Below are 144,153 nucleotides of genomic sequence, written 5' to 3' on the forward strand. Positions count from 1 at the left end.
AGCCCCTCCTCCAGGCTTCCACTATATAAACTAAATGGGATGTAAGTCTTCTTAAAGTGAGGAAGACCTTCCTGGACATTTTAAAATGCATGAGTGAAATTAGATACTGCTACATGAATCCAATTATTACCAGGATGTCAAAACCATAAATAGGAAAAAAAAAAACAAAACACAACTGTCACCATAAATAAAGAGCCTCTTGATGGGGGTGAAAGAGAAGAGTGAAAAAGCTGGCTTAAAACTCAACATTCAAAAAGCAAAGATCATGAAATCTGGTCCTATCACTTTATGTCAAACAGATGGGGAAGAAGTAGAAACAGTGGCAGTATTTTATTTTCTTGGGCTCCAAAATCATTGTGGATGGTGTCTGCAGCTACCAAATTAAAAGATATTAGCTCCTTGGAAGAAAAGGTATGACAGACCTAGACAGTGTATTACAAAGCAGAGACATTACTTTGATGACAAAGGTCCATGTAGTCAAAGCTATTGTTTTTTTCAGTAGTCATATATGGATGTGGACCATAAAGAAGGCTGAGAGCCAAAAAATTGATGCTTTTGAACTGTGGTGCTTGGGAAGACTCTTGAGAGTCCCTTGGTCTGCAAGGAGATCAAACCAGTCAATCCTAAAGGAAATCTACCCTGCATATTCATTGGAAGGACTGATGCTGAAGCTGAAGCTCCAATATTTTGGCAACCTGATGTGAAGAGCTGACTCATTGGAAAAGACCTTGATGCTGGGAAAGACTGAAGGCAGGAGGAGAAGGGGGTGACAGAGGATGAGATGGTTGGATGGTGTCACTGACTCAATGGACATGGGTTTGAGCAAACTCTGGGAGATGGTGAAGGACAGGGAAGCCTGGTGTGCTGCAGTCCATGGGGTCGCAAAGAGTTGGACAAGACTTAGTGACTGAACAACAACAAATAAATAATTTCAACTCAGGCTTTTAGTGTATAGGATAGAAGCTCGTGTTTAGAGAACTGATCTCTAAGAAATTTGGGGGTAATTGTCTAACAGCTCTCTTAGAACAATGATGAAATGCTGAAAATATGGAGGGAAACATAGAAAGAAAAGACATTTTAAAATGATTGATTTTATAACTGGCAAGACCTTAGATAACTTAATATTTCCAATTATCACAAAATTGCATGAGAAAATCTAGTAAATGGGAGGCGTTTAGTAAATTTGTAATGAATTCCACCAGATCTCTTTGGGTGTAGAGTGCAAGCAAAACATAATAGGATTTAAAAAGTGGACAGTTCCAAAGCAGAAATAAAAATCTAAATAGGATTTGAGGAAGAAGTAATAAAAATTGGGCTTTTCTGATGATAGAGTATTCAGTACAGCACGAATTTATCTTCAGTTCCTCATTAGATCTATTATCTCTTCATACCAGATGGGTTAAAAGTGTTCTGGTAACTGGTGCTCTCATGGACCTTTGGCATCAAACTCATAAGCAGATAATGACTCTGCTCACCTCTGTTTACATGCTCTGCATGAACAGTACCTAAATGGATTCTTTAAGCAGGGGATTTAATAACATAGGTATTATTGATAACTGAGAGAATAAAACTAATTTTATGTGTAAATAAAACCCAGTTTTATATTCCTTTTATTGAGGTACGCAAATACATAATTAATACAATCTGCATATTATGATGCCTTAATGGCCTATAGCCAATAGTCTGTGATGGCCTATATGGAAAAAGAATAAAAGAGTGGATATGTGTACATGTGACTTCCCTCATGGCTCTGTGGTAAAGAATCCTCCTGACAATGCAGGAGAGGAGGGTTTCTTTCCTTGGTCTGATAGATCCCTTGGAGGAGGGCATGGCAACCTACTCCAGTACTCTTGCCTGGAAAATCCCATGGACAAGGGATCCTGGCGGGCTACAGTCTGTGGGGCTGTAAAGAGTTGGACAGGACTGAGCGACTAAACAAAAACAATATGTATACATATAACAAAGTCATTTTGCTGTACACCTGAAACTAACACATTGTAAATCAACTCTACTCCACTAAAAATGAAAAAAATACTGCCAGGCACACATCTATAGTTGAAAAATTGGGTTTATTATTCACTGCCTATGAGAAAGAACTCACACTTTGGAGAATGTAGAATGTCTCAGTGAAACAATGAACCTAAGGAAGTGGGGGCTTGTTCTGGATTGGGTATTATCAGAAAGATGTGGCAATTCTAGGATTGGGTAGCTCAGTAAATCCTTTCTGCAATGAGGGTAGACAGAGTGAGATGTAATTGGTATGTAAAAGATGTAATTGGTAAAGAGGTAGCAGTCATTCCATTTGGCAACAAAGGAGGAGGTTTAGTATTTTGTGCTGCACAGTGACCTTGTGCGAAATAGATGTTTTGTCAACTTTTGTCCAACAAGTGAAAAGCATCATGATATATAAGCATTGTATCAGTTTGCAGTATCACTGAGACCTATTTGTGAACGTCAGATGAGTTCTGGGTCAGGGATTGATTTTTTTCTTAAATGTTATTATTCATATAATCCTCCTGACAGTGGCAGTGTGAGGCTCCCTTCTGTAGGACAAATCTGCTTCGATTCATAAGATTACATTTATTTGTTGAGCCCCTTTGGGCTTCTTATCTTCTAAGATACTCAGCAACAGGGTCAGAACTTCCAGCATCTCAGGGCTGATGAAAGCTTCCTTTTCTATCTCAACAATCTCTCCATGTGAAATCAATGTTACTTTTATGAAAATCATCTCATTTTGTAGCCACAAGTGCCCGGTAAGATAAACAGAGCAGAGGTTCTTGCCTCCATTTTACAGATGAGCAAGTGGCAGCTTAAAGAAGTAACTTACTGAAGTCCAATGGAAAAAAAAAAAAGTATTGTGTTTAAAAAAAAAAAAAAAGAAATTAGTGCCTGAACAAATGTTAGACATCAGCTCTTAGAACTCAGAGTCTGGAATGTTTCTGCCTTTCTACATTAATTTATGCAAAATACTTCAAGGACTAGGGAGCCAAAGAGTCCTTATTTATTCCTGGTTTTCCAAAGCAAGATCGTAACGCTTGACTCTTGGTGATGTGTGATGCTTTCTCATCCTGCCTATAGATTGCGAGACTTCGGTCACGATTCTGTGTCATTCTTCACGCAGAGCAAAGTGACATATAGAGGAAGCACGTCTTAGATGTCCTGAAACTGCTGAGTGTCATGTTCCTTTGGAATGTGGTAGAACTATCCTGCTAACTGACTCTCTCAAGACTTCCTTTACCTTTTCGTTCCTCAAGCTGTAAATGAAGGGGTTCAGAAGAGGAGTCACTATGGTAATGAGGACAGTGGCTATCTTGTCAAATTCCAGGGAGTGGTTCTGATTGGGTCTCACATACACAAAGATATTGCTCCCGTAGGCAATGGAGACGACAGTGATGTGAGAAGCACAGGTGGAAAAGGCTTTCTGACGCCCTTGGGCCGAGGGGATGCGCAGGATGGTAGAGATGATGTAGGTATAGGACACAGTGGTGAGCACCAGCGAGGTCAGGAGGATGAGAGAAGACAAGAGGAAGCTTGTCATCTCAATAAAATGAGTGTCTATGCAGGCCGCCTGCAGTAAAGGGGCGATGTCGCAGAAGAAGTGACTAATTTCTGCAGAACAGTATGGCAGTCTGGACACCACAATAGTTGGGCAGAGCACGGACAGGAAGGCCCCCACCCAGCAGCCCAGAACCAGCAGGAGACACGCCCTGCTGTTCATGATGATGGTGTAGCGCAGGGGGTTACAGATGGCCACATAGCGGTCAAAGGACATCACCACCAGCAGGATGAACTCCACGGTCCCCAGGAAGAAGTAGAAATATGTTTGGCTGATGCAGCCTGCAAAAGATATGGTTTTCTCCTCCTCTAAGAGGCAAGCTAGTAACTTTGGAGTAATAGTAGTTGTGAATAAAGTGTCCAAAAATGACAGATTACTGAGGAAGAAGTACATTGGTGTTTGGAGGCGATTATCGGTCCATATTAAGGAAATGATGACAATGTTTCCTGTTATGGTGAGCATGTAAACTAGCAGGAGAATGACAAAAAGCAATGTCTGAAGCCCCTGGACAGCAGGAAAAGAGATAAGCGTAAATTCAGTGATGGTGGTCTGGTTTCTTGTGGCCATTTCTGTGTGGAAGGAGAAGAAACAAAGGAGATTAGAACAGTTTAAGATGTCTTCCAAATGTTTTATGATTTTGCTAGATGTAAAAGAGAATGTTCAAGAAGGGGTGGGTTCTAGTCCTGTCTGGGACTCAATTATGTGGCTCTGGGGAAATCACTTGGCCTCAGTTTTCATCTATGTAATTGATGGGCTAGGGAAAAAAGCCCCGCAAAATAGCAACTCTGTGAATTCTTTAAACTTTAACTCTGATTTTTATTTGATATATTTCTTTTCTACTTATTTCCTTCCTTAAACCCAAATTTATTCAAACCAGCTGAAATATATAATTAAATGGAAATCACTCAACTTATTTTGATCATATAATTTAAGAATAAAAAAATAGGGACTTCCCTGGTGGTCCAGTGGCTGAGACTCCCTTGCTCCCATTGGAGGGGGTCCAGGTTCATCTCTGTTCAGGGAACTAGATCCTACATGTCACAACTAAAACCTGGCACAATATATTGTTGCTGTTTAGTTGCTATGTCATGTCCAACTCTTTTGTGACCCCCACGAACTGTAGCCTGGCAGGCTCCTCTGTTCATGTTCATGGAATTTCCCAGGCAAGAATACTGGAGTGGATTGCCATTTCCTTGTCCAGGGGATCTTCCTGACCCAGGGATCAAACCCAAGTCTCCTGCATTGGCAGGCAGATTTTTTTTTTTTTTTTTTTACTGACTGAGCCACCAGGGAAGCCCTTCCATGAGTAATAAAAATGTGAAAATATTAATATGAAGTCGAGATGTGAAAACTCAGATTTGTACTGCATCTGCCTGACTTCTGTCTACAATAAAATTTTTGATAAAGACCCTAAAGCTATTTGGCCTTGTAAGTCATGTTTCTTCCAGCATATGCTTCTACCACACAATAAATGGAAGAATAACACACACATTTGTATACCCTGTGGGTAATTCAAAACTGACCCCATAATTCTTGGCACGTGTTTTGTATATTTAGACATAGAAAGAACCTTAACTTTTCAGAATTGTATTTGTTTGATTCCTTCTCAATGCTGTATGATGCACTATTTTCTTGCTCTGATTTTATTGGAAAGCTTCACAGTCCAGGGGCTACTTGTCCAAACCTGTCATATCTTCCTCTCCAAAAAGTCAAACTATCTATGCTTCAGTTCAGTTCAGTTCAGTCGCTCAGTCGTGTCCGACTCTTTGCGACCCCATGAATCACAGCACCCCAGGCCTCCCTGTCCATCACCAACTCCCGGAGTTCACCCAGACTCACGTCCATCGAGTCACTGATGCCATCCAGCCATCTCATCCTCTGTCGTCCCCTTCTCCTCCTGCCCCCAATCCCTCCCAGCATCAGAGTCTTTTCCAATGAGTCAACTCTTCGCATGAGGTGGCCAAAGTACTGGAGTTTCAGCTTTAGCATCATTCCTTTCAAAGAAATCCCAGGGCTGATCTCCTTCAGAATGGACTGGTTGGATGTCCTTGCAGTCTAAGGGACTCTCAAGAGTCTTCTCCAACACCACAGTTCAAAAGCATCAATTCTTCGGCGCTTAGCTTTCTTCACAGTCCAACTTGCACATCCATACATGACTACTGGAAAAACCATAGCCTTGACTAGATGGACCTTTGTTGGCAAAGTAATGTCTCTGCTTTTCAATATGCTAGAATCCTTCATTTGTGGAAAACACTCAAGTTGCTTATTTATGTATCTTGTTTCATATTTGATCATCTCTAACTCTTAGACATTCTTTATTAACTTGAGGTAAAACCTTTTCCCCCAGGAACTTTCACCAGTTGGTCTCAGTACTGTATAATCAGTGTTATACAGATGAAGTCACTCTTCTCAAAAGGCCTTCATTTCTATTTTTAGGTTTTAGGTAATAGCCGTGATTTTTGTTGTTGTTTAGTCGCTAGGTTGTGTCTGACTCTTTGCGACCCCATGGACTGTAGCCCACAAGACTCCTCTGTCCAAGGGAGTTCTCAGGCAAAAATACTGGAGTGGGTTGCAATTTCCTTCTCCAGGGATCAAACCCTCATCTCCTGCAGTACAGGTGGATTCTTTGCCACTGAGCCACCAAGGGTAGCTGTGGTACTACTTAACATACACTGAGTTCCTGGTCATTATATGCTAAGTGCTTTAAAAATTTAGATGCTATTAAAAAAGAATGTGAGAAGGGAGTGGCAGGGGATGAGATGGTTAGATAGCATCACTTGACTCAATAGACATGAACTTGAGCAAACTCTGGGAGACAGTGGAGGACAGAGGAGCCTGTGTGCTGCAATCCTTGGGTTTGCAAGGAGTTGGACCTGACTGAACAACAACAGCAACAAAACAAAAAGTGTATCGCCTACTTAGATACAAAAATTCTTGTTGATTTTTAGGTTGGCAGTGTTTGTTTCCACATCATCTTTTGTTTTGATCTGGTAATTTCTGATAGGTGACTATTAAATCATCCTTATAATTGATGTTGAATGTGTCATATTTTTCTTGCATTTTGTCAGTAGCTGTTTTAATCTGTTTCTAGGTTTTGCTATTTTATACATGTATGTTTGGCAACCTTTTGAAGTAGGGAGTAGATACTGTGATTTACATTTTGCACATGAAAAACTTGAAATTTATAGAATTTAAGGGGGAGAGAGGCAGGAGGGGGGTTCAGGATTGGGAACACGTGTACACCCATGGGGGATTCATGTTGATGCATGGCAAAACCAATACAATATTGTAATTAGCCTCAAATTAAAATAAATAAATTAAAAAAAATTTTTCCTGTCACATAGCTAGTGTGTGACAAAGCCAGATTCAGTTCCAGTTCTATCTGATCCAAAAATGCATTCTTTAGTAAAAGTCACAATCTGGATTCTTATTCCCACTTTTGTAGAGAGGGAAAAGAGGTCAGAGAGGCCCTAGTTATGGTCTAAATGATATGTTACATAAGCCTGGATCAAGACTCACTTCCCTAGTTTAGTTAATGCAAAAATGTTACTCTCATTGCTGTGTTCCATATTTAGGAATGTTGTTTTTACTGTTGTAGCCTCGCATTCTGGGAAACAAACTCACTCAGATGGACCATGCAGATAGTGGAGTGCAGTTTATTACACCAGCGAGCTCAAGGCAGAGTGTCCTCTTAGTCAAGAACCCCTACCAGTTCTATGAAAACCTTATATACCCTGAGTGTACGTGCCCAAACCCACCTCCCCAAATTCCCTGAAAGCAGTCTGAACAAAGGAAAAGAAAGATACAATCAAAGTTAACCCGTGATTCATATGCCTTAAGCCTAAGTAGTTAACAGCGGACAATTATCAATAGGCCTGTTTTCAACTCCAATAAGCATAATAGAATGTATGATTCTATTCGGTTACAGATAATCAGGGTATTCTTTTAGGCAATGGAGAGTCTCTTCCTTCCTGGGGCCTGGTTTTCTAGTTGGTAGGTCGTTTCCATGGATACTGGGCATAGAGCTCAAAGTCCACAGTCCGGCCCAAGGTGGACTCCTGCTTTCAAGATGGAGCCTGCTTTATCTGTTTCCTCTTTCATTACTACTTTGAATAATTGAGTAACTGGAACATTTAAGATTCAGAAAAGTCTTAGCATTGGAAAGGATATTTAGGATGAGGTAGTTCTACCAAAGCAACCTCTGGTGGCTCAGATGATAAAGAATCTGCCTGCAATGAAGGAGACCTGGGTTCAATCCCTGGATCAAGAAGATGTCTTGTAGAAGGAAATGGCCACCCACTTCAGTTCTTACCCAGAGAACTCCATGGACAGGGGAGCCTGGTGGGCAGTAGTCCATGGGGTTACAAAAAGTTGGACATGACTGAGCACACACACACAGTTCTACCAAGAGCTAAATATAAACATTCTTTTCAACTATTTTTCTAGCCTGAGACCTACTGTGGATTGCCTATTACATCTTTGTTAAACTCTGTCACAAAATCCATCATTACTTTGACTTGAAATCTGCTTACCAGTTGTTTTCATGTGTTTATTCTGAAACTCTGAATCCTTTATAAGATAAATGGAACTTTGAACTTTTTTTTCTTGCATCTAAGATGTGATGTGTCCTTTTCTCTATGAAAATAGGCCATGAATAAGCTGTGATATTTGAAACTCTTGCTTGCTCTTAAGAATTTAATTGAGAATGACTCTTGGGAATATGAGGTAAAAGAGGTTAATTACTATTATGATAATCAAAGGCTTTTAACCCTGAAAATTAATCACAACTACAAATTTAGTTGGAGATGCCAAATACACATGTTGAGGCCTCTAGGGGAATTACACCATGTTTTTGCTTTATTCAGTTAATAAAACTTTGGTGGCCTGCTTTAGAGTTTCAGAGAAACTGAAACACAGAAAACTTTTGAGGGAGTCCCCTAGTGGCTTAGTGGTTAGGATTCCAAATTTTCACTGCCATGGCCTGGATTCAGTCCCTTGTCAGGGAACTGAGATCCCACAAGCCACACAGAGATGTTAAAAAAAAAATTTTTTTTTTAAAACTTTCCATTTTGTATTGGGGTAATCCCGAATTAACAATGTTGTGATAGTTTTAAGTGAACAGGAAAAGGCCTCAGCCACACATATGCTAAGTCACTTCAGTCGTGTCTGAATCTGTGTGGCCCCACAGACGGCAGCCCACCAGGCTCCCCAGTCCCCGGGACTCTCCAGGCAAGAACACTGGAGTGGGCTGCCACCTCCTTCTCCAGTGCATGAAAGCGAAAAGTGAAAGCGAAGTCACTCAGTCATGTCCGACTCTTAGTGACCCCATGGACTGCAGCCTACCAGGCTCCTCTGTCCATGGGATTTTCCAGGCAAGAGTACTGGAGTGGGGTGCCATCTTCTCAGACACACATATACATGTATCCATTTTCCCCCAAACTCCCCTCCCATCCAGGCTGCCACATAACTGTTGAGCAGAGTTCTTTGTGCTATACAGGAGGTCCTTGTTGGTCATCCACTTTATACAGCAGTGTGTACATGTCCATCCCCAAATCCCTAACTGTCCCTTCCCCTCATCCTTCCCATTGGCAACCATAAGTTTGCTCTCTAAATCTATGAGTCTCTTTCTGTTTGGTAAGTTCATTTGTGTCATTTCTTTTTAGATTCTACTTAAAAGGACTTCCCTGGTGGGTCAGATGGTAAAGCGTCTATCTACAATGTGGGAGACGTGGGTTTGATCCCTGGGTCGGGAAGATTCCCTGGAGAAGGAAATGGCAACCCACTCCAGTACTCTTGCCTAGAAAATCCCATGGATGGAGAAGCCTGGTGCAGGATACTGCCCATGGGGTCGCAAAGAGTCAGACATGACTGAGCGACTTCACTTCTTCAAGTTCATTTGTGTCATTTCTTTTTAGATTCTACTTAAAAGGGATGATATATGGTATTTCTCCATCTCTGTCTGGCTTATTTCACTCAGTACGACAGTCTCTGGGTCCATCCATGTTGCTGCAAATGGCATTATTTCATTCTCTTTAAAGGCTGAGTAATTTATGATGTTCTCAAATAATTGACAAAATTATGCCAGATTTTCCTTTCTCAGGAATGCGGCAATAATGGTACTTCCAATGCTCTGAAAATGAAAATGATAAGTCTGCCCTTCTTTCTCTGTTAAAATGGAAGAAAACTTTTTGTTCTTGCTAAGACCTGTAAAGGGTGACTTTGTCTTCATTTATTATTTTTGACTATGCTTATATATTCAGTCATGTCTAATTCTTTGTGACCTCATGGACTGTAGCCCTACAGGTTTTCTTGTTCATGGAATATTCCAGGCAAGGATGCTTGAGTGTGTTATCATTTCCTACTCCAGGGGATCTTCCCAATCCAGGGATTGAACATGTGTCTCTTGCATCTCCTGCATTAACAGGCTGATTCTTTACCACTGAGTCACCTGTGAAGCATCTTTGTGTATACCTCATCCTTAAATTAACCCACTCCAGTGTTCTTGCCTGGAGAATCCCAGGGACAGGGGAGCCTGTGTGCTGCCGTCTCTGGGGTTCGCACAGAGTCGGACACGACTGAAGTGACTTAGCAGCAGCAGCAGCAGCAGCATCCTTAAATTAGCCTAAAAATCCTTAGGTTGTGACTTGAAGTAAGTTTAGGCGCCATTAAGTGAGCACAGGCATTTTCTAGATTGATCAAATGTAATCTCTAAAAGTGGGTAGAAACCCTCCAAAGAGGCCAGGCTTGGAATAGAGAGGTGCCACGTGGCATTACTCTCAGCCAGTGGACTCTTGCATGTGTGTGTGTGTGTGTGTGTGTGTATTGTATCTCTTGTCTACTCCATTTAGCTCACATCAAAAGATTAGTTTCTGGGATTCATCCATTTCCCTCTATCAAAGCCTAGACACTTTGACATTTCTACCTATTAAAAGTCAGAAATTGTTGGATTAGTTTAAAAAAATCCAACTACGTTTTAATTACTGGAGACACATCTAAAATAGAAATTGTGATTGAAAAATAAAGGGAAAGAAAAGGGATACACAAGGCAACACAAACCAACTTTGGTAGATCGCATTATTGTTCTCAGCCCTGTTGCACCCCTTTTCTTTATAAGATGATTGCATGTCTCCACTTACACATCCCATTCTCACACTGGCCTTGTGACATGCTTTAGACAATGGCAGCTGAATGGACCTGCAGCGCTCAAGGCTTGAGCTAAAGTTTGAGCTATTGCTCTGTTCCCTCTGTCACAGAGTGGCATGTCCCAGGTAGGGGCTGCTGCTTTCTCCTGAATCCAGAATAAGGACATATGTGGGGCAGAGACAAAGCACATAGGGAGCCAGTAACATGCAGTGTGGTCGAGCAACACGTCTGCTTTCTTTCTTTGTCTATCTTTTGGCTGCACTGTGTGGCATGTGGGATCTTACTCCCCAGTTGAAAATGGAACCCATGCCCCTGAAATTGGAAGCTTGGAGCCTTAACCACTGGACCACCAGAGAAGTCTCTAAATCTTCTTATTTTTTGTTAGCCAATGAAATCTGGGGGATTGTTTATTAATGTATCATAACATAATCAAATTGACTCCTATGCTATTGAAAAGCAACTGCCAACTTAGAGGCCAAGCCCCCCAAAAAAATTCATCAAAAAAATGAAATAAAGATATTAATATTTTCAAATAAAAAGTAACCTTAACATGTTTATTGTCAACACATCTGCATAAAAAAACTACAGATTATTATTAACATCGAAGAATAGAAATTTAGATATGCAGAAAGAAATTAAGAACAACATATAAATTAAATATATGAGCAATGTGAATTAATTTAGACTTTATAAAATAATTATAGTGGTTTCATAAAGTTTTAAATATATTTATAATAAAAACTCATCATCATAATAATGTGAAATGGAATTAAGGACATACATATGTCAATATGTGATGATATTACATATAAATATATTTGATTTTCTAATTAAAAATCTAAATTTTCAGATTGGATACAAATCCCAACTGTACACAGCTACAAGAGACCTTAAATATGAGGCACAGGCTTGTTGAAAGTGAAAGAACTGAAAAAGATATATAATGCAAACTCTAAGAAAAAAAGCAAGCGTAGCTATATTAATGTTAAACTAGATGTTATGACAAGAAGTTACTAGAGCTATACTGGAATATTCTGAAATATAAGAATTCTAGATCTGTACCTACCAAAACTATGACATCAGAATATACAAAGCAAATTCTGACAGTGCTTGTAGGAGAAATAGACAAATTCATATTTGTAGATGGAAGTTTAATAATACTTAAGAGATAAGATGGCTTCTTAAGCAATAGAAAGCAGACAAAACAAACAGTAACAATAAATAAGATTTGAATAATACAATTAATAGTTTGATTCAACTAATATATAGGATATTTCAACCAAGAGTGACAAGATAAAGAGCAGCTTTACATAATGATAAAGGGGTCAAACCTAAAGAATACATAACAATTGTTATTGTGTATGTGCCTATCTACAACAGCAGAGTGTCAAAATATGTGAGGCAGAAACCAATATGACTGCAAGGAGATATAGATAAGTTGACTATTATAGTTGAAGAATTAAAAAATCCTGTATGAGAAATGAAGAAATCCAACAAGCCAGGAAAAAGCATATAGTTGAACTCAATAGCAGCACTAATCAACCAGGTATAATTTACATCTACAGACGATTTCAACCCCAAACAGAAAAATATACATTCTTCTGAGGCTCACATAGAACTTTCTTCAAGATAGACTACATTCTGGACCATAAAACACACCTTAACAAGTTTAAATGATCAGAAATTCTACACGTTTTCCCCATACAGTGCATTATCTTGGTTTACTGTATATGAGTTTATTAGTGAAAACCATAAACTTTTTAATTATGTTTAATTCAAAACATTTTCTAAGGAAGAAATTAAAGGCATCTGGTTTACAGCCTAGAAAGAAAAAAACAACTCAAATAAATATTGTGAAATATTGCATATGTTCTGGTCACACGGGAAAAAGCAGGATGTTTAGATAAGTCTGTAAAGGTATAATCTCCTAATCTAGATATTCTAAGTTTTATCCTTTGATCACCAGAGCCCAAATATTGGGACTGTATTAGTTTTCCCTTTGATCAGTCTTCTTCATTAAATTGCATTTTGATTTAATATTGGCCTTTTATAAGCCAAATTAAAATTAAAGTTCTTCCTCATTTATTACAAAGTTGTTGTAATGATTTTTACCATACTGTTCAATGTTTCCTGTGAAGATTTCTATTAAAAAAAAATCTCTTTTGAGTAAAATAAATAAGAGGAAAGACTTTGTCACACTAAAAGAATTGAGTGTGTTTTTGTTTCTGATATAACTATACAGTATTTCAAGATTTTGTTTTCTTTTTGCTTAGATTCAGGGAACTGAATTTCTAAAGGATAGAAATTGAGTAAATCACAGGAATCATATTAAACTTTAAGTTGAAAATATTTGCTACTTCTTACTTTTATACTTATTTTACCTTTTATTAGTCTTGTGTGTAAATATATTTAGTAATCTAAATGTATATAATATCATATATATATATATATATATACATATATATATACACACACACACACAATCTTTGTTGTTCAGTCAATAAGTTGTGACCGACTGTTTTCAACCCCATGAACTGCAGCACACCAGGCTTCCCTGTCCTTCACAATCTCCCAGAGTTTGCTCAGTCTCATGTCCATTGAATTGGTGATGCCATCCAACCATCTCATTCTCTGTCATCCCCTTTCCCTCCTGCCTTCAATCTTTCCCAGCATCAGGGTCTTTTCCAATGAGTTGGCTCTTTGCATCAGATGGCCAAAGGATTGGAGCTTCATCTTCACCATCAGTCCTTCCAATGAATATTCAGGACTGATTTTCTTTAGGATTGATCTCCTTGCTGTCCAAGGGACTCTTCTCAAGAGTCTTCTCCAGCACCACAGTTCAAAAGCATAAATTCTTTGGCATTCAGCCTTCTTTATGGTCCGGGACAGTATCCTGTGGGGTCACTGCTCTTTTCTCCTGGGTCCTGGTGCACAAGGTTCTGTTGCGCCCTCCAAGTGTCTATTTCCCAGTTCTGTGTAAGTTCTAGCAGCTCTATGGTGGGGGTTAATGGTGACCTCCTCCAAAAGAGCTTATGCCATACCCATATCTGCTGCTCCCAGAGCCCCTGTCCCTGCAGCAGACCACCGCTGACCTGTACCTCCACAGGGACGCTCAAACACAGTCTGTATCAGTCTCTCTGGGGTCACTGGGTCCTGGTGCGCACAAGGTTTGTTTGAACCCTCTGAGCGTCTCTGGTGGGAATGGGGCTTGATTCTAAATGCGAATTCGCCCCTCCTACCATCTTGCTGAGGCTTCTCCTTTGCCCTTGGACATGGGGTATCTCCTCACAGCCGCTCCAGTTGCCTACTGTCTTACTGGGGTTTCTTTGACCTTGGACGTGGGGTATCTCCTCTTGGCTGCTTCAGTGCCGTGAAGCTGCTGAAGAATTGATGCTTTTGAACTGTGGTGTTGGAGAAGACTCTTGAGAGTCCCTTGGACTGCAAGGAGATCCAACCAGTCCATCCTAAAGGAAATCAGTCCTGAATATTCTTTGGAAGGACTGATGTTGAAGCTGAAACTCCAGTACTTTGGCCACCTGATGCAAAGAGCTGACTCATTTGAAAAGACCCTGATGCTGGGAAAGATTGAAGGTGGGAGGAGAAGGGGATGACAGAGGATGAGATGGTTGAATGGCATCACTGACTCAATGGACATGAGTTTGAGTAAACTCCGGGAGTTGGTGATGGAAAGGGAGGCCTGGTGTGCTGCAGTTCATGGGGTTGCAAAGAGTTGGACATGACTGAGTGACTGAACTGAACTGAATTGAACTTCTTTATGGTCCAACTCTCACATCCATAAATGACTACTGGAAAAACCACTTTACCTCCTTTCGAATTATTTTTAAAGACTCAGGACATAAACACAAGCAAGCACATATGATTATGAATACATAAATAAATCTTAATATGGGTGGGATGCAGGATGAGAGGGAGATCCAAGAGGGAGGGGATACATGTAAACATACAGCTGATTCACTTTGTACAGCCGAAATCAATACAATATGGTAAAACAACTATACCCCAATAAATTTTTTAAAAACATTTTCATTATGAAGATATTTTTCTTCTTAAGAGTTTCATCAATGAGTTTTTTACTTCCTTGTTCCTCAGACTATATATCAGGGGATTCAACATGGGAATCACATTGGTATAAAATACTGAGGACACTTTCTCCTGGGTGAGTGAACTGCTGGAAGCAGGTTTGAGATACATGGACATGAGAGATCCATAAAATACAAGGACAGCTGTCAAGTGGGAGCTGCAGGTGCTGAAGGCTTTGGACCGACCTTCTTTAGAATGGATGCGGGAGATGCTGGAGAGGATAAAAGCATATGAAGTGATGATGGTCATGCTGGTGGCTACCATGTTAAATCCTCCGATGACAAAAATCAAAAGCTCATCAATATAAGTGCTGGAACAGGAGAGTTTAATGAGAGGAACGATGTCACAGAAATAATGTTTAATGATGTTTGATTCGCAGAAAGTCAGCCTTAACATAAAGCCACCATGCATCATAGCATCAGTAAAACCTACTGAGAAGACAGCAGCCACCAGCAGAGAACAGACCCTGGGGGACATGATGACACTGTAGAACAGGGGGCTGCAGATGGCGATGTAGCGGTCATAGGCCATTGCTGCCAGCATGTAGCACTCAGAAATGATGAAAATACAGAAGAAAAACAGCTGGGTCATACATCCAGAATAGGATATAGCTTTATCTCTGCCTAAAAACCCTGCCAGCATTTTGGGGGTAATGACAGAAGAATAGCAGAAATCTATAAAAGACAAACTACTAAGGAAATAGTACATGGGCTTGTGGAGTTGAGAACTCAACCTGATTATCAAGATCATGCCGAGGTTTCCCACTGCCGTGACTACATAAATCCCTAAGAAGAGGCAGAAGAGAGGCAGCTGAAGCTCTGGTTGGTCAGTTAATCCTGCAAAAAGAAACTCAGTCACTGTGGATTGATTTCTTACACCCATTCTCCCCTGAGAACTCTGTGGAGATAAGGAGAAAGAGTCAAATTAGACAGGCAGTCCCAGTCCCTCTCCAGTTCTTTACAATCCAGATATTCTCTCTGTGAAAACACTGAACCCCGGTTTTCTTACCCTTTGGCACTAAGCCTGTGCTTTTACTGATGGGTAGAGACCCATCAAAAGTCAGGTCCCAGATAAAACAGAGTAAGTATCCTCTCCCTGTAGATTTTGTGTGCTCAGTAGCTTCAGTTGTGTCTGACCCCATGCGACCCCATGGACGGTAGCCTCCCATGCTCCTCTGTCCATGTGATTTTGCCAACAAGAACACTGGAGTGGGTTGCCATGCTCTCCTCCAGGGGATCTTCCTGACCCAAGGATCAAACCTGCATCTCCTGCATTGCAGGCGGGTTCTATACCTGCTGAATCACTGTGAAAGCCCCCATAGATTTTAGGAACCATATATAAATTTTCACATCCTCTTACTGTCTCAAATTCTTTTAGCAAAGTATAAAACACTTAACTTCAGCATTAAAAATAAGTCTAATGCTAAAGAACATTGGAGAGTTTTTCTAAAGCAAATCAGTTGAAAAGGCACATAAAGAAGAGCTGTGTGCTTAGAAAATACTTCTGCTAATAACATAGTGGCCTAGGGCCAAAACTGCCTCCAGGATTTCCTATAGAGAAGGTATTTATTGTTAAAATTAATTATAATGCCCACATCAAGTTTTTCAAAGGTGTTCAAGAGTATTAATTCCAGGGTGTACATGAAATAGGTATGTTAGGATCATACTGGTTTCAGACATGCAGAATTACATAAAGTTAAACACGTTTTGTAACTAAGACTATTTCCGATTCTCCGGGACAGCTCTACAACAAACAATTTTTTCCAAACTAAATTGATGATAGAATCCCCCTTCCACTTTAAAACAATCATATTGTAGCTCCAGTGTGGCTCAGAACATGTTTCAGAAAACTGTATTTTCATTTCTGCTATTTTATTGTAATCTAATCACAAGCAATTTCCAGGTAGGAAGCATTTTCTTCTAATACTTCAGTAAAGCTCGATGATGGTGGAAAGGCAGCACTCCCATGAATATTTCTGCCTTGTGAACCTCTGTCAGTCCTCTGAGCTAAGCCTACCTGTATCACCAAGGCTACTGAGCAAGACAATGCACTTCTGCTACTGCTGCCACCTGGGGATTTCAGTTTTCATTGGAGGCTTTTAAGTAGTGCTTCCTGTCTTTCACTCACACTTCCCCCAGAAGGAGGCAAAGAGGGCACTCGACTTGGAGATGCCTGTCCTGGGGTCAACAAAGTCCTTATCTCTGAAAAATCAGACCAGTTTCCTTTTGGTGTTGGGCTGCTCACAGTCTGCAGTCTTCTATCTACCTAGAGCTTATACAGGGCAATGCTCAGACCTCTGGTCTATCATCTTCTCAACCTGCCAGGCACAGATCTACTTTTCTCCCTGGCTCTTAAAGAAACTCTTGTGCCTCTTACCTCCATCCATTCCTGCCATATTAGGACAGAGCACACTTCCTTTGGTCACATGCATCCCCAAATCTGTTTAAAACAAAAGGAGCTTCCTAAAACTGAACAGCTGTCCTCTGAGCAAGGTGGCCAGATTTTACAGAACATGTGACTTTTGCATTTGCTCTTCTTTTCCTGTCCTGAGGGATGGAGACAGGGGAACCGTGTGCAGAAGAGAGATTGTCCAGTTGCCCTGAGTCTGTTGCTAAAACACCCATGAGTCCTCCTTTCCCTTCTACTCTTGCCAACTAACACACAGGTGTAGTCTAGTCCTAGAGACCACACACAGAAATAGAAAATAGAATGTTCAAGAAGACCCAATACTCAGCTTTTTGCCTATAAGGTCTTTTCAAGCATGCCTTCAGAATGCCCTGAGTGTCACAAACTCACTAACCTCTCTCCTCATGTGTCTAATTCTCCCACATGCCCTCTGATTTTTACTGGGCTCTCGATCACAGTGAAATATCTGCCATTCTGCCCACGTTCCTTGTTCTGTTGAAGGCCTCTGCACCTGTCTTCCCTCTACTCAAGCCAGCTCACTTCTCTGTCCTGTCTTTGCCCTTTCCCAAACATTTCTGTGCTGTGGGTCCTTATTACTCAACATGGAACATCACTAACACCACTGGGGATTTGTTGCACTGTCTCAGGTCCTAAGCTATACCAATTGAGTCGGGATCTGCATTTTAGCAAGATCCCCACGTGATGTGTGTGCACATTAAAGTTGGAGAGGTGCTAGTCTAGGTTTCTGTCTCCTAGAACTGGAACCATTTCTCTTTGTTCATATTTTCTCCCCAGAACCTCTCTCTGCTTCTTTTCTGTGCCAGAAAGCATTATAGGATCATTTAAAGCCCATCCTTGAAAACATCCTCTCAAGAAGGGCCTTTTGGATGGAGGATAGAGCTGCACCATTTTACATTTTGGTGTTTTTCCACCTTTACATAGTCTCAGAGATTCCATGGGAGTGTAATACGCATTCCAATGGCTTATTACAACACATAGAATTGCGATGTTTTGTTTATAGGAAGAATTTTTATACAGATTACATCTTAATCCACATAAAAATGAATAATGCTAACCAGTATTGACTTTATTTAACCATTACTAAGCAGTAGATTCTACTAGGCCTGGGTTAAAGTTTTTTATGTTGTATGTTTGACCCTCTTTGGAATGATCTACTACACTGATTCAGGCCTTATGTAAATTTTGGATTCAAAAGCGATTTAACAATTTCTTTTTTTTCAGTTTAGCAACTCAAAAGGTAAGTTTATAAACATTTCCATGTACCATACAGTGCTATTAAGACATGACAATTGATAGTATTTTTTCAAAGGTAAAGTCTAGATCAGCATTGCTTAATAGAAAGATAATGCAGTCACAAGGGTGATTTATTAATATAATGTCCTAGAAGCCCCCCTCTTTTTTTTTTTTTTACAAAGCAAAAGCAAATAGCTAAAGTCAATTTACTACTATATTTAATTTAGTATATACAAAAAATTACATTTAACGTAATGATATAAAAATTCTTATGAGGTATTTAATACTTTTTGTATAAATTTTTGAAATTTATAATGTGGCTCAGATGCTAAGGAATCTGCCTGCAATGCAGCAGACCTGGGTTTGATTCCTGAGTGGGCAAGATCCCCTGGAGATGGGAATGGCAACTCACTCCAGCATTCTTGCCTGGAGAATTCTATGGACAGAGGAGCCTGGTAGGCTCCATGGGGTCGCAAGGTCCATGAATGACTAACACTGATTGACTTAACAATACACTTCAAATCACACTACATTTCAAATGCTCAGTGGCCACATGCAGCTAGTGGCTATAGCATTGGACAGCTCAGGTCTAGAATATAATTTAAAAAAATTGGATTTGATTTTCAAAAATTGCCCCCCTTTAAAGAAAGAAACCATTAACACAGAGTGGCAGAAAGAACACTGAATCATGAGTCAAATATGTTTTGTTTCAATACTAACTCTAACACAGTGTAACGTTTGACTCAGCAGAGAATCTCTGAGTTTTATGTTTTAATCTATAAAAAATAATAAATACTTATAAATATGGCCATGCAAATTAAATAAGACATTTTTTGCATTGTCTATTGTGTGTAAAAATATTTCTAGTATTGTAATTCGTACTTTAGAGGCTGATGACTTCATAGGTTAATTCACTAGGCTACTCAGATAAGGAATCTAAGTCTGAGATAGGTGTCCACAGGCTCTTCTCTCCCCTTCCTGTGTCTTGGTGGCCTGAACCTTCAGCTTGTGGGAAAATCAGGAGTTAATTTAAAACCTGTTTATTTTAATACCTATACAACATGAGCATTGTAATTGTGAAACTCACCTTTCTCCTTGTTCTTATCACTTTAAGAATAAAAATGAGTTAGTTGTACCTTTTCATCTTGGCATGAAGAAGAAGCAGATCTAAGTGAGTGTGACTTCTGTTCTCAGTTCAATTATTTTATGCCTAGAGATATAAAAAACAAGCGTCCCCCAAGGGATTCTGATCTCTGGGGTTTAGTGGCTGGTATATTTGTAGGAATATATCCTATCATATTCTTTTTACATAAGGAAACCTAGCCATGTAATATCACATTTCCAGAACATTGTAATTAGTGTAGCTCAAAATCAGAAATATATTTACAGCACGTAATGAAGAAATAGAATGTATGAGGAAAGGAATGTAATACTCTCATAAGAAGTATTTTAAACTGTAGTGATAGATTTCCACTCATATTTTTTAAAGACATGGATAAAATTTTAATTTAAAAGGTATAAGAATAATTCAAATATTACATAAATTAGTGGCCACAGGACTGGAAAAGGTCAGTTTTCTTTCCAATCCCAAAGAAAGGCAATGCCGAAGAATGCTCAAACTACTGCACAATTGCACTCATCTCACACGCTAGTAAAGTAATGCTCAAAATTCTCCAAGCCAGGCTTCAGCAATATGTAAACCGTGAACTTCCTGATGTTCAAGCTGGTTTTAGAAAAGGCAGAGGAACCAGAGATCAAATTGCCAACATCCGCTGGATCATGGAAAAAGCAAGAGAGTTCCAGAAAAGCATCTATTTCTGCTTTATTGACTATGCCAAAGCCTTTGACTGTGTGGATCACAATAAACTGTGGAAAACTCTGAAAGAGATGGAAATACCAGACCACCTGATCCTCCTCTTGAGAAATTTGTATGCAGGTCAGGAAGCAACAGTTAGAACTCGACATGGAACAACAGAGTGGTTCCAAATAGGAAAAGGAGTATGTCAAGGCTGTATATTGTCACCCTGTTTATTTAACTTATATGCAGAGTACATCATGAGAAACACTGGACTGGAAGAAACACAAGCTGGAATCAAGATTGCCGGGAGAAATATCAATAACCTCAGGTATGCAGATGACACCACCCTTATGGTAGAAAGTGAAGAGGAACTCAAAAGCCTCTTGATGAAAGTGAAAGTGGAGAGTGAAAAAGTTGGCTTAAAGCTCAACGTTCAGAAAACGAAGATCATGGCATCCTGTCCCACCACTTCATGGGAAATAGATGGGGAAACAGTGGAAAGAGTGTCAGACTTTATTTTTCTGGGCTCCAAAATCACTGCAGATGGTGACTGCAGCCATGAAATTAAAAGACGCTTACTCCTTGGAAGGAAAGTTATGACCAACCTAGATAGCATATTCAAAAGCAGAGACATTACTTTGCCAACAAAGGTTCGTCTAGTCAAGGCTATGGTTTTTCCTGTGGTCATGTATGGAAGTGAGAGTTGGACTGTGAGGAAGACTGAGAGCCAAAGAATTGATGCTTTTGAACTGTGGTGTTGGAGAAGACTCTTGAGAGTCCCTTGGACTGCAAGGAGATCCAACCAGTCCATTCTGAAGGACATCAGCCCTGGGATTTCTTTGGAAGGAATGATGCTAAAGCTGAAACTCCAGTACTTTGGCCACCTCATGCGAAGAGTTGACTCATTGGAAAAGACTCTGATGCTGGTAGGGATTGGGGGCAGGAGGAGAAGGGGACGACAGAGGATGAGAGGGCTGGATGTCATCACTGACTTGATGGACTGGAGTCTGGGTGAACTCCGGGAGTTGGTGATGGACAGGGAGGCCTGGCGTGCTGCGATTCATGGGGTCACAAAGAGTCAGACACGACTGAGAGACTGATCTGATCTGATCTAATTCCTACTCCAAGATATTTGAAGCTACTTTTTTTTTTCTTAAAATTCTTTTATTCGGAGGAGGAGCCAAGATGGCGGAGGAGTAGGACGGGGAGAACACTTTCTCCCCCACAAATTCATCAAAAGAGCATTTAAACGTCGAGTAAATTCCACAAAACAACTTCTGAATGCCGGCAGAGGACATCAGGCACCCAGAAAAGCAGCCCAACTCTTCGAAAGGAGGTAGGAAAAAATATAAAAGACAAAAAAAGAGACAAAAGAGGGAGGGACGGAGTTTCGTCCCGGGAAGGGAGTCTTAAAAAGAGAGAAGTTTCCAAACACCAGGAAACCCTCTCACTGCCGAATCTGTGCCGAGCTTTGGAAGCACAGAGGGCAACATAAAAGGGAGGGGAAAAAAAAATAAACAATTAAAAATCGCGGATTGTGAGCCCTAGGGTAACTCCCCCAGCGGAGAAGCAGCGCAGACGCCAGCACACGGCATTAGCAAGCGGGGGCTGGGCAGGGAAGCGCAGCGCGGGCTGTGTCCCTTAGAGTAAGAATCCGCCCGAATGTCCTGAGCGCTATCTGAGCGAAATAATTTGGGCTAGCAAACCAGACTGTGGGATATCTACCACGCGAAAAGCCAGCCCTAACCTAAGACACCGCCAGGCCCGCGCACGGAACAAAGGACTGAGCAGAGATAGCCGGCTGCAGACCTTCCCCCTCCGGTGACAGGCAGCCAGAGCTGGAAGGGGGCAATCGCAGCCCCAGAGAGACACTATCTATAAAACTGTAAGCAGGCTTCTTTGCTAACTAAAACTTCTTGGGGGTCTGGACGGTCAACATCTGCCTGAGAAGGTGCGCCTGTTTTACACCCAGATAACCGAGTGGCGGGGAGGCGATAAGTCGCAGCATTGGCGCCCGCCAAACACATCACCTGAGCTGCTCGGATCTGGGAAGAGCACAAAACGCAGGCCCAACCGAGTCTGCGCCTCTGAGGACTACCCGAGTGCCTGAACCTGAGCAGCTTGGACCTGGGAGCTCAGCCCAGGGCTGGCCTCTGATTGTTCCCGGCGGAACAACCTAGAGCCCGAGCAGTGTGGGCACGGAGGCTACACACGCCGTGAGCGGGGGCAGACCCAGTGTGGCTGAGGCACTGCGAGAGCACGCCAGTGTTACCTGTTTGCAGCATCCCTCCCTCCCTCCCCATAGCGCGGCTGAACAAGTGAGCCTAAATTAAAAAAAAAAAAAAAAAAAAAAAATAGTGTCCTCAACCATCCCCTTTGTGTCAGGGCGGGAACCAGACACTGAAGAGACCAGCAAACAGAAGAAGCTGTAACAGAGGGAAACGCCTTGGAAGCTACAGGCCATAGATTAAAACCCTGTGGTTACTACGGATTACATAGGAAGGGGCCTATAGATCTTGAGAAATATAAGTCGGACTAAGGAACTGCCAAAAATGAACTGAACCCACAATACTCACAACAAAACCAGAGAAAGACCTAGATATATTTTTACTATTTTTACGATCAATCTTTCTTTCTTTTTTTTTTAATTAAAAAAGAAAAAAAATTTTTTAAGTCCTCTATTGTCCTTTAATTTTCACTTTTATAACTATTACTTTGCAAAAAAAAAAAAAAAAAAAAAAGACCCTATTTTTTTTTTTTTTCTTCTTCAGCAAACTTCATATATATATTTTATAATTTTTTGACCGTGGGTTTTTTTTTTTTTTCTTTTTTCTTTTTCTTCTTTTCTTTAACATTGTATTTTTGAAATTCCAAACTGTACTCTAGATTTTTAATTTTAGCCTTTTGATATATGCTATCAATTTTGTACCTATAGTTTTTTTCATAATTTCTGTAACTTTTTTTTCCCTCTGTTTCTTTCTCTTCTTCTTTTATATAACATCATATATCTGCAATTCCAAACTCTACTCAAGATTTTTAATTTATGCTTTTTGGTATTTGATATCAATTTTGTACCTGTATTTTCTTTATAATTTTTGCGACATTGTTTTTGTTGGTTTGTTTGTTTTCTCTCTTTATTTTTCTTCTTCTTTTTTTTTTTTTTTTTAACATTGTATTTTTGAAATTCCAAACTCTACTCTAGATTTTTAATTTTTGCTTTTTGGTATTAGTTATCAATTTTGTACCTGTAGTTTCTTTATTACTTTCACGACCTTGTTTGTTTTTCTTTGTTCGTTTTTTCTCTCTTTCTTTTCCTTCTTCTTTTCATTAACATCGCATTTTTGAAATTCCAAACTCTACTCTAGATTTCTAATTTTTGTTTTTATGTATTTGTTACCAATTTTGTACCTTTAAGAACCCAATCTCCAGGACCCATTTTTCACTAGTGTACGAGATTACTGGCTTGACTGCTCTTTCTCCCTTTGGACTCTCCATTTTCTCCACCAGGTCACCTGTATCTCCTCCCTAACCCCTCTCTACTCTACCCAACTCTGTGAATTTCTGTGTGTTCCAGACGGTGGAGAACACTTAAGGAACTGATTACTGGCTGGATCTGTCTCCCTCCTTTTCATTTCCCCCTTTTATCCTTCTGGCCACCTCTGTCTCCTGCCTCCTTCTTCTCTTCCCTGTATAACTCCGTGAACATCTCTGAGCGGTCCAGTTGTGGAGTGCACATAAGGAAGTGACTACTGGATAGCCCACTCTCTCCACTATTGATTCCACCTCATCTCATTTGGGTCACCTCTAACTCCCTCCTCCCACTTCTCTTCTCCATGTAACGCTGTGAACCTCTCTGAGTGACCCTCACAGTAGAGAAACTTTTCATCTTTAACGTAGATGTTTTATCAGTGGTGCTGTATAGAAGGAGAAGTTTTGAAACTACTGTAAAATTAAGACCGATAACTGGAAGTAGGAGGCTTAAGTCCAAACCCTGACTCCAGGGAACTCCTGACTCCAAGGAACATTAATTGACAGGAGCTCATCAAACGCCTCCATACCGACACTGAAACCAAGCACCACACAAGGGCCAACAAGTTCCAGGGAAAGACATAACAAGCAAATTCTCCAGCAACAAAGGAACACAGCCCTGAGCTTCAAGATACAGGCTGCCCAAAGTCACCCCAAAACCATAGACATCTCATAACTCATTACTGGACATTTCATTACACTCCAGAGAGAAGAAATACAGTTCCATCCACCAGAACATCGACACAAGCTTCCCTAACCAGGAAACCCTGACAAGCCACCTGTACAAACCCACACACAGCGAGGAAACGCCACAATAAAGAGAACTCCACAAACTGCCAGAATACAGAAAGGACACCCCAAACTCAGCAATTTAAACAAGATGAAGAGACAGAGGAATAGCCAGCAGATAAAGGAACAGGATAAATGCCCACCAAACCAAACAAAAGAGGAAGAGATAGGGAATCTACCTGATAAAGAATTCCGAATAATGATAGTGAAATTGATCCAAAATCTTGAAATTAAAATGGAATCACAGATAAATAGCCTGGAGGCAAGGATTGAGAAGATGCAAGAAAGGTTTAACAAGGACTTAGAAGAAATAAAAACGAGTCAATATATAATGAATAATGCAATAAGTGAAATTAAAAACACTCTGGAGGCAACAAATAGTAGAATAACAGAGGCAGAAGATAGGATTAGTGAATTAGAAGATAGAATGGTAGAAATAAATGAATCAGAGAGGATAAAAGAAAAACGAATTAAAAGAAATGAGGACAATCTCAGAGACCTCCAGGACAATATTAAACGCTACAACATTCGAATCATAGGGATCCCAGAAGAAGAAGACAAAAAGAAAGACCATGAGAAAATACTTGAGGAGATAATAGTTGAAAACTTCCCTAAAATGGGGAAGGAAATAATCACCCAAGTCCAAGAAACCCAGAGAGTCCCAAACAGGATAAACCCAAGGCGAAACACCCCAAGACACATAGTAATCAAATTAACAAAGATCAAACACAAAGAACAAATATTAAAAGCAGCAAGGGAAAAACAACAAATAACACACAAGGGAATTCCCATAAGGATAACAGCTGATCTTTCAATAGAAACTCTTCAAGCCAGGAGGGAATGGCAAGACATACTTAAAATGATGAAAGAAAATAACCTACAGCCCAGATTATTGTACCCAGCAAGGATCTCATTCAAGTATGAAGGAGAAATCAAAAGCTTTTCAGACAAGCAAAAGCTGAGAGAATTCTGCACCACCAAACCAGCTCTCCAACAAATACTAAAGGATATTCTCTAGACAGGAAACACAAAAATTGTGTATAAATTCGAACCCAGAACAATAAAGTAAATGGCAACGGGGTCATACTTATCAGTAATTACCTTAAACGTAAATGGGTTGAATGCCCCAACCAAAAGACAAAGACTGGCTGAATGGATACAAAAACAAGACCCCTGCATATGTTGTCTACAAGAGACCCACCTCAAAACAGGGGACACATACAGACTGAAAGTGAAGGGCTGGAAAAAGATTTTCCATGCAAATAGGGACCAAAAGAAAGCAGGAGTAGCAATACTCATATCAGATAAAATAGACTTTAAAACAAAGACTGTGAAAAGAGACAAAGATGGTCACTACATAATGATCAAAGGATCAATCCAAGAAGAAGATATAACAATTATAAATATATATGCACCCAACACGGGAGCACCGCAGTATGTAAGACAAATGCTAACAAGTATGAAAGAAGAAATTAACAATAATACAATAATAGTGGGAGACTTTAATACCCCACTCACACCTATGGATAGATCAACTAAACAGAAAATTAACAAGGAAACACAAACTTTAAATGATACAATAGACCAGTTAGACCTGATTGATATCTATAGGACATTCATCCCAAAACAATGAATTTCACCTTCTTCTCAAGTGCACATGGAACCTTCTCCAGGATAGATCACATCCTGGGCCATAAAGCTAGCCTTGGTAAATTCAAAAAAATAGAAATCATTCCAAGCATCTTTTCTGACCACAATGCAGTAAGATTAGATCTCAATTACAGGAGAAAAACTATTAAAAAATCCAACATATGGAGGCTGAACAACACACTGCTGAATAACCAACAAATCACAGAAGAAATCAAAAAAGAAATCAAAATTTGCATAGAAACGAATGAAAATGAAAACACAACAACCCAAAACCTGTGGGACACGGTAAAAGCAGTCCTAAGGGGAAAGTTCATAGCAATACAGGCACACCTCAAGAAACAAGAAAAAAGTCAAATAAATAACCTAACTCTACACCTAAAGCAACTAGAAAGGGAAGAAATGAAGAACCCCAGGGTTAGTAGAAGGAAAGAAATCTTAAAACTTAGAGCAGAAATAAATGCAAAAGAAACAAAAGAGACCATAGCAAAAATCAACAAAACCAAAAGCTGGTTCTTTGAAAGGATAAATAAAATTGACAAACCATTAGCCAGACTCATCAAGAAACAAAGGGAGAAAAATCAAATCAATAAAATTAGAAATGAAAATGGAGAGATCACAACAAACAACACAGAAATACAAAGGATCATAAGAGACTACTATCAACAATTATATGCCAATAAAATGGACAACGAGGAAGAAATGGACAAATTCTTAGAAAAGTACAACTTTCCAAAACTTGATCAGGAAGAAATAGAAAATCTTAACAGACCCATCACAAGCACGGAAATTGAAACTGTAATCAAAAATCTTCCAGCAAACAAAAGCCCAGGTCCAGACGGCTTCACACCTGAATTCTACCAAAAATTTAGAGAAGAGCTAACACCTATCCTGCTCAAACTCTTCCAGAAAATTGCAGAGGATGGTAAACTTCCAAACTCATTCTATGAGGCCACCATCACCCTAATACCAAAACCTGACAAAGATCCCACAAAAAAAGAAAACTACAGGCCAATATCACTGATGAACATAGATGCAAAAATCCTTAACAAAATTCTAGCAATCAGAATCCAACAACACATTAAAAAGATCATACACCATGACCAAGTGGGCTTTATCCCAGGGATGCAAGGATTCTTCAATATCCGCAAATCAATCAATGTAATACACCACATTAACAAATTGAAAAATAAAAACCATATGATTATCTCAATAGATGCAGAGAAAGCCTTTGACAAAATTCAACATCCATTTATGATCAAAACTCTCCAGAAAGCAGGAATAGAAGGAACATACCTCAACATAATCAAAGCTATATATGACAAACCCACAGCAAACATTATCCTCAATGGCGAAAAATTGAAAGCATTTCCTCTAAAGTCAGGAACAAGACAAGGGTGCCCACTTTCACCATTACTATTCAACATAGTTTTGGAAGTTTTGGCCACAGCAATCAGAGCAGAAAAAGAAATAAAAGGAATCCAAATTGGAAAAGAAGAAGTAAAGCTCTCACTGGTTGCAGATGACATGATCCTCTACATAGAAAACCCTAAAGACTCCACCAGAAAATTACTAGAACTAATCAATGACTATAGTAAAGTTGCAGGATATAAAATCAACACACAGAAATCCCTTGCATTCCTATACACTAATAATGAGAAAACAGAAAGAGAAATTAAGGAAACAATTCCATTCACCATTGCAACGGAAAGAATAAAATACTTAGGAATATATCTACCTAAAGATTCTAAAGACCTATATATAGAAAACTATAAAACACTGGTGAAAGAAATCAAAGAGGACACTAACAGATGGAGAAATATACCATGTTCATGGATTGGAAGAATTAATATAGTGAAAATGAGTATACTAGCCAAAGCCATCTATAGATTCAATGCAATCCCTATCAAGCTACCAACAGCATTCTTCACAGAGCTAGAACAAATAATTTCACAATTTGTATGGAAAAACAAAAAACCTCGAATAGCCAAAGCGATCTTGAGAAAGAAGAATGGAACTGGAGGAATCAACCTACCTGACTTCAGGCTCTACTACAAAGCCACAGTTATCAAGACAGTATGGTACTGGCACAAAGACAGAAATATAGATCAATGGAACAAAATAGAAAGCCCAGAGATAAATCCACGCACATATGGACACCTTATCTTTGACAAAGGAGGCAAGAATATACAATGGATTAAAGACAATCTCTTTAACAAGTGGTGCTGGGAACTCTGGTCAACCACTTGTAAAAGAATGAAACTAGAACACTTTCTAACACCATACACAAAAATAAACTCAAAATGGATTAAAGATCTAAACGTAAGACCAGAAACTATAAAACTCCTAGAGGAGAACATAGGCAAAACACTCTCTGACATACATCACAGCAGGATCCTCTATGACCCACCTCCCAGAATATTGGAAATAAAAGCAAAAATAAACAAATGGGACCTAATTAACCTTAAAAGCTTCTGCACATCAAAGGAAACTATTAGCAAGGTGAAAAGACAGCCTTCAGAATGGGAGAAGATAATAGCAAATGAAGCAACTGACAAACAACTAATCTCAAGAATATACAAGCAACTCCTACAGCTCAACTCCAGAAAAATAAATGACCCAATCAAAAAATGGGCCAAAGAACTAAATACACATTTCTCCAAAGAAGACATCCAGATGGCTAACAAACACATGAAAAGATGCTCAACATCACTCATTATCAGAGAAATGCAATCAAAACCACTATGAGGTACCATTTCACGCCAGTCAGAATGGCTGCGATCCAAAAGTCTACAAGTAATAAATGCTGGAGAGGGTGTGGAGAAAAGGGAACCCTCTTACACTGTTGGTGGGAATGCAAACTAGTACAGCCACTATGGAGAACAGTGTGGAGATTCCTTAAAAAACTGGAAATAGACCTGCCTTATGATCCAGCAATCCCACTGCTGGGCATACACACTGAGAAAACCAGAAGGGAAAGAGACACGAGTACCCCAATGTTCATCGCAGCACTGTTTATAATAGCCAGGACATGGAAGCAACCTAGATGTCCATCAGCAGATGAATGGATAAGAAAGCTGTGGTACATATACACAATGGAGTATTATTCAGCCATTAAAAAGAATACATCTGAATCAGTTCTAATGAGGTGGATGAAACTGGAGCCTATTATACAGAGTGAGGTAAGCCAGAAAGAAAAACACCAATACAGTATACTAACGCATATATATGGAATTTAGAAAGATGGTAACAATAACCCTGTGTACGAGACAGCAAAAGAGACACTGATGTATAGAACAGTCTTATGGACTCTGTGGGAGAGGGAGAGGGTGGGAAGATTTGGGAGAATGGCATTGAAACATGTAAAATATCATGTATGAAATGAGTTGCCAGTCCAGGTTCGATGCACGATACTGGATGCTTGGGGCTGGTGCACTGGGACGACCCAGAGGGATGGAATGGGGAGGGAGGAGGGAGGAGGGTTCAGGATGGGGAACACATGTATACCTGTGGCGGATTCATTTTGATATTTGGCAAATCTAATACAGTTATGTAAAGTTTAAAAATAAAATAAAATTAAAAAAAAAAAAAAACTAAAAAAAAAAAAAAAAAAAAAAATTCTTTTATTCAAGTATAGTGGACTTACAGTACTGTATTAGGTTCAAGTGTACTGTAGTTATTTAGTTATTATATGTATATACAAATATATTCTTTTTCAGATTCGTTTCAATTGTAAGTTATTTCATAATATTGAATATAGTTCCCTGTGCTATCCAGTAGTTCCTTGTTGTTTATATGTAGTAGGGAGTGAAGTGAAGTCGTCAGTCGTGTCCGACTCTTTGCGACCCTGTGGACTGTAGCCTACCACGTTCCTCCATCCATGGGATTTCCCAGGCAAGAATACTGGAGTGGGTTGCCATTTCCTTCTTCAGAGGATCGTCCCAACCCAGGGATCAAACCTGGGTCTCCTGCATTGTAGGCAGATGCTTTACAATCTGCGCCACCAGAGAAGTCGTATGTAGTAGTAGGTATCTGTTAATCTCAAGCTTTTAATTTTTCCCTCCCTCTCCTTTGGTAACCATAAGCTGTTTTCTATGTCTGTTTTGTAAATAGGTTCACTTGTACCACATTTTTTAGATTCAAGATATAAGTCATATTATATGATACTTATCTTTCTCTATCTGACTTACTTCACTTTGATTGATAATCTCTAGGTCCATTCATGTTGCTGCAAATGGCATTATTTCATTTTTTATGGCTGAGTAATATTCCATCGTATATGTGTACCACTACTTCTTTCTCCATTCATCTGTTAATGGACATTTAGGTTGCTTCCATGTCTTGGCTACTGTAAATAGTGCTGCTATAAATATTGAGGTGTATGTATCTTTTTGAAGTATGATTTTCTCTGAATATATGTCCAGGAGTGGGACTGCTGGGTCATATTGTAACTCTATTTTTAGTGATTTTAGGGAACCTTCATACTGTTCTCCATATTGGCTGTACGAATTTACATTCCTACCAACAGTGTAAAAGGTAGAATTTCTATTCTTAATACATAGTTCATAAATAAGATAAACAAAACTACAAAAATGGTAATGCATGGAACATCTGAGAAAAGAATAAAGAAACACCACTATCAATATGAATGTCATGGAAGAATTTTTAAGACAAAAAAATAGCTATCTTCAATAATTTTAAAAGTGCATGTTAAAATCAGACTTTTATAAAATTCAATTGAAAATGATGCAAAGATTGATAATTATTATTGGCAAAAATATGGTGAGATTGAACATCTCACACACATCAATTGGAATACATTTTCTGAAAATAAATAACAAATAAATATAAACAATAAATATATAACATATATATAACAAACATTCAGTAAAATGTTCATATAAGAATATGTATCTCACATATATAAATTGGAATAAATTTTTTGAAAATAAACATATAACAAGCATTCAGTAAAATTTTCATATCTGAGAGTTCTAAAACATCTACAAATTTGAGGATTTTATGAAGTAATACTTTGCCTTATTGATATGCATAAAATATTGTCCAATACACAGATGACCTCAAAAATCTTTAACAAGGACAATGATACCAAAAGCAATTGGTTGGGAACAATAAAGTCAGATTGAGGAGCAGCAGGTTTGTGGTAGTTGGCTGAACTCTTACTTTCTCAGTGAACACTCACATTGATTTATTTTATGCATTTAAATCTTTGATCTGTATGGTAATTAAGAAACATTATAAAATAGGGTAAGAGAAAGATAGGAAAACAGATAACTGGAGACAAATAATTGCAAATTAAATTTTTGAATTATGGTGCCATGATATGGTGATGCAGAAAAATCTTTCAAGCCAGAGGGAAAGCAGTTCATTTATCCTACAGGGATGGTTTACTCAAGCCATTGCCCTTCCATGCTCTGGTTCTTGGTGTGGTCTCCAGTGACATATGACTTTGGAGAGCACCGGGCAGGTTTGCCTGCCCCATACCTGGAATTTGCCTCCTGTTGTGCCAGTAATCCCTCTGCACTAAAATTAGCCAAGTTCCATTCCCTAAAGCCCTCTCAAGGGCTCAGCAGAATCTTTACACTCAAATATTTTGACCCATATTTATAAATCTGTATTTGCTATTGGCATATCTTAAATGGGAAGCTGCAGGTAAGTGAACCACTGCTATTTCATGTGTTCTTTGGCTTTTTCTCATCCATTTGGAGATGTAGATCCTGAAATTTCCATTGAAAGGATATAATGAACAGCATGGTCTAGTCTGTGCTACTAACTAACCTTGAGAATTTAGCAAGTCATTTTTCTTCTCTGAGCCTCAACTCTGCTGGAGTGACTTTGCATTAAAGTCTAAGACCATTTTTCATGCTGTGGTCACTCTACTTTTAGGATGAGAAATAAGATTTAAAATTAGACTATTTCCTTTTTTTTGGTAGGTTTTATTATTTTTTTAGTTGGAATATAATTGCTTTACAAGGTTGTATTAGTTTCTACTGTATAACAAAGTGAATCAGCTATATGAATACACATATTCCCTCCTTCTTGGAGTTTCACTTAAATGGAGTGAGTAAACAAGAGGTTTAAACATCTATAATTCCACTGACCAAAGAGAATTCACAAATTTTAAATGTTTACTTAAATAGGGTGTTCAAATGGCACAGCTAAGCAGTAGTAATGCCTTTTTGATTTCCTTATTCCCCTGCTTGTAAACTCTATCTAAAACAGGAACTTCTTAACCTGACATTTACCTAAAGCTGAAGTTATGATCCGAGTCTTCTGTCTACTTTTCCTATGTTCTCCCTTACCACTATTTCTATTTCAAGAAAGACATTCTGACTCTATCCAGACATTCCCTCTACTGTCGCATCTCTGTGTATTTTTTCTTTCTTTTTTTTTTTTTTGTGGTTTTTCCATTTACCATCTTTGTATTTGACAACATTATATAAATCTTTAGACTAGATTTTTGTTTTAAAAATATTTATTTATTTTGGCTGCATTGGGTCTTAGTTGCAGCATGGGAACCCTTAGTTGTGGCAAGTGGGATCTACTTCCCTGATCAGGGGTCCCCTGCATTGGGCGCAAGGAGTCTTAGCCACTGGACTACAGAGGAAGTCCTAGAGTAGATTTTCCAAAATTATTTCTCTAGTTAGCTTCTTACAAAAATATAAAAAGCCAAACAAAAACAGTTACACAGTTATTATACAAAATGTATTCTATAAAAATATGGAACGCTTCATGAATTTGCATGTCATCCTTGTTCAAGGCCCATTTTAGTTCCAATTTTAGTATATGTGCTGCCAAAGCGAGCACTCTGTATTTTCTTAATGTTTCTTCCCTCAGAAATGCATTATTTCTATCCCTCCCTGTTTCTGAGTTAAGAATACTTTCTAAATTTCAAGATACAGCTACTATTTATTTACATTCAAGATACTGTTATCTAGTATTCTTCTAGGCATTAGGCTAAAAGCCTTCTATACATTGTCTAATTTCATGCTTAAATCAACCCTCCAGGGGAAGTGTTGCTGTCCTCATTTTGCAATATTGAAAACTGTGATCTAGGACCATTGCCCACACCATACAGACTAGATTCAGAACAATTCAGATTTTTTAACCAGGAGATCACAGTTTATGAGTCCAAAATCCAAGGTATACTGGTGATGCTGGGAACATGCTTTCCTCTCTATCCAAGCTGGTTTTTATAGTGTTGGCAAAAGTTATGGCTATTGAGCACCATAGGTATCTGGAAGTAGAGATCCTAAAATGAATGAAATAGACTTCTCTCCTGGAGGTCTCACAGTTACTCATTCCTTCAAGGAGAAGGAATTTTTTCTCCTCCCAATAGCACTATATCTATAACGTTTTAGAGACAGGTATCACATTTTAAATTTATTTAAACTTTTTATTTTGTTCTTAATTTACAAAATGATTTTCTTATCTTTCCATCTAAAATAAGATACAAGAAGGTAGAGATATTACGTATTACTTCTTCACTATTTTTGTAGTTGCTAGTACTCTTTGTTTACATAAAATATTCTGAGAATAAATGATCACTGAATTGGAGTGAATGGAAAATTCACAAATGTATGCCTAGTGGTGGTTTGGTGGTTTAGTCGCTCGGTTGTGCTTGACTCTTGTGACCCCATGGACTGTAGCCTGCCAGTCTCCTCTGTCCAGGAGATTTCCCAGGCAAGAAGACTGGAGTGGGTTGCCATTTCCTTCTCCAGGGGATCTTCCTGACCCAGGAATGGAACCCAGTTCCCCTGTATTGCATGTATGCCTAGAATTATACTTAAAAATACCTAAAAATGTATGCTGAAGAACAATCCACTATGTCAGTTAAAAATCTAATATTTACATTTATAATGCTAGATATAAGATATATTACAGTGAATTTCCCATTTAGAAACGTTTCAGGTATGACAAACGAGAGTAAACTCTTCCCTATCTTAGGCTCATCGGCAACAGAATCTGCTTAGAATCATACAAAGGCTGGGAAAAAGTCATACCTATATGGCAACCGACTCCGTACTCTTGCCTGGAAAATCCCATGTATGGAGAAGCCTGGTAGGCTGCAGTCCATGGGGTCACTAGGAGTCGGACACAACTGAGCAACTTCACTTTCACTTTTCACTTTCATGCATTGGAGAAGGAAATGGCAACCCACTCCAGTGTTCTTGCCTGGAGAATTCCAGGGATGGGGGAGCCTGGTGGGCTGCCGTCTATGGGGTCGCACAGAGTCGGACATGACTGAAGCGACTTAACAGCAGCATATATTAATTTACATATTATGCTTAAAATATCTCAGTGAGGCAAACTGGGTATATTGTCATCATCTTCATTTTACTGCCAGGAAAATTAAAGTTGAGAGAGGTTAAGTAACTTTCTCCAGATCACATGTCCTAGTGCAAAACTAGTTAAGTTAAACGTGAATTGATAAGTGACCATTCTGTTATGGGATGTGAAGAGATGCATTCCAGGTGTCTTGTAAATGGCTAGCTTTTTTTAGTATCTTTTAAAATGCTTAAATATATGAAACATCTCTTTTATTTCCAAGGTTTTCAAATGTTGAGGCAGCTCTGTATTTTGATAGTGATTTTAAAACTTAAATCAGTATTTGTGATCTTCTCTTGAAACTTTTCATATGTATAAGAAATTACACTTTAGATAAGTACCCTGAGATTAATATTGATAATCACAGTCTGTTCTAGTCACCCTTCTATTTGTTTCCCCAGGGGACTATCATTTCTCTGGGTTTCCCAGAGACACATGATAGAAAGCTTTTCTTCCACATGTTTTCTAATCAGATGTAAGAAAAGCAGTAGGTCATTATCTTTATAATGTGCAGAACAGTGGTTTTTTTTTTTAACTTTTGATTTTGTATATAGAGTGTGTCAATTAACAATGTTGTGATATTTTCAAGTGAAAAGCAAAGGGGCTCAGTTGGACATGTACATGTATCCATTCTCCCCCAAACTGCCATCCCATCCAGGTTGCCACATAACACTGAGCAGAGTTCCGTGTGCTATACAGCAAGACACTGTTGTGTGTACACTTAAACAGCAGTGTGTACATGCCCATCACAAGCTCCTTGACGCTCCCTTCCCCCATCCTTCCCCTCTAGTAAGCTTAAGTTCGTTCTCTTAAGTCTGTGAGTCTGAGGAACAGTGTTTTCTATTTTGTCCCTTGCCCATGATTTAACATCCTTCTAGGATGAAAATCCTAAAGCAGGAAATATATGTCCAAGTTAGAGCTAACTCAAAAGGAAACGGAATATTTTCCCAGGGATATGATGGGAACTTGTACTCTTTTTTTTTGGGGATATAAATGAGCAATCTGTCACACCATGGAAACTCTAAATATCTGCCATGGGAATTTATCAGGTTTCCTACATAAATGCCACATATAATTATAAACTATAGAATATTTTGCATACATTATGGCTACTTTATATCACAGATGTGGCAAGTGAGGTTTAGAGAATTTCTGAAGATTGTTATTGTTTATACAGTTAGTTACTGAAAGAATAAAAATTCACTCCCAGTTTGGCAATATTGCCTCTACTCCCAGTTTTTAATTTTTGAGGACTGATGATTTGTGATTCTCATGAACTATAAATACCAGTGCTATGCTGTGTTTACAGAGAAGGCAATGGCACCCCACTCCAGTACTCTTGCTTGGAAAATCCCATGGACGGAGGAGCCTGGTAGGCTGCAATCCATGGGGTCGCTAAGAGTCAGACACGACTCAGCGACTTCACTTTTACCTTTCACTTTCATGCATTGGAGAAGGAAATGGCAACCCACTCCAGTGTTCTTGCCTGGAGAATCCCAGGGACGGGGGAGCCTGGTGGGCTGCCGTCTATGGGGTCGCACAGAGTCGGACACAGCTGAAGCGACTTAGCAGCAGCAGCATGCTGTGTTTTATGGTCTTGGTGTTTGATTATACCAGTACTTGATGTTCAAATGCTGGGTGTCCCGTAGAGCCACTTACAACCTTCTTCTTGTACTAAGTGATAGTGGCGAAAACTCCATTCCCCAGGGAAGCCAGAAGATACTGTCCTGGAGAAGCTTGTGGAGCCCACAGTGAACATGCCCATTTTCCTCAGCAGGCTCACTTGCCAGGCCACACCAAGCAGATGACCGCAGCAAACCATTCCCAGGTGACAGGTTTTGTCCTCCTGGGGCTCTGTCAGGTATGGGAGCTCCGGCTTTTCTTCTTTATCATCTTCTCAGTTGTGTATCTTATAACTGTGACTGGAAATCTCCTGATTGTGGCCGTAGTGACCTCTGACCCACGCCTGCACACAACCATGTACTTTCTCTTAGGCAATCTTTCTTTCCTGGATTTTTGCTACTCGTCCATCACGGCACCGAGGATGCTGGCTGACTTGCTCTCGCGGAAGCCTGTCATTTCCTTTGGTGGCTGCCTGACTCAGCTCTTCTTCTTCCACTTCATTGGAGGCATCAAGATCTTCCTGCTGACGGTCATGGCATATGACCGCTATGTTGCCATTTCCCAGCCCCTGCGCTATATGCTTATCATGAATCGGACAGTCTGTGGGCTCCTCGTGGCGGCCTCCTGGGTGGGGGGCTTCATCCACTCCATTGCACAGGTTGGACTGACTGTCCAGCTGCCATTCTGTGGGCCTGACAAGCTGGACAACTTTTACTGTGATGTGCCCCAGCTTATCAAGTTGGCCTGCACAGACACCTTTGTCTTAGAGCTTCTGATGGTGTCTAACAATGGTCTGGTGACCTTGATGTGTTTTCTGGTGCTCTTGGGATCCTACACAGCACTGCTAGTCATGCTCCGAAGCCACTCGAGGGAGGGCCGTAGCAAAGCCCTGTCCACCTGTGCCTCCCATATTGCCGTGGTCACCTTAATCTTTGTGCCTTGTGTCTATATCTATGCACGGCCATTTCGGACATTCCCCATGGACAAGGTGGTCTCTGTGCTGTACACAATGGTCACTCCCATGCTGAATCCTGCCATCTATACCCTGAGAAACAAAGAAGTGATCATGGCCATGAAGAAGCTGTGGAGGAGGCAAAAGGACCTTCTGGGTCCCCTGGAGCACTGACCTCCAGATGAGCAGAAGCAGGGAGCTGAGAATCTGAGCTATGCTTCAGTAGCAACCTGCCCGAGAAGACCCATGAAGTAGCCAGAGCTACGAGTACATCTACTGCTTCTTTACTGCTTTAACCTCAGCTAAGTTCTGCTGACCTGAACTTTTAACAAAGCTAGACAATGGAATCGAGGGCTTCCTTGGTGGTAAAGAATCTGCCTGCCAATGCAGGAGACATGGGTTAGATCCCTCATCTGTGAAGATACCGCATGCTATGGTGCAACTAAGCCCATGCACCACAATTATTGAGCCTGTGCTCCAGAGCCTTGGAGCTACAACTACTCAGCACACGTGCCACAACTATGGAAGCCCGAGTACCAACAAGAGAAGCCACTGCAAACAGAAGCCCATGCTCCACAACGAGAGAATAATCCCCATTCTCCACAACTAGAGAAAAGCCTGTGTGGCAACGGAGACCCAGCACAGCCAAAAACAAACAAACAAATAAATAAAAATTTTTAAAAAAGGAAGTGGAATTGAGAACTTCTCCCAAGTTTCCCCTAGAGAAAAAGCCTCCAGAGCTATTCAGAAATTATGTTTAGCTCCGATGGCACTTTCCCTTACGATGTTGGCCCTGCTGAGAACGTTCAAACTGCGGTATGCATGGAGGTGGTGCATCTGTGTTTTCTTTTCTGATTTTGCTTCTCGGACACAAAATACATTTGAGGAGCTCAAAATGATTCTAAACTTCCAGGAGACAGGAGGGATCTGTAGGTTAAAATAAATGTCAGAAGTCAAATCATGATTTCAGGAGGCTAATTGAATTTAATGTTGATGAAGAGAAAAGGAATCATCTTGGGCAAAGTTCTTTCTTCCTCACAGTTTCTTAAAGTCATCGTCACCTCCATCATTAAGTAGTATCTGTTAAGAGCTTACTGCGTGCCAGGCATTGCACCAAGTAATGTAGTTTTATTGTTTACTTTCATTCATTCAACATTCTTATAAGGTTGGTACCTTCTGCATTTCAAAAGTGAATCATTTGCAGGCTAGAGACATAAAATAATTTACTTAAAGCCCCAGAGCTCGTTTCTGAAATGTTTCTGTTTATTTAACTTTTGAGTCCAAGTTCTTGATAATATCTAAGACTCTCAGATATGAGAGCATATGAATGGCAACCACTCTAGTATTCTTGCCTGGAGAATCCCATGGACAGAGGAGCCTGGTGGGCTACAGTCCATGGGGTCACAGAGAGTCGGACACGACTGAGTGAAAATATCTGAAACCCAGGAAAGAATGCAAAATTGGGATATAAAGTGGGAAGAGAGATTATCCTCTGGTTGCTAAATAAAGAGTGGTATAAAATAATACATAAGCACCCCTACTAGCTCTACTTCAAATTAAGAAGGTGTGGAGAAATTATTATGGCCTTCTCCTTCATCATCTCTGTTTCCCCCCAGTACCCTATCTCCCTGATCCAGGTTCCCGCATTTCCTGTCACCAAGGTAATCAGTTGGCTTCTCATCTATGTCAGAAGACCTGTGAATTTTTAAACTCACTTCCATATCTAAGAATCAATTTGAAAACAAAGCAAAGCAATGCTTGTTTAACTTCTTGAATGTATTTAATCCATCAGTGATACTCTCCATGGATGTGGGATGAGATGAGGATGACATGTGTCTGTGATCTTAGCATTAAGTCATTATCCGTTGCTTAGTAAGTAAATTAATTAAATTAACTGACAGATTAACTTACTAAGTTGATTAAATTAAATTAGTAAGTAAATTACTGTAAGTGTAGTTCCCCTCCACAATAATAGGCAAACAGGGCCTAGATCATGGGTCAGACTTGAAAGAGGAAAGGCAAAGGATTAGAAAAAAGGAAGCTGGGATATTGTAAGAGAAGACATGACAACATAGAGCAAACAAACTCTTATAGAGCATGTATTTCAATGGAAAGAGAATTTCAGAATCAGGAGATGTTAAGTCAGAGTCCTCTTTCAATGCACCTTAATTTAGTAGCAAAAATCTAATTCTCTTTTTACTATATTCTGAACTTGTAGCAAACTTTAATTATACAAGTTATATGTGCAAATAGATTGTAGCTTCTCAACAATCAATGTAATTTTCCTAAAAGTGTCCTCTAGCCAATAGTAGGGAAAAATAGCTAAAATTTAGGCAAGTTTATTACACTTACTTTTATGTATAAAGTCAAATAATTCCTTAAAAGAAGTGGTCTTTTTTTTTTTTTTTTTCCAGAAAATAATTCAGTCCTTTAGAATTGTGGCCTCTCCTTCTTTCCAATTTTGTCCCTTAAAAAAAAATTCTTTATTTATGGCTGTGCTGGTTCTTCACTGCTGCATGGGCTATTCTCTAGTTGCAGTGCGCAGGCTTCTCATGGCGTGGCTTCTCTTATTGCGGAGCACAGGCTGCAGGGCATGCAGGCTTTAATAGTTGCTGTGCTCAGGCTCTAGAGCATGGGCTCAGTAGCTGTGGTGCATGGGTTTATTTACTCCACCACTGTGGGAGCTTCCCAGACCAGGGATCCTACCCGTGTCTCTTGCATTGGCAGGTGGATTCTTTACCACTTAGCCGCCGGGGAAGCCCTTTCATTTTGTAAAGTGACATCAAAGTGCACAAAGGAGGAGTGTAGTTTACTTGATCCCATGGTGATGAAGCGAGACAGGCCTCGCATGCACACGTTGTCCTCTGCTACAGAGTGGCTGAACCTGGACTGCTTTCTGTGTCCTCTGCTACAGAGTGGCTGAACCTGGACTGCTTTCTGGGCTTGTGACTGGACACCGGAATAACTCCACGTCTGAATGTTCTGCTGACCCTGATGCTGAAGTCTGTGACTAACAGGCTGACATTTGGTTTCTCTGTTCCGTCAGGCTGGGTGATGCTCCCATTGGAGCTTAGTCTCACCTAATCCCTGGTTTGGGTCATAGATCCCATTGAGTCTGTTGCTCTTTTTCCACCCATTCCTAGGCCAAGTTTTTCACCCCACAGAGCTTAATCATGTGACCCCTGGCCACTGTGAACCCCGGACACATTCACTTGCTGTCAGCTCAGACCCCAACTGAATCCCTCCTCGGCAGAATATGGGATCTTGGGGTCCATCCATTATCAGAAGGAAATTGAGGGTGCTTGAAAAGCTATATTGCCAGCCCATCCTTTGCTTTACTACCCTGGTTCTCTCAGATGACTTTAATGTGACCACATACCAGCTTGGTTTGTGGACAGCCTGTGGGACCAGCTCATTCAATGCCCTAAACGTGAGCAGGAAGAGGGCTTCTGCTCTTGGCATTCCCCTTAGTCTGTTCTCAGAGGCAATGCAGTGAAGGAATATGGAGACACCCCTCTGACCCTCTGCCTCCTCTACCTATGTATTCTTTTGTTTCCTTTCAATATTTTGCTCTTTCTCTTTCTGACCAGGACCTTCATAGGTGAAACTCTATATTCTGGTAAGTAATCAGGCCTAGATCCCAGTGTGTCAAAGAGACATTAAATAAAAACAGAAAATCCTTTTCACTCTGCCAAACTCAAGTTTCATGACTATTATCTTGATAAAAGATCAAAAGAATCAAAACTAATAGGTGTCTTCTTTGTTTCTGTGTTTTCTCTGTGTATCTATCTATGAGTCTTGTTGGGAAACCTTTGGATTAGAAAGATTAATGAAACCATGATTAAGGAGGGAATCTAAATGCTTCAGCTTATTGTTCATAGACTATTTTCCCTTTGCACTACTGATGGGTTCTTCTTTTTGTGAGTAGAATGGCAGAAGTTCTGGAAGAGTACAGAGATAATATGGGAAGCAAATGACTTACTCAGTGTTAGCATGTCTATTGGCATATGCTAAGAGTTCAGGTAGAATTTACTTGCATTGGCTTCCCAGGTAGTGCCAGTGGTAAGGAACCCGCCTGCAAATACAGGAGACATAAATGACCTGGGTTTGATCCCTGGGTTGGGCAGATCCCCTGTAGGAGGGCATGGCACCCCACTCTCATATTCTTGCCTGGCCAGAGGAGACTGGTGGGCTACAGTCCGTAGGGATGCAAAGAGTCGAACATGACTGAAGCGATTTAGCACACAATGACTTGCACTTAAATTTAGGAGGCTGAGAAAACTAAAGATATTTTAATAATGTATGAAACGAGTTGCCAGTCCAGGTTCGATGCACGATACTGGATGCTTGGGGCTGGTGCACTGGGATGACCCAGAGGGATGGAATGGGGAGGGAGGAGGGAGGAGGGTTCAGGATGGGGAACACATGTATACCTGTGGCGGATTCATTTTGATATTTGGCAAAATTAATACAATTATGTAAAGTTTAAAAATAAAATAAAATTAAAAAACAAACAAACAAACAAAAAACAGTGTTTTGAAGATACTTGACAGATGTGGTATGTCTATCATTTCTTTCTTCTAGGAGGGGAGTGTTGGGGGATGTATTTTCTAGCATTAGCTGAAATAATTAGTATAGCACAATTGGGAAAGCAATAAGCAGCATGTTGACACCCTCCTCTTACTGTTCCTACAAAAATCCTCAATAACCCTTGTTCCCATAATAGATTGTTATGGCTGAAGTTGCCCAAAGGGTTGTGATAGTATTTGGAACTTAGAACAGTGAGTTGTTCTCGAAACAGACTAAATGTCTATGCCATTCAGCATATTCAACTTAAGAGCCTGCCATGTCCAGAGTGCCTGCTGGTTTTTCAGATGAGTTGCCTGAGACAAGGAGAATATTTCTGGTCTTTCCTGTAATATGCAGGAGTCTTCCCACAATGTCTACTTACACATATTTATACATAGTGTCAGACATGACATAAATTTGTCTCTTATCTATTTCTTTCTATTTGTCTATCATGTATTTTTATCTATCAATGTTCTTACCAAAATATGATGCTAACAATGATGCTTGCAATCATAATGTGTTAGTAAAGGTGTGTTTGAATAGACCTCAGATGTAATTGAGGTTCTTTCAGAGTCATACAGAGTCATAGATTGCTAGAGCTGAAAGGATATTAAAAATTATCTAATCTATGGTTCTAGAGATAGGCTTAAGTGCTCCATAAACAATTTGAAATTATATACTAGGTTTTATGTCTGTATAAATTATTTGGAGTGAAGAGGGTATATAGATTTAAAAAGAGATTCTCAAACAGATGCATAATTCCTCCAAATAGTAAAAACCATCTGATTCAGTTCTTTTATTTTACACATGAGGAAAATAAGGAAAATGAGAAAATCATTTGTTCAAGTGCACTGAGCAAGTAAGTTGGAACAATAGGAACACTGATCTTCTTTCTGGTTCTATACTCCCACCCCCTGCCCCCACCACCTCAAATTGCACTTCCTAAAAATAGTAAGAACAGAGCTTCATTGATTGGCTCCTACTTATCTTTCCATTCTCAGGCCTTCCTTCTCTTTGCCCCAAGTCTATCATGTTGTGTATCTTTCATTTTCCTGAATATGCTTGGAGCACCTCTGGGACTGTGTACCTGCAGAAGTGTTATAGGGACCACCCAACACCCCTCTTAACCTGGCGTACTTCTCTGTGATCTAAGGTGAGATAACACCTCAGGAAGTGTTCACTGTCCCTTTCCCTCTGTGTTAAGTGCCCTTCTCTTCTTTTTCCCATAGAATCCTTGCCTTTCACATTGTAATGCTTAGAACTGCTGTGGTTTCCTTTTACTACCCTGGTTCTACTATAGACTGCAAGATCTGTGGGCAGGAAGAGTATTTATCAACTCTCTTCTAAATTACATGTGTACTGTTCATTTCTCTCAACCGCCATTGTCAAGTCTAAAGTATTACCTAGCCCATCTGTTGTGGTTACCTAGTTAATTCTTGAAAATCCACGTTTGCCTCCCTCTAATCAATGGCTCCCACAATGCAGATTGATCTTTTAAAATATGATGTGAGCAGTCCCTTGTTTAAAACTCTTCAAAGGTTTTACATGTCTTTTAAAAAGAAAGAAAGATGCCTATAAATTTTATTGATAAGATCTTGTCTGCACTGACCTCAACCCACCTCCCCAGTTCCACTCCTTTACAATATTTGTTTCTCTCAGCCACTTCTTTCTTTGCAAATACTGCTCACTTTCTCTGAATGCTCCTCTATTAATTTTTCCTGGTTAACCCCTTCTCGATCTCAGGCCTCAGTTTAAAGATCACTTCCTCAGAGATGTGGTGTTCTTTGATCTTTAATCCAAATTATTTGTCTTTATTACTCTCTTACAAAACTCAGCCCTTTTCTCAAAAGCATTCTTCACAACTTACAACTACATATTGACTTATGCATTTAAGATTTTTTTTTGTCAACCACCCCGATGATACTATAAATTCTACCACAGTGAAGCTATGTCTTCCTTGTTTTCTACAGTATCCCCCAAGGCTTCGTGCAGAGCCTAGATCAGGGAGCAGCAGCAGAGGTGGTTCTGGTGCAGCAGTGAGGAGTCGTTTAGTCTCAGCTTTGTGCACAGCCTGACCCTAGCCTTGCCCAGTCATGTGGGCAAGTGTGTCTTTAAAAATGTGTGCCCTAGACATCTCCCTTGGCTCACCCTAGTCCTATCCCTACCTAGTTTAGTGCCTAAAACATATTATTTAATAATATTTCTTAAATACATGGTTATCCCCATATTTGGAGTCTATTAGGTAGAATTTGACTTGGGAATTAGAAATAGCTAAATATTTCTTGAGAGTCCCCTGGACAGCAAGGAGATCAAACCAGTCAATCCAAAGGAAATCAACCCTGAATATTCACTGGAAGTACTGATGCTGAAGCTGAAGCTCCAGTCCGTTGGCCACCTGATACGAAGAGCTGACTCACTGGAAAAGACCCTGATGCTGGGAAAGATTGAAGGCAGGAGGAAAAGGGGATGACAGAGGGTGAGATGGTTGGATGGCATCACTGACTCGATGGACATGAATTTGAGCAAGCTCTGGGATATGGTGAAGGACAGGGAAGCCTTGTGTGCTGTGGTCCATGGGATCAGAAAGAGTCAGACATAATTGAGTGACTGAACAACAACAATAAATAGTTTTTTGGTCTCAGCATTTTTCCTATGTGAGATTGTTTCAGGAGCTGCTAGTCACATAAAGAGTATAACACAAGAGAATCAAACAGCTAATAAACATTTGTTATGACAGCCAGAATTTGATTTTCTGATACGGGGATCCTGGGTAATCTTATTTGTCATATCCAGTCTAGATGCAAGGCCTCAGAAGGTATCTTACTCCCCTCTAAGCTGCAAATCTGAATCTCCATATTTTAGCATTTCTGTTTGGCTTTATGACCTACCATCTTGAAGCAGTAATAGGTGTGCTTAAGCACACACGTGTGCAGAAAAAGAGGAGCAGTCTCTGTGAATGGAGGCTACATGTTTAAGCACCTCAAAAGAAACATGTCATCACCAGAAGTTTGAAACTTGACCAAATGGATCAGTTTTCTTTGTGTGAAGATTCAAGGGAGGAAAGCAAAGGCTGATCTCCACATTGCATGTTTATGAAGACCTATTTCATTATCTGAGAAACGTACAAGGTATTGCCTCTGTGACCTGAACTTCAATTATTTGCCCACTCTAGTAGGAATATTTCCTTTTACACGTGACCCTCATGGTGTTTCGCAGCCATGGGTCAGTTCCACCTGAGGGCATCTCTCAGGGCTCACTTCACCTTCTCATTGCAGAGGCTGAAGATGAATGGTTTCAGGAGGGGCATGATGATATAGTTCAGAACCGAGGCCCCTTTGTTGAACAGCATGGACTGAGTCTCTGGCAGATGGATGTCGAGAAAAATGGAGCTGCTGTAAGAGATGATCACCACTGTAAGGTGTGAAGCACAAATGAAGAACGCTTTCTTTCACTCAGCAGTTGTTCCTGAGAACGGTGGAAAGAATGCAGGTATAGGGAACTGAGGTCAGTGCCAGCGAGCCCAGCAACACTGACATGGATAGCACGAAAGCCAGCAGCCCCAGTAGGCAAATGTCTCCACAGGAGAGCCTCAGGAAGGGCCCAAGGTGACAAGAGAAGTGGACAATACCACTGGGGCCACAGAGTGGTAGGCTGACCATGAGGACGGAGTGGCAAAGGACACAGGGAAACCCAGCTAGCCAGGAGGCCAAGTTGGGAACCGACATGACCACTCATCAGGGTCTCATAGCAGAATGGGTCTACAGATTGCCAGGAAACGATCCAGAGACATGACAGCTGAGAGGAAGAAGTCGGTGGTGCCTAGGAGGAAGTAGAGGTAGGACTGGATGATGCAGCTGGCGAATGAGATGGAGCGGTCCCCTGGGAGGATGACAAGCATCTTGGGAACCACAACAGACATGAGCAGCAGCTCCAGGAAGGACAGGTTCCACAGGAAGGAGGACACCTGTGTGTGCAGGCCTTGGTCCATCCAGCTGAATCCAGTGATGAGTGGGTTGCCTGTGGTAGTTACAATGTAGACCACCAGTGGCCTTAAGAAAATAGGAACTGCAGAATATTGCTTTTGGGGAAGCCCAGGGGGACAAACTCTGCTACCTGAGTCCAGTTTTTAGGGCTCATTTCCAGTCATCCGCAGGGTAAATGGAACAGAAATTCATAACTGGTCCACAGCTACCAATCCTTCAATCAATCAATGACATAATATCGCATGCCTAGCAATTTCTTATATTCTGACACTTAATCTGTATTTCTGCCTGTGGGTTACTTACAAAAAGAGAAACAGATTGTGATAGCAACCAGAATACCAGTAATAACACAGATGATATTGAGCACCAATCACTTATTAGGAAATTTACAGCCAGTATCTCCTCTCTCATCTGCCCTTAAAGACAGGTAGTGCTGTGCTCATCTTGCAGATAAGGAAAGGATGACTGAGGTTTAAGGAACTCTTTTATGATCACTCAGAGTCAGAGGCACGATTTCATGCCAAGTCTCTGGCTCCAGTACACATACTACTGGACCTATTTCACTGAAGCTGGGGATAACATGAGTACTGTGGGTTTAGGGGAATCCAGAAGAGTAGAGGGGTCAGAGAACACCTTACAGAATAAATGCACCTTGAACAAAATCTTATTGGTATTAAGAACTCTTCTTTTAGTGTTTGCAGTCCTTCTGTGTCCTGGCTTAATATAAAAATAATAGAATAAAAGTTTGGGTTTTCAGTGTCTTTACAGATTTTTTTTCTTAATCAGCCAGAGAGCCACATTGGATTGGGCTGTTCAGAGCCCCTATCCTGTCATAAGGTTTTTTTTTTAAACCAAGACTTCCCTCTTTAGGTTAGAAATCATCCCTCTTCCTAACCTAAAGAGAGAAGTCTTGGTTAAAAAAAAAATCAACAACAATGACAAAAAATGTTGGCTCAGTGGTAAAGAATCCATCTGTCAGTGCAGGAGATCTAAGAGATGTAGGTTCAACCCCTGGGTCAGGAAGATACCCCAGAGAAGGAAATGGCAACCCAGTCCAGTATTCTTGCCTGGAGAATTCCATGGACAGAGGAGCCTGGTGGGCTACAGGCCACGGGGTTGCAAAGAGTTGGACATGACTGAGTGACTGAGCATGCACTTGTGCATGCTTCAATAAAGCTGGAAAAACAAGTCTACTTTTTTTAGCCCAAGGACAGGAAAAGGGCAGCCAAGTGAGATAGAAAATTTTAGTACAATAACCACCATACCATAGACCAACCCCAGGGAAAACCTGTAGCTCCCCCTCCATGACAGCAAAGTTCAAATAAAAATCCATAGACTGCCTCCCTCACAGGATATAATGATTGCCCCAATACTTTCTCTGGTGGTAGAATCAGAGAATGCTATGTAGAGTCAGGGCTTTGACTCTTGCTGGGTGACAAGAGCTCCCTACGTGGTGTGAGCGGAGGCCATTGAGGGAGCCTGAACTTCCATCAATACCCGTCAGTAATGAGAGAGTCCTTGTCCTCCATGAGGTCATGTCAGAGGAGGACTTAAGGGGAATCAAGCCTCTTATCATTGTCCGCTTGCAATGACTGACACCCTATTGCCTGTTGGCTCAGATGGTAAAGCATTTGCCTGCAATTCAGGAGACCCAGGTTCAACCCCTGGGTAGGGAAGATACCCTGAATAAGGGAATGACAACCCACTCCAGCATTCTTGCATGGATAATCCCATGAACAGTGGAGCCTGGCAGGCTACAGTCCATGGGGTTGCAAAAAGTTGGACATGACTGAGTGACTAATCCACACACCCTTGCCTGTCAGATGAGACCATGAGGGGAAGCAAAATAACAACCCTCACTCAGCAGTGAGAGGACTTGTTCCTCCAGGCAGAGCAATATCAAAGAAAAGTAGCTAAACAAAAGGTTTAAATAAAATCTAAAGTCTCATAATATAATTTGCAAAGTGCCCAGGTTTCAAAAAAAAATCACTTTTTATATGAAGAATAAAGAAGATCTCAAATTCAGTGCAAAAAGGACAAGAAATACATGTTACATGACAGAGATGTTAGAATTATTTGACAAAGATTTCAAAGCAGCCATTGTAGAAATTCTTCACTGAGCAATTACAAGCACGTGAAACAAATTTTTAAAAAAGAAAACCTCAGCCAAAAAATAGAAGATACAATGTTATACTGTGTATGCTTCTATTAAATAATATAACATAAATCTTGAAATGATAAATTTATAGAAAAGGAGAACCTGGTCGGTCATGGTTGCCAAAGGTTTAGAGAAGAATAGGATAGAAAGAAAGTGGGTGTGGCTTTGAAAGGAAAAATGGGTGTGATGGTTGGATGGCATCACTGACTCAATGGGCATGAGTTTGAGTAAACTTTGGGAGTTGGTGATGGACAGGGAGGCCTGGTGTGCTGCAGTCCATGGGGTCGCAAAGAGTCGGACACGACTGAACAACTGAGGAGGGAAAAAGTGGGTGTCGAAGGGAACATGAAGAAGCCTTGTGGCAATGGTAGAAACAGTCAGTATTTTGACTGAATCAATATCAATGACATAGCTGTGATATTTAAAAAAAATTAGCAGCAGTCATCTGTATAAAATTAGTATCTGATAACTTGCTTTATTTTGCTTAAAAATTATAATATAACCTCAGTTATACATTTAATTTTGAAAACATATTAGTTAATATTTCTGGGTGATTGTAGCTTGTTAGCTTAGTGTCACATAATCCTGCCAATTAAAAATCCACTTAGTTAAAATACATCTTTATGTTTTATGCATCTTTATGGTATAGTATAAATTTTTTATTACCACTGATTTTGACAAGTTAGAACATATTGGGGTTGAGATACTTAAAAAGGAGTCAAGAATGAATAAAACTGAATGTATAATTTTTATGAATATTTCCACTATTTTCTGAATTTTTCTTCTGCTTGTAGTAACACTACAGTTTATCCAAACATCTAGGCTACTATTTTTTGGTCTTCTATCATCTTTGTGAGAAGTCCTGATGAATCTTTCCTTGGAATATATCTCAGTGAGAGGGTGACCATTTGAGAGTTACACCTGAATTAGGCTAACCTGATGGTTATGGAGAGAGAAGAAAGAAAGGGAATGAGAATTTTGCTGTGTAAGTACAAGCTCAGAATTGCTCTATATTAATTCCATGTTTGCTTGAATGATTTTTCAACTCTAGTGTAGAACCCTGGCATATAATTCTTCTTGCAATGTGATTTGATATACTATAAAATTAGAGGAAGTATTTCTGTCTATTGTATTGCCTAAAAAAGATTTTTTAACTTTCCATAGAAAACACATTTTAATAAAGTCCCAAGTTCTTTATCATTGCTGAGGTCAAGGAATGTCTACCTTGTGGGATAGAGTTCAACTTTGGCTTGAGGAATTTTTGGTCCCCTAGTAATTGTGAAGGGTCTGAGAAAAATGATTGGGACTCATTTTAGTGAAGATTGGGTTTAAGAGATTATTCTAAGTATAATACTCACAATTTGGGGAATTTCCCAAGTATTCTTCTACCCTCTGTTCTTTTTCTCTTTACTTTCTCTTATTTAGTTTACTTAACCCCATGGCTTTAATCTCTATGGAAACAATCCTCAAACCTTCTCATGTTCTGACCTTTCTTCTTACTTTTAGCCTTTGTTGTTCAGCCACTAAGTCATATCAGACTCTTTACCACCCCATGGACTGCAGCACACCAGGCTTCCCTGTGTTGAACTATCTCCCAGAGTTTGCTCAAACTCATGTCCATTGAGTCGATGATGCCATCCAACAAAGTGCTTTAGCTTTAGTTAGGCATTTGCCCAATTGTACACTTTTACTTGGATGTCCCCTGGTGGCTCAGCTGGTAAAGAATCCGCCTGCAATGCGGGAGACCTGAGTTCTATCCCTGGGTTGGGAAGATCCCCTGGAGAAGGGAAAGGCTACCCACTCCAGTATTCTGGCCCAGAGAATTGCATGGACATGTTAGTCCATCTGAAAGAGATGGGAATACCAGACCACCTGACCTGCCCTTTGAGAAATCTGTATACAGGTCAGGAAACAACAGTTAGAACTGGACATGGAACAACAGACTGGTTCCAAATAGGAAAAAGAGTACGTCAAGGCTGTATATTGTCACTGTGCTTATTTAATGTATATGCAGAGTACATCACAAAAAACCCTGGGCTGGATGAAGCACAAGCTGGAATCAAGATTGCAGGGAGAAATATCAATAACCTCAGATACGCAGATGACACCACCCTTATGGCAGAATGTGAAGAAGAACTAAAGAGCCTCTTGATGAAAGTGAAAGAGGAGAGTGAAAAAGTTGGGTTAAAACTCAACATTCAGAAAACTAAGATCATGGCATCTGGTCCCATCACATCATGGCAAATATATGGAGAAACAGTGGAAACACTGACAGATTTTATTTTCTTGGGCTCCAATGTCACTGCAGATGGTGACTACAGCCATGAAATAAAAAGATGCTTACTCCTTGGAAGGAAAGTTATGACCAACCTAGACAGCATATTGAAAAGCAAAGACATTACTTTGCCAACAAAGGTCAATATAGTCAAAGGCTATGGTTTTTCCAGTAGTCATGTATGGATGTGAGAGTTGGACTATAAAGAGAGCTGAGCACCAAAGAATTGATGCTTTTGAACTGTGGTGTTGTAGAAGACTCTTGAGAGTCCCTTGGACTGCAAAGGAGATCCAACCAGTCCATCCTAAAGGCAATCAGTCCTGGGTGTTCATTGGAAGGACTGATGTTGAAGCTGAAACTCCAATATTTTGGCCACTTGATCTGAAGAGCTGACTCATTTGAAAAGACCCTGATGTTGGGAAAGATTGAAGGCCGGAGGAAAAGGGGATGACAGAGGATGAGATGGTTGGATGTCATCACCGACTCAATGGACACGAGTTTGAGTAAACTCTGGGAGTTGGTGATGGACAGGGAGGCCTGGTGTGATGATTCATGGGGTCGAAAAGATTCGGACATGACTGAGCAACTGAACTGAACTGACTGACAGTTTTAATAGCTTCCTGTTGCAGACCTGCCTCCAGTCTTCCTTACTCTACTCTGTTCCTGCCAGTGCCCACGTTATTACTTTCTAAGTCGGCATTTTGATTATTTCAAACCTGTGTCAAAAAAGAAATGATTTTGAATGGTTCCTAATGATCTCCCTAATGAGCTGACCTTGATTTGAGCATTTGGAAGCTTCCTGTGTTGATCCAAAACTGCCTTCTGATCTGAGTCTATGCTGCAGACTTCTGAGAAGAGGCACTGGGGCCTCTGTAAGAGCCATGGAAGCCGTCTGTGTGACATTCAGGGAGGACAGAAACTTGTATTTTCTCTGAGTTCAGTAACATTGATCTACAAGGCTTATAGATGGCCACTAAGACTTTACCCATGACCTTCACTACCTCACTGGTGTTTGTCCAGTCCTACACTCAGGCCTACGAGGAAAATCACTGATACTATATAAGCCTTTGCCCATGGGGCAGTACTTCTGTAGTGGTATCCAGTCTTGGTCCCCAGGGAAATGAGGAAAGGGGTTCTCATTCATTCACTTTTATTAAATGAATATTTATATAATACCTACTGTATATGTGTGGTTTTACTCTAAGTTGCTACAAAAACAGTACTGAACAAAACAGACAAAATCTCTGCCCTTATGGAACTTAGGTTCAAATGCATGTGAATGTATGTGTTTGTGCTGTGAGAAGACACACCAAATAAACAAATAAGTGACTAGTGTTTCTTAAGAGCTGTGGATGCAGGAAAAGTCACTGCTTTTCCACTTGAGGATGTGCTCCATTTGGCAACAAACCAAAATGTATGCAAAATGGGTTACTTCCAATACACACTGTTATTCTAGTGAACTCCTCTTAAATGCAGAGTGGGTAATTTTTCTTTCTTACAAATCATATCTCTGGGGAAAACACAATGAAAACCTAAGACTTCTTAATCAGGTCCCTAGGATTTCCCAATTCACAATAACCCCTGGGTCATATTAGCAGGTGGCTCCCTGGGCACCAGCAGATGCTATTTCCACCCCCTGGACTGGAGAGGACACTCTGGCAGAGCCAGCATCAGAAATCATGACCTGTAACTCATGTCACCTTAGAGCCTGGTGTACTGAGGTCTGTGCTCTGACTCTCTCAGTCCAAAACGCACTCAAAACAAAAACAACAGCAAAGAAGACGAATCCCTGTTCTGGGCTGTTCATCTCTAAAATTCATCAGAACCACTTGAGAATAAGGAAGCAGAGTTAGCAAGTCCCAACACTGAAGTTTCTGTGCAGAAGGGTGAGTGTTGAATCTTATCTGTCCAGTTACTCATCTTCCAAACCTCATCTGTGGAAGCCAAGGATCCCCTGAAATGACAGCTTTCCTTCTGCTGAGATGACCACTGATCATTGGGTCTGGTAAGCTGTCAGAGCAGAAGTAGAGCAGAGATGCTGTTGTCATGAGGCTAAGGGTCACTGAATCTTACCCTGTAGAACTTGCCCGTTAGTGTTTTTAATACACATCTTTAAAAATTCCCTCAGCCTTTATACAAAGAAGAAGAAGAAAAAAAAAGACACAGAGGGGTGGGCTGGGGTTCATTCTCACATTCTGGGTCTCAGCCTCATTAGAGTGGGACTGGGTGGAGAGAGCAGGGTACTCATTTTAATGTTACCCTCTGTCCTGTTCCCACAGGTATGTCCTAGGGAAGAATGGCCCCAGGGAACGAATCTTCAGTGACTGAGTTTATCCTGCTGGGTTTAACACAGCAGCCAGGACTCCAGCTGCCTCTCTTTTTCATTTTCTTAGCAGTTTATGCGGTCACTGTGGTGGGGAACGTTGGCTTGATTATTCTTATTGGTCTGAACCCTCACCTGCACACTCCCATGTACTACTTTCTCTTCAACCTTTCCTTCATTGATCTCTGCAACTCCTCTGTCATTATCCCTAAAATGCTGATGAGTTTTGTAAGCCAGAACATCATCTCTTATGCAGAGTGCATGACTCAGCTCTGCTTCTTCTCCTTCTTTGTTATTGATGAGTGCTTTATTTTGACATCAATGGCCTATGACCGATACGTGGCCATCTGTAAGCCCCTGCTGTACAAGTTCTCCATGTCCCATCAGGTCTGCCTCATGCTGACAGTGGGTGTATATGCGATGGGGCTTGGGGGTGCCATGGCCCACACTGGGTGCATGCTGCGACTCTCCTTCTGCGATGGAAACATCATCAATCACTACATGTGTGACATCCCTCCTCTCCTCCAGCTCTCCTGCACAAGCACCTCCATCAATGAGCTGGTGGTTTTCATCGTGGTGGGTGTCAATGTCATAGTGCCCAGTGTCACCGTCTCCGTTTCTTACACCTTGATCCTCTCCAACATCCTCCACATCCGTTCTGCAGAGGGCAGGTCCAAAGCCTTCAGTACCTGCAGCTCCCACATAATTGCGGTTTCTCTTTTCTTTGGATCAGCAACATTCATGTATCTCAAGCCTTTTCCTGCTGGGTCTCTGGATGAAGATAAAGTGTCCACAGTCTTTTACACCATTGTGGGGCCAATGGTGAATCCTTTCATCTACAGTCTGAGGAATAAAGATGTCCAAGTTGCACTGAGTAAGACTATTAGGAAAAGGGTGTTCTGAATAGAAATTGTGTTAGCTGTTGATGTCAAATTTTAGTAAGGGCACACAATGTATGATGATATGGAGAAAAGAATTAAAATAAAAAAGCAGGTGATTTAAATAAAAAGAGCAGCAAAGTTTTTTTATGAAAACCACTTTATAAGAAAAGACAGTATAAAGAAGAGGAGAATCAGGCATTCATCCTTTCATAGAAAGTTAGGAAAGTACTGGGTTGGACAAAAAGTCCAACCCTATAATTCATTCTGTCATGCTCCAGCTTATTTTCAGAGATTATAAGGTTTTAAGTAGAAAAAAGTGAATGGTGATGAATCCAGAAACAGTAAGGTTGTGAGATTTTTGACTAAGGTATGTCCAGAACTCCTGTGAAGCTTTGTCAAGGACATTTGGACTTTGTGGACTTCAGATTCAGTAAGTTACTCATTTATTTAATAAACCTCTGTTGAAAGTGCTGGAGAGGATTTTGTCTGGTAGATTCCTTTGTTTCTCAGAAAAGAAGACTAGGAAAATACTTCTCACTATTGTCTCTATCTTCTCAATTTAGTCTTAAGAGAACATGGTAAAGGGAGATTGTTTTTTGATCTCAGTTCAAGGACAAAAAAACTCAGATAACCATTTATAGAAGTCAGGAATGAAAAAGGTAATGTTTTATTTTATGTAAAATATATCTATTCTGCATACGGTAATGTGTATATTTCCATGTTTCTCTCAATTTGTCCCACCCTCTCCTTCCCCTACTGTGTCAACAAGGCTGTTCTCATGTCTGCATCTCCACTGCTGCCATGAAAAGAGGTTCATCAGTACCATCTTTCTAGATTCCATATGATGTGTTAATGCACAATATTTGTCTTTCTCTTTCTAACTTACTTCACTCTGTATAACAGGCTCTAGGTTCATCCACTTTATTAAGACTGACTCAAATGCATTCTTTTTTTTTTTTATAGCTGAGTAATATTCTATTGTATATAAACGTACCACTATTTCTGTATCCATTCATCTGTCGATGGGCATCTAGGTTACTTCCACGTCCTAGCTACTGTAAAAAGTGCTGTCATGAACATTGGGGTACATGTGTCTCTTTCAGTTAGATTTTCAAAGGGTATATGCCCAGTATTCATAGTTACTTATATTTTTACTACAATGCTGCTATATAGTTTTACTACAATGATTCAGGTGTCCTGGGGTAACTGAAGGTCACTGATACTTTTAAAGAAGGAAGGGACTCCTGCATCGAAAGTGATTATGGGCTGCCTGTGCCCTGGTCATCGATACTGCAGGGAGAGGAGTCTCTGAAAGACCTGTCCCCGTGTTTGAAGGGCCCAGCCGTCCCTTCCAAACCCTGGAGCTTTCACGCACTAGTTTTTTTTCTCCTGCCATTCCCTTAAGAGCTTAGACCTTGTCTGGTCCCTGGACTTGCAGGGGTTCACTTTGTCTTTGAAGTTTGGGGGCCTCTTGGCAGAAACCAGTCAACACATTTATACTTAGTCTTCACATTGGAATAAGTTCATGTAGTGCAAAAAAGCATGGGGTGGGGAGGAAGGGCTGTAAACCGTGGCTTCTGCTCTGTGGACTTAACAGGAGTGGAGGACAACCTGTAATGTATTATTCAAGACAGCCCGTGACTGACGCGCTTATTGGTGTGGCTGACAGAGTCACCAGCCCTGCCATCAGCAGAGGGCTGACGACCTGCCTTTTGAAAAAAAAAAATTAAAAAAAAATAAAATAAAGAAGGAAGGGAGAGTTGTGTGCTTCCAGAACTTATCCTCCAGTTGTGTATATGTCCAAATTAGAGGGAGTATGTGAGAAAAGCTAGAATTGTTACTGGAATCATTACATTTCAGCATATAGTTCAATAAAAACCTCAAAAGTACCTGAACTTGTGTGGTGGCTAAGGGAAAAGGATGGAAGTCAGTGTGGCTGTCGACCCTAATGCTGAGCATGTGAGAAACGTGAGAAACACTCGGAAGGCTTTCACCAGAGAACAATGTAACTTACAGAGTTATTTATGCAGTGCCTACTGTGTGAGTTAAAGTCGCTCAGTTGTGTCCAACTCTTTGTCACCCCCATGGACTACACAGTCCATGGAATTCTCCAGGCCAGAATACCGGAGTGGGTAGCCATTCCCTTCTCCAGGGGATCTTCCCAACCCAGGGATCGAACCCAGGTCTCCCACATTGCAGGTGTATTCTTTACCAGCTGAGCCACAAGGGAAGTCCCTGCACTATTCACAGCAGCACAAGAGAAGTGGTAAATAAGACAGAAGAGATGTTAGTCCTCATTTATAATTTATAAGGATACACAGGAATTAAAGAGAAAAATGGTGAGTGTTATGATGGAGGATTTACAGAAAGTTTGGAGAACATATATGGAGACGGCTGGCATTATTTGACTGTATACTACATGCCAGGTTACTGTTCTAACCATTTTTTTTTGTATTTTTTTTCATTTAATCATCAAGATAACCCAATGAAGGAGATGTTATTATTATCATCAATATTTTAGGAATTATGAACCTGAGGCATGGAGAGTTAATCAACGTGTCCAAGTTAGTAAGCATGGGGGTAGGCCTCAAACTCATACCCTCTAACTCTATAGTCCCCACTCTTTTCTACTATGAGAAATGATTCATGACCTCAGTTAATGAAATAATATATTTAAGGACCCAGCTGGAATCTTAGGTAGATATTTCCAGTAGGTGTTTAAAATGTAAAAAATTTAGTAGGGAGAAAGGCATTTAGCATTTTCTTTTTGAGATAATCCATGAGAGACAACAAGTGAAGTGAATTACTAGAGGGTTTGTAAAATTTCAAGTAAAGATGTGAAGAAACCCCTAGGTAGACTCTGGAAAATTTCCTCTTAGGATCTGGGAAGACACAGAGAAAGAACCTGTACAATAGATTTTTCTAAGGTGATGACGGTAGTAATATGGGAGCTTACTTTTGCCTCTGCCTTGGGGATGTACAATCCCTGGAGTGATGTGTAAACTGGATTAAAACATTGAGTCCCTAAGGACTTAGATAGAGAACATGGTAAATGTAACTCCCTTACTTCTTTTTTACATATAGAATCTAATCCCTGGGGAGAGACTGAGCAAGCTTCCACCCTGTTTATAACCAAGTGCACTATATCATTAAGCTCACAGTCCATCTTCTGTTTATTATCAAGTGGCAAACCTGATAACAACGCTGTGAAATTTTCCTTGCTGAGTGAGAAGACTCAAAGTCATAATTAGAAATTAATATATGTAGTTCAGAAAGATTTCCAGGGCATAATCTGAAATTAAGTCTGGCTGCTCTGATTTTTCATTTTAGAATCAAATGAACCAGAGCCTCAGACCTGACACTGCCTTTCCAGGACAAACACCAAGGGAGAACTCTAAGGTTTCTGGCCACATAAGGGTGAGTGTCTGAATTCTGTTGACATCAGATCTGCCACTTTCCTGTCTCCCCTTCCCCACACCATTTTGTGCAGTCATGAGATTCAAGTGAAACTCTTAGGAGACTATATTGAAGGGATCAGAGAGTGTTCAGAGGTTAGGAGGTGCAGAAATATCTCAGTCAGTAAGTTCCTTTTCTATGGACAGACTCTCACTCTTCTACTTGGGCAATAACTAAACCTCCTCTAGCCTTTGGTCCCTTAGTTTTTGGTTAGAGACAACCTTCTTGGTTCCAACTCACACCAGATCTAATCTGCACCAGAAGCCAGCACCATGTAGCTGGGGTCTCTGCCTACAATTTTGCTGATGAGAAGGCTCAAGTGAATGAAGAAAAGGTGAAGTTAGAGAAGGACTTTCTAACTTGATCCCTCTCTCTTATCTCTTCGTTTTTCTAGCAGGCATGTATCTGTATGGCAGCATTGCCTTCTCTCTGTAGGCTGTTTGTTATGATCTTTGTTTTATTTAGCTTATCAAGACTCTAGAAAGGGAAAGCCCATGGTAAAGGCAGATTCTATGGGCCCAGGTTGGCCTAGTGTCAGACATGCTCAGTATGTACACTCTCTTGTAGGATGAGATATTGTCAGAAGGACTGAGCTGTTCCCCAATGTAAATATTCTCTCCTGTGTCCACAGATTTTCTTAGGGAGGAATGGCTCCCGGGAATGGGTCTTTCACGACTGCATTCATCCTGGTGGGGTTAACAGACCAACTGGATCTCCAAGTTCCCTTGTTTTTCCTGTTTCTATTAATGTATATGGTCACTGTGATAGGAAATTTGAGCTTGATAATCTTAATTGGGATACATTCACATCTACACACCCCCATGTACTTTTTCCTCTTTAACTTGTCCTTCACAGACCTCTGTTACTCTTCAGTATTTACACCCAAAATGCTGATAGATTTCTTATCGAAGGAGAATATTATCTCTTACATGGGGTGCATGACTCAGTTCTACTTCTTCTGTTTTTTTGTTGTTTCTGAATGCTATGTGCTGACATTAATGGCCTATGACCGCTATGTGGCCATCTGTAAGCCACTATTATATAATACTGCCATGTCCCCTAAAGTGTGTTCCAGCCTTATGCTTGGTTCCTACTTGATGGCATTTTCTGGTGCCATGGCTCACACTGGATGCATGCTGAGACTGACCTTCTGTGATGCAAACTCCATCAACCATTATTTCTGTGACATCCACCCTCTGCTTCAGCTCTCCTGCACAAGTACCTATGTCATTGAGCTAGTAGTTTTCATCATGGCATGCATCAACATCATTGTGCCCAGTCTCACCATCTTTGTCTCTTATGGTCTCATCCTGTCCAGCATCCTCCACATCAAGTCCACGGAGGGCAGGTCCAGAGCCTTCAGCACCTGCAGTTCCCACATCATTGCTGTTTCTCTGTTCTTTGGATCTGGGGCATTTGTGTATCTCAAATCATCTTCTACTGGATCTTTGGATGAGGGAAAAATCTCTTCTGTCTTTTATACCAATGTGGTTCCCATGATGAACCCCTTAATTTACAGTCTGAGGAACAAAGATGTTAAAAATGCTCTGAGAAAAACCCTGAGGAGAAGAAAGTATTGATTAGAATCAGTTTCTGTGTCCAGGTCATAGGATAGGAGAGATTTTGTGTGTTTATTCACAATATTTGTAGTGGCAGCCTTCTTACCTTATTTATTTCTCATCATAGGGAAGGAAATTTAGTCTTCCCTCAAGTTGTTTCCAGTTTCTTAGAGTAGATCATCTTTCTTTTATTACTACTTTAGCAATATCCTTTCCTTTTCTTCATGTTTCCCATTTAAGAATAACATAAATAAACTAACATCTTTTTTTTTTTTTTTGCCACCAAGCATGGCTTTTGGGGTTTTAGTTCCCCAACCAGGGATTGAACCCTTGCCCCCTGCAGTGGAAGTTCAGAGTCCTAACCACTGGACCACCAGAGAATTCTCTTCTATTTATTTTTCCTATTGTTATTATGGACTTTTTTTTTCACTTGGAAAAAGATGAATGTTTCTGCTAATGATCAATAAAGTAACACTGCTACTGCTGCTGCTAAGTCACTTTAGTCATGTCCGACTCTGTGCGACCCCAGAGACAGCAGCCCACCAGGCTCCCCCGTCCCTGGGATTCTCCAGGCAAGAACACTGGAGTAGGTTGCCATTTCCTTTTCCAATGCAGGAAAGTGAAAAGTGAAAGTGAAGTCGCTTAGTCGTGTCTGACTCTAGCAACCCCATGGACTGCAGCCCACCAAGCTCCTCTGTCCATGGGATTTTCTAGGCAAAAGTACTGGAGTGGGGTGCCATTGCCTTCTCCGAAAGTAACACTAGTGTGACTTTATTGGAGAAGGAAATGGCAACCCACTCCGGTGTTCTTGCCTGGAGAATCCCCTGGACGGGGCAGCCTGGTGGGCTGCCGTCTATGGGGTCGCACAGAGTCAGACACGACTTAAGTGATGCAGCAGCAGCAGCAGCAGTGTGACTTTAAAGTCTTTAAAGTAATTGATTTTGAATGTTCGATAAAGTAGCACTTTCTTAAATGACATTTATGTCACTGGAAGCATGAATCAGAAAATCTGTCCTACCTTTTTCTTTCTCCTTACAGTGGTCAGGCATGTGGTTTCTCCAAATGCCATTGTTTCACCCTTATAGGAGATTCCATAAAGACTATCAAAGATACTCCACTTTGCAGCTGTATACACTAGTCATTAAGCTACTTTCATGTTTATCTCCAGTATTTCATATTTATTTTCTATATTCAAAGTAGCACATCAGATTTTAAATATATATTTATTTCAAGAATACAATACTGAATACTGAAACTCCAAGAAGTGTAATGATTTACTTATAGTCACACAATTTTTTAATGAAAAAATCTGAAATAAACTATTAGCCTTTTGATTTCAAATGTACTACTCTTTCTGGTATACTTTCTGTTTACTTCATTTTATTTGTATTTTAGTAAACATAAGGTAAGGCTTCCCAGGTGGCTCACACAGTAAAGAATCCAACTGCAATGCAGGAGACCTGGGTTTGATCCCTGGGTTGGGAAGATTCCCTGGAGAAGAGCATGGCAACCCACTCCAGTATTCTTGCCTAGAGAATCTCCATGAACAGAGAAGCCTGGCAGGCTACAGTCCATGGGGTCACAAAGAGTCGGACATGACTGAGAGACTAAGCATAGCACAGCAAACATAAGATATGAGAAAACATTTGTTTTGAAAACTGACTTATTCTGCAAAAAAAAAAAAAAAAAAAAAAAGAAATATTTTCAGGATCTTATAATTCAGAGAATAGGCATTCCTAAGAAATAAATAAAACATTTCTTAGGAATGTGTCATTAGTCCATGGTCTAATAAAAAAGGCCAGTAAATAAGAGGTACCTCACACAAGGCCAATAAATAAGAGGTCCTTCAGTAGGGAATGGACAATGAGATTTAGAAGTCACACTTCGTCCTGAATTTGTTTCCTTATCTGAAGAGTACTTTAATTATCCTCCATTGTCCATAAAGCTTTTTAAAAAAAAAAAAAAAAAGCAAAAAAAGTTAATTTTGAATAAAAAATTGCAATCTGGGGCAAATAGATTCTGGTAGCAGCCCAAACAGTGTCCCAGCTCAGGAGTAAAGTCAAAAGCTTTTAGAGGCAAAGAAGGAAAGTTGGCACTGCAAAGAATTTTAATTTAAGAGTTGGAGACAGAAGCTAGTCTTGGCTAAACAGGATTGAGTCCTAGCTATCACTTGTTATTGTTTAGTCGCTAAGTTGCGTCTGACTCTTTTGCAACCCCATGGACTGTAGCCTGCCAGGATCCTCTGTCCATGGGATTTTCCTGGCAAGAATATTGGTGTGGGCTGCCATTTCCTTCTCCACTATAAAGCTTTTATTAAAACTTTTAAAACACAATGACCACACATTAATAGTAATTTGGAGGATGAAGACCAATGGCTATGGCCACATCTGTTGGGAATCAGGTAGAGAGAGGACAGTATCTTAAGGAGATAACATAGTGATTGATAATCAAAACTCAAGTTAGAAAGAAAGAATATAAAATAAAATTATGAGAAAAGAAAGCTCTTTCTATGATTTTCTTCTCCTTTCTAGAAGGCTCTAGAAATATTATGGAGGTCACAGGATTTCTCTGGAAAGCCTTTAGCTTATTTGGTACTTATAAAATGTTGAACACACATTCCTGTTTCTTGGCTTCCACATGCTACTCTTATGTGGATTTTAAAGTACAAAATCCTCAAATTTCAGCTGTGGGAGCAACGACTATTTGAAAGAAATATTTGGGGAATAAACTAAATTTTCAATAAGATGTCTTTTTCTTTTGAGGTATTAGGAAAAAGAAAACCACTCAAAAATATGATGTGTTGAGACAATTTAAACATGTCCTAAAATAACTGTAGTAACATTTACTACTTTACTGTTTTCCAGTCTACATTCAATATTTAGATATTTTGAAATTTAGCATAGCTGGATTGTTGGCTTGTTTTTAGATGTTCAACATTGCTAAATTCTTGACATAGTTTTACTGACCATTCTTATCCCATCCCCTGATCCAATATTAGTATGTTTGGTTTTCACTTAACTAGTTCTATGTATGTGAAATAATTGATCTTGGTTGGATTTTTTTTTTCATTTTGCTTTTCTTTTAGTAACTGTTCTGATAAAATTACTTTCCATATTGAAGGGAAAATATATCTCAATAGGCAAACGATATCTTGCTATTTGGGAGCCTTTGCAGACATTGCAGATTATGTTCAATATGTTATATATTTTACTAGCATTTGAGGTGACTCAAAGAGTGGGTTAAAACTGGTGGTTGATCTTTCATTTGATGAGATTCAAAATACAAATGAAACCCGTTTCAATCTCAGAGCAAAATCTTTAAAATTAGCTTTCAGTAATTAAAAAAGATGCATGTACCCTAATGTTTGAACTTCCCAGGTGGCACTAGTGGTAAAGAATCCACATGTCAAGGCAAGGGATGCAAGAGACACTGATTTGATCCCTGGATTGGGAAGATGCTCTAGAGAAGGAAATGGAAGCCCACTCCAGTGTTCTTGCTGGGGAAATCCCATGGACAGAGGAGCCTGGTAGGCTATAGTCCATGGGTCTCAGAGTTGGACATGACTGCATATCTAAGCACCTCAATGACCACAGAAGCATTATTTATAATCGCCAGGACATGGAAGCAACCCAAATGTTCATTGACAGAGGAATGGATAAAGAAGATGTGGTACATATATACAATGGAATATTACTCAGCCATAAACATGAATGAGATTGGGTCATTTGTAGAGATGTGGATGGACCTAGAGTCTGTCATACAGAGTAAAGTTAAGTCAGAAAAGAAAAACAACTATCATATATTAACACATATATGTGGAATCTAGAAAAATGGTACAGAGAAACCTATTTGCTAGGCAGGAATAGAGATCCAAATGTAGAGTGAACATGTGGACACAGTGGGGGATGGGGAGGGTGGGACGAATTTGGAGAATAGCACTGACATATATACCCCATGTGTAAAATAGATAGCTAGTGGAAGGCTGCTGTGTAGCACAGGGAGCTCAGCTTGGTGCTCTGAGATGACCTAGAGGGGTGGGATAGGGGTTGGGTGGGCTGGGGTGGGGTGGCAGGGAGGCTCAAGAAGGAGGAGATATATTAATATATATACATATAGCTGATTCACTTCACTGTATAGCAGAAAGGAACACAACATTTTACAGTAATTATACTTCCGTAAAAATTGTCTAATTCCTTTAGATTATTTTGTAAATGATTAATCAGAAAAACAGATACAGAAGATTGTAAAAGTTAAGGGTGGCTACGTTTTAACAGAGGCAATTTAGTTTTTTAGTTAGTGCCTTTAAGTACTATATAGCTATGTGGACTTCTTTTAACAAGGAGGAATACATGTGAGGAAACAAGTCAGTTATTTTATATACACAGCATAGAATTTTGAAATGGGATAAGAGGGGTTATGAGGGAAAGTATGACTCTATTGAAGTTGGCACAGCTGAGAATCACACAGGTAAGTCATAGGATTCTCCTGTGCCTGTGTACCAGGATGGAGCTGTTTCTAGTTCAGTCCAAAAGCTTTGATATTGTAGGCTTAACAAAAGTGGTCTTCCTAGTTAGGGACCAGAACGTTCCCTGACGACATCATGAATGTGTTTAATGTGAACTTTCTCTGTTGTCAGGATCAGGTTTGGAATGAGTATGACGAAGGTGCACTGTGATTAAGAGCTAAAGAAACCAGAAGTAAAAGTGGTTCTGATAATTCCTGAACCTCCAACTTTACTGAACCCCATTATATACTTCTCTTTATACGGCCTTGCCCCCAACACACACAATGTCTTCAAGTCTTGTATTTTATGAGTTCACTGCCTAACATCAATTCATGGTACACACCCACTTTTAATCTTTGCAAGCTCGTTCAGCTAAGTGGTTCTTTACTCCAGTGCCTGAGGGGCAAGGCTGAGCAGGAACTACTTGTTGCATCTAGCAAGAGGAAATGGGTGGTGATTCATTCGCCCATTTGATTATGTGACTACAATGAACAAAACATGCATTTAATATCCATTGTTGGTGATATGCACAATGAGCTGTATGTCACAAGTGAGAGAAAGTCATTGAGGCTGTTTTTCTCTTTAAAATGTAGTGGAGTTGCAGGCTACCCATGGGTTGAATGTGAGATCAGTTGTTTGTATTCAAAATTCTTATTGAAATTTGATTCTGGTAAATTGACATACATATTGAGGACATACACAGTGTTTCCCTAAAGCTGGCACAATTGGTTTTTCTCTCAAGCTCTGGGACATTTCCCTGTGTAGTCAGCCTGGCACCAGCTGAAGTTGTTGCTTTACATGCTGGGTCTGGTGTACAAAAGAAGCACCTTTAAACATTAAAGCTCACTCAGTGGAGAAGTCTTATGTTCTGAAGCAGAGACACCCTCTTGCTCAGTGAGTGGGAGGCTGGTGGAATCACCTGGGCTGTTTGAAGTCTCCCTGTGCCATGAAGTTCAGTAGACCCACTTCACACATTAATAGAGAGAACTTGCAGGATGTCACAATTGTTCTTAGAGGTCGTGTTGCAGTTTTCTCTGCACCTTTGCATCTGTCAGGCTGTGTGTTCCTCAGGGAAGGACAGTGAGGGAGTCAGGGAAGGGGATCCAAGTTCCCATCTCAGGGATGATGAAACTGAGGCTCAGAGATGTTCATGCTTGTTCCAAATTGCAATTTATAAGTGGTAGAGCTGAGACTAGGACTTGGGTGTTTTTTTTTTTTTTGATTCCAAATATGTAAAGTTAAAAAAATATACAGAATTTACTATATACTTTCAAAAATCAGTGACACATGAACAATGATTTTAGTGAGTAAAATGCATCTGAACACAGACAAAGGCAAAATTCTAAATTAAGAAAAATGTAAAATATCTTCACGTTTCATTCACAGTTTATTGCCTAATTTAGAGTACGTGAACAAATTTTATACTTCCCTGCATCCATGCTTGCTAAGTTGCTTCAGTCATGTTCAACTCTTTGCGATCCTATGGACTGTAGCTCAGTAGGCTCCTCTGTCCATGGGATTCCCCAGGCAAGAATACTGGAGTGGGTTGCCATGCCCACCTCCAGGGGATATTCCCCTCCAGGGGATATTCCCCACCCAGGGATCGAAGCTGCATCTCATGCATTGGCAGGCAGATTCTTTTTTTTTTTTTTTTAATTTAATTTTATTTTTTAACTTTACAATATTGTATTGGTTTTGCCATACATCAACATGAATCCACCACAAGTATACACGTGTTCCCCATCCTGAACCCTCCTCCCTCCTCCCTCCCTGTACCATCCCTCTGGGTCGTCCCAGTGCACCAGCCCCAAGCATCCAGTATCATGCATCGAACCTGGACTGGTGACTTGTTTCATATATGATATTATACATGTTTCAATGCCGTTCTCCCAAATCATCCCACCCTCTCCCTCTCCCACAGAGTCCACAAGACTTTTCTATACATCAGTGTCTCTTTTGCTGTCTCGTATACAGGGTTATTGTTACCATTTTTCTAAATTCCATATATATGCATTAGTATACTGTATTGGTGTTTTTATTTCTGGCTTACTTCACTCTGTATAATAGGCTCCAGTTTCATCCACCTCATTAGAACTGATTCAAAGGTATTCTTTTTAATGACTGAGTAATATTCCATTGTGTATATGTACTACAGCTTTCTTATCCATTCACCTGCTGATGGACATCTAGTTGCTTCCATGTCCTGGCTATTATAAACAGTGCTGAGATGAACATTGGGGTACACGTGTGTCTTTCAATTCTGGTTTCCTCAGTGTGTATGCCCAGCAGCGGGATTGCTGGATCATACTGCTAAGTCACTTCAGTCGTGTCTGACTCTGTGCGACTCCATAGATGGCAGCCCACCAGGCTCCGCCATCCCTGGGATTCTCCAGGCAAGAACACTGGAGTGGGTTGCCATTTCCTTCTCCAGTGCATGAAAGTGAAAAAATAAAGTGAAGTTGCTCAGTTGTGTCCGACTCCTAGCCACCCCATGGACTGCAGCCCACCAGGCCCTTCTGTCTATGGGATTTTCCAGGCAAGAGTACTGGAGTGGGGTGCCATTGAAGAAGGCTGGATCATAAGGCAGTTCTATTTCCAGTTTTTTAAGGAATCTCCACACTGTTCTCCATAGTGGCTGTACTAGTTTGCATTCCCACCAACAGTGTAAGAGGGTTCCCTTTTCTCCACACCCTCTCTAGCATTTACTGCTTATAGACTTTTGGATTGCAGCCATTCTGACTGGCGTGAAATGGTACCTCATAGTGGTTTTAATTTGCATTTCTCTGATAATGAGTGATGTTTAGCATCTTTTCATGTGTTTGTTAGCCATCTGTATGTCTTCTTTGGAGAAATGTCTATTTAGTTCTTTGGCCCATTTTTTGATTGGGTCATTTATTTTTCTGGAGTTGAGCTGTAGGAGTTGCTTGTATATTTTTTAGATTAGTTGTTTGTCAGTTGCTTCATTTGCTATAATTTTCTCCCATTCTGAAGGCTGTCTTTTCACCTTGCTTATAGTTTCCTTTGTTGTGCAGAAGCTTTTAAGGTTAATTAGGTCCCATTTGTTTATTTTTGCTTTTATTTACAATATTCTGGTATGCTAGAACAAATAATTTCACAATTTGTATGGAAATACAAAAAATCTCGAATAGCCAAAGCAATCTTGAGAAAGAAGAATGGAACTGGAGGAATCAACCTGCCTGACTTCAGGCTCTACTACAGGCAGATTCTTTACCATTGAGCCATCTTGGAAGCCCATATGTGCATGACACTTATTTTATAACTGGAAGCTTGTACCTCTTAATCCACTTCATGTATTTTAATCAACCCTCCCACTCTTTCCCCTTCTGGCAACCACCTCTCTGTATTTACTTGTCTGTTTCCTGTTTTTTTGTTAATTTGTCCTGTTTATTAGATTCCCCATATAAATGAGATCATACAGTATTTGTTCTTCTCTGTGTGACTTATTTCACTTAGCATAATACCTTTTAGATCCATCCATGTTGTCATGATGGCAAGATTTTATTTTTTATAACTGACTAATATTCCATTGAATGTATATGTATATACATACCTTCTTCACCCAGTCATCTGTCAGTGGACACTTAGGTTATTGTCATATATTGAGAATTGTAAACAGTAGTGCAATAAACACAGGGATAAAAATCAGTGTTTTCTTTGGAAAATCTAAGAGTTTTAAAATAGATGCATTGGGATTTTCTTTCGCAGAAAATTATGGTACCTGAAATTAAGGACAGTATCATTTCGTTGTTTCTGACCTGTATGTAATCCATTTTCTTTTCTTGCTTTATTCCTTTGAGCAATGCTTTATGTAGAATGCATAAAAACAATGCTTTCTGTATAATGAATAAAAGTGATACATGGATATTCTTGTCTTATTCCCAGTCAAAATGGGAAAGCTTTCAGTCTTTCACCATCAAGTATAATGTTCACAGGAGTGTTTTTGTAGACATTATTTTTCAAGTTGAGGAAATTTTCCTCTATTGCTAGTTTTTGATAATTTTTTAAAAAATTATAAGTTACTGTTGGTTTTAGATATTTCTTGTCTCAACTGATATGATCATATATTTTTTCTTCTTTAGCCTACTCATATGATACAGTACATTTATTGATTTTTTCAAATATGAACATCTTTGAATCCCTGAAATAAACCTTACTTGGTTGTAGCATATAATTTTGTCTATATATATGCTATTTTTTTTATATTGCAGTATAGTTTTGATTGAGGTTCCCTGGTGGCTCAGATGGTAAAGAATCTGCCTGTAATGTGGGAGACCTAGGTTCAATCCCTGGGTTGGGAAGATTTCCTGGAGAAGGGAATGGCAACCCACTCCAGTGTTCTTGCCTGGAGAATTTCATGGACGGAGGAGCCTGATGAGTTCCTTTCACTTATTTTTCATTTATTTTTTCTTATATTGTTCACTTATTTTTGCTCTTATTGTTATTATTTCTTTTTTTCTATTTTCATCACACTTCTGCAAAAGGGATTTGTCTGTTTTTCTTTTTTTTAATACTTTAATTTTATTTATTTTTTTCAGCTTTTACTAGTCTTTATTTTCTTTTTTTTTTTAAATTTTATTTTATTTAACTTTACAATATTGTATTGGTTTTGCCATATATCAAAATGAATCTGCCACAGGTATACATGTGTTCCCCATCCTGAACCCTTCTCCCTCCTCCCTCCCCATACCATCCCTCTGGGTCATCCCAGTGCACCAGGCCCAAGCATGTTTTTCTTTCTCTTATTTAGTCATTCAATTATTTATTTATATCACTATGGACTCATGGCTATTTTATATTTTAAATAATAATCCATTACCACTTCATTTAATATATTGGTGGAAGTTATTCCAGTTTTGACCACTGAGAACCCTTTCAACTGGCTCCTGTTTCTCTGTCATATCCCATCTTTGTGTGTGTGTGTGTGTATGTGTGTACTTCAGTGATTCTTTGCTTTCTAGCAAAGATGCTCCAGTCTCTTCTTATACCCTTCTTTCTCCAATTCCTTTCCTGGTTTATATTATTGGAGAACATTACTAGAAACTTCATACCTGAGCACTAGGTATACTTCTTGCTTTTAGGCCCTCTAAACTGAGAGAACGAGGAAATGTATGTGTATATACCTGTCTATAAATATGTTTATATGTAATCATTTTTAGCTATAATAAGTTAAACATGACTTCATACTGATGACTCCATCTATAATCCATTACCACATCCTTTCTCCCCTAGCTTGTTTATTCTGCCATTCTCATGGTGGGACATCTGACTCACCATCAGCCACTGGTTTACCGATTTGTTCCATCTCAGTATGCCTGTATAGTGGTTTCAGAATTGTTAACTTTGACCCTTGCGGGAAATCACCTTGTCAACCAGAGTACAGTGCTCACGAAACTTTAATTTTCTCTTTAAACCTTCGGCTGACATTTGTTTTACTTAGGTCAGCATCTTTTGTCACTGTCCCCTTCTGTGGAGCTGCCGTGTATATCTGTAACAGAGGTTGTTTGCCATGTTGTGCATTCCTTTCTAGAATCTCCAGTTTCCTAAATTAGTTTGTATATTTGCACACATCGTTTCACTCTGTACTCTAAATCACTATGGGTTTGACAAATACAGTCATGGATCCACCAGATATTAACAGGAAAGCTCATTATTTCACCAGTAATTATGACATTTTATTTTTAGTTTTCCTGTGTCTGTTCTTTATCAAGTTCTTTATCAAATATAGAGAGGTAGGCTCTCTTAATTCCTAGTTTGCTGAGTTTTTATCATGAATCAATTTTTTTTTTTTTGTGAATCAGTTTTCAGTGTTGTTAAATGCCTTTTTAGTCACTTGATACATGATTTTATGATTTTCCTTCTGTATCCTGTTACACTGATTTTTGCATGTTGAACTAGTCTTACATATCTGGAATAAATCCTACTTGATCATGGTATATACATGTTTTTATATATGTTGGATTTGATTTCCTATATTTTGTTCAGAAGTTTTCATGCTTATATTCATGAGTTATTTGGTCTGTGGTTTTCCTTTTTTTTAATGTCTTTACCTGACTTTAGTAATTAGGATAATTCTGATCTCACTGGATTATTTAAGAAGTAGTTCCTCTGCTTCCACTTTTCTGTAAGAGACTGAAGATAATTGATACTATTTATTCCTTAACTGTTTTGATAGAATTAATAATTAGACCACCTAGGTATGATTTTTTTGGAAGGGTTATTAATTATGAATTCAATTTTAAAAAGAGATATTGAACTCTTCAGGTTATCCATTTGTCCTACATGAGTTTTGGTACTTTGTATCTTTATATGAAGTAGTCCATTTCATTTACATTATCAAATATGTGGGGAAAGAGTTATATATAATCTTCTTTTAATATCTGTATCATCAGTAGTGACAATATCCCTTTCATTTTTGATATTGGTTATTTCTGTCTTCCTTTGGTTATCCTGGCTAAGGAGTTATCAATTTTATTGATTTTTGCAAAGAATAAACTTTTGATTAAAAATTTTTTTCTCTACTACTTATAACTTCATTAATTTCTGATCTAGCTTTTGCTGTTTATTTTCTTGTGCTTCCTTTAGGTTTCAATTACTTTTCTTTCTCTAGTTTCTTAAATTGGAAGCTTAGTAAGATATTTTTCTTTTCCTATTAATAACATATGCATTTAATGCTGAATATTTCACTTTGATCTTTGTTTTTGCTGCACCCCATAAATTTTGTTAAGTTGCATTTTTTTTTAGTTTAAACCTTAGCTTGTATAATAAGCACTCTTGACTTCTTCATTTTGCTTTGAAAGAAATGGGAACATCCATTTTTCAGCGAGCACTTAACATAAATATATTATTTAGCCTGCATAAAATTCTACCAAGTAGTTAATTTTAATCTTACTATATTAGAAGAACACACTGAAACAGCAAGTTATTATAAAATATGCACAAGATTTTATATCAAATGACAAGTGGAATCAGGATTCGAGTACTGGGAGGTCCACCTGATGTCAAGGTCCATGTCTTTCTATCACTAGTTATAAACCACCTGGAGTGGGAAAATAAAGATAATGACACTTTCTAAGTGACCTTGGGCAAGTTGTTTTTCTCCTAATAGTTGTATTTTATCATCCTAAAAACTGTGGCTTCTTCTTTTAAACTGGAGATACATAGACAAACATTAATTGTCTATACTATACTTTTGTTATCAGCATTTTAAAATATGTTATATTTAACACAATTATTTCATAGTTAAAAAAAGATATACTTGCTAAAATAAATGAGGCTGTGAATAGCATTTCACATACCTCTGAGCCATAAAACCTAGGTGGTAGAGATTTTCTGGGGATCACCCGATCCAGCCCCTTAGTTTTCTGCATGCCAGGAGGCACGGCAAGATCTTCGTTCCCCGACCAGGGACTGAACCTGCATCCGTTTCAGTGGAAGTGGAGTCTTAACTGCTGGACCGCCAGGGAAATCTCCCAGCTCTTTGGTTTTAAAGATGAAAAGTTTGTGACAAACATTGACACCAGTCAGTTGGCTGAAGGGAGGGGAAAAAAGTTCTTGGCTGAGCTGAAACTCAGTTTTTCTGATTTCCACTTGAATAATGCTCCTTTCCCATTTTGACATGAAAATAGACGCTTTCTTGGCGGGCAAATGAAGATAATCGCAGTGTAGGTTAGCGGAGCAGGTTGCCTGCTGGAGAGTCTCTGGAGCCTTGGCCCAGAAGTCTTCGCAAAGCCTGCTTCACCTCTGTGTTCCGCAGGGTGTAAATGAAAGGGTTGAGCATGGGAGTGACTATGGTGTAGAAGACGGCAGGGGTCCCGACGGCTGCCCCACTGGAGCGAGGCTGCAGGTAGATGCAGACCGGGGGCAGGTAGTACAGGAGCACCACCGTGAGGTGGGAGGTGCAAGTGGAGAAGGCGCGCTTCCTGCCCTCCGCTGTTTGAATGCGCAACACCGCTGCGGCGATGAAGATGTAGGAGATGACGATGAGTATGAGGCAACCTGCAGCCACAATGCCAATGTTGGCAAGCATGACAAGCTCATTGATGGCGGTGTCTGCACAGGCCAGCTTCAGCACTGGCGGGATATCGCAGAAGAAGTAGGCGATGTGACGAGGCCCACAGTAGAGCAAGCGGAAGGTGAGGCAGGTATGGAGTGCGGAGTGCACCGCACCCATGGTCCAAGTGATCCCAGCCAGCCCTGCGCACATCCGCCTGTTCATGGCCACCAGGTAGTGCAGGGGTCGGCAGATAGCCAGGTAGCGGTCGTAGGCCATGACTGTGTACAGGAAGCACTCGGTGCTGGCCAGGAAGTGGAAGCAGTAAAGCTGGATAGCACAGCCCTCAAAGGAGATCACCTTTCCATCCGGAGTGAGGAGGCCTGCCATGACCTTGGGCACTGTCACCGTAGACAGACATGCATCTAGGAAGGAGAGGTGCGCCAAGAAGTGGTACATGGGGGAGCAGAGGTGAGGGTCAGAGCCCACGGTGATGAGAATGAGGAGATTCCCAGTCACGGTGATGCTATAGATGAGGAGGAAGAGCAGAAAGAAGAGGCTAGAATGTTCAGCTGTGTACATCAGACCCTCCAGGAAGAAGAAGTCCACCACGGTCTGGTTGGCGTCTTCTGCCTCCCTGATCATCTTCTCAGGCAGGAAAGGACTGACATCAGCAGACAGAATAAGTAGCCATTTGCCTTCCCTGAAGTGTCATTAGCCAGTTGGTCCATGTCATGGATATACATGTTCAGTTCACTCTTTTGGCCTGTTCTGGTGTTTTCTTGCTGCCCTTTCAAAATGAGTCTTTTAATATGGGAAACACTATCTTTTTGAGGCACATAAAGAATTGTAAGGATTATTTGGGAAAAGTACACTCCCTAAAAATGGCCAGAAAAATACAGATTATAAATCTTACTCTCATGGAGCCTATATATATATATATATATATATATATATTTTTTTTTTTTTCAGATTGGGAACTGTGGTTCCTCTGCTCCCCTGATTTACTCTGCCGTACTGCATATGTGGATGACCAGGTTCTTATTGCTTTGAGTCATCAGGGAGTCACATCTCATCTTCCGGCAGACTTGTCCAGAGTTTGGGAGCTGTTAAATCAGCCAGGAACACAGCAGTCCCATGCATTCTTCATCCAGAGGGAGTTCTTTAGCCACCCTCAATCAACTCTCAAGTGTAGGACGATGAAGCCTTAGAGAATTGAGTTAATAATTATCAGGACAAATTGTTCAGTTTCATTTCATTCTCTTCCTGTAAACCTTTATTTCAGCCTTTTGGGAAATGTTTTCCTGTTCCTTTGTTTTTAAGGCTAAAATGAAATTTAAGTTTTCTTTAATTCTTTCAATCTGTTAACTCGTAAACCTAATTAGATGTTAAATTATATGAAAATTTTCTTTAAACTGCATATTTCTGCTGTATCTTCAGTTCTATAGGTTTTACCTAAGACTTCCTCTGCATATTTCATACCTAAATTTACACAAAGGTGTTTTATGTCTTAACTCTCAATTCTCTAATATATCAAATGTTTTTTATTCCACTTTGTCAGTTTTCTTAAAACAACGTCTTTAATTTCTCTCTCCCCTTTACTGTTCCTCTCTGTCTAAGGCATAAATTGACTCTCTTTTCAATATGCAAAATTATCTGCAAACTGATTCCATTATAAGCACAAAATCTTTATCTTCTGCAGTCCCAGGAAGAAACTTCTCTTATCTAGGGTTGCTGTCTACCTTTCCGCAATTTGCCATAATCTCCCCCTGATCTCATCACAGCATTCCATCTTAGAAAGTAAATGGAATTCTTTTCGTCTCTGCTTTCACTAATCTACTCTCTATGGCTAATTTTGAACATTAATTCCTCTAGTTGCCCTTTATAAATAATATTTTATCTCATACTACTTTATTCATTCATGAAATATGTAGTATTTAGGATAATTATTAATAATAATTAGACCAAAGTACATGCTTACATATTATTAATAATTATCCTAAATACAGTATGTTTCATGGATGAATAAAATTATGTGAAATAAAATATTTATAAAGGGCTTCTAGAGGAATAAATGTTCAAACTTAGTCTTCTTTGGACTTAGTGTTCCATGGGCATATGTCATGTCTTTCAAAGAGGAACACAGAGAAAATATCTCATGCCTTATCTAGTTTCTTTTTTAAAAATTTATTTTTAATTGGTATACTGTATTGGTGTTTTTCTTTCTGGCTTACTTCACTCTGTATAATAGGCTCCAGTTTCATCCACCTCATTAGAACTGATTCAAATGTATTCTTTTTAATGGCTGAATAATACTCCATTGTGTATATGTACCACAGCTTTCTTATCCATTCATCTGCTGATGGACATCTAGGTTGCTTCCATGTCCTGGCTATTATAAACAGTGCTGCGATGAACATTGGGGTACTCGTGTCTCTTTCCCTTCTGGTTTCCTCAGTGTGTATGCCCAGCAGTGGGATTGCTGGATCATAAGGCAGGTCTATTTCCAGTTTTTTAAGGAATCTCCACACTGTTCTCTATAGTGGCTGTACTAGTTTGCATTCCCACCAACAGTGTAAGAGGGTTCCCTTTTCTCCACACCCTCTCCAGCATTTATTACTTGTAGACTTTTGGATCGCAGCCATTCTGACTGGCGTGAAATGGTACCTCATAGTGGTTTTGATTTGCATTTCTCTGATAATGAGTGATGTTGAGCATCTTTTCATGTGTTTGTTAGCCATCTGTATGTCTTCTTTGGAGAAATGTCTATTTAGTTCTTTGGCCCATTTTTTGATTGGGTCATTTATTTTTCTGGAGTTGAGCTGTAGGAGTTGCTTGTATATTCTCGAGATTAGTTGTTTGTCAGTTGCTTCATTTGCTATTATCTTCTCCCATTCTGAAGGCTGTCTTTTCACCTTGCTAATAGTTTCCTTTGATGTGCAGAAGCTTTTAAGGTTAATTAGGTCCCATTTGTTTATTTTTGCTTTTATTTCCAATATTCTGGGAGGTGGGTCATAGAGGATCCTGCTGTGATGTATGTCAGAGAGTGTTTTGCCTATGTTCTCCTCTAGGAGTTTTATAGTTTCTGGTCTTATGTTTAGATCTTTAATCCATTTTGAGTTTATTTTTGTGTATGGTGTTAGAAAGTGTTCTAGTTTCATTCTTTTACAAGTGGTTGACCAGAGTTCCCAGCACCACTTGTTAAAGAGATTGTCTTTAATCCATTGTATATTCTTGCCTCCTTTGTCAAAGATAAGGTGTCCATATGTGCGTGGTACGAGACAGCAAAAGAGACACTGATGTATAGAACAGTCTTATGGACTCTGTGGGAGAGGGAGAGGGTGGGAAGATTTGGGAGAATGGCATTGAAACATGTAAAATATCATGCATGAAATGAGTTGCCAGTCCAGGTTCGATGCACGATACTGGATGCTTGGGGCTGGTGCACTGGGACGACCCAGAGGGATGGAATGGGGAGGGAGGAGGGAGGAGGGTTCAGGATGGGGAACACATGTATACCTGTGGCGGATTCATTTTGATATTTGGCAAAACTAATACAGTTATGTAAAGTTTAAAAATAAAATAAAATTAAAAAAAATATATGATTCTATATGTACACCTTAAAAAAATTTATTTTTAATTGGAGTATAATTGCTTTACAATGTTGGGTTTAGTTTCTGCTGTATGACAACGTGAATCAGCCATGAGCATTATATACAACCCCTCCTTCTTGAGCCTCCATCCCCCCACCCCTCATTCCGCCCCTCTAGGTTGTCACAGAGCACTGGGCTGAACTCCCTGTGTTACACAGCTCCTTATGTAGTTTCTGATTAATGTTTTTGGTATAGAGAAGTAGAAATAGCAAAGAACCAAGTTTATTTGAATGCTTGTAAGCTTAAGTTTAGAAGGAAATGGCAACTCACTCCAGTATTCTTGCCTGGGAAATCCCATGGATACAGGAGCCTGGTGGGCTACAGTCCATGGGATTGCAAAAGTCAGACACAACTTAGTAAGTGAACAGCATTTAAGGGCTTCCCAGGTGACTCAGTGGTAAAGAATCCATCTGTTAATGCAGAAGACTCAGGTTCAGTCTCTGGGTCGGGAAGATCCCCTGGAGAAGGAAATGAAGCTACTCACTCCAGTATTCTTGCCTGAAGAATCCCGTGGACAGAGGGGCCTGTCGGGCATTAGTCCATGGGGTCACAAAAGAGTCAGACACAACTGAGTGACTAAACAACAGTGATGATGGCAAACTTAAGTTTAAGTCTCTGGTCAATCACTTATTAGCTGAAAGAGAACCATAATTGTGCTAAATTTCTTGGTTCCTCCATTCATCAACTTTTAAATGGGGATATTATTATTTGTGACAGTTATTCATTTACTTAGAATAGAGTAGGACACATAGCAGGTGACCTTAAATTTATTCATATTATTAATTTATTCAGTTTTCATATAATGCTCCTGATGAAAAATTGCATAGATTCTGCTTGAGCAAATTCAGCAATGGAGTATTCCCTACTTCACAAGAGAGCTCACTCCAGTGTTGGGTAGATTGATGTATTGTAATGTCCTTTACATCAACTGTATATATGTATGCCTGATATTTCAACCAATTAGATTTAGATTTGTCCTCTTCTCACTAACTGGAATGAATATGATTTTTAAAGTAGACAAACAGTAACAAGTGTTATTGGTTGTGGAGAAACTGAAACCTCTACACATTGGCAGTCAGAATGCAAAATGGTAGAGTCCACTTGGGGAAACAGCGTGGAAGCTTCTTAAACAAGAGTTTTACTATATGATCCAGAATTTCCATTTATAGGGATACACAAGAGAAGTGAAAACACGTGCATATAAACATAAATTTTTATAATGGAATTAATCATAACAGTCAATGCCTAGAAACAATCACGTTTGTTGGTCATCAACTGGTGAATAGATTTTTAAACTTTACATAACTGTATTAGATTTGCCAAATATCAAAATGAATCCGCCACAGGTATACATGTGTTCCCCATCCTGAACCCTCTTCCCTCCTCCCTCCCCATTCCATCCCTCTGGGTCGTCCCAGTGCACCAGCCCCAAGCATCCAGTATCGTGCATCGAACCTGGACTGGCAACTTATTTCATACATGATATTTTACATGTTTCAATGCCATTCTCCCAAATCTTCCCACCCTCTCCCTCTCCCACAGAGTCCATAAGACTGTTCTATACATCAGTGTCTCTTTTGCTGTCTCGTACACTGGGTTATTGTTACCATCTTTCTAAATTCCATATATATGCGTTAGTATACTGTATTGGTGTTTTTCTTTCTGGCTTACTTCACTCTGTATAATAGGCTCCAGTTTCATCCACCTCATTAGAACTGATTCAGATGTATTCTTTTTAATGGCTGAATAATACTCCATTGTGTATATGTACCACAGCTTTCTTATCCATTCATCTGCTGATGGACATCTAGGTTGCTTCCATGTCCTGGCTATTATAAACAGTGCTGCGATGAACATTGGGGTACTCGTGTCTCTTTCCCTTCTGGTTTTCTCAGTGTGTATGCCCAGCAGTGGGATTGCTGGATCATAAGGCAGGTCTATTTCCAGTTTTTTAAGGAATCTCCACACTGTTCTCCATAGTGGCTGTACTAGTTTGCATTCCCACCAACAGTGTAAGAGGGTTCCCTTTTCTCCACACCCTCTCCAGCATTTATTACTTGTAGACTTTCGGATCGCAGCCATTCTGACTGGTGTGAAATGGTACCTCATAGTGGTTTTGATTTGCATTTCTCTGATAATGAGTGATGTTGAGCATCTTTTCATGTGTTTGTTAGCCATCTGTATGTCTTCTTTGGAGAAATGTCTATTTAGTTCTTTGGCCCATTTTTTGATTGGGTCATTTATTTTTCTGGAGTTGAGCTGTAGGAGTTGCTTGTATATTCTCGAGATTAGTTGTTTGTCAGTTGCTTCATTTGCTATTATCTTCTCCCATTCTGAAGGCTGTCTTTTCACCTTGCTAATAGTTTCCTTTGATGTGCAGAAGCTTTTAAGGTTAATTAGGTCCCATTTGTTTATTTTTGCTTTTATTTCCAATATTCTGGGAGGTGGGTCATAGAGGATCCTGCTGTGATGTATGTCAGAGAGTGTTTTGCCTATGTTCTCCTCTAGGAGTTTTATAGTTTCTGGTCTTACGTTGAGATCTTTAATCCATTTTGAGTTTATTTTTGTGTATGGTGTTAGAAAGTGTTCTAGTTTCATTCTTTTACAAGTGGTTGACCAGAGTTCCCAGCACCACTTGTTAAAGAGATTGTCTTTAATCCATTGTATATTCTTGCCTCCTTTGTCGAAGATAAGGTGTCCATATGTGCGTGGATTTATCTCTGGGCTTTCTATTTTGTTCCATTGATCTATATTTCTGTCTTTGTGCCAGTACCATACTGTCTTGATAACTGTGGCTTTGTAGTAGAGCCTGAAGTCAGGTAGGTTGATTCCTCCAGTTCCATTCTTCTTTCTCAAGATCGCTTTGGCTATTCGAGGTTTTTTGTTTTTCCATACAAATTGTGAAATTATTTGTTCTAGCTCTGTGAAGAATGCTGTTGGTAGCTTGATAGGGATTGCATTGAATCTATGGATTGCTTTGGGTAGTATACTCATTTTCACTATATTGATTCTTCCAATCCATGAACATGGTATATTTCTCCATCTGTTAGTGTCCTCTTTGATTTCTTTCACCAGTGTTTTATAGTTTTCTATATATAGGTCTTTAGATTCTTTAGGTAGATATATTCCTAAGTATTTTATTCTTTCCGTTGCAATGGTGAATGGAATTGTTTCCTTAATTTCTCTTTCTGTTTTCTCATTATTAGTGTATAGGAATGCAAGGGATTTCTGTGTGTTGATTTTATATCCTGCAACTTTACTATAGTCATTGATTAGTTCTAGTAATTTTCTGGTGGAGTCTTTAGGGTTTTCTATGTAGAGGATCATGTCATCTGCAAACAGTGAGAGCTTTACTTCTTCTTTTCCAATTTGGATTCCTTTTATTTCTTTTTCTGCTCTGATTGCTGTGGCCAAAACTTCCAAAACTATGTTGAATAGTAATGGTGAAAGTGGGCACCCTTGTCTTGTTCCTGACTTTAGAGGAAATGCTTTCAATTTTTCACCATTGAGGATAATGTTTGCTGTGGGTTTGTCATATATAGCTTTGATTATGTTGAGGTATGTTCCTTCTATTCCTGCTTTCTGGAGAGTTTTGATCATAAATGGATGTTGAATTTTGTCAAAGGCTTTCTCTGCATCTATTGAGATAATCATATGGTTTTTATTTTTCAATTTGTTAATGTGGTGTATTACATTGATTGATTTGCGGATATTGAAGAATCCTTGCATCCCTGGGATAAAGCCCACTTGGTCATGGTGTATGATCTTTTTAATGTGTTGTTGGATTCTGATTGCTAGAATTTTGTTAAGGATTTTTGCATCTATGTTCATCAGTGATATTGGCCTGTAGTTTTCTTTTTTTGTGGGATCTTTGTCAGGTTTTGGTATTAGGGTGATGGTGGCCTCATAGAATGAGTTTGGAAGTTTACCATCCTCTGCAATTTTCTGGAAGAGTTTGAGCAGGATAGGTATTAGCTCTTCTCTAAATTTTTGGTAGAATTCAGCTGTGAAGCCGTCTGGACCTGGGCTTTTGTTTGCTGGAAGATTTTTTATTACAGTTTCAATTTCCGTGCTTGTGATGGGTCTGTTAAGATTTTCTATTTCTTCCTGGTCGAGTTTTGGAAAGTTGTACTTTTCTAAGAATTTGTCCATTTCTTCCTCGTTGTCCATTTTATTGGCATATAATTGTTGATAGTAGTCTCTTATGATCCTTTGTATTTCTGTGTTGTCTGTTGTGATCTCTCCATTTTCATTTCTAATTTTATTGATTTGATTTTTCTCCCTTTGTTTCTTGATGAGTCTGGCTAATGGTTTGTCAATTTTATTTATCCTTTCAAAGAACCAGCTTTTGGTTTTGTTGATTTTTGCTATGATCTCTTTTGTTTCTTTTGCATTTATTTCTGCTCTAAGTTTTAAGATTTCTTTCCTTCTACTAACCCTGGGGTTCTTCATTTCTTCCTTTTCTAGTTGCTTTAGGTGTAGAGTTAGGTTATTTATTTGACTTTTTTCTTGTTTCTTGAGGTGTGCCTGTATTGCTATGAACTTTCCCCTTAGGACTGCTTTTACCGTGTCCCACAGGTTTTGGGTTGTTGTGTTTTCATTTTCATTCGTTTCTATGCAAATTTTGATTTCTTTTTTGATTTCTTCTGTGATTTGTTGGTTATTCAGCAGCATGTTGTTCAGCCTCCATATGTTGGATTTTTTAATAGTTTTTCTCCTGTAATTGAGATCTAATCTTACTGCATTGTGGTCAGAAAAGAGGCTTGGAATGATTTCTATTTTTTTGAATTTACCAAGGCTAGCTTTATGGCCCAGGATGTGATATATCCTGGAGAAGGTTCCATGTGCGCTTGAGAAGAAGGTGAAATTCAATGTTTTGGGATGAAATGTCCTATAGATATCAATTAGGTCTAACTGGTCTATTGTATCATTTAAAGTTTGTGTTTCCTTGTTAATTTTCTGTTTAGTTGATCTATCCATAGGTGTGAGTGGGGTATTAAAGTCTCCCACTATTATTGTGTTATTGTTAATTTCTCCTTTCATACTTGTTAGCATTTGTCTTACATATTGCGGTGCTCCCGTGTTGGGTGCATATATATTTATAATTGTTATATCTTCTTCTTGGATTGATCCTTTGATCATTATGTAGTGACCATCTTTGTCTCTTTTCACAGTCTTTGTTTTAAAGTCTATTTTATCTGATATGAGTATTGCTACTCCTGCTTTCTTTTGGTCCCTATTCGCATGGAAAATCTTTTTCCAGCCCTTCACTTTCAGTCTGTATGTGTCCCCTGTTTTGAGGTGGGTCTCTTGTAGACAACATATGCAGGGGTCTTGTTTTTGTATCCATTCAGCCAGTCTTTGTCTTTTGGTTGGGGCATTCAACCCATTTACGTTTAAGGTAATTACTGATAAGTATGACCCCGTTGCCATTTACTTTATTGTTTTGGGTTCGAATTTATACACAATTTTTGTGTTTCCTGTCTAGAGAATATCCTTTAGTATTTGTTGGAGAGCTGGTTTGGTGGTGCAAAATTCTCTCAGCTTTTGCTTGTCTGAAAAGCTTTTGATTTCTCCTTCATACTTGAATGAGATCCTTGCTGGGTACAATAATCTGGGCTGTAGGTTATTTTCTTTCATCATTTTAAGTATGTCTTGCCATTCCCTCCTGGCTTGAAGAGTTTCTATTGAAAGATCAGCTGTTATCCTTATGGGAATTCCCTTGTGTGTTATTTGTTGTTTTTCCCTTGCTGCTTTTAATATTTGTTCTTTGTGTTTGATCTTTGTTAATTTGATTACTATGTGTCTTGGGGTGTTTCGCCTTGGGTTTATCCTGTTTGGGACTCTCTGGGTTTCTTGGACTTGGGTGATTATTTCCTTCCCCATTTTAGGGAAGTTTTCAACTATTATCTCCTCAAGTATTTTCTCATGGTCTTTCTTTTTGTCTTCTTCTTCTGGGACCCCTATGATTCGAATGTTGTAGCGTTTAGTATTGTCCTGGAGGTCTCTGAGATTGTCCTCATTTCTTTTAATTCGTTTTTCTTTTATCCTCTCTGATTCATTTATTTCTACCATTCTATCTTCTAATTCACTAATCCTATCTTCTGCCTCTGTTATTCTACTATTTGTTGCCTCCAGAGTGTTTTTAATTTCACTTACTGCATTATTCATTATATATTGACTCTTTTTTATTTCTTCTAAGTCCTTGTTAAACCTTTCTTGCATCTTCTCAATCCTTGCCTCCAGGCTATTTATCTGTGATTCCATTTTAATTTCAAGATTTTGGATCAATTTCACTATCATTATTCGGAATTCTTTATCAGGTAGATTCCCTATCTCTTCCTCTTTTGTTTGGTTTGGTGGGCATTTATCCTGTTCCTTTATCTGCTGGCTATTCCTCTGTCTCTTCATCTTGTTTAAATTGCTGAGTTTGGGGTGTCCTTTCTGTATTCTGGCAGTTTGTGGAGTTCTCTTTATTGTGGCGTTTCCTCGCTGTGTGTGGGTTTGTACAGGTGGCTTGTCAAGGTTTCCTGGTTAGGGAAGCTTGTGTCGATGTTCTGGTGGATGGAGCTGTATTTCTTCTCTCTGGAGTGTAATGAAATGTCCAGTAATGAGTTATGAGATGTCTATGGTTTTGGGGTGACTTTGGGCAGCCTGTATCTTGAAGCTCAGGGCTGTGTTCCTTTGTTGCTGGAGAATTTGCTTGGTATGTCTTGCCCTGGAACTTGTTGGCCCTTGTGTGGTGCTTGGTTTCAGTGTCGGTATGGAGGCGTTTGATGAGCTCCTGTCAATTAATGTTCCTTGGAGTCAGGAGTTCCCTGGAGTCAGGGATTGGACTTAAGCCTCCTACTGCCAGTTATCGGTCTTAATTTTACAGTAGTTTCAAAACTTCTCCTTCTATACAGCACCACTGATAAAACATCTACGTTAAAGATGAAAAGTTTCTCTACTGTGAGGGTCACTCAGAGAGGTTCACAGCGTTACATGGAGAAGAGAAGAGGGAGGAGGGAGTTAGAGGTGACCCAAATGAGATGAGGTGGAATCAATAGTGGAGAGAGTGGGCTAGCCAGTAGTCACTTCCTTATGTGCACTCCACAACTGGACCACTCAGAGATGTTCACGGAGTTATACAGGGAAGAGAAGAAGGAGGCAGGAGACAGAAGTGGCCAGAAGGATAAAAGGGGGAAATGAAAAGGAGGGAGACAGATCCAGCCAGTAATCAGTCCCTTAAGTGTTCTCCACCGTCTGGAACACACAGAAATTCACAGAGTTGGGTAGAGTAGAGAGGGGTTAGGGAGGAGATACAGGTGACCTGGTGGAGAAAAAGGAGAGTCCAAAGGGAGAGAGAGCAGTCAAGCCAGTAATCTCGTACACTAGTGAAAAATGGGTCCTGAAGATTGGGTTCTTAAAGGTACAAAATTGGTAACAAATACATAAAAACAAAAATTAGAAATCTAGAGTAGAGTTTGGATTTCAAAAATGCGATGTTAATGAAAAGGAGAAGGAAAAGAAAGAGAGAAAAAACGAACAAAGAAAAACAAACAAGGTCGTGAAAGTAATAAAGAAACTACAGGTACAAAATTGATAACTAATACCAAACAGCAAAAATTAAAAATCTAGAGTAGAGTTTGGAATTTCAAAAATACAACGTTAAAAAAAAAAAAAAAAGAAGAAGAAGAAGAAAAATAAAGAGAGAAAACAAACAAACCAACAAAAACAATGTTGCAAAAATTATAAAGAAAATACAGGTACAAAATTGATATCAAATACCAAAAAGCATAAATTAAAAATCTTGAGTAGAGTTTGGAATTGCAGATATACGATGTTATATAAAAGAAGAAGAGAAAGAAACAGAGGAAAAAAAAAGTCACAGAAATTATGAAAAAAACTATAGGTACAAAATTGATAACATATATCAAAAGGCTAAAATTAAAAATCTAGAGTAGAGTTTGGAATTTCAAAAATACAATGTTAAGGAAAAGAAGAAAAAGAAAAAAGAAAAAAAAAAAAAAAACCACGGTCAAAAAATTATAAAATATATATATGAAGTTTGCTGAAGAAGAAAAAAAAAAATAGGGTCTTTTTTTTTTTTTTTGCAAAGTAATAGTTATAAAAGTGAAAATTAAAGGACAATAGAGGACTTAAAAAAATTTTTTTTTTTAATTAAAAAAAAAAGAAAGAAAGAAAGATTGATCGTAAAAATAGTAAACATATATCTAGGTCTTTCTCTGGTTTTGTTGTGAGTATTGTGGGTTCAGTTCATTTTTGGCAGTTCCTTAGTCCGACTTATATTTCTCAAGATCTATAGGCCCCTTCCTATGTAATCCATAGTAACCACAGGGTTTTAATCTATGGCCTGTAGCTTCCAAGGCGTTTCCCTCTGTTATAGCTTCTTCTGTTTGCTGGTCTCTTCAGTGTCTGGTTCCCGCCCTGACACAAAGGGGATGGTTGAGGACACTATTTTTTTTTTTTTTTATTTTAGGCTCACTTGTTCAGCCGCGCTGTGGGGAGGGAGGGAGGGATGCTGCAAACAGATAACACTGGCGTGCGCTCGCACTGCCTCGGCCACACTGGGTCTGCCCCCGCTCACGGCGCGTGTAGCCTCCCTGCCCACACTGCTTGGGCTCTAGGTTGTTCCGCCGGGAACAATCAGAGGCCGGCCCTGGACTGAGCTCCCAGGTCCAAGCCGCTCAGGTTCAGGCACTCGGGTAGTCCTCAGAGGCGCAGACTCGGTTGGGCCTGCGTTTTGTGTTCTTCCCAGGTCGAGCAGCTCAGGTGATGTGTTTGGCGGGCGCCAATGCTGCGACTTATCGCCTCCCCGCCACTCGGTTATCTGGGTGTAAAACCGGCGCACCTTCTCAGGCAGATGTTGACCGTCCAGACCCCCAAGAAGTTTTAGTTAGCAAAGAAGCCTGCTTACAGTTTTATAGAAAGTGTCTCTCTGGGGCTGCGATTGCCCCCTTCAGGCTCTGGCTGCCTGTCACCGGAGGGGGAAGGTCTGCAGCCGGCTATCTCTGTTCAGTCCTTTGTTCTGTGCACGGGCCTGGCGGTGTCTTAGGTTAGGGCTGGCTTTTTGCGTGGTAGATATCCCACAGTCTGGTTTGCTAGCCCAAATTATTTCGCTCAGATAGCGCTCAGGACATTCGGCCCGATTCTTACTCTAAGGGACACAGCCCGTGCCGCACTTCCCTGCCCAGCCCCCGCTTGCTAATGCCGTGTGCAGGCGTCTGCGCTGCTTCTCCGCTGGGGGAGTTACCTTAGGGCTCACAATCCGCGATTTTTAATTGTTTATTTTTTTTTCCCCCTCCCTTTTATGTTGCCCTCTGTGCTTCCAAAGCTCGGCACAGATTCGGCAGTGAGAGGGTTTCCTGGTGTTTGGAAACTTCTCTCTTTTTAAGACTCCCTTCCCGGGACGAAACTCCGTCCCTCCCTCTTTTGTCTCTTTTTTTGTCTTTTATATTTTTTCCTACCTCCTTTCGAAGAGTTGGGCTGCTTTTCTGGGTGCCTGATGTCCTCTGCCGGCATTCAGAAGTTGTTTTGTGGAATTTACTCGACGTTTAAATGCTCTTTTGATGAATTTGTGGGGGAGAAAGTGTTCTCCCCATCCTACTCCTCCGCCATCTTGGCTCCTCCCCCTAGATTTTTTTTTAAAGTATATCTGTACACCGAAATACCACTCAGCAATACAGAGACACAAAATGCTAATGCAGATTATAAAATGGATAGTACTCAAAAACATGATGCTAAGTGCAAGAAGACAGACACAAAAGGTAACATGCTGTATGCTTTTTAGGAAACATTCTGTTAAGACAAATCTATAAAAAGAGAAAAGTTAGTGGATACATGAGACTGGAGTGAGACCAGGGAATGAATACAGACTGTCATGAGGAATCTTTCTGAAGTGAAGGAAATGTTCTAAAATTGGATTGTTGTTACATTGCACAAGTTTGTAAATTTACTAACAATTTTTGAATTGTATACTCAAACAGGTGAGTTTTATGGTGTACAAAAATGAGTTATTAAAAAAGGAAGAAGTAAATCAAAAGGAAGAAAGTCTGCCAAGTGATGCAAAACATGATTTAAATAAATGGACAAATACTGTTTGCTGAAGGATAGTATAATAAAGTATTTAAATTCCTTCTAATTTTTAAAATGTTTTTGTTTTGAAATGTTAAATTTATAGAACATTAAAAAATAGAGAAGATGACATATATTGAGTTAAATTCTCCTAAAGTTGACAGTTTATAAGCCACTGTAAAATTATAAGAATCAGGGAATTAGCGTTAGTACCATACCATAAACTCAAATATAGACCACATTCAAATTTCACCAGTGCTTCTCCAATATCACTTTTCTTTTCCAGGATCCAGCAGAGGATCTTAGTCTCCTTTAATCTGTGACAGTCCCTCATTCTTTCCTTGTAATTAATGACTTTTACCCTTTTGATGAGTACCAATTAATTATTTTATATAACATATTTCATTTTGGATATGTATGATGTCTTTTCTTGAGTAGATTGAGATTATGCAGTTTTGGCATAATACCATAGAAGTGATCTTGTATCCTTTTCCAGGTATATATCATTTCGGGGTGTATGTGATGTCAATATGTCTTATTATTGGTTATGGTAAATGTCTTGCGGGGGAGATACTTTGAGACTATGCTTATATTTTGTATCTCCTCAAATTTTCATTCAAGAATTTTAGAATCATCCATTTTGTCAGGGAACATTATTACCTTGTTGTTTGTCAAATGGTGATTTAAAAAAAATTCCATCAATCCTGTACGTTATTATTAATAATAGGAATTCTTCTGTATGGAAGAACAGTTTCTTCTTCCTGTTTATTTATTCAATTATTTATATCAGCAGAGATTCATGAATATGCATTCTGTGATTAAACATAATGCAGTGTAATATATATTTTGTTATTCAGGTTGTTCTATTTTGACCATTTGGGGCTCCTTCAGTTTGTCATCAGTATCTTATTGATATGCTTCACCTTTTTCATACATGTCCTTGTTTCCTGACACAACAGGATGCTCCAGGCTGCTCTTGTATTTTCCTTTCTCCAACCCTAGATGCCACAACTTCTCTAAAGAGCCTTTCTATTGGAGAATTGCATTAAAATTTAGAAACTAAATCTGATTTCTAAGTGCACTCCTTGCTACTGAGATGTCTTTACTCCTAGGGACCCTCAACAAATAGAAAATATATGTATGAGTACTAACCTATCCAAACATATGCATCTATACTTATTTCTGTATCATTTTATCATCATAATTTTAAAAGCTATTTATTTATAATGATACTTCCAAATTCCAATCCAACACCACTATTGCTCTCTTTATTTGTTGTTTCTTTCTCCAAGAGTGAGAAACCTACTTCTCATTACCTAAATTTGTCAGTTCCATATTAGATTTTTTTCTTTAATTGCTTTTGGATTTTGAGTCATAATGCAAAATTATTACTTTATGTCATGGTTGAAGAATAATTCACCCATGTTTTCTTCTATTATTTATAAGCTTTCACACTTTACATTTAGATTCCAAATCTGTTTTCAGTTTATTCTTTTCTGTGGTGGAAGAGATATGGACCTAATTTTGTATGGCTTGTGTTTATGCAGACTTTGATTTTTGCATATTAAATTCCTTTTTATTACTGGTCTTTTGAATTGAGTTAGTTTTATTATTGATTCTCTGGGATTTTCCAGATGTCCTATCTATTATTTGCATATGGAGATACTTCTTTTTTATTGTTTATGCAGTTTTTATTTATATTTAAAAATTTATTGGAGTATAGTTGATTTAAAATGTTGTGCTAATTTCTACTGTACAGTAAAGTGAATTAGTTAAATGTATACATATATCCATTCTTTTAAATAGTCTTTTCCCATAAAGATCATTACAGAGTATTGAGAAGAGTTTTCTGTGTTATACAGTAGGTCCTTATTAATTATTTATTTCCTATATAGTAGTGTGTATATGTTAATCTTGCATATGGAGATAGTTCTAGTTATTCTTTACCCATTCTTATTCCCCTAATATTCGGTAATTTATTTCTCTTGCTTAATTGTATTAGCTAATTGTAGGCAGATTCTTGACCATCTGAGCCACTAGGGGAAGCCCAACACTTCTAATATAGCATCAAATATGAGAAAAGAGCATGTGTATCATTACTTTGATCTTGTTTTAATTGGAAATGCCTCTAGTGTTGTCCAATTAAATAAGAAACTCCCTGCATTTCTTACTATACATATAAAATATTATTGTATATTATCATGTTAAGTATTTCTCATGTCAATTTTCTTGAGTATTTTGATCATAATGGGTGTTGAATTTTGTCAAAGACTTTGTTAAATATCTGTTAATATAGTCATATGACCTTTTCCCCCCACACTTATTAATATGGAGTATGATATTAATTGATTAGCTAACATTAAAACATCCTCCTCTTCCAATACATCCCACTTGGTTATGGTGTATTATTTTCTTTTATGTGGTATTGGATTCTGTTTGCAAATATTTTATTTAGTGATTTTGATTGACATTTATGAGTTCATTTCTCTACAATTTTCTTTCTTATACTGATTTAAAAAATCTAGTTTAGCCTTCTGTTTTATTATTTTATTCTTTATTGTCAGGCTTATTAGTTATTTTCAGTATCTTTTAAAGTACGTCTATTGCCTGTGTAACAATAAGCTTTCTAATTTCTCTCTTTCCTTTCATTTTTCTCTCATATTTCAATTGTATTATTTCAACTTTATCACAATACATAACCTTTGTGCCTGAGTCTTCCACCTTCATTCCTCCTTTGCTTCATTCTTATGTGTACATTTATATAATTTAAAATACTGACCATCTGTATTTTTGCTGAAGTTTTCTCAATTAACTTTTGATGGGTTGATGTTCTTTCATTAGTAGATTCCTTAGGAAGGGTTGATGAATGCAGAATTCCTTAAGTACTTAATATGTTGAATGGTGTTTTTTCATTGCCTTGATCTTTGAAGGGACAATTGTGCTGCATATGAAATCATTGGTTTATACTTTCTCTTACTGAGTTTTTAAAAACATGTTGTGCCATTGATTCTTTGCTGTGCATTTTGCTTTTTAAATGTCTGATGTCTTAGTTAATTATTTTGCTTTTGTAAATTACTTAATCATTTGGTTGAAGTCCTTGATGGTTTTATCTTCATATTTGAAATCTGGTATTGTCTTAGATTTGCTTAGGATATCTTAGAGTTGACTTTATAAAATATAACAGAGACTAGATTTAAAAATTATATATCTATTTATAACATGAACATAACCTTGATATCAATTTCAAATAAAAACAGCAAACAAAATAAACTTATAGACTATTATCATTTATGAATATAAGTGCAAATAATCACAAAGAAGCAAATACATGTCAAATAAAGTAATATTTGCATAGAGCATAAGGATATTTTAGTATCAGGAAACAATTCTTTGTAGTTCACCACATTAGGAAATTTATAGGAGAATAAAATATTGCCCAATAAATTTAGGAAACAAACCTCAATAGTCATTATGAAAAGAATATCTTAGTATATTAATAATTTAAAACAAAATAACAGGTACAATTATTTTAGGGACAATCACATTTATGGTGACAATTTACTTGTATTCCTCTCAAAGTCAGGTAAAATAAAGAACATCTCTTTTATCCTTTACTGCTGCTGCTGCTGCTAAGTCGCTTCAGTCGTGTCGGACTCTGCGACCCCAGAGACGGCAGCCCAACCAGACTCCGCCATCCCTGGGATTCTCCAGGCAAGAACCCTGGAGTAGGTTGCTATTTCCTTCTCCAATGCACGAAAGTGAAAAGTGAAAGTGACGTCACTGAGTCGTGTCTAACCTTCAGCGACCCCATGGACTGCAGCCTACCAGGCTCCTCTGTCCATGGGATTTTCCAGGCAAGAGTACTGGAGTGGGGTGCCAGTGCCTTCTCCATATCCTTTACTACTTAGCATTTTATAAGTATCCTTGTCAACATGATCAAATAGGAAAAAGAGAAAAGATTGTGCCAAAGAAATAAACTTTGTTTTTAATTTAGGAACAAACAAGAGTTGTATCTGGATTCTAAAAATCAGCAGTTGCTTTGAAAAATTTCAAGAAGCTTCTTTCTAAAATTAGAACTATTTTTTTTTGCAGAAAATATAAATACTCCATGCATTCATTGAATAATAAAAAGCAAATGGTCAGTTTAAATACATTTTGTGTGTTTATAATGCAAATGCAATAATAAATAAATATATGACAAATTCATTATTCATTGTGAAAAAGGGAAAATTAGTATAGGCTCTATGAATTACATCATTAGGGGCTAAAGGTACATTACAGGTTCTTAGTCTTATACATTATAGAACCAGCTGGCTGATAGTTATCCCTTTAGGTGAATGAAAGAACAGTCTGAAGAATAAAATATGGTATTTAGGTTATAGGACAGGCAGTGGTTAAATTTAGTTTCAATGGAATATTGCTTTGACGTGTTTAATCTGATAAGCAAAATACTTGGCTTAATTTCAATTTATCATTGCATATCACAGCACTGTATCTGAGTGCACCAATATTCACAAGTTCAGTGAGATAGTTCTTTCCTTGTGCTTCATATTTCGTAATTATTGTTCCTTTTAATAAAATAAGACTGAGCAAAAGGAGATTTATAAATATTTCTTGCCATTTTTTCTATTTTATTCCAGATATGAGGTTTAAAAAGAAAATGAAAGAAAACACTAAGGTTTTCTTTCATTTAATTATGGCAAATAAGACAGTTTAGCAACCATTTTGAGTATGAAACCAGCAATTCAAAAATCAAGACCATCTGTCTGCTCTGTTAATACAAAATTAACTGCTGCAGGAAATGCCTTCCAACTGTAAAAGTCTAGAAAAACAGACAAAAATCTATATATTAATTCTTCTTAGACATTGGACAAAAGGCAGTATAGAACTATGATTCCTTGAATAGGGGAAACAAATGAAGTGAGTCCTGAGTGCCTGAACTTAATGCCTGGAGACAGTTTCTGTAATTCAGAAACCCATAATACATAGAGTATGGGTTAAAATCCTCAAAGGTTAGTGCCTTAGTATGAGGGCTTATGAGATCAAGAATAAAAGCTGTTGTATACCTAGTCGTAAAAAGAACCAAATGAAAATCTGAGAGGTGAAATGTATAACAACTGAAGTAAAAAGATACAGAGTAAGATGAACAGTAGCTTAGATATTGTAGAAGAGAAAAATCCGTGAATTTTAAATGTTAGAACAGGGCTTCAGTCAACTGTAGGATAGTATCAAGCAATCTAATTTGTATGTAATTGGAGTCTCAGAAGAAGAGGAGAGAGGTTAAGTAGAAATAAAATTTGAATAAATAATACCTGAAATTTTCCAAATTTTATGAAAACAATAGACCCACAGATAAGAGAAAGACAATGAGCAACAAGTAACATAAGCATAAATAAAGCAGCATGAAGGCACACCCCCACACAAACTACTGAATTTACTGAAAAAGAGAAAATCGAACAGGAAGACAGAGACAAAGAAGACTCATTATACTGAAGGAACAAAGATAGGAATGACATGAAACCTTAGAAACCTGTCAAGCCAGCCAGAAGAAGAGGAAGCATCTCTAAAGCAATGAAAGAAAAAACCTACTATCAACCTAGAATTCCACATTCAGCTAAAATATCTTATATAAAGAAGGTGAAGTAAAGATTTTTTTCAGTCAAAAGCATAAATTCCATTTTCATTAGGCCACAATTATATTTGAAAAATTTAACACTTCCTTGTCAGTTATTAATCAAAAATGTAAAAATAAATCAGGAGAATATAGAAGACTGAAACAATGCTGTCCACTAACTTGAGCTAATTGACAATTATAGTAATAGTAATACTGCACCGATTTCTGTAAATAAAACTTCTTTAAAAGTGGTGGGGTGATATGAGAGAATAGCATTACCAATAGTATATTACCATGTGAAAATAGATGACCAATGCAAATTTGATGCATGAAGTAGGGCACCCAAAGCTGGTGCTCTGGGATGACCCAGAGGGATGGGATGGGGAGGGAGGTGGGAGGGGAGTTCAGAATGGTGGGACACATGTACACCCATGGCTGATTCATGTCAATGTATGGCAAAAACCACCACAATATTATAAAGTAATTACCCCCTAATTAAAAATAAATAAATAAATTAAAAAAAGATAAACTGAACTTGGTGGTATAAACATTTGAAGGGCAGGTTTTTTTTAAGGTTAAAATCAGATAGGTCAATTGTTTTCTCACTTTTAGAGAAAAATTGGAAATTCCTCAAGTTAGTTAAGATGTAAGACTTAGGTGCTTATTCACTTGCAAGTCATGGCTGACGTCACTAGAGGGCGCACTCCTACCATAGCCCATACAAAGTTCTGAAACTAGACTCGTCACATTTTTTAAAATTAAAAAAAAAAAGTCAGAGGGATGGTATGGGGAGGGAGGAGGGAGAAGGGTTCAGGATGGGGAACTCGTGTATATTTGTGGCGGATTCATGTTGATATATGGCAAAACCAATATAATATTGTAAAGTTAAAAAAAAAAAATAAAAGGCCTTAAAAAAAAAGTCAAATATATTTTCATCCATTTTTAAACACCAACTTAGTAAAAAAAAAAGTGACTTCCCCAAAGTAATATTAAGCACACTTTATTCAAATACTTTGGCCACCTCATGCGAAGAGTTGACTCATTGGAAAAGACCCTGATGCTGGGAGGGATTGGGGGCAGGAGGAGAAGGGGACGACAGAAGATGAGATGGTTGGATGGCATCACCGACTCGATGGACGTGAGTCTGAGTGAACTCTGGGAGTTGGTGATGGACAGGGAGGCCTGGCATGCTGCGATTCATGGGGTCACAAAGAGTCAGACACGACTGAGTGACTGAGCTGAACTGAACTGAAACAGGACCTTGTTCTTAATTACTGTTTTCAACATTGGTTGAACATTCAGATTAACCACTTTTTCTCTTCTGCTTTATTTTTTTCTCACTTTTAAGGCTAGAGAACCTCAAAATGAACTTGAAAACGAAATTTCCTCTTAAGAGTTGAAGTTGCATAAAAAGTATATACTAACCTACATAGTTCTTTCTAAAGGAGGCTTTCAAGTTTTGGACTCAGACTTAAGTTCACTTATTGGCTCTGCAGTTGTTTAACTGTGAATAGAGGATAAAGTCCCTGGTTTGGAAAGATCCTCTGGAGGAGGTGATGGCAACCTACTCCAGTATTCTTGTCTGGAGAATCCAATGCATAGAGGAGCCTGGTGGGCTACAGTCCACAGGGTCGCAAAACACACACACACAGGATAAAGTAAAATTTGTTGCTTGCTGTTTTTATGAGGTAGGTTTCTTAATTTAAAGTGATGAGATATATTTTATGTTTCTTGATTACCAGTTAAACAAGAAATTAAATTTTTTATGTAACCCTTCATTTTTGCATGATGTGTCATTGGTCTTGATGAGAAAAGAGATGCCACGTTTACTTTAATCCAAATTTCAGGTCTCTGTTCTGACCCAGGAGGCTTATTAACTGAGTTCTGCTGCTGTTTGTGCGGTGGGATGCTGAGGTGCCTGCAGCACCGAGGTGTTTTATGTTTGTCAAACAGAATTTGTAACTAACTGCTTTTTCCCATTCCCAGGGCAACTCCACCGAAGATAGCTAATTAAACGTCTCTAGGGGTTTCTCTGGAAAAGGCAATGGCACCCCACTCCAGTATTCTTGCCTGGAAAGTCCCATGGGCAGAGGAGCCTGGTGGGCTGCAGTCCATGGGGTCGCTAAGAGTCGGACACGACTGAATGACTTCACTTTCGCTTTCACTTTCATGCATCGGAGAAGGAAATGGCAACCCACTCCAGTGTTCTTGCCTGGAGAATCCCAGGGACGGGGGAGCCTGGTGGGCTGCCGTCTATGGGGTCGCACAGAGTTGGACACGACTGAAGCGACTTAGCAGCAGCAGCAGCAGCAGGGGTTTCTCTTAGGATTATCTTTAGGGTTTATATTGTTCCTATCACATGAAAAATTCTATTTACTCCTTTTTTTTTTTTTTTCTGAGTAGATTTTACAAGACCTGCAAACTGTGGATTATCCTATACTTTCCAGGGTGCCAGCTTTATAAATTCCAGATCCAGTTATCTTTCTCTAACTCCTTTTCCTGAACTACTGCAGTACTTATTGTACGCTGAATTATAAACCAATTTTAAATTTCAGTTTCTAGTCATGGAATGGCATGAGTGCTCAGTCGTGTCCTGCTCTAACCCCATGGACTGTAGCTTGCCAGTCTCCTTTGTCCATGGGATTTCTCAGGCAAAAATACTGGAGTGGGTTGCCATTTCCTTCTCCAGGGATCTTCCAGACCCAGGGATTGAACCCGTGCATTTTGCATCTACTGCATTGGCAGGCATAGTCTTTACCATTGGTGTCACCTGGGAAGCCCTTTCTAGTCATATATTGATAGTTTATCTACATGCTCATGTATAAATGTATTTCTTCTTGTAAGATCATAGATGCATTTAGAATAGACAACAATGTTATAATTTTGGAGTTACACTGAATATGTTTTTCTTGATTTGAATGGAATTGCCTATTCATGCATATTTTGATATTCAAACCTACATCTCTGCTATTAGAGCAGACAGCAAGAAAAATCACTGAACACACACATCTAGGCTCAGAAAATATCTGGTGCACATAAATCAGTTCTCCTTCCTTTTGCCAGCTATTTAACAAGTAGAGTTGATTTTGGAATAGAATATCATCATATTTCATGGGCTATACTTACCCATGTATATTCAAAACATCAAAAATTCAAACATCAAAACAAAACATCTTGAGCACTCTGGGATTGAGGGGCCCTCCTTGGACCCTGGCAACATTATCACAAAAAAGGACTAATAGAGCAGACCTCATCTCCTTGCAAATAGGTATATGCCCCATCCCATTTGTGTCTCCTCACTCATACTCAATTGTTGTGGAAAATGCCAGGATATGGTAGCATGCATTCTTCTACCATCTCATATGGTCTGTTTAATTAATATCCAGGAAGTAAACAGGGAGATCTAGTCATAAGGAAATTTATCCTTGATATACCCATGTCAATTTTACCAAAGTAGAGTTCTGTGCAAGCTCAGGTCATGATGCAGTGCACATTTCACGGCTCCCTTACTTTGCAGTGGGAGTGCCCTCTCAAGTTAGAGTTCACGGACCATTGTTTATCAAAGTAAAAGGCAGAGAGTGAATATGGGAAAGCCACTTACTTCCTTGAACTTCACTTTTCCCATAGTTACATAGTTATTATTGGGGATAATAATGCTTACCTCATATAATTGTTGTCAAGGTCAAATTATATGGTTTGCATGAAGGTTACTTGTAACCTGTAAAAAGCTATGTGGGTATCAACTCAGGGATTAGAAGCAGTAACACACATGTAGATGGATGCCACAGAGAGAGTTTTTATGTGGACAGTTTACTTATCTTAGATTGTTTTCTGCCTGTTATCATCCTTGTTGAATGTTTTGATTGATTTCCATTGTTATTCAAGGAGAAAACATGAAAAATCATGTTCAAAAATAGGTTACACTCTAGAACTTTCCAAGGTTCCCATCTCCATATCTAGAAGTCTTCAACTCTTTGTATGAATTCTTCATTCTCTTTCTATCTTACAGCTCCCCAGTTATCTGGTGTCCCATCTGATACCCTAAATTTTATCATTTCCTGTATGTCTGTGATGCATGGAGTCAGTGAGGCTTCACGACCTTGCGACCTCCCAGCCTCCGTAAGGCTGCCTTCATTTCTTTGTTGCGGAGTGTGTAGATGATAGGATTAAGCAAGGGAGTGATGACTGTGTAGAACACAGCTACCACTCCATCCAGGGGTTCCTGAGAGCCAGGGCGCAGGTAAATGAAGGTGCAGGGCACATAGTAGACAATGACGACAGTGAGGTGAGCGGCACACGTGGAGAAGGCGTTGCGGCGCCCGTCGGCGGACCGGATTCGCAGGATAGCAGCCACTATGTAGCCATAGGAAGTGAGGATAAGCACAAAGCAGGTGAGGGCCAGGAATCCAATGTCCACAAAGGTGATCAGCTCGTTGATGGTGGTGTCAGCACAGGCTAGACGCAGCATGGCCGGAATGTCACAGAAGAAGTAGTCTACCCGGTTTGGACCACAGAAAGGCAGCCGGAATATGAAGCTTGTTTGGAAAAGTGAGTGGAGGGTGCCTCCCAGCCAGGTGCCAATGGCTAGATAGTTACAGACACTGCGGGTCATGATGGTGGCGTAATGTAAAGGCTTACAAATGGCTAGGAAGCGATCATAAGCCATGAGTGTGTACAGGAAGCATTCAGTGCAGCCCAGGAAATGGAATGAAAAAAGCTGGATGACACAGCCTCCAAAGGAGATAATCCTACTGTCCAAGAGAAAGCCAGCTAACATCTTGGGGACAATGGCAGAGGAAATGGTCATGTCCAAGAGGGAGAGGTGACATAGGAACCAGTACATGGGGCGGTGGAGCTGGGTGTCCACCAAGACTGTGAGGATGATAAGCCCATTCCCAGAGACAGTGAGGGTGTAGATGACAAGGAAGGTTAGGAAGAGCAGTGTCCCCAGCTGTGGTGGGTGGTGCAGGCCCACTAAGATGAAGTGAGACACGGAAGTCTGATTTCCATGTTGCATCTCCTTGCTGTTCACATCTGCCAAAAGAAGCAGCAGAAGGGAAAAAGCGATGCTGTAAATTCTGTAGGCACGGGATATATATTCTATGTCACTGCCAAATATGGACCAAAAAGGATCTTCAAAAGAGAGATCTTCTCTAGCTCTTGTTCATAATCGTTCTTTCTCTTCAACCCCTGATTCTGAGATTCTGCTTGGCTTCAGACAGCAGCTTTTCTCTCCAGGGTTAAAACCTGTGTAACAGATTATGTGTATATAGTTCCGGAGAGTGAAGAAAACACCATACACAGAGAGAGTCATGTCAGAAAGAAGAACAATTATATAATGCCTAAACCAGCCTAAGAAGAAATGACTGTTCTATTGTTTTCCTTCAGTTTGATCTCTGATCTACATACTAGAGAGTTGCTGCTGCTGCTGCTAAGTCGCTTCAGTCGTGTCCGACTCCGCGACCCCATAGATGGCAGCCCACCAGGCTCTTCCGTCCCTGGGATTCTCCAGGCAAGAACACTGGAGTGGGTTACCATTTCCTTCTCCAATGCATGAGAGTGAAAAGTGAAAGTGAAGTCGCTCAGTCGTGTCCGACTCTGTGCGACCCCATAGACAGCAGCCCACCAGACTCCTCCATCCATGGGATTTTCCAGGCAAGAGTATTGGAGTGGGGTGCCATTGCCTTCTCCGACATACTAGAGAGTTAGATTACAGCGTATTTATTTACTGAGAGTTGGAATTATATTTCTTAATGTAAGTCTGCCAAATAAAAAAACTGTGTGTATTTTTTAAAATGCACTGTCTGGTTTATACATCAAACATAAAATATTCAGAATCTTTGAAATTATGTGAGGAATATCTATTTTTATAAATTCTATTTCAAAAATACACAAGCCCTTTAAAATCATTCAGGTTGGTGAAGCAATACAAAATCTCAGCCCCAGGATACCTGTTGTCATCTCTTCTCTCTGCTTCTGCCTAAGTGCCATCCATCTTTCCATCCATCCATCCATCCATCATACATCTGTCTGTTCATATGCCGATTCAGTAATATATCATATACTGTATCTTAAGACCATGGATGCTGAAGTCAGACATGGTTTAAACATCCTAGCTCTTCCACTTTGACTCATTGGAAATCTTGGAAATCCCATGGACAGAGGAACCTGGTGGGCTACAGAGCATGGGGTCACACAGAGTCAAACATGTGACTGAACGACTGAACAACGATCTTGGAAAAGCCATTTCACCTTTCTTTGCCTATTTCTAGAAATGGGGACAACTGTAGTGTCTACTTTATGGGGCTCTTGTAAGGATTAAATAAATTTACACAATTCACACTAACCCTCAATGACTTCAGCTATTATGTGTCAGGGTTCCATATTAGAAAAATTCAGGCATTGTGTTTGTGCCTCAGGTCTGAAGTGAACCTGTAACTTCCAGTGAGTTGTCAAATAGTAGATTTGAGTTCTCAGAATTTGCAGCATCATCACAAAGAGGCTTTTCTCCCAGGACTACTGGTGACAGGCATCAACCACAGTGAAAGGAAAAAATCAAGAAGGTGGCTAAGAGGGTGCTAGAACTTTCAGACACTGAGGGGTTATGTATCCTTCTTAAGTGTCCCTTTTCCCCACCAATATTAGCTCTAATAGTCTTTTTACCAACTGGAAGTAAGTATCCAAAATAGTGTGTTACCTTTTTGAGAATTCAGGGGTCACCCAGAATTACTCAGAAGGCTCTGAAAAGTGTGGAATGAAATTTGGCTTCCAGCTGGACAGCTAGCAGGCAAGAGGACCACGATGGCAGCTTTGGCTGACCTCTTCATCTTCTCCTTCTACACCACGAATCACTGTGTATCCATAACCTTTATTCCTTTCAGTCTTCATCAGTACCACAGAGACGACTCATCAGTGAAGATAGGTGTTTTGGGGACTGAGTAATTTCCTGGGTCATGAGATTTTCCTTGTTAAACCTGAGAGTCCAGGGCAAACCAAGACAGGTGTGTACCTTAAGTAAGAGTCTAAACCACATAGACTCAGACAGCAAAGAATCTGCCCACAATTCAGGAGACCTGGATTTGATCCCTGGGTTGGGAAGATCCTCTGGGGAAGGAAGGGAATGGCAACCCACTCCAGTATTCTTGCCTGGAGAATTCCATGGACAGAGGAGCCAGGTGATCTACAGCCCATGGGGTCACAACGAGTAGAACATGACTGAGTGACTTTCACTTTCTTTTAAACCACATAGAAACTAAATAATCTCTCCACATGTAGCTACAGAATCTATTTTGAAGCAACTTCAGAGGAAATTCTTAGAGGTTTCCTGGTCATTTCCTTGATTACCAACCTTTACTGGGCATCATGGTGCCCAGGTGAAAATCCAAACACACTGGCATGCCCTATGGGAACAGAGACACTCATAACCTGATGTCCACATATTTCCTTAGCCTCCTCTCTCTGTGCTCCATCCCACAAATCTGTGCTGTAGTCAAACATTTTTTACCCCCCTTTCCTTATACATTAGTCCCTTTAATATGTACTGGCCCTGTTCCACTGATGCTTGAAAAATTTCTACTAATCTTTCAAAATCTCATTCCTGTGTGATGTACTAAGTAAAGCCTTGCCTCCCTTTCCCCCCAAAGGCCTTTAATTCTTTGTAGCCGCCACAGTACTTCATTCACATTTCTATCACAGGCTTACTAAGCAAGTTGCAATTTACCTTCTCTGTGCCTGATCTACCCCATCGGGCTGTGAATTCCTACGGGGACTTTGTCTCATTTTTCTTTTGATCCCAAATTTATAGCATATCTTGCACAGAAAGATTTTTATGTTTTATTGAATACAAGGATTCCCCTCTGTCTTGTCTAGATTCCCTATTATCTAGACCCTTAATATAGGATGACAATCAATTATGTCTTTATAATCTAGGTCCCCAAATCATAAGAATTCCAATACTGAGACTGTCACTACTTACTATATTGTTTTGAGCAAATTTCTCAATGTGCTTAGTGTTGGCTTCTCATTTGTAAGAGAGAGAGAAGGGGAGAGAGAGAGAGAGAGAGAGAGAGAGAAAGGAGGAGTTTGTGCTGATTCTTACCTAAAAAGAAATAGCTATCTCTTTTTATATCAGTAAGGGTTCACACTTTAAGTTTTGGTCTTACATATAGAAAATCAATTTTCCTCCTAGCCTCAGTTCTCTTCTGTACTATAAATTTTTCTCTTGTCTCCCAGTTGCCTTGGCATCTCACTCCTCATTCATTATTATAATTTGTTGTTCTCTTTGCACAATACTGTATGCCACATGAAAGAATAGTGAAACATCCTACTAGTCTCTGCATGAATCAAACACACATCCTCTCTACCAGCTCTTGCTTACAATAGCTCAGATCCTCCTCCCAACCCCCAGATTCCCCATAATGTACACGCATGTGTGTGTGCTTAGGCTTCCCTTGTGGCTTAGCTGGAAAAGAATCCTCCTGCAATGTGGGAGACCTGGGTTTGATCCCTGGGTTGGGAAGATCCCCTGGAGAAGGGAAAGGTTACCCACTCCAGTATTCTGGCCTGGAGAATTCCATGGACTATAGAGTTCATAGGGTCGCAAAGAGTCGGACACGACTGAGTGACTTTCACTTTCACTGCACAATAACCATCATTTTCCCCCTGGAAAGAGAGAATACCCTATTGATGGTTTTCCTATTTATAGCTAAAACTGCTCCAGTCCTGTGGTGTATACACTTTAGTCAGTACCACATTATACTATCAGCATATGATATATTCATCCGTGGAATGGGAAAAGAAGCAGTTTCTACAAGCAGTCTTGGGGAAAAGGACATGAGTACCCATATACTAGCTTTATCTGGCCATTTGTACTCTGTATGAACTGGACTAGGCTTGAAATAGATCTTGAAGCTTACCAGGGTCCAAAACTGAGAGGTAAGTTGGCCTTCAATGAGCGGAGTATGAGGCCCCTCCCTCCCTCGTAAAGCCTAATGCTGGGGAGAGATCTCAGGTGTCTGCACTGTTTCCAAAGTCTCTAACATACTTCTAATAAATGCAAGTCTCCCAGCGAGTTCTGTCACTAGCCCTCATCTCCCTCTCCAAGTCTTCTCTGCTGATGGCCACTACCTGGATGTGACTCTGCCCCGAGGATACTGTGTATAGCTTGCCGCAGCTTTTTCACGCTCTTTGCTGTTCTTTGTAGAGGCTCCTTTCTGAGCTCAGCAGGTTCCCTGGTCCCCTCCTGTGACATGCCCTTTCTTGGCTTTGTCACTGAGCTCTTTTGGTGCACCTTTCTTGGCTCACCATCTTCTTTTTGCTTTTTTGAAGACATTGGCAGCAATCTCCCTAGGAGACTCCTCTGGAGTCTCCCTTTCTGGCAAGTAGGCTGTTCCTTCCTATAGTCCCCATCGGGTGGAGGAAGGGGGCTGATGTCACTTCTGATTCACCCTCCAGAGGCTATTAACTTGCCCAGAAATAAGCTTCAGTGTCTTTGTTAGCAGTGAAATGTGAACTGTAGCTACTCAGGAAGTGTACTTACTTGCTTGTAGTGTCCCTGTAGCATAGAATCCTCCTAAGAGCATGTGGATATATGTATAACTGATTCACTTTGCTGTATACTTGAAACTAATGCAATATTGTAAATCAACTATACTCCAATACAAAATTAAAAAAAAAACAAAAAAGTGTAAAAAAAGGTGAGTGGCCAAGATGGTGGAGTAGGAAGACCCAGAGCTTATCTCCTCCCATTGGCATACCAAAATTACCTCTATCTACAGAGCTATTATTGATCAGAGTGACCTGACAACTAGAAGAAGAGATTTTCTACAACTAAAGATGTAAAAAAGGGACCATAATGAAATGTGTAGGAGGGGTGTAGACCCATACCCCCAGATAAGCAACACATAAAAAGGAGCATAATCAAAATTGCAAAAGTTCTCCCCAAGAAGCTACAACTTCAAGCTCCACATCAAAATCTGCAGACCAGGGGTCTTGGCACCAGGAAGATGAGCTGCCAGAACATCTGGCTTTGAAGGCCAATGGGACTTGCTTTCCGGAGAGCTAGAGGGATGTAGGAAATGAGCGTCCACTCTTAAAGGGCACACACAAAATCTCACATGCTCCAAGACCCAGGGCAGAAGCAAAAACTTGAACGGAACCTGGGTCAGATCCAAATGCTGATCTTGGAGAGCCTCCCGGAGAGGTGGGAGACATGTGGGACTCACCCAGCTACCAAGGACCCGCTGGTGGCAGCCATTTGGGGGAGCTCACTCTACCCTGAGGACACTGATGCTGGCAAGGGTCATTTTGTAGTCCTTCCTCTAGTTTATTAGTGGCTGGGACTTGACCCATCTCATCAGCCAGTTGATACCACTTCTGGCCATCCAGTTTCATGGGGATGCAGGTCCACCACCTGCAAGTCCTCAGTAGACCCCTCTGAGCCCCCAAGCTGCCCTAGGACTTGGTTCTGTTCAACAGAAGACAAGGGACCCAGCCCTGCCAACCCCCCGGCTTACACAGTTCCTGCCCCCTAGAACCCCAGTCAGCCACCTTAAGATCCAACTCCATCCGCCAGTGCTGTACACTTAAAACTTACCCAGTCCTATATGCAACCATATCTCAATAAGACTGGAAGGAGAAATTAATAATAAAAAAATGACTTATTAAAAAATGCATACAAACAATGATTTAAAGTAAATAAAGCATACTAAAAAAGATATTTAACAATTATTTATTGATCTATTCATTGCCCAGTGTTATTTCAGAACTACAAATTCCTCTGTTATCATAATTAGAGGATTCCATATAATGCATTTACATAGCCTCATGTGGGATTTTTACCCACTAAGTAAGCAGTATGTCCTTTTGTATTTGGAAAAGTCCATGTTCTCTACAGAAGTTGCTTTTTTTCAAGGGTAAAATGGGGGTGTGCTCTAGATCACTCCTCTAAAGGGCTGTCCAAGCTCTAAATATGTTTGATTTTTAAGGGACTGCCAAGTTTTTCAAATTCCATCTAGCTTAGTCTCTTCTTTGCATACTGGATGATCTAGACAGTACTGCCTGAAATAGTGTTGCCTGTAGTAGTTCAATGTCCTCAGTTAAGTTCAGTTCAGTCTCTCAGTCATGTCCTATTTTGTGGCCCCATGGACTGCAGCACGCCAGACTTCCCTGTCCATCACCAACTCCTGGAGCTTACTCAAACTCATGTCCATTGAGTCAGTGATGCCATCCAATCATCTCATCCCTTTTCATCTCCTCCTCCCACCTTCAATCTTTCCCAGCATCAGGGTCTTTTCTAGTTCTTTGCATCAGGTGGCCAAAGTATTGGAGTTTCAGCTTCAGCATCAGTCCTTTCAATGAATATTTAGGACTGATTTCCTTTCAGATGGACTGGTTGGATCTCCTTGCAGTCCAAGGGACTCTTAAGAGTCTTCTCCAACATCACAGTTCAAAAGCATCAATTCTTTGACACTCAGCTTTCTTTATAGTCCAACTCTTACATCCATACATGACTACTGGGAAAACCATAGCTTTAACTAGATGGACCTTTGTTGAAAAGTAATGTCTCCGCTTTTTAATATGCTGTCTAGGTTGGTCATAGCTTTCCTTCCAAGGAGTAAGCGTCTTTTAATTTCATGGCTGCAGTCACCATCTTCAGTGATTTTGGAGCCCCCCAAAATAAAGTATTTCCCTATTTCCATTATTTCCCCATCTATTTGGCATGAAGTGATGGGACCAGATGCCATGATCTTAGTTTTCTGAATGTTGAGTTTTAAGCCAACTTTTTCACTCTCCTCTTTCACTTTCATCAAGAGGCTTTTTAGTTCTTCACTTTCTTCCATAAGGGTGCTGTCATCTGCATATCTGAAGTTATTGATATTTCTCCTGGAAAACTTTATTCCAGCTTGTGCTTCATCCAGACTGGCATTTCACATGATGTACTCTGCATATAAGTTAAATAAGCAGGGTGATAATATGCAGCCTTGACGTACTCCTTTTCCTATTTGGAACCAGTCTGTTGTTCCATGTCCAGTTCTAACTGTTGCTTCCTGACCTGCATACAGATTTCTCAGGAGACAGGTAAGGTGGTCTGGTATTCCCATCTCTTGAAGAATTTTGCACAGTTTGATGTGACCCACACAGTAAAAAGCTTTAGTGTAGTCAATAAAACAGAAGTAGATTTTTTTTTTCTGGAACTCTCTTGCTTTTTTGATGATCCAGCGGATGTTGGCAATTTGATCTCTGGTTCTTCTGCCTTTTCTAAATCCAGCTTGAGCATCTGGAAATTCATAGTTCACATACTGTTGAAGACTGGCTTGGAGAATTTTGAGCATTACTTTGCTAGCATGTGAGATGAGTGAAATTGTATGGTAGTTTGAGCATTCATTGATATTGCCTTTCTTTGGGACTGGAATGAAAACTGACCTTTTCCAGTCCTGTGGCCACTGCTGAGTTTTCCAAATTTGCTGGCATATTGAGTGCAGCACTTTCACAGCATCATCTTTTAAGATTTAAAATAGCTCAACTGGAATTCCATCACCTCCACTAGCTTTGTTCATAATGATGTTTCACATTCCAGGATGTCTGTGTCTTGGTGAGTGGTCTCACCATTGTGGTTATCTGGGTCATGAAGATCTTTTTTGTATAGTTCTTCTGTGTATTTTTGCCACCTCTATTTCAATCTTTGTTAAATTCAAGGGCATTTTTACAATAACTAGTATGTGAAATCCATGTATTAATAGCATCTTTGGCTTTAAAGTTCATTCAAATTCCAACCCTAGTACCTCCGTAGGATAACTGGATATGGCAGCATTATCCTCAATTGACAGATGATGAAATTAAAACAGAGATGGAAGGAGTCCTTCCTGACTCCTGATCAAGTACACTCTCTTAGGAGGATTCTATGCTACAGGGCATTACAGAGTATTGAGAAGAGTTCCCTGTGCTGTACAGTAGGTGCTTATTAATTATCCATTTTAATATGGTAGAGTGTATGTGTTGATTCCAATCTTCAAATTTATCTCTTCACTAACTAGTAATGATTTAATCATTTTTAAGACTCTTGAGAGTCCCTTGGACTGCAAGGAGATCCAACCAGTCCATTCTGAAGGAGATCAGCCCTGGGATTTCTTTGGAAGAAATGATGCTAAAGCTGAAACTCCAGTACTTTGGCCACCTCATGCGAAGAGTTGACTCATTGAAAAAGACTCTGAAGCTGGGAGGGATTGGGGGCAGGAGGCAAAGGGGACGACAGAGGATGAGACGGATGGATGGCATCACTGACTCGATGGACGTGAGTCTGAGTCAACTCCGGGAGTTGGTGATGGACAGGGAGGCCTGGCGTGCTGCGATTCATTGGGTCTCAAAGAGTAGGACATGACTGAGCGACTGAACTGAACTAAATTGAACTGAAGGCCATTTGAGTTATCAACTGTGAATTGCAGATCCATGTTCTTTGCTCAGTCTTCAAAGTTGAGAGGTGGCTTTCCATTTTTATTGATTTGCAGGAATAATTTATTTTGAATTTAAGTTCTTTGTCAATTATCTGTATTACAAATACTATCTCCTACCCTGCAGCTTGTCTTTCACTCTCTTAATGAGACTCTGTAATAAAAGAAATGATAAATTTAAGAATGAGAGATAGTAATGAAATTTCAAAGGATAGTATTCACAATATCATCCAAAAGTCAAACAATTAAAAGATACGCAGCTTCAGTTTTCATCAGAAAGAGAAAAATTATACCACAATAAAATATCACTTCACAATCATTAACAGGGCCGAAGTGAAAAAGACCGATGATGCCAAATGATGGTCATATGTGAAACAACTGGAGATTTAACGCACTGACACTGGGAGGATAAACTGGTAAAACTCTGTGGCAGAATCTACTAAAATGATGATAAAAATTCCCTGTGACTCAGCAGTTCCACTCCTAGGTATATATCTGATAGAAATACATGTATATGTTAGCCTCCAATTAAAATAAATAAATTTAAATAAAAAAAATACATGTATATGTTTATACATTTCCAAATGTGTATCTGAAAGGAAGAGATATTATATATAACCTACAGTATATAACATATAATATATAGTATTATATGTAATACATCATGGGGGCTTCTCTGGTGGATCAGCAGTAAAGAATCTGCCTGCAATGCAGGAAACCACCTACCAAGCAGGAGATCTTCCCTGGGATAGGAAGATCCCTGGAGAAGGCAATGGTAACCCACTCCAGTGTTTTTACCTGGGAAATCCCATGGACAGAGGAACCTGGTGGACTACAGCCCATGGGATTGTGAGACTTAGTGACTATACTACCACCACGATACATTATATATAGTTTTGCCAAAGAAAATTTCATATATACATACACACAAAATGTATATTCTCATATTTTAGCACTATTTTTAATAAGCAAAATTGGAAACTATTCAAATGCCTTTCTACGGTTGAATTAAAAATAAATTGTAGTATATTCACACAACATATAGTAATATATCAAAGAGAATCTGTGGTCTGCAACTTCATGTATAAACAGCTTATGCACTTATGATTTGTGTCCATTTGTTTATGTATGATTAGGTTCAAAATATTGAAATGTGTATATTACCATATGTGAAGTAGATGATCAGTCCAAGTTTGATGCATGAAACAGGGCACTCAAAGCAGGTGCACTGGGATGACTAAGAAGGATGGAATGGGGAGGGAGGTGGGGGGGTTTGGGATGCGGGGGACACATGTATATCCTTGGCTGATTCATGCCAATGTATGGCAAAAACCACTACAATATTGTAATTAGCCTACAATTAAAATAATTTAATTAAAAAGGCAAACATTTATTAAATATATAAATCAGTGGCTCTCAACTGTGATTTGAATATGTCTGTAGAAATTGTTGATTGTCTCTGGTACTTGTGTCTGTGTCTGGTGGTCATGGATGCTGCTGAACATCTCTGAATGCACAAGATAGTTCTCCATAAGACTTGTCTTGCTCACAATGTCCATAGTGCTGAGGTTGAGAAAACTTGATCCAGATCTAAAAGTAAGCAAAGATGTGTAAGACCACAATAATAGAAACTGCAAAACATTTTTGAGAGATATATAAAAGTTGCTGAAGAAATGATGGATTATAAATTGCTCATGGCTTGGTGTTCCCTGGTGGCTCAGACGGTAAAGAATCTACCTGCAATGCAGGAGACCCAGGTTTGATCCCTGGGTCAGGAAGATCCCCCAGAGATAGGAATTGCAACCCACTCCAGTATTCTTGCCTGGAGAATCCTATGGATAGAGGAGCCTGGCGGGTCCATAGTGTCACAAAGAGCTGGACATGACTGAGTGACTAACACTTTTACTTTCACAGCTTGAAAGGCAAGATTTTAAAAATTGTTTTCTCCTCAAGGGCTCCCCAGATGGCTCAGTGTTAAAGAATCTGCCTGCCAATGCAGGAGACACCAGAGATGTCTCCATCCCTGGGGTTTGATCCCTGGGCGGGGAAGATCTCATGGAGGAGGAAATGGCAACCCACTCCAGTATTCTTGCCTGGAAAATCCAATGGACAGAGGAGCCTGATGGGTTACAGTCCATGGGGTTGCAAAGAGTTGGGCACAATTGAGCTACTGAGCACACACATTCTCCTCAAATTGTTAATAGATTCAATGCAGTTCTAAATATAATCTCAGCACTTTATTCTATAGACATGTGGACCCTATAGTGTATATTCAAATGGAGAGAGATTCCAAAATGGCCAAGATAATCTAGAGAAGTTAAAATTAATAGATTCACAATACCAGATATCAAAAGTCACCATGCGGACTTCCCTGGGGGTTGAGTGGGTTAAGACCTTGGACTTGCATTGCAGGGGACCAGAGTTTGAACCCTGGTTGGGGAACTAAGATCCCACATGTGATTTGGCATAGCCCCAAATAAATAAATAAGTACATTAAAATATTTTTAAAAAGTCACTATGAAGGTTTCCTCTAGATTCTCAAGTTTTATTTATGTATTATCTTAGTGCTTTTGAGTTTTCCCCCTTTATTTAAATCTTTACTTCATCTGGGATTAGTTTTATTTTAGATATGATATAAAGATGCCATTATTTTATAATAATTAAGAATTATAGCAGTAATTATCTCATTAATTGAAGTGGTATTTAGAAAATTGGTTTAAGTTCCCAATTGTTTTGTTTTCTTTCATATAGTATGATTATAAAGGTCTTTAATTTTATAACATAGGATCAAAGAGAATGAGATGCAAAATTTGTATTTTAAAATGCAATCAATCAATTTAGTTCAGAGCATTATTTTTCATGGTTGGCTTGTTTGCTTATTTTCTTTAAAATGTCTTTACCTAAACAAATGAAGTAATGACTACCACAGATAACTAAAAACAGCTGTAAAACAGTTTGGGAATTTAGACAACTAAATTTAAATCACCTTAAAATATGCTGAAAGAAAGAGTGAGACATGAGATGGAGCGCAGAAATAAGAGATGATAATTTGTTGGTTCTGGGCAATTTTAAGTTGAAAATAAACCATTGTGAGTTTATCTGCATCACTGAGGAGGGAATAGGGTAACAGTCCTTCTTTCCCCTTAGGTAAAACTGCTAGCTCCAGAAAGACATGAACTCTTCTCAGGAGTGTTCAAATAACAAACATACAGGGAGATACACATGTGATTTTTAAAAACTTTTAATTAGATTCTTTTTGTTGTTTTTCTGATCATTCAGGAAACCCAAGGGTAATCCAATTCCTTGTGAAAGTAAATCAAATTAAGCTCCTGCCTGTCTAGCTATGTTAGTTTCCATTCTTTGCCCTTCAACTAGTTGGGTCCTATAACAGAAATGAACCGCTCTTTCTCCACAGGCAATCACAGGTATGCCAGCTCCCTGAGTATTAACTTGCAAACAAGTACCTTGATGTAGCATGTAGAAAGTTAAATATTTTGGCAGGCTTGGGGGTAAACACAAATGAGTGTTATATTGTAATGAATCACATAGTGCAGGTGAGTTCTTACAAACGTAGCTTTCTCTCATTTCCACTTGCTTTCCTTCTTAAGCTTCCATTCAGAGATAAGATATTGTTAGATTTCCTTCTAAATGTGGCTATCAAGTCCTGTCTGCCTGCCTTTTACTCTGTCTCTGTTTCTAATTTATTCTTTCTCTCTGTATGTATGTATGTATATATACAAATCACACACACACACACACACACACATATATATATATATATACACACACAACATATGCATATCTGTATATACAGTTAGTAATAAGGACCTATGATTAGTTACTAAGTTGCTATGGCATAAAAGACAAGTCAAACACTGATTCCTTTCATTGAAACTTCTGCCTTAGGTCTCAGGCTACCTTGCAATTCACCTGATGAAAATTTTCATACTTTAATCTAAACGTGATTTTTCCTTATGATGGGACCCCACTGGTGCAGTAGAAGTTTTCGAGATACATTTTTTTCTGTGTTTTGAATTTTGATATCCACATAGGTTGTTAGGGTAAGTGTCTCTGTTATTTACTCTTTCATTTGAAATACAGCTTTAATGTAGCTTAAGGCACATTGGGTGGAGATAGGATCTGTTGTGTATGGGTTTTGCTAAGAGCAGAGAACCTCATTTCTCTCATGTTGATGAGTCTTCACTTGAAATATACAATCAATCTTGACCTTGACAATATTTTGGATTAAATTAAAACCATCATTTCTGCCTCACTTTCCATAGTACACAATTCCAATGTTTCTTGATGTTATGCTAACATAGGTCCTTTTCTCTTACAATGGTTCTGTATTTCTTGTCACAAGTAGTAGGTTTTATATAAGAATCTGATACTTGATGGAATTGTCTTCTCTTATGAGGGTATCACCTGGATTTATGAAGATGAGGAGTAGAAGGTGGGGGGCAGGAATATCATCTCTAACAAAGCCAATACTATAAAATACTTAGATATTTAAGATAGCAATATGTGTCAATATACTAGAAGCCAGTCCATACCCAGTGGATTGTAGTTGGGAGAACACATATGAAGTTTATGTTCTTAGAGCCTCACGAAAGACTATCTAAAATAAGACAAGCATGTGGTCAGCAGTGTTATGAGGGTTACTATTTCCTGGATCATATGGGAGGCAGTAGGGATTCTATATGGAGTTTAGACTCTTAACCTGCTCTGAGAGTATTTCCTATAAAAGCAGATAGTGGTGTTAGTGAGACACGAGTACCAATAACAGTGGTGAAATCTTCCCCAAAGTTATAGCTGTGAAATTGAGATGTCTCTATAGCACAATGAGAATTTACTTTCCCTCTCTACTCACCTCTCTGTCTGTCTCTCTCTCCATATATCTATATCTATACATTAAAAAAAATAAGGCAGCAGATTCATATAGTATGCTATCATTTATTGAGTACCTACTAACATAGGTGCTTTACTAGATACCTTACATTTATTATCTTATTTTGTACTGACATCTTCACTGAGACAAGTGATCCTGAGCTTCAGGTGAGATTAGAGAACAAGCTGAAACTTTGGTTTCAACTTTGTGAAGCCTGGAGCAGAGGACCAAGCTGACATGACCTACGGAGAATACCAAATAGAAAACTTGCATTGTTTTATGGTGCTAAGTTAGCGATATTTATGATACACCAAGAGAAACTTACAATGAATTTCTACCAATATTTTTTGCATATATCTGTGTATGACTCCATGTCATTGAGAGTGAGAGAGAGAGAGATGAAAACATTCTATCTCCTTTTGCAAAAGAGACTTGTGATAAGCAAAGTGGAATATAACTCTAGAATTATGTATGATGTATGATGCAGATTTCATATAAAGAATGAGTCGTCAATTCTCGACTAAATGCTGGGTGCTCTTCATATACCCATAGAGAGAGAGAGATATCAAAAGCCTGGAGAAATGACAAACATGAGCCTAGTGACAACGTTCATCCTCACGGGCCTTCCCCATGCACCAGAGCTGGACACATTCCTCTTTGGAATCTTCCTGGTGATCTATGTCCTCACTGTGGTGGGTAACTTCCTCATCCTGTTGGTGATTATAGTGAATCCCCACTTGCACACCCCCATGTACTACTTCCTAACCAACCTGTCCTTCATTGATATGTGGTACTCCACGGTCACTGTGCCCAAAATGCTGATGACCCTGGTGTCCCCAGGAGGCAGTCCTATCTCTTTTCATAGCTGTGTGGCCCAGTTTTACTCCTTTGACTTCCTGGGCAGCACCGAGTGCTTCCTCTACACCGTCATGTCTTATGACCGCTTCCTGGCCATTAGTTGCCCGCTCAGGTACGCCAGCATGATGAGTGGGAGGACTTGTGCCATCCTGGCCACAACCACATGGCTCAGTGGCTCTGTGCACTCTGCTGTCCAGACCACACCGACATTCCGTTTACCCTTCTGCGGGCCCAACCAGATCCAGCATTACATCTGCGATGCACCATCTGTCCTCAAACTGGCTTGTGCAGACACGTCCACCGTGGAGATGGTGATCTTTGTCAACATTGGGGTGGTGGCCTTGGGCTGTTTTTTCCTGATAGTGCTGTCCTATGTATCCATCGTCCATTCTATCCTGAAGATCCGCACCTCAGAGGGGAGATGGAGAGCCTTCCAGACCTGTGCCTCCCACTGCATTGTGGTCCTTTGCTTCTATGTTCCCCTTGTTTTCATTTACCTGAGACCAGGCTCCAAGGAGGCTATGGACAGGATTGTGGCTGTTTTCTACACTGTGATGACGCCCCTTCTGAACCCTGTGGTCTACACCCTGAGGAACAAGGACGTGAAGAAAGCTCTGCTCAAGCTTAAAGACAAAGTAATGTATTCACAGAGCAAATGGTCTCTGCAATGTAGACTTGCTCATTTAAAAACTAGAGTATTAAATAGTATAATATAGCATAGGAATATAGTACAGTATAATATAGTAATATGTTTTTCAATGTGAAATGTACTTTGTCAATAGTTCTCAATATTAAACTATAAACAAAATACTTGGAAATATTTGTTTCACAGATTTTTAAAATGAATTTAAAAATTGCAATTTTTAAATTTACTGTGAACATGCCATTCACTCATTTATCTGCAACATGTTTCTTTTTTACTTTTCCCCTAGTTTTGTTGACTTATAATTGATTATGACATCATTTTTACCTTTTTAAGAAGGAAATATTTAGCCTGGATCTTGGATGCAGAGGAATGAATTATTTATATATACTTACATTGACAATATACTTTTTTGTTTATGTCTTATGCACACGAATTGGGGATATAGAATTTTGGGGACACAGTTCAAGGATAGCATGAATTATTGGAGGCGACTTACTCATGGATGCAGTTGTGTACCTGTCTCCTCAATTCTTTTTGTGGCTGTGTGTGTGTGTGTCTGTGTATATATATGTGTGAGTTGTACGTGAAGGTCCCAAAGTAACTAGTCCTCTTCCCAGCACATTTGAACCTGGTCAGTGCTCCCACATTGAGAGTCCCACACTTCTGAGCATTTTGCTGTCTCTCTAGGTATGTCTGCCAGGACAACCTGTGGCTCTGATGGGCTCCTTTTAGAGACTGGGAACCATCTCCACCTTCAAAGAGCCCTGAAGTTTCTCAGGTTTGGTTAGTGTGATCAGGAGGAAGCTACTGTCAGACATCTCCAGTCTCCATCACATAATCTGACCTTGATTTCCTGTTTTAATGGACCAGGTGCCCATATTCAGCACAATCATTCTATGCTGGGTCATTACTACGGATGTTGGTGATGGTCATGTTGCTCAGAGAGCTCCTACTCTCAATATTTTAGAGTCTTGGAAATTCAGATTAGTCAAACCTCAACCTTCTCTAGGACAAGGACACCTTACATTGCAGGGAGCCAAGGATGCTTCCTACTTAGAAAGCATAAAAATTAAAGTGCAATTAAGTCACTTGGTAGCATGGAATTTCAACATATTTCTTTTACAAGTTAGAAAAATGAGGCTTGGTAAAGAAAAAATAGCCTAAAAAACTCAATGAATAGCTACACAGCCCATACAAGTGGACTTTCATGTGTAATGGATGAAGTGCTATAACTGCATGCAGACAAAAGCATATATTGGCTCAAATAAGTTTAGAAATAATTTTATGCTCTGTATCTCTATTTCTCATCTGTGAAAGATCTTGTCTCACAATACTTTCAGGACGATTAAATGAGTTAGTAGAAGTAAAAGTGCTTTGAGTGATACTGATTCACAATAAATTCTTAAAGTTTTAAAATTCAAACCTGGGACTACCAGCCAAATAGCATGATTTTCAGAATCATTTCTTTTATGAGTTATTTCAATGATTCCCTAGCCACTAACATAATATTTGAAAAATGCATGAATATAACTTTCCTTAAATCACTGATAATAAATTACTGTCATGATTAACACCATTACTGATTACAATGTAATTTTTCTAATTATTTTGATAAATTTGACATTTCCATATTTACTAGTTTTCACATAATTCAACCATAATAAAATCCATGAAACACTTTTGTTATATGGTCTTAAATTATTCCAGAACAATTGAGAGACAAAAGCATAAACATTTTTGAGCTTGGGATATACTAGACATTTTATAAGTTAACCTTTATAGATCAGATCAGATCAGTCACTCAGTCGTGTCCGACTCTTTGAGACCCCATGAATCGCAGCACGCCAGACCTCCCTGTCCATCACCATCTACCGGAGTTCACTCAGACTCACGTCCATCGAGTTAGTGATGCCATCCAGCCATCTCATCCTCTGTCGTCCCCTTCTTCTCTTGCCCCCAATCCCTCCCAGCATCAGAGTCTTTTCCAATGAGTCAACTCTTCACATGAGGTGGCCAAAGTACTGGAGTTTTAGCTTTAGCATAATTCCTTCCAAAGAAATCCCAGGGCTCATCTCCTTCAGAAAGGACTGGTTGGATCTCCTTGCAGTCCAAGGGACTCTCAAGAGTCTTCTCCAACACCACAGTTCAAAAGCATCAATTCTTCAGTACTCAGCCTTCTTCACAGTCCAACTCTCACATCCATACATGACCACTGGGAAAACCATAGCCTTGACTAGACGAACCTTTGTTGGCAAAGTAATGTCTCTGCTTTTGAATGTGCTATCTAGGTTGGTCATAACTTTCCTTCCAAGGAGTAAGCATCTTTTAATTTCATGGCTGCAGTCACCATCTGCAGTGATTTTGGAGCCCAGAAAAATAAAGTCTGACACTGTTTCCACTGTTTCCCCATCTATTTCCCATGAAGTGATGGGACCGGATGCCATGATCTTCGTTTTTTGAATGTTGAGCTTTAAGCCAACTTTTTCACTCTCCACTTTCACTTTCATCAAGAGGCTTTTGAGTTCCTCTTCACTTTCTGCCATAAGGGTAGTGTCATCTGCATACCTGAGGTGATTGATATTTCTCCCAGCAGTCTTGATTCCAGCTTGTGTTTCTTCCAGTCCAGTGTTTCTCATGATGTACTCTGCATATAAGTTAAATAAACAGGGTGACAATATACAGCCTTGACGTACTCCTTTTCCTATTTGGAACCAGTCTGTTGTTGCATGTCCAGTTCTAACTGTTGCTTCCTGACCTGCATACAAATTTCTCAAGAGGCAGATCAGGTGGTCTGGTATTTCCATCTCTTTCAGAATTTTCCACAGTTTATTGTGATCCACACAGTCAAAGGCTTTGGCATAGTCAATAAAGTAGAGATAGATGCTTTTCTTGAACTCTCTTGCTTTTTCCATGATCCAGCAGATGTTGGCAATTTGATCTGTGGTTCCTCTGCCTTTTCTAAAACCAGCTTGAGCATCAGGAAGTTCACGGTTCACGTATTGCTGAAGCCTGGCTTGGAGAATTTTGAGCATTACTTTACTAGCATGTGAGATGAGTGCAATTGTGTGGTAGTTTGAGCATTCTTTGGCATTGCCTTTCTTTGGGATTGGAATGAAAACTGACCTTTTCCAGTCCTGTGTCCACTGCTGAGTTTTCCAAATTTGCTGGCATATTGAGTGCAGCATTATAAGAACCTTATAAAATAGGTACTGTTGATACATAAGAAGTCAAAATTGAAGATTAGGTTGGCTACTCAGATTCGCACAGTTAGTAAGGAATTTGGTCAAGGCTTAACCCCAGATATCTGACACCAAAGCCTATTGTGTTAAATTCTACCCTGCATTGCTACCACTAAATATCAGGAAACTTTTAACTGGGGAGCAGGGCAATATCATTGGACGTCAATAACCACTGAAATAAAAAAGTGCAGAATTTTGTACAGTTATGTGTAGTTTACATATCAAATGTAGGTTTTGGAACAACTCTCCCTCATATACTGTGAAAAGAACCTTAGTTACTCTACCTCTGCCTGACTTAGATTCTAAATGCTTCATCACACTGCTGATTTACATGCTCCACATTAAGTTGTGGACTCCTCAAGGAGAAATACTGTCTTATCCTGTATAGTAATCCACCTTCATAAATCTTGGTCTGTTTTCTTTATGATGTTCTCCCTGTTCCAGGCACTTTCCACTTCCCAGGATGTTTATACTTTCTGAGGGACCCAAGTTCTAATGCACACTCATAATATTAGATATCACTCCTAAACAGGGGCCTTCTCTTTCTCACCATGCTATTCCCGATTTCCTTTTTCAAATCCTTGTTTGTCAGGTATTTCCATTAGGAGATAAAACTATTGCATCAAATTTCCTATGTCTAAATTTTTTCCCCTCTTTTTCCTCATTTGGCTTGTAGGTGCTATGATTGAAGCAGTATAAGTTACCCTAAAACTCAGAGGGTCTGCCCATAATCATTCCTTGTACATTTCTAATTTGTACAATTGAAAAAGGTATAAGAGAAGAGATAAATAGAGATGATAGAGGTGGGATGGAACGAAAGATCTCAGAAAACAAAGAGTAATGGATAATTGGAATACTTCAGCAATCCTTTTTATTATCAAATATTAATTGGAGCTACTTTATTGTATAAACACTTCGCCATCTCATTATTAATAATAAAAAGGAATCAAATAGTTCAGAGTGATGTTTGCTTTCCACTTAGGAAATGATGAAAGCTGAGCAAAACTTTCAACACATTATGCTGTATTTTGATGTATTCTCTTGAGTCCCTCCTTGAAATAACTGCTGTGGAGCACTGAATTTGTCCTCCGAGACTCATTAGTATCATGTCATTCCCCTGTTAACCTGAAATTTTAAAATATTGTTTGTAGTAGCGTGATATGTATTATTGATTGCTTGAAGTTATATTTTCTGTGTTAATTAGTACTTGAAAAGGATCTTAAATTATAGAAGTAAATAGTTACATTATAAAAAGTAAATAGGCAACAGGTCTTCCCTTGTGGCTCAGCAGTAAAGAATCTGTCTGCCAATGTGAGAGAAACGAGTTTGATCTCTTTGTCAGGAAGATCCTATGGAGAAGGAAATAGCAACCCACTCCAATATTCCTGCCTGGAGAATTCCCTGGACCTTGAGGAGGCTAGCAGGCTATAGTCCATAGGGTTGAAAAGAGTCAGACATGACTAAAGTGACTGAGCCCGTGCACACACACACACACACACACACACACACACACACACATTTGTATTTAAGGCACAGGAAATCCAGAATGTCAAGACAGCATTTGTGCTCCAAAAACTCCGGTACTGTGTACCACCAAAAGTGAAACCCATAAGTAAGCAAGTGAGGTTCAGATTGTCATAAAGTGTATACGTGGTGCCATAGTAAACTGCATGGCATCTAACTGAAGTTAGATAGTTGGGTGAGTCACAGTCTGAAAGTAAAATTACATAGAAGAGAAAAGGTTGCCCCAAACATATAACTCATAATAATAAAAGAGGTAGCACATGAATAATACAAAGTCTGTTTCAGCTTATGTGTTTTGGCATCTGCCCCAAATTCACAATGCTTCTACTTTTCAGGCCAAATCATACTGTATTCTGAGTCTTTTAGTTCTAAGAAGAAAATCTGGACACAAGAGGCTAAATTCAAAACATTTCAGATCTCTTTCTTTCTCTGATAATCTCAATGCCCAGACCTTGCATTCATATTGCCCAGGACCTGCCTCATCCAACCACAAGAAGCCAGTAGGTGCATTCCTGCTGTGTCCCTGTGGTGGGCATGTGGAGACATTAGGTGGACTGCGCTAAGGTATTAATTCAAATGTTTACAGTTTGATCCTTTTTTTCTCACCATGGGCAAAATGAAGACAAAAGTACATCTCTTCCTCCTTGGTAAAATGTGGGGGATGTTTTCTGCATTCAAGGTTATCATCAGCAAAATATTTTCAAGGAACGTTGTTCTCATATTTTGGATACCCATCCTATCAAAAGTGACCAGGGGTCATGCTTATTAGTTTGAAAGAAACATTTATGGAACCCAAAAGACACTAGATGAATATCATATGTTAATTACTGTAAAATGCTCTTTGAATTTCTTTCTTTTTTTTCCCTTTTTTTAATTAATTTTTTTTTCTTTACAATATTGTATTGGTTTTGCCATACATCAACATGCATCCGCCATGGTGTACACGTGTTCCCCATCCTGAACCCCCCTCCCACATCCCTCCCCATACCATCCCTCTGGGTCATCCCAGTGCACCATCCCCAAGCTTCCTGTATCCTGCATCGAACCTGGACTGGCGATTCATTTCTTATATGATATTATACATGTATCAATGCCATTCTCCCAAATCATCCCCCCATCCCTCTCCCACAGAGTCCAAAAGATTGTTCTATACTTCTGTGTCTCTTTTGCTGTCTCGCAAACAGGGTTGTCGTTATCATCTTTTTAAATTCCGTATATATGCGTTAGTATACTGTATTGGGGAGAAGGCAATGGCAACCCACTCCAGTACTCTTGCCTAGAAAATCCCATGGATGGAGGGGCCTGGTAGGCTGCAGTCCATGGGGTCGCTAGGAGTGGGATACGAATGAGCGACTTCACTTTCACTTTTCACTTTCATGCATTGGAGAAGGAAATGGCAACCCACTTCAGTGTTCTTGCCTGGAGAATCCCAAGGACGGGGGAGCCTGGTGGGCTGCTGTCTATGGGGTCGCACAGAGTCGGATATGACTGAAATGACTTAGCAGCAGCAGCAGCATACTGTATTGGTGTTTTTCTTTCTGGCTTACTTCACTCTGTATAGTAGGCTCCAGTTTCATCCACCTCATTAGAACTGATTCAAATGTATTCTTTTTAATGGCTGAGTAATACTCCATTGTGTATATGTATCACAGCTTTCTTATCCATTCATCTGCTGATGGACATCTAGGTTGCTTCCATGTCCTGGCTATATAAACAGTGCTGCGATGAACATTGGGGTACACAAGTCTCTTTCAAATCTGATTTCCTCAGTGTGTATGCCCAGCAGTGGGATTGCTGGGTCATATGGCATATTTCCAGTTTTTTAAGGAATCTCCACACTGTTCTCCATAGTGGCTGTACTAGTTTGCATTCCCACCAACAGTGCAAGAGGGTTCCCTTTTCTCCATACCCTCTCCAGCATTTATTGCTTGTATACTTTTGGATCGCAGCCATTCTGACTGGTGTGAAATGGTACCTCATAGTGGTTTTGATTTGCGTTTCTCTGATAATGAGTGATGTTGAGCATCTTTTCATGTGTTTGTTAGCCATCTGTATGTCTTCTTTGGAGAAATGTCTATTTAGTTCCTTGGCCCATTTTTTGATTGGGTCATTTATTTTTCTGGAATTGAGCTGCAGGAGTTGCTTGTATATTTTTGAGATTAGTTGTTTGTCAGTTGCTTCATTTGCCATTATCTTCTCCCATTCTGAAGGCTGTCTTTTCACTTTGCTTATAGTTTCTTTTGTTGTGCAGAGGCTTTTAATTTTAATTAGGTCCCATTTGTTTATTTTTGCTTTTATTTCTATTATTCTGGGAGGTGGGTCATAGAGGATCCCATTGTGATGTATGTCAGAGAGTGTTTTGCCTATGTTCTCCTCTAGGAGTTTTATAGTTTCTGGCCTTATGTTTAGATCTTTAATCCATTTTGAGTTTACTTTTGTATGGAAATACAAAAAACCTTAAATAGCCAAAGCAATCTTGAGAAAGAAGAATGGAATTGGAGGAATCAACCTGCCTGACTTCAGGCTCTACTACAAAGCCACAGTCATCAAGACAGTATGGTACTGGCAAAAAGACAGAAATATGGATCAATGGAACAAAATAGAAAGCCCAGAGATAAACCCATGCACCAATGGGCACCTTATTTTTGACAAAGGAGGCAAGAATATACAATGGAGAAAAGACAATCTCTTTAACAAATAGTGCTGGTAAAACTGGTCAACCACTTGTAAAAGAATGAAACTAGAACACTTACTAACACCATACACAAAAATAAACTCAAAATGGATTAAAGATCTTTCTTTCTTTTTAAATTGGAGTGTAATTGCTTTACAGTGTTGTGATAATTTCTGATGTATAACACAGTGGATCAGCTATGTCTGCCTGCCTGCTAAATCGTTTAAGTTGTGTCTGACTCTTTGCGACCCTATGGGCTGTAGCCTGCTGGGCTCCTCTGTCCATGGGATTCTCCAGGCAAGAATGCTGGAGTGGGTTGCCATGCCCTCCTCCAGGGGGTCTTCCTGACCCAGGGATCAAACCAGTGTTTCTTTTATCTCTGCATTGGCAGGCAGGTTCTTTACCAATAGTGCCACCTGGGAAGCTTGAATCAGCTATATGTTTACTTATATTCCCTTCCTCTTGGACCTCTATCCCCCACATCCCCATCCTACCTCTGTAGGTCATCATAAAGCACCAAGCTGAGCTCCCTCTGCTATACAGTAGCTTCCCACTAGCTATCTATTTTATGCATGGTTGTTGTTGTTCAGTCACTAAGCTGTGTCTGACTCTTAGCGACCCCATGGACTGCATTACACCAGGCTTCCCTGCCCTTCACTCTCTCCCGCAGTTTGCTCAAACTCATGTCCATTGAGTTGGTGATGTCATGTAACCATCTCATCCTCTGTCATCCCTTCTCTTCATGCCCTCAGTCTTTCCCAGCATCATGGTCTTTTCCAGTGAGTCGGCTCTTCACATCAAGTGGCCAAAGTGTTGGAGCTTCAGCTTCAGCGTCAATCCTTCCAATGAATATTTAGGGCTGATTTCCTTTAGGATTGATGAGTTTGATGTCCTTGCTGTCCAAAGGACTCTTGAGAGTCTTCTCCAGCACCATAGTTCAAAAGCATCAATTCTTTGACAGTCAGCCTTCTTTATGGTCCAACTGTCACATCTGTACATGATTACTGGAAAAACCATAGCTTTGACTATATGCTTTTTAATACCCTGTCTAGGATTGTCATAGGTTTTCTTCCAAGGAGCAAGCATCTTTTAATTTGGTGGGTGTAGTCACCATCTACAGGAATTTTGGAGACCAAGAAATAAAATCTGTCACTGTTTCCACTCTTTCCCCATCTGTTTGCCATGAAGCGATGGGACTGGATGACATGATCTTAGTTTTCTGAAAGCTGTGTTTTAAGCCAACTTTTTCACTTTCCTATTTCACCCCCATCAAGAGACTCTAGTTCCTTTTTGCCATTAGAGTGGTGTCTGCTGCTGCCACTGTTAAGTCGCTTCAGTCATGTCTGACTCTATGCGACCCCATAGACTGGACTATGCAGCCCACCAGGCTCCCCCGTCCCTGGGATTCTCCAGGCAAGAACACTGGAGTGGGTTGCCATTTCCTTCTCCAATACATGAAAGTGAAAAGTGAAAGTAAAGTCACTCAGTCGTGTCCAACTCTTAGCGACCCCATGGACTGCAGCGCACCAGGCTCCTCCGTCCATGAGATTTTTCCAGGCAAGAGTACTGGAGTGGTGTCAGTCATGTGCATATCTGAGGTTGTTGATATCTCTCCTGGCAATCTTGATTCCAGCTTGTGATTCATATGGCCCAGCATTTCACACAATGTACTCTACATATAAGTTAAATAAGCAGAGTGAGACAATATACAATCTTGTCCTACTCCTTTCCCAATTTTGAATGAGTCTGTTGTTCCATGTCTGGTTCTAACTGCTGCTTCTTGACCTGCATACAGGCTGTACGTACTACACAAGGTGGTATGTATATGTTAATCTCTCAGTCTGTCCCATCCTCCCCACTGTGTCCACAAGTCTGTTTTATACATCTGCGTCTCTATTCCTGCCTTGCAAATGGATTCCTCTGTACCATTTTTCTAGATTCCACATATATGAGTTAATATACAATAGTTGTTTCTCTCTTTCTTTTTTTTAAATTTAATTTTATTTTTTTAAACTTTACATAATTGTATTAGTTTTGCCAAATATCAAAGTGAATCCGCTGGGGAACACATGTATACATGTTTCTCTCTTTCTGACATCACTCAATATGACAGATTTTAGGTCCATCCACATCTCTACAATGACAAAAGAGGCAAGATTATACAATGTAGAAAATACAGTCTTTTCAACAGGTGTCTGATTCTTTTGCGGCTCCTTGGACTATAACCTACCAGTCTCCTCTGTCCATGGGATTTCCCAGGAAGGAATACTGGAGTAGCTTGCCATTTCCTGCTCCAGTGGATCTCCTTGACCCAGGAATCGAACCCACATCTCCTTCATTGGCAAATAAACTCAAAATGAAATGGCAAGGGTAACATAGAATTTTGAAACAGCTAACAAGGTATCAGCCATGCTTTAGGAGGTTGGTTTATGTTTGTAGTACTGGTGGGCCATCTGAGGAGTTGAGCTGCATGGAGACAGCCATGGACCCTCACCAGTTATTCCTTTGGCATTATTTTGCAAACATTCTGCCTGGCTTTCATGTTCCCTGTTCCTTTTATAAGTTTGACTCTTTGGCTTTTTGAGTTTCTTTTTACCTGGGTTTGGGCATGTGGGGGTATGTTTTAACTGATAAATACTTTTTATAAGTTTGCTTTTTCCACTTAAAATATGTATTGTAATCATCCCTACATATCAATATCCAGTTATTTTATTTTCTGGTTTCTTTTTACATATATATGCATGTAATTATTAATTAATTAGGTTATATTACCCATCTCATATTATTATTTTCATCCTTAAAAGTATATTTGCTTGTTTTTATCATCACTGGTCTTCAGCCTATAATTAGTAACCTGATTTTATCTTTTTACTCCTCTCTCTATGCTCCTATAATACACATATTGTCAGTTTGTTTTACACAAACTGACAATGATAGCCACACCCCCTCCTATTAGAAAATATCATGAAAATCCCTCAAGGTTAATTGATGTGATTATAAATAAGTCTTTTATTAGCTGCTACATATTTCATGATGTAGCAGTACCATGATTTATTCAACCATTCCATTTAGGAATTTTCACTCTTTTTAGTTGTTTTGCAAATATAAGTTATCTATTAACACATATATGAATAAATACTTAGCACTGGTTCTTTTATTTTTATGATGTAGCTTCCTGGACTGGAATTACTGGATTAAATTATATAAATATATATAAATTCAGTAACAATTACCAAGTTACTTTCTTATAACTATTCATATTTATACCAACAATATATAAGATAAAGCTTTTTCTTTCATCCAGGCCACCAACAGATGTTTTCACTATTTGTCCATCTAACAAACAGAAGAATTGATGCTTTTGAACTGTGGTGTTGGAGAAGACTCTTGAGAGGCCCTTGGACTGCAAGGAGATCCAACCAGTCCATTCTGAAGGAGATCAGCCCTGGGATTTCTTTGGAAGGAATTATGCTAAAGCTGAAACTCCAGTACTTTGGCCACCTCATGCGAAGAGTTGACTCATTGGAAAAGACTCTGATGCTGGGAGGGATTAGGGGCAAGAGGAGAAGGGGATGACAGAGGATGAGATGGCTGGATAGCATCACTGACTCGATGGACGTGAGTCTGGGTGAACTCCGGGAGTTGGTGATGGACAGGGAAGCCTGGCGTGCTGCGATTCATGGGGTCGCAAAGAGTCGGACATGACTGAGCGACTGATCTGATCTGATCTGAACGAGTATGAATTAGTAACCTGTTCTGTTATTTGACATTTTACTGACTAGTAATGAGTTTACTCTATGAAAGAAAGTGAAAGTGAAGTCGCTCAGTTGTGTCCGACTCTTTGTGACCCCATGGACTCTAACCCACCAGGCTCCACTGTCCATGGGATTTTCCAGGCAAGAATACTGGAGCGGGTTGCCATTTCCTTCTCCAGGGGATCTTTCCCACCCAGGGATTGAAACCCGGTCTCGATGGTTCAGAGGGTAAAGCATCTTGCCTGCAATGCAGGATAGCCGGGTTCAATCCCTTGGTTGGGAAGATCCCCTAGAGAAAGAAATGGCAACCCAATCCAGTATTCTTGCCTGGAAAATTCCATGGACGGAGGAGCCTGGTGGGTTACAGTCCATGGGGTCGCAAATAGTCGGACATGACTGAGTGACTTCACTTTCACTTTCTTTTCAATGAGTTTACTCATCTTTCCAAGGTTATTTTAATCATCAACTGTGAATTGCTGATCTGTATTCTTTGCTCAGTTTTCCAATTTGAGAGGGGGCTCTCTATATTTTTCGTTGATTTGTGAATACAATTTATTTTGGATCTAAGTTCTTTGTGAAAAATATGTATTACAATTACTATCTCCCACTCTGCAGCTTGCCTTTCACCCTCTTAATGTGACTTGGTAATAAAAGAAATGATAAATTTAAGAATGAAAGATAGTAGTGAAATTTCAAAAAGATAACATTCACAATATCATCCAGAAATCAAATAACTAAAAGATACTCAACTTTATTTTTCATCAGGAAGAGAAAAATTCCACCCCAATAAAATATCACTTCACACCCATTAGCTGCCAAAGTGGAGAAGACCAATGATGCCAAATGATGGTCTTATATGAAACTACTGGAAATTTTATGCACTGACACTGGGAGAATAAACTGGTAAAACTCTGTCAGGATCTACTAAAACAATGATAAACATTCTCTGTGACTCAGCAATTCCATTCCTAGGTATATATCTGATAGAAACACATGTGTGTGCTTATACAAATCTGAATGTGGCTCCAAAAGGAAGACTGTTTTTGTTTAGTCGCTCAGTCGTGTCCAACTCTTTTGCAACCCCATGGACTGTAGCCCACCAGGCTTTTCTGGTCATGGGGTTTCCCAGGCAAGAATACTAGAGTGTGTTGTCATTTCCTTCTCCATTGGATCGTCCTGACACATTAGGATCAAACCCACGTCTTCTGCATTGGCAGGCAGATACTTTACCACTGAGACACCAGGGAAGCCTCAAAAGGAAGACATATAGCATATAACCTATAAAAGATTATATATATTATATATAATATATTATATATAGATTTGCCAAAGAAAATTTCATATGTACATACACATGAAACATATACTCTAATTTTTTGTATCACTATTTTTAACAGGCTAAATTGGAAGCTATTCAACAGCCTATGTACTGTTGAATTAAAAATAAATTGTGGTATGGCCACACATTGGATTATAGCAAAGAGAATCTGTGCTTTATAACACACATGAAAATGGTTTATGCGCTTATAATTTGTGCCCAGCTGTTTTGGTTCAAAATAAAAAGCAAATGTTTATTAAATATCTAGATCAATGGCTTTCAACTGTGATTTGAAAATGTCTGTAGAAGTTTTTGATTGTCTCAGAGGCTGGCATCTAGTGGCTAGAGATCATGGATGCTGCTGAACATCTTATGATGCATGGGACAGACCCCCACAAGACTCGTCTTGCTCCAAATGTCAATAGTGCTGAGGTTGAAAAAACCTTGATATGGATAAAAATGTAAGTAATGATGTATAAGACCACACCAATAGAAACTGAAAAATGCTTTTTGAGAGATATATAAAAGTTTCTGAAGAAATGATGGATTATAAATTGCTCATGGCTTGAAAGACAATATTTTAAAGATTCTTATTCTCCTCAAATTGTTTACAGATTCAGTGAAATTCTAGATATAATCTCATCACTTTATTCTGTAGATATGTGGACCCTATAGTGTATTTTCAAATGGAGAGGGACTCACAAAATGGCATAGATAATCTAGAAAAGGAAAAGCTCGAAGATTTGCAAGACCGTATATCAAAATTCATTATTAAAGTTTTCCCTAGATTTTCTGGTTTTGTTTATATGTTGTCTTAATGCTTTGTTTTTTCCTTCTTTATTTAAATCTTTACTTCATCTGGAATTAATTTCATTTTAGATATGGCATACTGTCAGTATTTTCTGCAAAATAAAGAATTATAATTTAATTATCTTATTAACTAAAGTGCTATTTAGAAAATTGGTTTAAGTTCTCAACTCTTTTCTCTACCTGTAGTATGGTTACTAAGCTCTAGCTGTATTACATAAGATCAAAGAAAATTAGCTGCATAATTTTAATTTTATTTTTTAATTTGTTTTGTTTTTAAATAATTCTTCAAAGATTCATTTATTTACATCACGAGTGTTCTTTCTTTTTTTTTTAAATTTTATTTTATTTTTAAACTTTACAATATTGTATTAGTTTTGCCAAATATCAAAATGAATCCGCCACAGGTATACCTGTGTTCCCCATCCTGAACCCTCCTCCCTCCTCCCTCCCCATACCATCCCTCTGGGTCGTCCCAGTGCACCAGCCCCAAGCATCCAGTATCATGCATCAAACCTGGACTGGCGACTCATTTCATACATGGTATTATACATGTTTCAATGCCATTCTCCCAAATCTCCCCACCCTCTCCCTCTCCCACAGAGTCCATAAGACTGATCTATACATCAGTGTCTCTTTTGCTGTCTCGTACACAGGGTTATTGTTACCATCTTTCTAAATTCCATATATATGCGTTAGTATACCGTATTGGTGTTTTTCTTTCTGGCTTACTTCACTCTGTATAATAGGTTCCAGTTTCATCCACCTCATTTCATCCACCTGATTCAAATGTATTCTTTTTAATGGCTGAGTAATACTCCATTGTGTATATGTACCACAGCTTTCTTATCCATTCATCTGCTGATGGACATCTAGGTTGCTTCCATGTCCTGGCTATTATAAACAGTGCTGCGATGAACATTGGGGTACACGTGTGTCTTTCAGTTCTGGTTTCCTCAGTGTGTATGCCCAGCAGTGGGATTGCTGGGTCATATGGCAGTTCTATTTCCAGTTTTTTAAGGAATCTCCGCACTGTTCTCCATAGTGGCTGTACTAGTTTGCATTCCCACCAACAGTGTAAGAGGGTTCCCTTTTCTCCACACCCTCTCCAGCATTTATTGCTTGTAGACTTTTGGATTGCAGCCATTCTGAGTGGTGTGAATTGGTACCTCATAGTGGTTTTGATTTGCATTTCTCTGATAATGAGTGATGTTGAGCATCTTTTCATGTGTTTGTTAGCCATCTGTATGTCTTCTTTGGAGAAATGTCTATTTAGTTCTTTGGCCCATTTTTTGATTGGATCATTTATTTTTCTGGAGTTGAGCTGTAGGAGTTGCTTGTATATTTTTGAGATTAGTTGTTTGTCAGTTGCTTCATTTGCTATTATTTTCTCCCATTCTGAAGGCTGCCTTTTCACCTTGCTAATAGTTTCCTTTGTTGTGCAGAAGCTTTTAAGTTTAATTAGGTCCCATTTGTTTATTTTTGCTTTTATTTCCAATATTCTGGGAGGTGGGTCATAGAGGATCCTGCTGTGATGTATGTCGGAGAGTGTTTTGCCTATGTTCTCCTCTAGGAGTTTTATAGTGTTCTTTCTTATTGAAATATATTTGACATATAACACTGTGTAAATTTAAGGTTTACAGCATGTTGACCTGATGTACTTATATACTATAATTGACATTGTATCAATAGTTAGCACCTCTATTATGTCACATCTAAATTTGTATTTAAAATGAAATCAATCCCCCACCCCACACACAGTGTTCTTGAGCTTGATATATTTTTTTCTCATTTAAGTTTCAAAACCAAATAAAATGCAATAAATATAGTTCAATGCATCATTTTTTATGGTCAGCCTTCTTTGTTTTCTTTAAAATATCTTTATCTAAACAACTATAATAAAGAATGCCATAGTTATGTATAAATTCAGCTTTTAAAAATGTTTAGAAATTCAGCAGTTTTAAATCACCGTAAAATAGGGAGCAAGAGAGTGAGATATAAGATGGGAGTACTAAAGGAGATGATCACTTTTGGGTTCTGTGCAATTTTATGTTGAGAATAAACCATTGTGAGCTTATCTGCAACACTGATGAGGGAATAGGATAACTGAATCCTTCTTTCCTCTTAGGTAAAACTGCAAGCTCCAGAAATACATGAACTTTTCTCAGGAGTGTTCAAATAACAAACACACAGGGAAATATATGCGTGACTTTTAAAAACCTTTAATTAGTCCCTTTCAATTGTTTTTCTGATCATCCAGGAAACTCAAGAGGAATCTTATTCCCTGAGAAAGTAAATCAAGTTATGCTTCTCTGCCTGTCTAGCTATGTGAGTTTCCATTCTCTGCCCTTCAACTAGTGGGGTCCTAGAACAGAAAGGAACCACTCCACAAACAACCACAGGTACACCAGCTCTTTGAGTATTAACTTGCAAACAAGTGCCTCGACATAGCATGTAGCAAGTTAAACATTTTGACAGGGTGAGGGATAAACACAGATGAGTTTTATATTGAAAGGAATCACATAGTGGCGATGAGTTCTTAGAAAAGTAGATTTCTCTCATTTCCTCTTGCTCTTGCTTTCCTTCCTAAACTTCCATTCAGAGGTAAGATACTTGGGGATTGTTAGACTTCCTTCTAAATGTGGTTATCAAGTCTTTGTCTCTATTTCACTCTCTCTTTTTCTCTTTCTTTCTCTCTTTATATATACACACACACACACAGACACACACTCACTGCATACATATGTATGTATATGTTTATACACACAGATATACATATCTGTATATATACAGTTAGTAATGTGCTGTGCTGTGCTGTGCTTAGTCTCTCAGTCATATCTGACTCTTTGTGACCCCACGGACTGTAGCCTGTCAGGCTCCTCTGTCCATGGGATTCTCCAAGCAAGAATACTGGAGTGGGTTGCCATACTTCTCCTCCAGGGGATCTTCCCTAGTAATAAGGACCTACGAATAGTGACTAAGTTGCTATGGCATGAACATACAAGTTGAACACCAATACCTCTCACTGATACTCCTGCTTTAGGTTTCAGGCTGCCTTGCAATTCACCTGATGAAAAATTTCATGCTTAATATAAATGTGATTTATCCTGATGATGGGACCCACTGGTGCAGTAGAAATTTAAGAGACATATTTGTTCCTTTTTTTGAGTTCTGATATCTACATAGGTGATTACTGTAATTGTGTCTGTTATTTACTCTTTTATTTGGGCAATATACCTTTAATGTATATTTTTAAAATACATTGTATAATATATGCTGGGAAAAATTGAAGGCAGGAGGAGAAGGGAATGACAGAGGATGAGATGGTTGGATGGCATCACTGATGTGATGGACATGAGTTTGAGTAGGCTCTGGGAGTTGGTGATGGACAGGGAAGCCTGGTGTGCTGCAATCCATGGGGTCACAGAGTCAGACAGGACTGAGCGATTGAGCTGAACTGACCTTTAATGTAGCTTAAGGCACTTTGTGTGGCGATAGGATCCATTGTGTATGAGTTTTGCTAAGAGCAGAGAAACTCATTTCTTTCATATTGGTGAGTCTTTCCTTGAAAAACAGTAACAATCTTGAAATCAACTATATTTTGGATTAAATTAAGAACATCTACCTCACTTTTCACTGGACACAATTCCGACTTTTCTTGACATTCATGTAAAAAATAGGTTTCTTTCTCTTATGTTGGTTCTGTATTTTTTTGTCACAAGGAGTAGATTTTAAACAAGAATCAGATACTTGATGGAATTGTCTTCTCTTATGAGGGCGTCACTGTGTTTTATGAGTATGAGGAGTGGAAGATGGGGGAAGGATATCATCACTAACAAAGCCAATACTGGAAAACACTTAGATATTTAAGATAGAAATATGCATCAAAATATTAGATGCCAGCCTGTACCCAGTGGATCGTGGTTGTGAGAACACATATGAACTTTATGTTCTTAGAACCTCCTAAAGGTTAGTCTTCGGGAGACAGTGAAGGACAGGGAAGCCTGGTGTGCTGCAGTCCATGGGGTCTCAAAGAGTCGGACATGACTGAGCGACTGAACAACAACAACAAACGTTAGTCTAGTCTAAAATTTTAAAGACAAGCATGCAGCCAGCAGTGTTATGAGGGCTGGTATTTTCTGGATCATATGGGAGGTAATAGGGATTCTGTATGGAGTTTAGATTCTTGAACTGTACTGAGGGTATTTCCTACATGAACAGGTGGTGTGTGTTAATGAAACAGCAGAACTAATCAATACTAGTGATGAAATTTTCCCTTAAGCTGTAGCTTTGAAACTGCAAAGTCTCTATAGCACAAGATAATTTATTTATTTTGTCTCCCTCCTTCTCTCTCTTACGGTCTCTGTCTCTCCATATTATCTATACCTATATGGCTTTTTAAAGCAGGACAACAGTATCATATAATTTGCTATCTATTATTGAGAACTTACAAAGCACTGGGTACTTTGCTAACTACTTTACATTATTTATCTTACTTATCTATTGTATATGGGTTTTACTAAGATCACTGAGGTAGGTGATCTTGTGCCCCATATGAGATTATAAATGAAGCTGACACATTGATTTTCAACTTTGTGAGATCTGAAGCAGAGAACCCAGGTGATCTGACCTATAGAAAGAATCAAACAGAAAATTTGAATTGTTTTATGGTGCTAAGTAATATATATATATAATATATATACACATACATACATATATATATATATATAACTAACACCCAAAATATATATATATATTTTGGGTGTTAGTTCTAGAAGTTATGTATGTATATACATATACATACATACATATATATATATATACATATCTATATATATATATATTTTGGGTGTTAGTTCTAGAAGGTCTTGTAGGTCTTCATAGAATCATTCAACTTCATCTTCTTCAGCATTGCTGGTCAGGGCGTAGACTTGGATTACTGTGATATTGAATGGTTTGCCTTGGGAACGAACAGAGATCATTCTGTCGTTTTTGAGATTTCATCCAAGTACTGCATTTTGGATTCTTTTGTTGACTAGGATGGCTACTTCATTTCTTCTAAGGGATTCTTATCCACAGTAGTAGATATAATGGTCATCTGAGTTAAATTCATCCACTCCAGTCCATTTTAGTTCACTGATTCCGAAAATGTCAATGTTCACTCTTGCAATCTCCTGTTTGACCACTTCCAATTTGCCTTGATTCATGGACCTAACATTTCAGGTTCCTATGCAATATTGATCTTTACAGTATCGTACTTTACTTTCATCACCAGTCACATTTATAACTAGGTGTTGTTTTTGCTTTGGCTCCATCTCTTCATTCTTTCTGGGTTTATTTCTCCATTGTTCTCCAGTAACATACTGGGCACCTACCAACATTTTCATTATAGGGAACTGGAATACAAAAGTAGGAGGTCAAGAGATACCTGGAGTAAGAGACAAATTTGGCCTTGGAGTACAAAATAAAGGAGGGCAAAGGCTAACAGAGTTTTTCCAAGAGAACTCACTGGTCATGGCAAATACCCTCTTCCAACAACACAAGAGAAGACTATACACATGGACATCACCAGATGGTCAACACTGAAATCAGATTAATTAGATTCTATGCAGTCAAAGATGGAGGAGCTCTATACAGTCAGCAAAAATAAGACTGGGAGCTGACTGTGGCTCAGATCATGAACTCCTTACTGCCAAATTCAGACTTAAATTGAAGAAAGTAGGGAAAACCATTAAACCATTCAGGTATGACCTAAATCAAATCCCTTATGATTATACAGTGGAAATAATCAAATCAGGGATTAGATCTGATAGACAGAGTGCCTGAAGAACTATGGATGGAGGTTCATGGCATTATAAAGGGGGCAGTGATCAAGACCATCCCCAAGAAAAAGAAATGCAAAAGCCAACATGGTTGTCAGAGGAGGCCTTACAAATAACTGAGAAAAGAAGAGAAGCAAAAGGCAACAGAGAAAAAGAGATATACCCATTTAAATGAAGAGTTCCAAAGAATAGCATTGAGAGATACCCAATGCAAAGAAATAGAGGAAAACAATAGAATGGGAAAGACTAGAGATATCTTCAAGAAAATTAGTGATACCAAGGGAAACTTTCATGCAAAGATGGGCACAATAAAGGACAGAAATGGTATGGATCTAATATAAGCAGAAGATATTAAGACGAGGTGGTAAGAACACACAGAAGAACTATACAAAAAAGATCTTCATGGCCCAGATAACCACGATGGTGTAATCACTCACCTAAAGTCAGACATCCTGGAATGTGAAGTCAAGTGGGCCTTAGGAAACATCATTATGAACAAAGCTAGTGGAGGTGATGGAATTCCAGCTGGGCTATTTCAAATCCTAAAAGATAATGCTGTGAAAGTTCTGCCTTCAAATGCCAGCGAATTTGGAAAACTCAGCAGTAGCCACAGGACTGGAAAAGGTCAGTTTTCATTCCAACCCCAAAGAAAGGCAATGTCAAAGAATTCTCAAACTCCCGCACAACTGCACTCATCTCAGATGCTAGCAAAATGAAAGTCGCTCAGTTGTGTCTGACTCTTTTCAACCCCATGGACTGTATCAGTTCAGTTCAGTTCAGTCGCTCAGTCGTGTCTGACTCTTTGTGACCTCATGAATCGCAGCAAGCCAAGCCTCCCTGTCCATCAGCATCTCCCAGAGTTCACTCAAACTCATGTCCATTGAGTCGGTGATGCCATCCAGCCATCTCATCCTCTGTCGTCCCCTTCTTCTCTTGCCCCCAATCCCTCCCAGCATCAGAGTCTTTTCCAATGAGTCAACTCTTCGCATGAGGTGGCCAAAGTACTGGAGTTTCAGCTTTAGCATCATTCCTTCCGAAGAACACCTAGGGCTGATCTTTAGAATGGACTGGTTGAATTTCCTTGCAGTCCAAGGGACTCTCAAGAGTCTTCTCCAACACCACAGTTCAAAAGCATCAATTCTTCGGTGCTCAGCTTTCTTCACAGTCCAACTCTCACATCCATACATGACCACTGGAAAAACCATAGCCTTGACTAGACGGACCTTTGTTGGCAAAGTAATGTCTCTGCTTTTGAATATGCTATCTAGGTTGGACATAAATTTCCTCCCAAGGAGTAAGAGTCTTTTAATTTCATGGCCGCAGTCACCATCTGCAGTGATTTTGGAGCCCCCAAAAATAAAGTCTGACACTGTTTCCACTGTTTCCCCATCTATTTGCCATGAAGTGATGGGACCAGATGCCATGATCTTCGTTTTCTAAATGTTGAGCTTTAAGCCAACTTTTTCACTCTCCTCTTTCACCTTCATCAAGAGGGTCTTTAATTCCTCTTCCCTTTCTGCCATAAGGGTGGTGTCATCTGCATATCTGAGGTTGTTGATATTTCTCCCAGCAATTTTGATTCCAGCTTGTGCTTCTTCCAGCCCAGCATTTCTCATGATGTACTCTGCATAGAAGTTAAATAAGCAGGGTGACAATATACAGCCTTGACGTACTCCCTTTCCTATTTGGAACCAGTCTGTTGTTCCATGTCCAGTTCTAACTGTTGCTTCCTGACCAGCATATAGGTTTCTCAAGAGGCAGGTCAGGTGGTCTGGTATTCCCATCTCTTTCAGAATTTTCCACAGTTTATTGTGATCCACACAGTCACTGTATAGTCCATGGAATTCTCCAAGCCAGAATACTGTAGTGGGTAGCCTTTCCCTTCTCCAGGGGATCTTCCCACTCCAGTGATCAAACCCAGGTCTCCCACATTGTAGGCAGATTCTTTACCAGCTGAGCCAAAGGGAAGTCCAAGTTTGTAGCCTATCCTTTCTCTGGCGGATCTTCCCCACCTAGGAATCAAACTGGGGTCTCCTGTGCTGTAGGCAGATTCTTTACCAATGCTAGCTAAGTAATGCTCAAAATTCTCCAAGTCAGGCTTCAACAGTATGTGAACTGTGAACTTCTAGATGTTAAAGTTGGATTTAGAAAAGGCAGAAGAACCAGAGATCATATTGCCAACATCCATTGGATCATAGAAAAAGCAAGAAAGTTCCAGAAAAACTTATACTTCTGCTTTATTGACTATACCAAAGCCTTTGACTGTGTGGATCACAAGAAATTGTGGAAAATACTTAATGAGATGGAAATACCAGACCATCTTACCTGCCCCCTGAGAAATCTGTTTGCAGGTCAAGAAGCAACAGTTAGAACTGGACATGGAACAACAGACTAGATCCAAATAGGGAAAGGAGTACGTCAAGGCTGCATATTGTCACCCTGCTTATTTAAGTTATATGCAGAATACATCATGTGAAATGCCAGGCTGGATGAAGCATAACCTGAAATCAAGTTTTCAGGGAGAAATATCAATAACCTCAGATATGCAGATGACAGCACCCTTATGGCAGAAAGTGAAGAAGAACTAAAAAGCCTCTTGATGAAAGTGAAAGAGGAAAGTGAAAAAGTTGGCTTCTAACTCAACATTCAGAAAACGAAGATCATGGCATCTGGTCCCATCACTTGATGGTAAATAGATGGGGAAACAATGGAAACAGTGACAGACTATTTTTTTTTTTTTTTGGCTCCAAAATCACTGCAGATGGTGACTGCAGCCATGAAGTTAGAAGAGAGTTGCTCCTTGGAAGAAAAGCTATGGCCAACCTAGACAGCATATTAAAAAGCAGAGCCATTACTTTGCCAGCAAAGGTCCATTTAGTTAAGGCTATGGTTTTACCAGCAGTCATGTATGGATGTGAGTGTTGGACTATAAAGAAAGCTGAGTGCTAAATAATTGATGTTTTTGAACTGTGGTGTTGGAGAAGACTCTTGAAAGTCCTCTGGACTTCAAGAAGATCCAACCAGCCAATCCTAAAGGAAATCAGCCCTGAACATTCATTAGGAGGACTGATGCTGAAGCTGAAACTCCAATACTTTGGCCACCTGATGCGAAGAGCTGACTCATTGGAAAAGACCCTGATGCTGGGAAAGATTGAAGGTGGGAGGAGAAGGGGATGACAGAGGATGAGATGGTTTGATGGCATCACTGACGCAAGGACATGAATTTGTGCAAGCTTCAGGAGTTGGTGATGGACAGGGAAGCCTGGCGTGCTGCAGTCCATGGGGTCACAAAGATTCAGACATGACTGAGCAACTGAACTGAACTAGCAATATTTATGATACAACAGTGGAAATTTAAAATTGATTTCTCCTATTTTTTTACATATATCTGTGTGTGTTTCTGTCTCTCTGTGTGAGAGAGAGAGGTAAGAGAGGGAGAAGACAGAATCATTCTATCCTTTTTTTCAAAGGCGACTTGTTATAAACAAAGTTGAGTATGATCCTAGAACTATGTAGCATATATGATGCAGTTTTTGTATAGAAAATGGGTTTTCAGTTTTTGATTAAATGCTGAGTGCTCTTGATATTCCCATAGAGAGAAGGAGAGATCAAAAGTGGAGAAATGACAAACATGAGCCTAGTGAAAACGTTCATCCTCACGGGCCTTCCCCATGCACCAGAGCTGGACACATTCCTCTTTGGAATCTTCCTGGTGATCTATGTCCTCACTTTGGTGGGGAACCTACTCATCTTGCTGGTGATTGTAGTGAATCCTCACCTGCACACCCCCATGTACTACTTACTGAGCAACCTGTCCTTCATTGACATGTGGTACTCCACGGTCACTACACCCAAAATGCTGATGACCCTGGTGTCCCCAGAAGGCAGTCCTATCTCCTTTCCCAGCTGTGTGGCCCAGCTCTACTCCTTCCACTTCCTGGGCAGCACCGAGTGCTTCCTCTACACCGTCATGTCCTATGACCGCTTCCTGGCCATCAGTTACCCGCTCAGGTACGCCAGCATGATGAGTGGGAGGACGTGCGCTCTCCTGGCCACAACCACGTGGCTCAGTGGCTCTGTGCACTCTGCTGTCCAGACCACACTGACATTCCGTTTGCCCTTCTGTGGACCCAACCAGATCCAGCATTACATCTGTGATGCACCAGCCATCCTCAAACTGGCCTGTGCAGACACATCCACCATGGAGATGGTGATCTTTGTCAACATTGGGGTGGTGGCCTCAGGCTGCTTTCTCCTGATAGTGCTGTCCTACGTATCCATCATCCATTCCATCCTGAAGATCCGCACCTCAGAGGGAAGATGGAGAGCCTTCCAGACCTGTGCCTCCCACTGCACTGTGGTCCTTTGCTTCTTTGGCCCTGGTGTTTTCATTTACCTGAGACCAGGCTCCAAGGAGGTTGTGGACAGAATTGTGGCTGTTTTCTACACTGTGATGACACCTCTTCTGAACCCTGTGATCTACACCCTGCGGAACAAGGACGTGAAGAAAGCTCTGTTGAAGTTTAAAGACAAAGTAGTGTACTCAGAAAGCAAATAAGCTATATTATGTAGATACACATATTTAAAAAACTTAGTAATATAATTTAGTCGTCAACAAGAAATGTATTACATTTATAGTTCTCAGTATGAAATTTTATCTAAATCAGCTAGTCAGGAATATTTGTTTGACTAATTTTTCAGAGGAATTTTAAAGGCCATATTAGGTTTTTTAAACATGATATTTCAGTTTATTGGGCTTCCTTGGTGGCTCAGATGGCAAAGAGCCTGCCTACAATGCAGGATACCTGGGTTTGATCCCTGGGTCAGGAAGAATCCCTGGAGAAGTGAATGACTATCCACTCCAGAATTCTTGCCTGGAGAATTCCTGGACAGAGGAGTCTGTCACACTACAGTCTATGGGGTCAAAAAGAGTCAGACATGACAGACCAACTAACATGTTAACACACTTTCACACTTCCAGTTTATTAATTTAGTGAAACCAAGGCACATATCATATTATCCTAAACTGCATAGTTCCTTGCAATGTAATTTGGTTTGACCTTTTCTATTGAATATCATTTAAAAAATTTGTTGGAGTGTAGTTAATTTCTAATAATATGTTAATTTAAGGCATAGAGCATAGCAATTCAGTTATACATGTACATATATTCATCCTTTTTCAGATTCTTTTCCTATGTAGGTTATTATAGGATGCTGAGTGGAGTTCCTTGTGCTGTATCATAGGTCCTTATTCATTATCTATTTTATATAGAGTTGTATATGAATGAACTGGTTCCCAATTGGGAAAGAAATACATCAAGGCTGTATATTGTCACCCTGCTTATTTAACTTATATGCTGAGTAAATCATGCGAAATGCAAGGCTGGATGAAACACAAGCTGGAATCAAGATTGCTGGGAGAATTATCAATAACCTAAGGCATGCAGATGACACCACCCTTATGGCAGAAAGTGAATAGGAACTGAAAATCCTCTTGATGGAAGTGAAAGAGGAGAGTGAAAAAGTTGGCTTAAACCTCAACATTGAAAAAGCTAAGATCATGGCATCCAGTCTGATCACTTCATGGTAAATAGATAGGGAAACAATGGAAACAGTGACAGACCTTTATTTTCTTAGGCTCCAAATCACTGAAGATGGTGACTGCAGCCATAAAATTAAAAGATGCTTACTCCTTGGAAGAAAAGCTATGACCATTCTAGACAGCATATTAAAAAGAAGAGACATTACTTTGCCAACAAAGGTCCATCTAATCAAAGCTATGGTTCTTCCAATAGTCATGTATGGATGTGAGAGTTAGACCATAAAGAAAGCTGAGTGCTGAAGAATTGATGCTTTTAAACTGTGGTGTTGGAGAAGACTGTTGAGAGTCCCTTAGAGTGCAAGGAGATCAAGCCAGTCCATCCTAAAGGAAATAAGTCCTGAATATTCATTGAAAGGACTGATGCTGAAGCTGAAACTCCAATACTTTGGCCACCTGATGCAAAGAACTGACTCATTGGAAAAGACCCTTATGCTGGGAACAACTGAAGGCAGGAGGAGAAGGGGATGACCGAGGGTGAAATGGTTGGATAGCATCACTGACCTGATGGGCATGAGTTTGAGTAGGCTCCGGGAGTTGGTGAAGGACAGGGAAGCCTGGTGTGCTGCAGTCCATGGGGTCGCAAAGAGTTGGACATGACTGAGTGACTGAACTGAACTGATATGAATGTTAATCCCAGGCTACTAACTATTATCTCTCACCCCACCTTGTTTCCCCTTTGGTAACTATAAAGTTTGTTTTTGGAATCTGTGAGTCTATTTCTGTTTTGTAAATAAGTTCATTTATATAATTAAAAAATATATAAAAATACCACTTTCTCCATCCATGCCTCTGTGGACATTTAGGTTGGTACTATGTCTTGGCTATTCTAAAATAGTGTTGCTATGAACATTGTAGTGCCTGTATCTTTTCAAATTATGGTTTTTCTCTGGATATATGCACAGGAGGGGATTACTAGATCATGTGATATTTCTATTTTTACTATTTTAAGGAGTTCCATACTGTTCTCCATACAGGTTGTGACAATTCACGTTCTCACCAATAGTGTACAAGGTTTCTCTCTTCTCCACAGCCTCTCCAGCATTTTTACATTAAAAAACATTATTTGTAGATTTTTTGAGGATGGCTGTTCTGACCAGTGTGAGGTGATACTTCATTGTAGTTTTCATTTGCAATTCTCTAATTATTAGTGATGTTGAACATCTTTTTATGTGCTTTTGGCACTCTGTATGCCTTCCTTTGGACTTCCTAAGTGGCTAAGTGGTTAGAATCTGCCTGCCAATGCGGGAGATGCAGGAAATGTGGGTTCAGTACCCTGGGCATAGAAGATCCCTTGGAGGAGGAAGTGGCAGCCCTCTCCAGTATTCTTGCCTGGATAATCCCATGGACAAAAGAGCCTGGCAGGCTACAATTCACGAGGCTGCAAAGAGTTGGATACAACTGAGTGACTGAGAATGCAGCATGCAGGCCTTCCTTTGAGAAATGTGTATTTAGATCTTTTGCCCATTTTTTGATTGAGTTGCTGTTGTTTTTTTGACACAGAGTTGCTTGCATATTTTAGATATGAATCCTTTGACAATCGCTTCATTGGCAAGTATTTTCTCCCATTCCATGGCTTGTCTTTTTGTTTTCTTTATAGTTTTCTCTGCTGTGCAAATGCTTTTAGTTAAATTAGGTCCTATTTGTTTATTTCTGCTTTTATTTTCATTAATCTAGTAGGTGAATAGGAAAGCTACTTCTGCGGTTTATGTCTGAGTGTTCTGCCTATATTTCCCTCCAAGAGTTTTGTAGTGTTCAGCCTTATATTTGGGTTTTTGAACCATTTTGACTTTATTTTTGTGTTAGAGAGTGTTCCAAACTAGTTCTTTTACATGCAGCTTTACAGTATTCCCAGAACCACTTATGAAGAGACTGTCTTTTCTCTACTGTATATTCTTGCCTCCTTTGTCATAGATTACTTGGCCATATGTGTGGGGATTTATTTCTGGGCTTTCTATCTGGTTCCATTGGTCTAAATTTAAGTTTTTGTGTAGTACTGTACTGTTTTGATTACTGTAGCTTTGTATTATAGTCTGAAGTCAAGGAGCCTGGTACGTCCATCTTCACTTATCTTTGTCAGGATTGGTTTGGTTCTTCAGAGTCTTTTCTGTTTCCTTATAATTTAAATATTTTTTTACTCTAGTTTTGTGGAAAATGTCATTGGTCACTTGATAGGGATTGCTAAGAATCAGTAGATTGCCTTTTGACATATAACATTAGTAGTGGGTGTACAAAATAATATTTCAATATTTGTATATATTGCAAAATACCACAGTAAGTCTAGTTAACATTTGTCAAAATTCATAGCGACAATTTTTTTTTATTTTATAAGTACTTTTAAGATCTGTTCTTTAGCAACTTTCAAATATATAATAGAATGTTATTAAGTATGATCACCATATTGTTTGTGCTGTCCCATGACTTATTTATTTAATAACTGGAAGTTTTCACCTTTTGACCCCCTTCATTCATTTTGCTCACTCTCCATCACCTGCCACTACCATATTCAGTTCAGTTCAGTTCAGTCGCTCAGTCATGTCTGACTCTTTGCAACCCCATAAATCACAGCACGCCAGGCCTCCCTGTCCATCACTAACTCCTGGAGTTTACTCAAACTCACGTCCATCGAATCAGTGATGCCATCCAGCCATCTCATCCTCTGTCATCCCCTTCTCCTCCTGCCCCCAATCCCTCCCAGCATCAGAGTCTTTTCCAATGAGTCAACTCTTCACATGAGGTGGCCAAAGTACTGGAATTTCAGCTTTAGCATCATTCCTTCCAAAGAACACCCAGGGCTGATCTCCTTCAGAATGGACTGGTTGGATATCCTTGCAGTCCGAGGGACTCTCAAGAGTATTCTCCAACACCACAGTTCAAAAGCATCAATTCTTCGGCGCTCAGCCTTCTTCACAGTCCAATTCTCACATCCATACATGACCACCGGAAAAACCATAGCCTTGACTAGACGGACCTTTGTTGGCAAAGTAATGTCTCTGCTTTTGAATATGCTATCTAGGTTGGACATAACTTTCCTTCCAAGGAGTAAGCGTCTTTTAATTTCATGGCTGCAGTCACCATCTGCAGTGATTTTGACATTAGCAATCACTATTCTGTTTTTTATATCTATAAACTTGACTATTTGTTGTTGTTGCTGATTCCACATACATGTGTGATCATAAGATATTTATCTTTGACTTAGTTCACTTAGCTTAATGTCCTCAAGGTCTGTTCATGTTGTCACAAATGGCAGGATTGCCTTCTTTCTCATTGGTAACTTATATTAAATATCCCATTATATATGTGTGTGTGTGTGTACACATATATACACACACACACACATATATATACTGTGGTGAGATATATCTATATCTATATCTATATCTATATCTATATCTATATCTATATCTATCTATCACAGTCAAGAATGAAAGATAAGGTATTCCCTACAGGAACAATATAAGCATTGTACTCTGAATATTTTTCCTAGCCTTCTTCAAATGGATCCATGTTCTTTCCATAGAGTAACTAGTGAAGGAAAATACCACACCATTTTAAATTTCTTAAATTTTGGCTGTGCCAGCTGATAAATGGAGCGCTGAGCCAAGTCCACCTTGGAAAAATACTTTACCCTGCAATTAATTCCTAGTTCATAAGTGTGGAGTAGGAATTGATATCTCAGCATCTGAGAGAGTGTTCTTGTTGGCTTTCTGACCCTGGAGTAAGTAGGAGCTGTTCTAGGCCATGTGGAAGCCCTTGGTCTTCCCACTTTCAAGAAGAGTCATAAAAACTTTTGATTTTTGAGGAGACTCACAGAGGTTAATACTACTATCAAAAATTAGAAAGATCCAGAGGGATGGAATGGGGAGGGAGGAGGGAGGAGGGTTCAGGATGGGGAACACATGTATACCTGGGGCAGATTCATTTTGATATTTGGCAAAACTAATACAATTATGTAAAGTTTAAAAATAAAATAAAATAAAATAAAAATAAAGTGGAAAAAAAATAAAATTAGATAAAAAAAAATTAGAAAGATTCAGGATGAAAATTTTGATTACATTCCTATTTAACTCTACAGGTGCAGAATGATACAGAATCATAGATTTAATGGTATAGTGACTAAAGTCACAGCTCCTGATCTAGATGTGGTCTGATTAGTGTGTGTTAGGACAGCCATGAGTAAGGTGATCTCCAGCTGTTAATCACTTCTAATTTGTGAAAATTTCCAAAACACAATCTCATGCATAAAAATTTTCATATACATAATAGTTACATGCATAACACACATATTTCATAATGCTAAAATGAGATATGTGTGAACATGATCCAGTTTGAAAACAAAATGTTGCCTGAACCTCTGGAGCATCCTTTGTGATTTTCTCCCATAGCAATCTCTTCTCTTGGTATGAGAGATACAAACTACCCTGACATTACTGTTAGCACTCCCGTTGATTTTCTTTTACCAGTAAGTTTACCAACTATGTTTCATCCCTGTTTTGAACTCATATAAATGGAACCATGCAGCAGCATTTTAACCTAAAAATATCTGTTTAAAATATTTGACTTTGGTGTCTGTAGTTACTTAAAATTTTAAAAAATTATGTAGTATCTGTTTTATGAATAAAACTTTTTTTCTATGCTTTTCTGTACTTCCTCTCTCTTCTTTTCACACTGAACAACAATGTGAAAACATCAGATAATATCTTCTGAACAACAGGTTTTTTTTTTTTTCCTAAAGAAGTTCTCTTGATAATTTTTGCAAGGCAGATCTGTTGGCAACAAATTTGTTTGTCTGAGAAAGTCATTATTTTACTTTCAAGTTGGAGGATAATAGTATTGGGTTTAGAAGTCCAACATGATAATTTTTTTTATCACCTTTTAAGTATTTCACTCCACTATTTTCTTGATTGCCTGGTTTCTAATCATATTTCCTCTGAAATTCAGAGTGGTTTATGCATTTTGAATTGTAGGTCCTTATCAAATTGATATTTTGAGCTTATTTCTCTCATTCTATGTGCTGTTTTTTACCTTCTTCATGATGTCTTTTGGAGGATGTCTTATTTTGAGCAGTGTGGAAAGTTGAGGAGCCTGACACTTTCTGATTAATAAGGAAATCCTCTCTATTAAGTATAGCATCTTAATTGACTTAAATTTTTTTTTGAAATCTAAAACAATCATAGTTTTGATAATTATATTTTTATTACAGTGTTGCAATGTACTTTTATTACCAAGTTTCAATTGCCCATTGGGTAAATGAAGATCAGCTATTAGTATACATATATCCCCTCCTTCTTGAGCCTCCATCCCACCAGCCCCCCATACCACCCCTCTAGGTCATCACAGAGCACCAAGCTGAGCTCCCTGTATTATACAACAGGTTCCAACTAGCTATCTGTTTCATACATGTTGGTGAACCAATGCTTCTTTCTTGATTCTTCCCACCCCACCCTTCCCCCACTGTGTCCACATGTCCATTCTCTACATCTGAGTCTCTATTCCTACCCTGAAAATAGTCACATCTGCACCATCTTTCCAGATTTCATGTCCAACTCTTTACAACCCTATGGACTATATATATATATATATATATATACACATTAATATATAATATTTGTATTTTTCTTTCTGACTTACTTCACTGTGTATGACAGCCTTTAGGTCCATCCACATCACTACAAATGACCCATTTTTTTCTCCTTTGCATGGATGAGTAATGTTCCATTGTATATATGCATCACATCTTCTTCATCCATTCATCTGTCAATGGACATATAGGTTGCTTCTGTATCTTGGCTATTGTAAATAGTGCTACAATGGACATTGGGGTACATGTGTTTTTTTGAATTATGGTTTTCTCAGTATATATGCCCAGTAGTGGAATTTCTTGCAATACCTGCCGTCTAATTTGGTTTTCTCTTACCTTGGACGTGGGGTATCTCTTCATGGCTGCTCCAGCAAAGCACCGTCGCTGCTCCTTACCTTGGACGAGATTGCCCCTCCTGACCTTGAATGTGGAGTAGCTCCTCTCGGCCCTCCTGCACTGGCGCAGCCGCCTGTAAGAGAAACCTGTAAGTGAGATGGTTGCGAGAGGGCATCAGAGGGCAGACAAACTGAAACCATAATCACAGACAACTAGCCAGTCTGATCACATGGACCACAGCCTTGTCCAACTCAGTGAAACTAAGCCATGCCATGTGGGGCCAACCAAGATGGATGGGTCATGGTGGAGAGGTCTGACAGAATGTGGTCTACTGGAGAAGGGAATGGCACACCACTTCAGTATTCTTGCCTTGAGAACCCCATGAACAGTATGAAAAGGCAAAATGATAGGATACCGAAGGAGGAACTCTTCAGTTCAGTAGGTGCCCAATATGCTACAGGAGATCAGTGGAGAAATAACTCCAGAAAGAATGAAGGGATGAAGCCAAAGCAAAACAATACCCAGTTGTGGATGTGATTGGTGATACAATCAAGGTCCAATGTTGTAAAGAGCAATATTGCATAGGAACCTGGAATGTTAGGTCCATGAATCAAGGCAAAATGGAAGTGGTCAAACAGGAGATGGCAAGAGTGAATGCTGACATTCTAGAAATCAGCGAACTAAAATGGACTGGAATGGGTGAATTTAACTCAGATGAGCATTATATCTACTACTGTGGGCAGGAATCCCTTAGAAGAAATGGAGTAGCCATCACGGTCAACAAAAGAGTCCAAAATGCAGCATACATTTTGCTGGGACAATCAGCACATAAGAGGCAAATGTTGAATAAGAGGGAAAAAAGTTTAAATACATGAAATTTGATGCAATAACTTTATCTACTAATGGAAATATCTGACAAACTGAAGTTATTAGGGACTTGAACAAGAAAGGCAGGAACAGCATGTACAGAAAGAGAAGGCCCCTCTTTAGGATTGATATATAAAATTATGAGTGTGCATCAGAAGTTGGGTCCCTCAGTAAGTATAAACATACTGGGAAGTGGAAAGAGCCTGTAGCAGGGAGAGCATCTTAAATAAATGATACCAACAATTATGAAGGTGGAATACTACAAGAAAAAATAATATTTTTCCTTGAGAAGTCCACACCTTAATGTGAAGCTCACAAATATATAGTGTTATAAAGCACTTAGAATCTAAGTCAGGCAAAGTTAGGGTAGCTAAGGTGCTTTTCATAGTATACGGGGGAAATAAGTTTTTTTAAAAAAACCTACATTTGATATATAAACTACACACAACTGTAAAAAATTCTGTTCTTTGTTGCTTCAGTGATTATTGATGTTAACTGATATTTTGTCCTCAAATAATTAAAAGGTTCCTGGAATTATGTTATCCCAATACAGAATTTCACTAGAATTTCACTCCATGGGTTTTGATGCTGGGTATTTGGGTGAAGGGCTTCCCTGGGGGCTTAGATGGTAAAGCGTCTGCCTGCAATATGGGAGAACTGGGTTTGATCCCTGGGGCGGGAAGATCCCCTGGAGAAGAAAATGGCAACCCACTTCAGTACTCTTGCCTGGAAAATCCTATGGACAGAGGAGGCTGGTAGGTTATGGTCTCTGGTGTTGCAAAGAGTCAGACACGACTGAATGACTTAACCTAACCCATTTGGGATTAAACCTTAACCACATTCCTTACTAACTGTGTGAATTTGAGTAAGAAACCTGATAATCTTCAGTTTTCTACATTAGATATCAATAGTACCTATGGCATAGTGTTCATGTAATGATAAGGTCTCTAGTAAAGAATAAATAAGGTGTCTAATATATCCCAAGCTCAATAACACTTATGTTTTTGTCTCTGAGTTGTTCCAGAATAATTTAATTCCATGTAATTTTAATGTTTCATGAACTTTATTGCAGTTAAATTACTTGAAAACTAGTAAATACAGAATATCAAATTTATTAAAACATTTGGAATAAATGCATTGTCAATAATGGTGTTAATCATGATACTAATTTATTATCAGTGATTTAAAGAAAACTACTTACATGCATCTTCACAAATACAATATTTCTGAAGATGTGTGAATCACTAGTCAATCACGAAAATAGTTTGTAAAAGGATTGACTCTGAGAATCAGGCTATCTAGCTGGTGGTCCCAGGTTTGAATTTTAAAACTTTAATTAAGAAGCTATTGCATATTGGTACTGCTACAGTCCACAGAGTCACAAAAAGTCAGATGAGACTGAATGACCAATACTTTCACTTCTCAAAGCACTTTTACTTCTACTAACTCATTGAATCCTCCAAACAGTATTGTTAGAGAAGGTCTTTCACAGCTGAAAAACAGAGATACAAAGCATAACTATTTCTAACCTTATTTGAACCAATATTTGCTTTTGTTTACATGCAGTTATAGCACTTCACTGATTGCATGTAGAAGTCCACTTGTATGGGCTGTGTAGCTATGCACTGGGGGGGGTTTTAGGGTGTTTTGTCTTTACTAGGCCTGATTTTTCTAACTTGTAAAAGAAATATGTTGAAATCCCATGATGCCAAGTGATTTAATTACACATTAATTTTTCTACTTTCTTTCTATAGGAAGCACCCTTGGCTCCAGCCTACAATGTAGGGTGTCCTTGTCCTAGAGCAGGTTGAGGTTTGGTGAATCTGAATTTCCAAGACTCTGAAATATTGAGAGAAGGTGCTCTCTGAGCAGCATGACCTTCATCACCATCCACAGTGAAATGACCCAGCATAGAATGGTTGTGCTGAATATGAGCATCTGGTCCATTAATACAGGAATTTAAGGTCAGATTATGTGATGGAGACTGGAGGTGTCTGATGGTAGCTTCCTCCTGATCACACTGACCAAACCTGAGAAACCTCAGGGCTCTATGAAGGTGGTGATGGTTCCCAGTCTCTGAAAGGAGCCTCTCAGATCCTGGCAGACCTACCTGGAGAGACAACAATCCTCTCAGATGTGTGGGACTCTTTCAGTGTGGGAGCACTGACCAGAGTCAAGAGGTCCTGGGAAGTGGGGTAGTTACCTTGAGACCATCATGCAAACACCCCACACAGGTGTACGCACATGTGCATGAACACATACACACACACACACACACACACACACACACAGCCACAAAAAAAAAAAAACAAAAACCTGAGGAGACAGGTGCACAGCTGTATTGATCAGTAAGTGACCTCTGATAATTGTTGCTGTTCTTGAGCAGTGTCCTCAATTTGTGTGCATAATACATCAACAAAAAAGTATATTATCAACTTAGGTATATATAAATAGCTCACTATTCTGCATCCAAGATCCAAGTTGAATATTCACTCTTTAAAAAGGTAAAAATTATGTTATATGTCAATTATATATGAATACAATTAGAGGAAAAGGTAAAATAAACATGTTGCAGAGAAGTG

General features: G+C 39.3%; 8 protein-coding genes, 1 non-coding gene and 3 pseudogenes across 9 annotated transcripts; 6 read left to right on the forward strand and 6 right to left on the reverse strand.

The window, feature by feature from the left end:
* Positions 1-3,175: 3,175 nt before the first annotated feature.
* Positions 3,176-4,123, reverse strand: LOC102406151 (olfactory receptor 6M1-like). Its single transcript, XM_025287184.3, has one exon. It carries the CDS (start codon positions 4,121-4,123, stop codon positions 3,176-3,178), a length of 948 nt encoding a protein of 315 aa, XP_025142969.3.
* A 10,623-nt stretch (positions 4,124-14,746) lies between these two features.
* On the reverse strand, positions 14,747-15,682 carry LOC102408744 (olfactory receptor 8D4). The gene has a single exon (XM_006056048.4). The coding sequence runs from the start codon at positions 15,680-15,682 to the stop codon at positions 14,747-14,749; it is 936 nt and encodes a 311-aa protein (XP_006056110.4).
* Positions 15,683-32,957: 17,275 nt separating this feature from the next.
* Positions 32,958-33,050, reverse strand: LOC112585295 (annotated as a pseudogene).
* Positions 33,051-36,375: 3,325 nt separating this feature from the next.
* LOC102408408 (olfactory receptor 4D5) lies at positions 36,376-37,320 on the forward strand. The gene has a single exon (XM_006056047.2). It carries the CDS (start codon positions 36,376-36,378, stop codon positions 37,318-37,320), a length of 945 nt encoding a protein of 314 aa, XP_006056109.2.
* Positions 37,321-44,938: 7,618 nt separating this feature from the next.
* Positions 44,939-45,852, reverse strand: LOC102405835 (annotated as a pseudogene).
* Positions 45,853-52,412: 6,560 nt separating this feature from the next.
* Positions 52,413-53,421, forward strand: LOC102408076 (annotated as a pseudogene).
* A 1,156-nt stretch (positions 53,422-54,577) lies between these two features.
* Positions 54,578-54,709, forward strand: LOC112585298. The gene has a single exon (XR_003109772.1). It is a non-coding gene; the product is annotated as a small nucleolar RNA SNORA71 (small nucleolar RNA).
* A 2,729-nt stretch (positions 54,710-57,438) lies between these two features.
* LOC102405490 (olfactory receptor 8B3-like) lies at positions 57,439-58,427 on the forward strand. The gene has a single exon (XM_006056102.4). It carries the CDS (start codon positions 57,439-57,441, stop codon positions 58,369-58,371), a length of 933 nt encoding a protein of 310 aa, XP_006056164.4. The 3' UTR covers positions 58,372-58,427.
* Positions 58,428-70,541: 12,114 nt separating this feature from the next.
* On the reverse strand, positions 70,542-71,510 carry LOC102405158 (olfactory receptor 10S1). Its single transcript, XM_006056101.4, has one exon. The coding sequence runs from the start codon at positions 71,508-71,510 to the stop codon at positions 70,542-70,544; it is 969 nt and encodes a 322-aa protein (XP_006056163.4).
* Positions 71,511-94,290: 22,780 nt separating this feature from the next.
* On the reverse strand, positions 94,291-95,372 carry LOC102407748 (olfactory receptor 10G6). Its single transcript, XM_006056046.4, has one exon. It carries the CDS (start codon positions 95,224-95,226, stop codon positions 94,291-94,293), a length of 936 nt encoding a protein of 311 aa, XP_006056108.2. The 5' UTR covers positions 95,227-95,372.
* Positions 95,373-109,078: 13,706 nt separating this feature from the next.
* Positions 109,079-110,119, forward strand: LOC102404830 (olfactory receptor 10G9-like). Its single transcript, XM_006056100.4, has one exon. The coding sequence runs from the start codon at positions 109,127-109,129 to the stop codon at positions 110,117-110,119; it is 993 nt and encodes a 330-aa protein (XP_006056162.3). The 5' UTR covers positions 109,079-109,126.
* Positions 110,120-132,810: 22,691 nt separating this feature from the next.
* On the forward strand, positions 132,811-133,746 carry LOC102407412 (olfactory receptor 10G9-like). Its single transcript, XM_006056045.4, has one exon. The coding sequence runs from the start codon at positions 132,811-132,813 to the stop codon at positions 133,744-133,746; it is 936 nt and encodes a 311-aa protein (XP_006056107.2).
* The last annotated feature ends 10,407 nt before the right edge of the window (positions 133,747-144,153 follow it).

The sequence above is a fragment of the Bubalus bubalis genome, chromosome 5 (assembly GCF_019923935.1).
Source record: "Bubalus bubalis isolate 160015118507 breed Murrah chromosome 5, NDDB_SH_1, whole genome shotgun sequence".
NCBI lineage: Eukaryota > Metazoa > Chordata > Mammalia > Artiodactyla > Bovidae > Bubalus > Bubalus bubalis.

Bases quoted from the DNA above. Each gene is read 5' to 3' on its own strand.
- LOC102406151 (XM_025287184.3), bottom strand. From the start codon at position 4,123: ATGGCCACAAGAAACCAGACCACCATCACTGAATTTACGCTTATCTCT.
- LOC102404830 (XM_006056100.4), top strand. From the start codon at position 109,127: ATGACAAACATGAGCCTAGTGACAACGTTCATCCTCACGGGCCTTCCC.
- LOC102407748 (XM_006056046.4), bottom strand. From the start codon at position 95,226: ATGCAACATGGAAATCAGACTTCCGTGTCTCACTTCATCTTAGTGGGC.
- LOC102408744 (XM_006056048.4), bottom strand. From the start codon at position 15,682: ATGGGTGTAAGAAATCAATCCACAGTGACTGAGTTTCTTTTTGCAGGA.
- LOC102405158 (XM_006056101.4), bottom strand. From the start codon at position 71,510: ATGATCAGGGAGGCAGAAGACGCCAACCAGACCGTGGTGGACTTCTTC.
- LOC102405490 (XM_006056102.4), top strand. From the start codon at position 57,439: ATGGCTCCCGGGAATGGGTCTTTCACGACTGCATTCATCCTGGTGGGG.
- LOC102407412 (XM_006056045.4), top strand. From the start codon at position 132,811: ATGACAAACATGAGCCTAGTGAAAACGTTCATCCTCACGGGCCTTCCC.
- LOC102408408 (XM_006056047.2), top strand. From the start codon at position 36,376: ATGACCGCAGCAAACCATTCCCAGGTGACAGGTTTTGTCCTCCTGGGG.